Genomic DNA, 123,043 nt, shown 5'->3' with positions numbered 1-123,043 from the left:
AACCATGTGAGTGTGCATATCATGTTTTCCATAACATTGCTATAAGTGCAGCAATCATTCCCAAAAATGAACATCCAAGTCAAACCAAAAGCAATCCTAAAAATTATCAGCTTACAATGAGGTTTTTGACAAAATGCTTCAATCAAGTAAACATTAGCGATGTGTACAGGCTGCACCTGTTGCGGATGAGCAGTTTGAGCTATGGTCTCCTGGAAGCATACAAACATTTGCAGTTTGGTTGCTTTCTGCCAGCTTGGTGGCAGTATAGAGTTTTCAGTCAACTGAATCGGGTAAGCATCGCCAAAGTAATGCTCTTTTATATCATTTTGTTAAGCAAGCTCTCAAAAATTTCTTTTGCCGTTGTATATCGTTAATAGCAGCACACTCCAGCATGTTCCAAGAGTTGAGAAAATGTCGCGACACCCTTAAAGTGAAAAAAAAGTGTTTCATTGCATGTGCACAACTTAAGAACTCGAAACACATCACACCTGATCACAGACGCAGTCTCTTAATGCTGGCACATTGAACAGCGGTAACAAAATGTGAGCAACATGCTTCCAGCAGCGAGCATGTGGTGACCATGCGTGCACAGCGACCAGGCATCTCTGCTAACTTAGCTTCTTTGTTTCTACAGGTTGCCAAGTGCATGGCATTGATGGCGTGAATTGAAACAGTAAGTCCAATGCAAGTGGTTGCTTGTAAAGTCCTTATAAATGCTGTCTCAGTTAAGAAATGAGGGCAGCTTGCGCTAGTGTAAGACTAGACCAACAGCAGTGCTTGTGGCCAACCTAGCCTGTTAGCAAGGTCTTGTTTTAAAAAACATATATATTGATGTGGTCGTAATGACCAAGATCATAGTTACAATGACCCCAATTAGTTAGATTTTAATTAACAATAGCCTAATTAGTGCAATGAAATGTTATTAGTATAGCTTGGCTTAATTCGCTTGACAAAAAGCATGCAGGAGACTATAAGGGCTTGTGCACCTGTGACTGATATTGATACTTTCCTGTCAACTGCACAGGCAAAGCCACCAGGCATTTCTGCTCACTTTGGCGTCGTTTCCACAGTCTGCCAAGTGCATGGCGTTGATTATAGGGCCTCGCTGTACTCAGATTGGATGTGTGGCCGTGTCATGTGTTCACTTGCAATGCTCTTATGAATGCTGTCTCAGTCGAAAAATTTGGGCAGCTTGCTCTAGTTGCACGAGATAGAACAGTGGAGCTTGTGGTTGGCCTGAGTTGTTGGCAAAGTCATCATTCATCTTAAGAGGTCTTTATTAGAGTAGCTGTAATTGGTGAGACCATAATTATCATTGTGCTAATTAATGTCCTAATTAGCATAGTGGTAATGACATTAGCTTAATTAGCTTGACTAAGCATGAAGTTTGATGTAAGAACATGCAGAAGAGGACTAAGGGCTTGCACACCTACCACTGATGATACTTGCTTGTCTACTCCATGGCATAATGAAAAGCTTAGACAATTTTTCTACCATTTGTAAATTACTCTTTTACATTTCCAAACACTCCATGCTTGTTGCAAGAAGACTTTTGCATAAAAATTAAATACCGTTGGTGACGGCAGCTTGAAGTTCCTGCACCAAACGTCGTGAGGTCAACGATTTTGATGGCATGTATTTACTAAGCTCCTAATCAATAAAAATGAATTACGGTGATCTCTGAGCAGGCCATACTCTTACCGTATAATGCTTCATTAAATCTCGTTGAGCCAATGTCGTCAAAAGACAAAAGCGTTTGGACATCTATGACCATGCAAAAGGATATCAGCATGAAATTTTAAAATAGAATATTGGCCTTGACTTCTTCCTTTGCTAAACTTTTGACGGTAAAATTAACAACATTAGAGTTTTCATAGAGCACTGTCAATTTAAAGGGATTCGCTGTCTCTTAGGGGTCCATTTTATAGCTCTGTTGTGAAAGAAAAATACCAAAGACACAGTAGCTTATGGTGTTAACTTATACTGAACCTACTTCACGACAGTCATCTCTGCAAAAGATCAGCATTAGGCCTGACTAGCTAGTTTTGCTTGGGAGCCTGAAATCACTTGAAATAGGGAGGTGCAACACCACCCAGATTCTCACTAGCACAGGCTGTGCGTGTCCAAGATGCAGTTTGACCAGTTGACAAATAGTGCGCTCGAGGCAGGAGCAGCTTCCTACTATGTTACCAACCCCTGCACAGCAATGTCCTCCATGCTTCACCGCCATCTTCAAAAAAGGCTCAGCTAGCGTATTTGCTCGCACATTTTCACCTAACAATGCTGATAAACATCCATCTTCACAGTAACAACATGGTAAGCCAATTCAGTTTATACCACATGTTGACAAAGTGAAGGATCCGCAGAAAACAAAAACAAGATCATGCGATCAGCTGGGATTCATCTTCAGACCACTGCAGATGCGTCTCCAGTGTCCAGTAGAAGCCTCTGGCAGGCCGTACGTGGCAACAGCTTCTAGAGGTGGGTTTAAAGCAATGTTATATGAGCCTTGCAATAAGCAATGACAATGAAACCTTGACCTGGATGCTTGATTGCCAAAGGGGGTGTGGGTGTAAACAATAAATTTGCCCACAGTAGAAGATAATCCAAAGCACTGGTTTTTCGTTCATTCTATCGTCTTTCTTATCAGGGTCACAGTTCTCACGTGTCCTGTGCTAGCATGAAGGGTCTTGTTATGATGAGTGGTAGGTGAACGACTCCACAAAGAAGGAATCTACGATGCACGTGCAGTGGTCTCAAGTTATACCTAATTAAGCTACTACGCACTGGGTTGCCTTGCAGCGACCAGGCTGCCTTTTTCTGAATCTGGCAGAAATGTGATCCGGCCGAGAAGGCCTCTTCGAAAGCCCTGGATAAAGTTGGCAGCTGCTGCCTCCTGGTTGGGGCGCAGGCTCCATCCTGGAACGAGAAACGATTTGGCTCAAGTCCACTTATCCGCGCCTCGCAGAGCCGTCCATTGCCCCAGTGACGATTCCTGACCTGTTGTCACTTTCCGCATCAGGTCAATATCTCAATGTGACACAAAAATATGCTTTAGGTTGAAAACTAGGTAATTATTTCAAATAACCAGTGAAGTTTGTCCTCAGAAATATCGAAATTTTGTCACTAAAAGCACCAAGTAAGGTCACAATGGAGTACAATACTGTCATAATTATGTGGGAGTGGCCACTTGTTTGCAACTTCGTGATACGAGTTTCACTTGATATCATTCAAAGATATGGCATACAGGACAGAAAGAAACCTGTGGCAGCATTTGTCAACACCTTCTACTGCCTTAGTTAGAGGTGATGCATCACTACTGCCGTATTTTTCATGCGTTGGATAGCCACCACAAATATTCTCAACCATGTACTTTACTTCAAAACAGGGGAATTCGTTGAAAAGCAACACTGGAGAGTTGACAGAGACAAAAGAGGCACGGTTGCACTACTGTTCTGTTGTTAAATGCTAGATTAAACTTGCTCCATCATGAGATAATGCATTTACGTTTGAATAACATAAAAACGTACACACGTGTACATGCACATTCTTGTGCTAAAAAATGTGCCACATATGTTCAAACAATGCAATCCACCCCTGCACCTACGTGTCAAGTCTTTCACATTGCTCTAGAGTGCTCAGCAAGCGGAATATTTAAAAATACGGTGACTTCTCTATCCTGAGAGTCATATCTGCTAAAAGTCTTTTTGCGCAGTGAATATTTGTTGTGCATAATGACAAGTGACATGTTTGTCTCCACATACCTTCGTAGGTGCGCACTTTGTTTAATACACGCATGTTGATTGCAGTCTTGTACAGGACAAGTCGAATGTCATCACATGGCCCATCTAGCCCCAAGTAGTCAACGTAACTGCAACAGAGCGAAAATAGCCAGACAACATGACAGCACTACTTTCTTATCCTATACAGAGTGGCTACACAGGCGTACAATCATTATTCCCTTAATTAGAACAGATATGAGGCATTGTACTACCAACTCAGATATAACCATTTTTTAATATGATGACCTTTCATATCTTTTCCATTCGTCTTAAGTAATGGAGTAGAAGATGTCCAAAAAAAAAATTAACCAAGCCTCGACAACAATATTCACTAGCATGCATGAGGCGACGATTAACAAGAACAGCATTAGTCACATTTTCGTGCATCGAAGCAACTTCTTTTTAATTACCTTACCCCAAGATAGCAGGGACAAACTGTACATATCTAAGTATGTTACAGAAATCTGATAACCAAGCCGCCTAAGAATCCATCCTAAAGCTGTAAAGGTATTTAGCTTTCAATAAAGTCCTGTGGTCTTTATGCTTTTGCAGTTGACTACACGTTAGTGTTTTCTATTAAAAAATAGTCAAGTTGACACACTTTGCCCGGGTCGTAGACAAGTTTTAAAGAGGCGTTCGCAGCATTGCAAACTTTGCTAACTCCAATGCATTTTGGACCATGCTGAGATAATGCTGTTTTCAAGTAGTATTGACAGTCCTGAAAAAGCTCGGGTGGTTCATTTTGCCCAGACACTCATCAAAAAGTTCAAGCAATAAACAGTGAGCTAAAACAGAAACCAAAACAAGGAGCTGCTCCGTCATCCATGGTGGGCATTGAACGAGATCTGCTACACCCCGCCACAGCTGGCCAGAGTGTAAACAGCGACGAAAAGCAAGTTGGCGATGTCACCCGACGCGGAATCAAGCTATGCTAGCTCGTCTGAACTTACCAGTGACAAGTTCGACGATGATTGCAGCTACTATCTGAGCGCGAAAGCATCGCTTTTTGATTTCGACCCGCCGGCGCGTGAAGCATCTGACATGCCCCGAATTGCTGTCCTCCTTGCCCAATATTGTAAGAACCGATGTGAACGACAACTAACACGCTGTATGCAGCTGACAGAACTGAACCGTTCTCGCGTTGTCGTCACTTCGTAGAAGTAAGTGCGCTGCATCCGTCAGCTGGGAAAGCCAGGGTTTTTAAAAAAAAGTAGTTCCTTACATCACATACACAGGGTGGCCTGCATCTACAAATGCGATTACAGAATCAGCTACCTATTTAAAAAATTTTTTTCTCAAAAACTAAATGACTTACAGTTGTATAATTTGGCACATATCACCACGGTACCAATGAAAACATGTGTTAAAAGTTTTAGTGAAATCGGTGCATATCAAAAGAATGCCGGAGTTCCCCTTAAATTAGCCCTTAGATGTGAGAATTGTCAGAACAAGCCACGTGATTCAGCTAGTTCAACGCACAGACGAAGTATTGAAGGCACTTCGCTAATCAATCAAACCACTGTGCCCACCTGTAATTGTGCTGCTGGTTGAGCCAATAAAGCAGGTAGTCAGCCATTAGCACGTTTCCAACCAGGTGGTCCAGCATACAGCCTGCGTACGAACATGTTGAGGGTCATGCTTTACACGTGCCAAAAGTCGTCAGCTGCAATGTTCACATGCTCATTGACCCCATTTAAACCCTGCCACATTTCTCCCTAATCAAGCCAAAGGAGAAACACCCAAAGATATAGTCTGAAACAGCATCACAGCTCCTTGTAATGAAGGTTTATTTGATATAAACACATCTGTACTAATTTTGATGTGTTGCTATTGGCAAGAAACATTTATGTCTATATCAGGTGGCAACTATAGCCAAGGCAAAGAGGCCACAGAGCCTGAGCACAAGCAATAATATCAAGCTTGGCACTGGTGGCTATGATTCCTCAGCATTTGTCATCTTTACCACATACGTTGACACATTTTTACTACAGTTTGTTACAGCATCTGCATTTGTTACATCAACGTTCGTCTTTATTAGTTTTCCAGAAATGGACTGGCTATAGCAGAGAAAGGTTCGTATGAAGCTTTTTCTTTTTCTCAAATATTCGCGTTTGACCTGCTGTAGTAACTGGAGTGTTCTACTAATGACCGCAAGGTCATGTGTTCAGTTCCAGTCGTGACTGCCACATTGTGATTGGTGCAGAATGTGAAAACAATCACGTGCAGTGTCTTGGGTATACATTAAAGAATTCCAAGTGGAACACGTCTGTTTAATGTGGCTCATTTCTGTTTCAATTTTGTATAATGCATATCCTTCTGTAGTCACACATCAGCATGTAACCTGTCCAATAAAACAACGCTGATTGTCATTTTACATTGAACAGGGTGTACACAGAAGCATTTTGCCACACTGCTATGCACTCGCAGCGCACTCCCACTACACGAGAATAGTCAGTTGCTCGGACGACTGGTGTTTGGAATAACACATTTAATCATGCAACAAACATGCCTGGACTAGGCCACTTGAATCTCCACCACATCGAAAGCACAGAAACCAGTTGAAGCTTTCTTTGGACAAGCCAGTTGTGCAACAATGCTCGCTGTACTTTCCTCAGTGGACCTACCTTCCTCGAGGCATGATGTAGTGTTCTACACAAATCGGCACAACACCGCCCCGACAACATGTCCCTCTTCTCCCTACTTCTGCTTCAACCAATAAACAGCAGAACGCTGTCACTACTTCAGGTGCATACCACATTCACCACCCTCTGCAGTGGGCTATACTCGGGATACAACAGAAGAAAAAAAAAAGCAGTTTTTTGCTATCAAAGGACCTTCAAGCCAATGGCATCGCCGTGTCATCAAGAAATTGTGCCAAACCGCCTTCACGCCGCGCTCATGAAGTAATCGAAGAGCGTGTTTTTCTATGCTGATGGACCTCAACCAAATGGCCACCTCCGCTGTTCGTGACAATCCACCAGCACTTTCAGTGAGACCGCGCTCTCACAAGCTGACTTTAAACCATGAACTCTTTCGTGTGTTTTATACTAACAGGAAAATAAAAGAAATTGTACTAAAATTTTATCTCCGCTCAAAGTAAGGGCTTCTAGAGGAACTACTTTTTGGCGCAAAAGCACTCATAGAACTGAGGGGAACAGCACAAAAAACAGAACAGCAAAAGATTGAACACACGACACAAGCGCTGACTAAAAAACATTATCTATTTTTCCAGGAGGGCGAGTGAAGGCTCACTCACGCACATGTTTCCTTTTGTCTTGATATTCTTACGCTGAAGTGGCAACATGTGAAGCGTGGAAGAAGAGAACGAAGTGGTTTGTTTGGGAAGCAGCTCGGTGCGGCTAGCCTTCGCCATTCGCTCTTCAATAAATACGCCCCATCGTAACAGTTTTAGTGAGAGGTGCTGGGTACGATAACGGCACCCCCGACGAATGGCGACTTATCGACGGCTGAGGTGCAATACGCGGAGCTTTGCCGAAGCCGGCGACTTGCTGGTCTGCCACCTGCGATGGCGTCTCACGACAACAATGACAACGGGCCACCTGCTTCCCGCATTCCATGGCAGCCCTACATCCAGCCTCCATCCTTCGCTAGACAAGCTGCAGAAAATGTCGACTTGTGACTCAGCTCCTACCAACGGGCGAGTCAGTTTAATGGCTGGGATGCCACCGACCAGCTCAACAGTGTGGGACTCTTTCTCAAAGGAACCGCATCTGTATTGTCTGAAAACCACGAAGCCCGAGGACATGGCAGAAGTTCCTCGATGAAATCAAGTTGTGCTTTGGGGATCCGGCAGCGAAGAAGAAGCATGCCGAGCAAACTCATATGCAACAAGCACAAGTCTCCGGAAAAACCTGCACGACGTATATCGAGGAGGTCCTCAAGTTGTGCAAGGCACTGGACCCCTGGATGACAGAAGAGGACAAGGTTGGTCATCTTCTAAAAGGGATCGCGGAGGATGTTTACCAGTTCCTCACCGCAAAAGAAAGTTTGGAGCGTGTAAATGACATTATCAAGCACTGCCGTACGTTTGAAGCGCTGAAAGCGCGGCGAATTACACCAAAGTATGGCTACCTGCCTAACGTCACTGATGTTGCCAGTGTCAACGTGCATCCAACTCCATCAGATCTGGCGTTTATGATTCGCCAAGTAGTGCGCGAAAAGCTCGACCTACACGAGGGGGCTTCTCGGCAGGCACCTACTGTCCGAGAACCCTTTTCCCCCTGTGACTTAAGCGCTACGACTATCAACGCCGCCTCCCTTGATGCCTACAACTATACGCCTCGTCCTCGAGGGCCAAGCCAAACTATGCGTCCGTACTACCCATTGGATGACGAATACGTGCGCAGACCACCTACCGGTTATCAAGCATGGAACGGCCGGGCCGTTCATCCTTCTGCTGACCTCCCACAGCGCACCCCGCGAACGTCCCATAAGCTTTCACTGGCATCCGCGGTCACGTCGCCCGATTCTGCCCCCATCGCCGTCGCACGGCAGCACCGCCCTATAGGCGACCACGCGCTTTCTACGGGCGCAGCAATCAGCACGTTAACAAGACACTCTGGCCCTCAGACTCTGACAGCAGGCCAAACCATCGGGGGAATCATCGCAGTGACTCAACAGCGTCTGTGCGGAGCTTGGCGCCACCACGTTCACGCTACCGAAGATCCTCATCTCCTCGACGACATCCCACTTCACAGCCGCCGGGAAACTAGGCGGCGCGACCAATGGAGGTGAGGCTGCCAGTCATCTTCAGCTACACGCCGCTTCGCCTCCACCAGTGACTATGCGTCATAACAAGATTTGTGTTTTTGTGGACAATGTTACGACGACAGCTTTAGCGGACGCGGGAGCAAGTGTCTCTGTTATGAGCATGAATTTCAAAACCCAATTAGTTCATAAGGTGATGTTCAAGTGGGATAATACGAGCACATTTCGTGCTGTGAGTTGAGAATTACTACAAGCTCTTGGTGTGTGTACTGCGAACGTCTACATCTCTAATAACGTCTTTCAAGCCAAATTCAGAGTGCTCGCTAAATCAACGCATAATGTGATTCTGGGTCTAGATTTCCTGCAACTGTGCGGTGCCACTCTTGTTTGTGGTGCCGGCAAGCTTTTTTCTCTCCTTTTCTTGCCGACCAACCTGCTGTTTGTTCGCACACCCTCGCCGTCTGTGAAGATTCCATCGTACCACCCCGTTTGTTATCCAGCGTTCAGGTTACTGTCGCTAGTGCGGAAAATGATGCATTCGACCCTGTTGTTGAGCCGACGACATCAATCGTCGCAAAGAAGGGTATGCTCATGCCTTGCTGTATTGTCTCTGTGGCCTGTGGCACAAGTACATTGTGGGTGTCAAATTTGTCTAACCAGTCTGTTGTGCTTCCAAGTGGTATGCGACTTGCCTCATTTGAAGCGGATACAAGCCTTAATAATGTTATGAATAACTTGTTTAATGATCTATTTACAGCGCACAGAACTCGACGAGCAAGATGGCGCCAGTCCAGCCTCAAACCAAAACTCACTTCGTCCTTCTCTTTCATGCAGCCCTGTTTAGCGGCTGTTACGTACCATAACCCCCGGCGGTAGAAGCACCGTCCCGGTGCTTCTGCCGCCGATGATGTTGAAGATGTCGATGATGTTGAAATCTACGCAGATGATGTCGAAGGGGAGTAATAGGGCCTTAGCCGAGCCACGTGAACGGTGTCGCTCGGAGCTGACGATGACTTTGTTGGATCAGTTGGAACAATCTCGTACACTTGTGACGTCTGTCACTTGGCGAACGATACGGAATGGTCCAGTGTAGGGCGACAACAGTTCTTCAGACAGTCCCACACGCCGAGTAGGTGACCGGAAGAGCACGGGAGAACCAGGGGAAAAGTGCACGCATACCGCACCCTGTGTTTCCGTTTTTCCTGCGTTGGGCATGTCCTGAAGCCACGTTTCGAAAGCTCGCTCAGTAGAATTGTTGCCAAGGCACTGAGTAGTTCAGTCGGGTAGACAGACAGAAAATTTCGGTCACCCCTTACATACACGGTGTGAGCCATACACTCAAGAGGATTGTTGGCAAGCCAGGCGTGAAACTTGTTTGCTCGGCTCCTCGTAACCTCGGCCGCCTTCGCAAGAAAGTGAACGATGACAATCCCAAGGAGCATGCGTGCATCCAGAAACACAGGACGCAGTATGTTGAGTGTGTGAGCAACATAGTGTATGACATTCCGTTGTCCTGTGGTCTGTCCTATACTGGACACACTGGTGGCTGTTTGAAAGACCACCTGAGGGAGCACGCAAATAATCTCAGGACTTCAACAAGCAGCATTTCGGGAGCCAATTGCTCCTTGTGTGGCTGCGTCCCACTCTTTCGTGCACGCAAGATACTCTCAAGTTATCGTAACAAGACAGAGTGCGAAATCAACGAGGCTTTTCATATAGAGACAAAAGGGAACATGTGCGTCAGTGAGCCTTCACTCGCCCTTTTAGAAAAAGAGATAATGTTTTTGAGTCAGCACTTGTGTCGTCTGTTCAATCTTTCTCCGTCCCGTTTTTTGCGCTGTTCCACTCAGTATTATGTACCAACTGGCCCTTCAAGAAACCCTTCTGCACTCGTAGAAGTGTGGGTCCAAGCGCTTCTTGTAGGTGCAAAGCAGTCGGTCGCGACATCACGGTGACACGGCAACGCTTTCGGCTGAAGCAAGGTCTTTTCACGGTGAAAAGCCGCTTTTTTCTTTATTTTTATATTAGTACAGTGGCCACGGTGTTTGACTGCTCACCCAAAGGTCACAAGATCGAATCCCGGCCGCCATGGCCACATTTTGACATAAGCAAAGTGCTAGTATCTCGTGTGCTCATCTTTATGTGCTTGTTAAAGAGACCAGATGGCGGGCATTTGCAAAGCCCTGTACTATGGATTCCCTCATAATTAGATCCTGCTTGGGACATAAAGCCCTGCTATTATTAACAGGTGTTCACCCTTCCATCAACAATGCCAAGGCAGGCGAGTGTATTTCGATACATCATGTGTTCAAGTCGCTACTGTTCTTCCCCATAGAATGCTTCCTTATTAAGGAAATACCGACACAATATTATTGCTTAGTGAAATTTTGTTTAGTTAAATGAAGGGGAAGTACCTGAGAATCCTGAAAAGAAAGGAAAGGAAGTGCAACAATACTGCAATGTCCCTTTCCCACGTAATTCCAAGCATGGCTGTATGGATCGTATGCTCCGATTACACCAGGAGTTCCAGTGTTTCAATAGCAAAAGAAAAGCTTAGTTCGGAATTTCTATGCGAATGAAGGGAATATCTGAGGTTGAAACTTTCTCACAATGTATTTCATAACTGAACAGGTCTGGTGCCGTCACGATACTCTTGTAAACTGGATTATGTTTCGCAGCGACTAGATCATGCCAATTAGATAAAGGAAATAGGCTACCGGACTGATGCATTTAAAATGTCATTTCTTTCCAGGACAATAAGCCAGTGGAATAGGTAGTCTTCTGAAGTAGCAGAAATTACTTCACGTGAAGTATTTTTAAGTTCACTGCTGGGTATTCAGCATTGCACTCGCACGGTTGTGTGAGGACAAAACTTTAACCTGCTTTATGTCGTGTACATCCCATGTATCATTTCGTCAGTTGACAGTGATTTGCGTTTACTACAATGTTGATGTTGTTGGAATCCGCATTTCTCTATTGTAATATTGTATTCTCTCCCACCTCCATCTGTAATACCATTAGGTGCTGTGGGTACCAGTATGATAAATGAATAAATTATTTTTCAAATTATGATCTAACTAAAATCTCCGAAAAAAAGAAACCAATGATGGTATTCAAACACCTTGATACTTCACTAGATTATTTAGCATGTTCTCAAGCTTGGCAATATCTTTTTTAGGGTGTTGAAGCCCACGTCTTTGATTTCAATATGGTTGGAAGAAGAAAAAAAACATGCCGCTACGACTTATACGCAAGGTCCTGCCAAAAAGTTGTGGTGAAGGGTCATGTAGAAAAGGGTGCTCAAGTTCCATTAACGCAAAACCTGGGGAGTTGCAGATCATGCATAGTGTGCCGGTGTTTCGCACAGCAAAACCTTTACTCTCTACTGCTTCACTTGCCACCGGTTCACTAATGCACCATCAGTTTGTGAATACATTTCAAGAAGCGGTGTTTCAGATCGATAACTTTACTGTAGAGATCCACATTTGTGTCTCTGGTTTTAAATAAGAGACTTGAGCGCCTTGGTAAGTTTGGTCAGGAATTCCGACACCACTGCTAAGACAAACGTAATGTTTTAGGCAGTAACGACGAACCTTTAACTCGGGATATGCATAGGGCGAAACGGTGGCGAATAGTGGGACTTACCCCCCCCCCCCCCTTTTTTTTTGCGGTGCATACCTATTTATGATAGACTGTGATAACAACCTGACATGCCGACAAGCCAAGACTCTAAGGTGCTTTACCCCTAAATTAGCAGATGAAAAGGTGTTGTAGTTTACGAAGCACGTGTGCACAGTCCAAGAGGTGGCTTGTTTTGATGTTGCCCAACGAACGGTGTAACTCTTAAGGGACAAGTGAGCAGAGTGTATCAGAGAACAAACGAGTGTTAAGGACATCGTAGTCAAAATTAAGAAGAAATGGTCATGGGCAGGACACGTAGCGCGAAGGCAAGATAACCACTGGTAATTGAGTACCATAAACTAAATTCCAAGAGAAGGCAAGCATGTGAGGGGGCGACAGAAATTTTGGTGGGCAGATGAGATTAGGAAGTTTGTCGCTATAAAGTGGCAGCAGCAAGCACAGAACCGAGTTGACCGGTGGAAGATGGGAGAGGCATTTGTCCTGCAGTGAGCATATTCAGGCAGGTGATGATGATAACTGAACAGCTGCACCACTATCCCATCATCTATTTGCGACCCACAGCATCCCTTTTGCATTCGCCTAAGACGACTTGAAGGGGCTCGAAGACACAAAGAAGCTTTCTCTTCTCAGTTCATGTATTTGCTCTATTCCTCTCTCCTCTTAAGGTTTTCTGCATCTAACGTGTTTTTGCACGGCCTACAGGGTCAAAGGCATTGCAAGCTTTCTTCACATCGTCTAGTTTAGCACTGCCTTCATGATCGGCCCACTTTAGGCCAAGCGACGATTTCATGTGATGACATCACAAACTGGCTTGTAGCATAGCGCAGAAAAAAATTTAGAACCAAGACGACCACAGGCACTAACTTTCAACCTCGGCATTTCTCCTGTATTGCACTCAAACCTCGATATGTAACAAACCTAAATATAACGAATTATTGGTTATGACAAAGCAAGACATAATAAATTATTGGTTTTAACAAAGTAAATGAAGAATATCTGTCATAGATACAGTGCTACAAATATATGTTTATAACGAATTTTTGGACTTAACGAACTGTTTTTTGAGCAGGTGTGACTTCGTTATAATGAAGTCTGATTACATATCTCTTTCCTTATTTGTCCTCATTTGTCTTTACACTATGGTACAAGCCAATTCACGATCAACCAACAAACCCACATTGCATCCAGGCAGACAACAAAAATTTTGGCGACTTGTCACGGCACAATCAAGTCATGACGTGATGATGGTTTCTTGCTTCCCTTGTGTTGATGACGACGCCAAGGCACGCCAACACTGATGGCCAATTTTTGCGTTTCATGGGGCATGTAATGAACTTCGCTGCTGGCTTACCGCACAGTGCCAACTGCAGCGCCGTCTGTGGGTCGTTTGTGGCAGGACTCAAAATGCCAGGTGTGTCCAGCAGATACATCAGTGGGTCCTCGCTGATCTGCGGTGTATGGTCACTTTGCGTCACTCATACAGTCAGTTAACTGCCAGACAAAAAGCTACAGTACTGAAAACACAGAATGCTGCTACTACGTCACTTTAATGTAACTGCATGTAATGGGATCCCAGATATCTGCTTCTAATAAAACTCGGTAAGTCATAAAAAGCCATTCTGTTTCTTTTGGAAAAATAAATAAATAAATGGCGAGTAAGTTGACATTCAATGAACATAGGTAAGTTGGCTTGTGGTTACCTGAGAAAATACTAAAAGCATTGCTTAGTGCACGAGCATCAAGATAAAATCCCAATCTGTCAAGTGTACAGCCTTGTGAATTTCTTAGTGTCATGCCTTTACTCCTGAAACCCCATGCAGAAAATGGCAGAATTTGTGGTAGGGGGTCTACCGATGTATTGAAAGCTTTTTGTCAGTCTAGAACATGAGCAAAATACCCAGCTTAAAGGGGCCCTGCAGCACTTTTTGAGCATGGTCACAAAATGCTGCAGATTTGTAGTCCGGCCTACCGAGAACATGCGAGCCAAATATTATAGTGTAGCATGTGTCTTGGAATTGACAATAAATTCTCAAAGTCAACTAAAGTTTCTTTCGCTTCTTTTGACAAATGACGATACAAGTGCAAAAATCACTCGTTACAGCCATTGCATGAGCCATAGGCCAATTTGAGAATGGTGCACTCGGTCATTACCGTGGCCGCCACAGGAGTTCGTGAGTTGTTCATGCGTGTGCACTTGGTCGCACTGAAAATCCACATATTCAAAGAAAAGAAGTGCTCAAGTTCACGAGGCACGTGTGAGGTGTGTTCTTTTCCCGTGCCACATCTAGCGATCGCTGCCTGGGCCAAAAAGGTCCCTACCCATGCGAAGCCACCCTAAGGCCCGCGTCTTCTTATTAGAGAGAGAGAGAAAACTATTTAAAAAAATCAGACAATAACGTCAGGCATTAGCCATCGCCCCTGACCATCGGTTGGAATCCCTTGAGACATGGCAGCAGCAAGGGCTTGACTGATGATGTCTTGCTGGGCGTTGGGATCAGGGCTGCGGAGCAATAAAGTTGATTCCCCCTCCTCCCCACGCTATCCCTCCCTGCTTAGCTTCCAGCACTTTCATCCGGACGAGAGAATGCAATTGCAGCATGCGACAATTCTCTGTAACTCCGCTCTTATTGGACAGATTTTAAAGATGGTTGTGGTGGTGAATTCATGACGTCATCAGCTTCTTTAGTCAATCCCTTCCATGGCTACTTGGAAAAGTGTCGCTGGCGGTCCAGCCTTCTTCAGAGGACGTAAGTGAAATGGCACATCTCGTAGCAAAGAGCCGCCCAATGAGTTTAGGGGCCACAAAAGAAGGAAAAAAAAAAACAAAAAAAAAAATCACAGACGTTGAACTAGCGAAGGAATCGGCAGTGACTCTTTTTTGCTGGAATGTTAATCAGGCAGGAAAAAAATAAGAAGAAAAAAGTGGAGACGGAGTGTTTCCGGAAGCGGGCGGGTTGTGCGTGTATTGTCACAAGAGGTAGATAAATGGCCGACTGACGAAGCGACCAAAAAAAAAGGGGAAAAGTAAAGAAATTGCGCTTCTTCGCATCACGCACATGGTTTGAGGCCAAGTCCAGGAGGTTCAGTCACTTGTTGGTTGGCTCACAGCAACGAGCCGTACACACAAAAGAAGATACATACGATCGACCCGCTCCAGCCTATGGAAAACATTGGCCATGATAATACTCAAGTAAAAAGAAATAGAGAATCTTTAGAAATAAGCAAAAAAGATCATAAAAATGCATAAAAACAGAAAAATATATATATTTGCAATACCATGCGCCGGCTCACGCCTGTAGCATTGATTGCGTTTATTTTCAAGAGCTAGATTGATTGTCCTTTGTGTCCGAATTAGTGTATAGGGAATGAATTAAATAATTCACTTTATGTGTTTTACGAGAGGTTGCAGAGGCATGCAGCCACCAAGGACTCTGTTAAATCCATGGGTTAGTGATTTGAGTTTGTTTATGAAGTATGATATCCGCTGTTCGCGCTCCCTTGTGTTCTGAAAGCCGCATCATACTTTACGTGCCTTTGCGACCTCTCTTAAAAGATAAAGTGAATTATTTAATTTATTCTTTATACATACGTGAATTCGGAGCCACAGGATGATCAATCTAGAGCTTGAAAATAAACGCTATTGATGCTACGGCTATGAGTCGATTCTATGGTGCCAAGGATTCTCGAGACTGCCTTATGAAAAAAGGTGTAAATCGCGTACTTTTGCGGTTTGACACATAGTGCAGCAAGAATACGTTTTAGCAATCTTGTACTTGCATTTCGCCTTAATAGTTTTATTAGTAACAGTAGTAAAGCTGAACAGATGACTGAATATTGAAAGCTTTTCTTTTTTAGGACCCGCATCTTACCGTGACAAAAAACATTTCGATTCATAGGCTAATAAGTTCCACAGATGACCCTGAATTACATGCAATCGCATTACAAGCACGCAACGACACGATACGTAAAAATAGGCTCTTGGGTAGCCTGTGCCGCCAAACTAGCGACGGTGAAAGACGAAGCCTTCTGAGGCGTGTGTCGAGCGAGGGGACACGAGAGACACAAGGCTCAGGAAGGGGTGCGGGAGTACGAGAGCGAAACAGAGTACAATGTCTCAATGAGTTCCTGTCACCACTTGCTCGGGAAGCGCAGCGCGGGCACAATTTTTGACTCAGTGGTGGCACCTAGTGGCACACTTCCTCAACTGCCACAATGTTTGCAATCTCTAACCATGGGACTGAATTGCGCTTCCCTCCCTACAATGTGAATGTATGGGGCTAACTGTGTCCCCCTCCCTGTAATATCAATGTATGGGGCTGGCTTTGCATACCGCTCCCTATAATGTCAATGTATGAGAGTGAATTGTGCCTCCCTCCTCATAATGTCAATATATGGGGCTGACTGTGCCCCCCTTCCTATAATGTCAATGTATGGGACTGAATTGCGCTTCCCTTCCCATGATGTCAATGCATGGTGCTAACTTTGCGCCCCCCCCCCCCCCCTTCCCACCATGGAGCGCATACCTATGTACACCTATGCATGGACTGCGGTGGGAGGCCCTAACTTGTCCATGCGTGCGTGCACAATCGCATTGAAAAACCGCGTATGTTAGCGAAAAAAATGAGAAAAAAGTACTCAAGGTAACCAGGCACACATGAAATATTTTTTCCCCATGCCATCCCTCCCTGCTCAGCTTCCAGCACTTTTGTCGGGACAAGAGAAGAGAGGATGCAATTACAGCATGCAACAAACTTTTTTAACTCCATTTGTACTGGACAGATTATAAAAAATCTTTGCAGCGGTTAATTCGTGAGGCAATAAGCTCCTTCAGTGAATCCATTCCATGGCTACTTGAAAAAGTGTTGCCGGGCTCCTTTAACATCGACACATTCTTGAAAGTTCAGCACGCGATAACTTGTGTTCACGTGTGTTCAGAACATCCACTTTTGTCCTAGTGCATGAAGTTCTTATTTCATAGTATTGCAATATGCTCATTTACTTTGCAACTCTGCCCCGCCGCGATGATCTAGTGGCTAAGGTACTCTGCTACTGACCCGCAGGTCGCCGGATCGAATCACGGCTGCGGCGGCTGCATTTTCGATGGAGGCGAAAATGCCGAGGCCCGTGTGCTCAGATTTGGGTGCACGTTAAAGAACCCCAGGTGGTCGAAATTTCCGTAGCCCTCCACTACGGCGTCTCTCATAACGATATGATGGTTTTGGGACGTTAAACCCCACATATCAATCGAACACTTTGCAACTCAGTTTAGAAAAAAATCGTGCTCTCAAAGAGGCACATAAAATGTTTTATATTTCAATAACTACATGAAGTGCTAGAAAAATGATTGCATATTTGAAATAAGCATGCAAATATACATAAACTACTCAAGTTTTATAAAACATGATTAAATTTTTTTTTAATTATAAAGAGCAGTTTTTCTTCAACCATTCGAAGGCAACCACACTTCATTTGGGAACTTTTATCCTGTTTAATTCTCAGTTTGCACAAATAAAGTAAGTAGTAGTAGCTGAATAACCACAATTCCAGAGATGCCTGTTGCTACAACCCAATGATTTGCATGCAGCATCTCTATATAGCTCATTTACAATGAAGTTGAGATTACGCACCTTGATGCGTTCCAGGACACGCATGGTGACGCCTGCTGTAGCACCAACACGCGTGGCGGGGCCTGCGACAACATGTGTGACAGGTTATCGCTACTAATCTCACTGTTACTGCTGGCTTTGCAAATCACATTCAAGCCAATTCAAAGAGATACTCATTTTAAATGTTAAGCCTTGATATAAAAAATGTTTGAAATAAAGCGATTCTTGATTAAACGAATTACTTCACTTTTTTTTGTTAGTACGGCAAAGCTATAAGAGTACTTGACTATAGTTAATCCATATGGTTTGTGTTGCAACTAGAGCTCACAGTGGCATTTGAGGTTATATGCCAGTACTTCATTATTGCTCGTTAGCTCATTTCACTTATAAAATAATGCAATTCTTTCATCTTCATCTCCGACCTTTATTACTATCAATGTTATCGCTGTTCTGTGCAAAGGTGTAGCTGTTACCATGACAGGGCGACTATAGTCAATTTCTTTTTATTTCTGTTACAATACGTAACAAATAAAACACAATATACCAAAGCAACCACCCTGGAGAACTTCACAAGAGTTGACTGTTGGGCAAGTTGGTGCTTTGCAAATAGAAACCATCGTGAGGGCGCAACTAAACACAACACACAAGAAAAAACAGATGAGGGCAGGCGCAAACTACCAACTAGTTTGCACCTGTCCTCATCTGTTTCTTCCTGTGTGTTGTGCTTAGTTGCGCCCTCACGATATTTTCTACACACTGGAGAAGCTGCCGACGAACAAGGCTTGCCTGTCCTGCCCAGGTGCATCTTCCGGAGGGCATTGATGAGAGACGACTTGCCAACGTTTGGAATGCCAATCACCATGATGGTGTAGTCAAACGCCTGCAACGAGAATCACAGTGGGCCTGCGTTGGCTAGCAAAATATAAATGAATCCATAAGGCAGTGGAAGTCCATTTTGATGCAGCAGCGAACTACGGCAACTATTTTTAAACTTAGGACAGATTGAACAGGAAGAACATTGTCACACCAAATTGATGAACTGTTAATTATTAGTAAACATGAGCATAAGCATGAACCTTCTTAACGTATCTACAAAACACATTTTGTCTTTAATCAACTGCTACGTTGACTATATACTGCCCATTTTGGATTACACAATCTTAATCAAAACCAGCAGATAATGAAGCCAAGGATGGCATAGGAGAGATTCATTGCACTATATTTTTAAGTGTATTGCAGTAATTACGATATATATGTGAAGAAAGTCAAGGTGACCAAAAGGCTCCCGAAATTCCATTCCTTCATCCATTCTGTATTGAGAGATTGAGAAGATTGCAAGACGTTGCATCATGCTTGCAATCAAGTTCTGTGAGGAAACTTCATAATTATACAGTCAACATCTGCTAGTTCAAACTATAGAGATGCACACAGTTTTGTTTGAATTACTGTACACGGTAGTGTCACACAGTTACAAGTTGCTGTATGAACAGTTTCACAGGCTCAGTTGCATAAAACAGGTTTAGTATCCATACAGGCACATGAATGGATGTATTACACTAGCGCAGAGGCTCAACAGTATAAACATGGTTATAACAAACTGCTTATTATCACATATCAGTGCCTAACTAAATTGTTCTCAGAAGATGGAAGTACCAGCCATTCCTTCATGAAAAAACTAAGCATTCATAAAAGTAATCTTCGGTCAGATGGCACTACATACAGCACTCTTGCATTGGTATGGGCGAACTATGCTCATACGTCCGAGAGGTCAAGTGCAGTAGTACAGTATCAAAGGGAGCACATATTGCCAATAAAGCACAGCTACCAGGAACGCTTGTCTGACACGACTGATAGAAAGTGTCTCGTTTGATGCGTAAGGTCAATGTATGTGTGTGGTTTGTGAAGACACCTGAACTCTGCCATGTAGATGTTGACTGCAGTTGTTGAGCAATTTTCAAGAAGGCATTTTCTGGAAGAGTGGACTGTATATTCAGAGAGCAACTGAAGGTGCTCCATGAACTCTGGAAAGCTTGCAGTACTGCACGAGCCAGAAGAGATGACTTGACAAGAAAATTTTTGGTGAACTCGGAACTTCAGGTGCACCGACAATGCAGTGAAAATTTGAAGATGTGTTTTATTGACCTGTCACTTGAAATTGTACGTAACGTTTTACTAGTGGCAATTGAACTGCTTGTTGGTGGTCATTGACTATAAGTGACTCTCTGACCTGTAAAAATGTTTTGATAAAACTTACCTCACTGGTTTTTATGATAATGTGAAATAAACTATGATTTTCAAGTACATATCTCTTACGGTTAATAAAAGCTTCTAAATAGGGCACTACTGTATCTTGTTCGAACTAGAGATGTGCAAATTTAACAGTATGTACGCTTCTCAGTTTCTTCACAGCTTTCTTTTTGATCTCCTTTATGTCATAAATACACGGTTGATGCATTTAATGCAGGTTTACCATTACATTATGAGGAGGCTTTGTCTAACTGACAGCACCAGCGATGAAGCGCACACTTTCTTAAAATCTGAATGTCTAATCCCTATGTAACAAAATTTCCATTACCCCTGTTTCTTACAGCTTTATCGAGCCATGCTTGGCTGCACCTTATCGAGGCAGCTAGGTGAGCAACATGCAGACCCCTACAGTACTCACCTCGAACCGGTTGTAGCGCTCCGACTTGCGAATTAGGTCTGCAACCATGGGCACAATCTGCAAAGTATGTTTTCATATCCCTGACACACATGTGAACATTGAATCAATACAGATGCTGTCATGAATTATTTACACATGCATTGAGCTGAGAGGGAACAACATAGGACTAAGTAAAGAGTGTGTATATTAGTTGCCACCGCCCTTAATATACGTCGAATTGTCGTAATGCTGGCAGGCACACCTATATCAGAGCCAACATAAACTTTAGTAACCAGTTTAACAGCTCGATGATGATGATGATACGTGGAGTTTAACGTCCCAAAACCACCATATGATTATGAGAGATGCCGTAGTGGAGGGCTCCGAAAATTTTGAACACCTGGGGTTCTTTAACGTGCACCCAAATCTGAACACACGGGCCTACAACATTTCCGCCTCCATCAAAAATGCAGCCGCCGCAGCCGGGATTCGATCCCACGACTTGCGGGTCAGCAGCCGAGTACCTTAGACACTAGACCACCGCAGCGGGGCCAGATTAACAGCTCCAAGGCGCACTTATCTCGAGCACCTCCACGTAAGAGTTGTTCTGTCGTACTGTTTCATTTCGTGGGCATTGTATGTAGATTTAGCCTTCTTATGCAGGCGAGACATACGTCTGAGCAATCATTCAGAAATATCAATTCTCTGTGGCTACTGCACCCTACAGTTCCGAGCAAATTTACAATTTACGGAAAAGGCTAGACAAAGCTTTGTACTTGGCTCATTCCCACAACCTCCTGCATCGCTAGCCTGTCTTCGCTTCTCAGACACCCAACTCCCTGTCTATGGGTATGGTTCCATAAAATTGCCATATCTCTTATTTTTGTCGGGAATTGATAAATCAGTGAACTTGGTGCTTCAACATTTCTCACATTTATCGACTTTTGAGCTGTTGTTTCAAGAAAATGGCACATGCTGTGTAAAATTTATCAGCTGCACAATGCAATGCATGTACACAAGCGTTCAGGCACTTGGTTGCCCATTAAACGCAGAGATCCCAACCGGGATTCTACCCACAACCTTGAGTTTAAAGTGCTGACATGATTTCAGTTAGCTTGTTGTTCTAAATGAGAACACTGGTGTAAAGAGCACTGAAATGAGTATTGCAGTGCCTGGAAATGCATTCAATGTATTTGAAATATTGCTACCTTAAAAAAAAAAGGTTCGGTTTTAATATTGAGGGTGCCGTTTCACAGCAGACATGGTCAGACATCACTGGCTAGCAGCAGAAGCTTCATCATCTGCTATTTATTGCACACAAACAATGATGAGTGGCATTAAAACCACTGCTTGGGCGAGCTGGCTTATCCTTAAGACAGATTAACCAGCGCGAAAAGACGCAACACTTAAGAAAGTACGTACTACATACACACAGTGCTGGTGAGTGGGGTGTCGTCTAGCGATTTCAATTATCTATGCCTGCATGCAGGACGCAACCTTTGCAAAATCAGTAAACTGCGTTGTCTAGTTCATTGCAGTGGTGCTGGCATGCAGAAGCTATGCGACGAAACCTTTGAAATGAAAATGTCTCTTGCGGTGCCTCAAAATCGGGTCAGTACTGCTTTAACAATGCACTAAACCGTGGCCGCTCACCTACTATACAGCGGATGAAAAATAATTGTTAGTACTACAGACAATGCTTTCAGTCCTTTGCACTCAAAAATTAGAAATATGAGCTAGTATCTAGGTGAGTCTAAGTTGGAGCATTGCAGGGTTCAAAGACATTGCTCAGCATTGGTTGTGCAGATCCACCAACCTTATCAACGTTGCGGCTCGGCTCCGTACTGCGGATGTGGAGGACGTTTTGTGTGCCCTGGTCACGCAACTGCTGGGCAACAGTCGCCTTGAGGTTGGGGTCGGCGAGGTCGGCCTTGTTGAGAAGCAGCACGTGTGGTTTGATGGCCGCAAGCATGGACAGAAAGTGCGGATTTCGGCCGCTCAATGGAACCTGTCGCCATCGGCAACAGTTAAGAAAAAATTTCTGCTTCACCCACAACACATGCAACATAACGAGCAACATGTGTGGAATTATGTGCAGATTATGTACAAGATTATACCTGACGTAGTACGAGCAGGATTATTTGTAGACTATGCGAAATAAGACACATGTACGAGAACATGCACTTGTGCGTCATATTGTGCAAGGAATAACATGTGCAGGAATATGTGAGACATAATGCACGCAAAATTGTACGCAGTAAGTACTGCATTGTTCCGTGCAGTATAGAAGACGTATGAAATATTGAAAGTAGATGCATTTTCGGCAACAACCTAAAGGTTTACTTTAATTTTGTAATATTCAAAATAAGATCCAGGGCATGCATTGAAATGACTAAACTTTCACTACACTGCCATTTATTTTTTTATTAGTAAAATTTCAAAGTGATTACAAAAATTGGGGGACCCTATAAAGCTTTGTCGAAGTTGAATGCGATAGCGACATCCAATTCGCAATGTGCACTTCAAACAGTGCATGAAATCTTTCTGAATTTGCTATGCACCCACTACGTGGACTTAAGGGAATAGGTGCAGTAGCATGTGTACCGTATGTACTGGTGTACCGGCTTTCAACGACAGAGCCATTATGATAATCTAATATTCTGACTCCCGTTGGCAATGGGCGCTTGTAGCACTCATTATTACTGCAATATATCATGTTGCATTGTGAAACATGTATACAAGACACGTGCATTTGTGAAGCATGAAAGCTACTTTCACTGCATTTACAAGCAGAGAAAGTTCTTTTCACTCTTTTCATTGGCAGAGGCGTAACCGTGTGGTAGAACATTCGCTTGCCGCACAGACGACCCAAGTTCTATCCCCCAAGAGCCCTGCTTCGGTCCCCACTCTGCTCTAGGGTTTTTACATTATTTATTTATTTTATTTGCAAAATTCTCGGTTAGGCATAAGATGATTTTTCGCTCACAAGCAACGACGCCGACAAAAATATTTCTGCAAAACGAGCTCTTTAACGCTATCTTGTTAAAAACGATAAAAAATCCAAGGTTAGCTAGTAAATAACGAACCCTACCACCAATGTGATCTTTCCCTTAAAAAAATGCAAACCTTCAAACTTTCCGTGAGCGGCTGAAAAATGTTGCAGCAGTGTACTACAGAATGCACACATTGCCAAATCAAAGTATACTATATATGCCTCATTTGGGCAATATAGGTCCATGATTTCGTTTATCACTGCTAGAAGTCATGAAAGCTGGGTTCATTAAAAGCAGGACTTGTAACACTAATAATATATGAAGACCAAGCTTTGTAAAAACAACGGGCCGTAATATCTGAATGTGCGTCACATGTGAGTCCACTGTAACAGATGCGCACTGATAGTTTGTTGTACACAATGTGGCTAACCTCCAGCTCACGGCGACACTGAGCTAAATGTAGAATGGCAAACTCCCAAACACTCAGTAAGGAATAGACGGTGTTCCAGAAGGACCAAAAAGACCACAAAACCGATACGTCATCGGCTTATTGTTGACAGAACAAGATTAAAAAAATATATACAGAGCGTGCCCCTGGTCACTTCTTCTTCCTCGTCTCCGGGCTCCATCTTTGATCTGTTTTCTATATCTTCCCCCCGGCCAGATTCAACCAAAGCAACCTTCGAGCGAATACAACAGTTGAATCGGCCTCTTGACTAATTTGCCTTCAGGTGTACAAAGCAAGCATGTTCTCACTAGTCCATCCTTGCCTGAGCAAATCTTTTCGACCTTGCAGACTTTCCACTGTGTTCTTTTGCGCGCTTCTCCAAGCATAAGTGCATCTCCTTCTTGTACACTTGAGTGACCCTCTATTTTTCTGCTGGCACACTTAAGCTGCCTCAGGTACTCTTTTTTCCCTCTGGTCCACCATCTTATAATTGCCTGTTTTTTTTTGCACTCCAGTAATTCAACAAACTGTATTCTCCAGTCTGTTGTCTTCCTGCTTGTTCATTGCTAGCCTGCCACCTATAACGTCCACCGGTGTGATGGGTTGTGGCTCGTTAGGATCATCATACACATAAGTAAGAGGCCGGTTGTTAATTATTCCTTCTGCTTCAACAACCACAGTTCATAGTTCTTCATCCAAAGGTCGAGCACCTATAGTTTTTGCCATGGACGTCTTAAATATTCTGATCAGTCTTTCATAAAATCCTCCCCACCATGGAGCTAACTCTACAATAAACTACCATTTTATTTTCAGGTTACTGGTATACTGTTGCACCCTTTCACCTTCCATCTTTAATATCTTGTTCATCTTTTTCTCAGATTTCTTGAATGCTCTTGCGTTATCACTGTATATAGTTGTACACAATCCTCTTCTAGCCACGAATCTTCGAAATGCTTGTATAAACCCTTCTGATGACATCCTCTTGACCGCCTCCAGTTGTACGGCTCTTGTTACTGCACATGTAAATATCACAATGTAGAACTTCGTAATTTTGCCGTCTTTCTCCTCTCGAGAACTTAGCAGTCCAGCAAAGTCTATAACAACTGTGTCGAATGGCCTCGTCTGCGTTATCCTGTCAGCCAGTAGTGGAGAAATTTCTTGTGCCATTGATCTAGAATTAAACCTTCTACATGTGATGCATTTATTTATAACATATTTCACCATCTGTCGGCCACGCACAATCCAAAACCTCGTTCGTAGATGTGTCAATATTGTCGCAACGCCACCGTGCATTATCACTTGATGCGCGTTCAGAACTAGGAGTTCTGAAAAGTGACTCTCTCTTGGCAAAACAATAGGGTGCTTCTCGTCAAAGCTCAAATCACTCCACTGAAGCCTCCTTTTTACTCTTAGGACACCTTAATCGTCTTCAAAGATGTCCGTGCCGTACAGATTCATGTTGTCATACATTGCTGCGCAGTTGCAAACAGATCTTTCGTCTTGTTTGACTTTATTCAGCATAATACAATTTGAGAGTCAGTCCAGAATTTCACACTCCTTAGTTTCCTGATGAAATTCTCAGTTATATGACTGGCCAATCTGACTGATATTGTGGCAGCCAACAACTCTATTCTTGCTAGTGTAATCTTTTTGATTGGAGCGACTCTACCTCTTGCAAAGATTAAGTTGGTTTCATTGCTTCCATAGGAGTATTCTGTTACCAATGTATGTTGCTGCTCCTTACGCCATTGAACTTGCATCGGAAAACACGTGTAGAATTGATGCTTTCACTTCAGCTTGCCTGTTGTCACAGCATCTTTTAACGGTGAAGTCATCCAAGTGCTGAAGCTCCTCCGACCAGTCCTTCCAAGCTGATCGATGCTGGCTTAGTAATGGGTCATCCCATTTCAGTGTTTCCATCCAAATTTTTTGCGGAAATATTTTTGCTGTAAGTGAAAATGATGTCAAAAAACCTAGAGGGTCGTATAGCCTTGCCGTAGCTTGCAAAACCTGTCTTTTTGAGAGTTGTCTCATGTCCTTGTCATTTCGCCATGTAGTGTCGGGAAAGCTCAACACGTCGTCTACGAAATTCTATTTCAGTCCCAAAATCTTGATTTGTCCCTTTTTTCTTATCTCTCCATCCAGATCATCTCCTTCTTCATCAAATAGTTTTCTTAGTTCGGCATCATGGGAAGTCACTTTTCTTAAGTTCATTCCAACATTACGAAAAATGTCTCTTGCTTCTTTGTATATCTTTGTCGATGTCGAGTATTCATCAGCCCCTAGTAAGACGTCATCGACGTAGATTCTTTTCTGGAGCTGCGCCACAAACTGCAGGATATTTCTATTCGAATTTATCTAAATGTCAATGAACTGTGGCCGCTAGAAGAAAGCTACTTGGTGTAGTTCCGAAAGTAACCCTCGTCATCCTCCACGTTTTTATCTTCGGGCTTGGTATATCTTCGCTGGGTATTCTTTCCCACCACACAAATCGCAGTGCGTCTCGGTCATTTTCATGTATTTTGATCTGTAAAAATGCCTTTTCTACGTCAGATGACATGGCGATCTTGTGGTGTCGAAAGTTCATCAGCAAACTTGTGATGTCGGGGTTTAGGTTTGGCCCATTTTCCAAGTTGTCATTGAAGGATTCCCCTGGATTCTGGCTTGACGATGTGTCAAAGACGATCTGTATCTTTGTCGTTGTTTGGTCCTTCTTAATTACCACTTGATGCGGCACGTAGTATACAAATCTCTTCTGTATATTTGATCTGGCATCTTCTTCATCATTTTCTGCTATTTCTTGCTCGAAGTACTCTCGGATAGCTTTGTTGTAGGCTACGAAGTCATCTTTATCCTTGTGTAATTTTTTTGTCACCTGGACAAGCCTCTTCTCTGCAATGGTGTTGTTGTCGCCCAATGTTACGTTTTCCTTCTATGGTAGCCGCACTTGGTATCTTCCTGCTTTGAAATCCATTGTTTGTCGAACGTACTCTAGCACATGGTCATCTCTCATCTTTGTTGCTGGTTTCTCCTTGATTCACATGTTTTCCATGTCCCAGAATCGCTGCAGTTCGTCGACAGTCATGTCTGACTTGGCACTGACCTTGAGTACCATAACATTCGATGATTTCATTGGCACACAATGAAGTCCTACAGGACCTTGGATTGTCCATCCCAACATCGTTTCTATTGCCATTACTTTTGGATGAATTTCGCGAATGCGACCAGTGACTACGGTCCAGTAATAATCTTCTCCAATTAATATGAAATTTTCCACATTTTTTCTTCCTTTGTCCTTCTTCTCACTGTCATCAGCCAAACAAATTCCCATCGATCTTGCTCTTTCGTGTATTGTCAATGGTGGGGATGGTAGCACGTCACAGGATATAACTTCTATCTCAAGCGCCTGAATCGTGACTGGCTCTGATGAGGGGTCCTTCCTCACGCTGACCTCGACGACTTTCATGTCTAGTTCCATCTCTCCTCCTCCAAATGATCCTACGATAATCCTTTTGGATCTTTTTACCTTGCACACGAGTTTTCTTGACAGTTTTTTGAGGATTAATGTCCTCTGGCTCCCATTGTCCAGCAGAATTTGTGCGTAGCACCCGCTATCTTCTCCCTCCGTCCACGGAAAGGCTGTCTGCAGCAGTATGCACTTGTGTTCACCAGACTGCTGTGCGTGCATATTGCAGGACTTGCTGGTGTCTAACCGGTCAGGTTGCATGCCTATATGTACTTGCTCAACATCATCACCGCTTTGCTGCTGTGCTGACTTTCCTGCAGGCGTATGCGGTCGACACATGGATGCCGCATGCCTTCCCTTGCATGTTTTGCAGCGTACGTTAGCGCGACATATCTTCGCCATGTGGTGAGGTCTGGTGCATCTGAAGCACCTTCGCTCCCGTTGCAAGGCTTCTTTCTTCTGTTACATAGTAATGCTTCTTTTGCAATCTTTCATGTAATGTCCAGTCATATCACAGGAGATGCATTTTTTCATCAAGGTGCTTTGAGGCATAGATGTTCTAGTCCGCCTCGTACTGCGTGGTGACTGGGTCACGTCGCATTTTTCCTCTCGAGTTTCTTGTCTGCTGCGTATTTATAGCTTTCAAAACTGCATAATTTCTTTCAAACTGCTCGTGCTGTCTCTTAACGCTGAGTCCGGTTCCGTAGTTACTGGTCTATTGTCGCTTTTTCATATCTCCTGCATATTCATCTCAGTCCTCATATCCACCGGTAGCGCAGATTTTATAACAAGCGCTATCACTGTGGCGTAACTATCCATTTCCACTCCTAACGACTGCAATGCTCGTGTGTTCACTTGCAACGTTTGGAAGAGTTTCTTCAACCCATCTACATCTTTAGGACTCTTCACTGCTTCCACGTTTACTAGCTCTTTTATGTAGATCTCTCTTAATTATCTTGTCGTCCAAAGGTTTCTTTCAAAAAATTGATCGCATGCTCGTAATTCTGATCAGAAAACTGCAAACCTTCTATAAGAGACGCAGCCTCCCCGCTCAGAGACGCCAGAAGGTAATTAAATTTTTTATTCTTCAGCATGTTCAATCTGTTATGCACTGATGTCTCGAACTGATGCCAAAACCTTGGTCATGCTGTTTTTTCCCATCAAACTTGATCATCTCAAGACGTGGCAACTTACCAGCTCTTGCGTCTCCGAGATTTGGTTAGTACCTTACACTGAGCTCGTCTGTTCTCTGACTAATCACGTAGTCAGTTGCATCGCTTGTTCTAATACGCGCAATTGCTCCTCTATTTTTGTCGTTGCGGCGACAATTTTTATTTCATACTGCAAAACTCTTTCAAATTCTGCCACCGTGTCTTCTTCTTCGATGAGTGGTTCAATCTGTTCGTTAACTTGTCTTAGCGTCTGTGACACGCTCTTCATCTGGTTTAGTAGCGTCATAAGCTGCGTTCGATTGGCATTTTCTTCTATATTCTTATCGATTTCGCTCATAAGCATTGTCACATTTGCTTGAAGTGTCTTCTGCTTCTTCTATAGGACCTCTTTATTCGTGCTTAAAACATGTTGAAAGAGCTCTTGCCTGTGTCTGTGCGTCGCCAACAGTCATCGGTCGTGGTCCTTCCCTCGACGGTTCGTCCTTGAGCCAGACACCACTGTTTCGTTCTTCAACCCGTTGTTGCGAATGGGGTTGAAGTCTTAGCGTTTGTTTTCAGATATCCTGTTCACAGCCCCATGTTTCAGAAGGACCAGAGAGACCGCAGAATCGATAAGTCTTCGGTTTATTGGTGACAGAACGAGATTAAAAAAGTATATATACAGAGCGTGCCCCTGGTCATTTCTTCCTCCTCCTCTCCGAGCTCCATCTCCAATCTGTTTTCTACAGACGGTGTTAACCATTAAGAAACTACCTCGTGGGTTCTAGGTCAAAGTCCTCAACGCAAATGTCCCGTATGGTAAAGCAAGGTCCCAGTCAGAGTGGCCCAAAGAAACAATATTCCGCTGGGGTGGAAGGACACCAGCAGAATATTGCCCAGCCAATACTATTTGGTAAAGTAACTAAGAGCTGATCTTTTTTTGTCTATTGGTCATCAGAACCTGCAGCAGACACCCAAAGTCCTGTCAATTTCAAGCTTTTAAAAGGATACTCGGGCATCGTGAAGTTCCAGGACACAATCCACTGACTTGAGCTTGCGCTGCATGTCCTTCATGCCTGCACAAATTGAAGGCATTGGTCTAGATGGTAAGCATATGTATTCAAGTATGAATTAATTATAAATGAAGTTTGCAAGATAAGGCGGTCTTTCTTGCGCGTGCGTTCTAGGCAGATGTAGCAAGGGATATGTAAAATGCATTCTGGAGTAAGGGCTCATTCCGAGAAACAGCTACCAGGTTTCATCAAAGCTTTCAATGCCTGCACCATAAACGAAGTCATGTCAAATGTTAACTGAAACTGTCTCCAGAAAGATATGATGCCAAAAGAAAGCGAACTCTTTTTTTTTTTTCATGAACGAGGCAGCTTAAATTTATGCCGTGAATCACCCTTAGCTTAACCTGTGAACTTCTTGCACACCAAACTTCAAAAAAAGAAAAAACATTCCAGAACGATTGATCTTAGGCTGTGTGCGATGTGTTTTGAAATAGGTCTCATCGGAGTTTAGCACAACATCGCTGGTTCTGCGCTCCTTCTTCATGTAGTAAGCGCACCTCGTGACTGCGCTTTTTTAGCATTGCCAAGTGAGGCCATGTTCTTTCCCTATGGTTCCGAAACTTTGATATCACAGCGCGCGAATTGCGGTTTCCTCGGTCCCCACGGACGGACGAACGTTCCGGTATGCGGAACATACACGCACCTGTATACATGTGCGTAGGAAACCATTTCGCTATGTTCTTTGGCGCTACGTCGAAAGCCTTGCGGAAAGCGGTCGTCGCAGCTTGAAAGGACGAGCTGCTCATCTTTCATCAACTAAAGCAGCATGAAGCCATGTGCGTACGGATACAGTGGCTGTAGTACGGACTACTATTATGGATGCAGATGGCCAAGAACCAAGCTTTCAATGGCTCTGAACTGACTCTTTTCAACAACAAAACTGATGATGATAGGTAACTACCGACGCGTCATCTTGCGTGTTGTTAGGGTGGCCTAGTGTTGTTCTGCGCAGTGCAAGTTATTCTATGGCGCAATAAAATCTTTGTAAGAAGCGACATACAATCGTTGTAAGAACAGCATAACTTGATTTTCGCGTTTCGAACCTGCTAGGTTGATCGTCGCTCGAAGATCGGACGTGCCCGTATGTGGGCACCTATGCAAGCGTTGCGCCGGACAGCCTCTCACCGAAGTTGTATGCATGCCGCGATCTGCGGGTTAGCAACGCGAGTGTCTGGTGAAAGAGTTGGTTAGAACGTCGAGAAGGCGTAGTTCGGCGACGGAAAGATGCCGGTCTGCGAAGCGTGGAACTGCGATAACAACAGCGACGACTGTCCCCCCAGCACAACTTTCCACAAGTAAGGACATCCGTGCGCGCCACGCCGTCCAAAGCGGAAGTCAAGTTTTCCGCAGTCATGACCTGCCGAAGAGCAGCGCGCATTTCGAAGTTTTCGCTTTGCTGCAACGCTTTAGGAACGCCATCGTTATGTGCTTTACTTTTAGATAGCCGGTGGAGACACATTTTGGAACGACCTGGTTTATCTGTCGATAGAACAAAAAGGCCGTGAGATCCGCAATCAACCGCGTCGCACTGTCGGCTGGTTATGGCACCAGTCGGTGGCCAGTTGCGTTGAAATCGGATCCCACTTAATTCCAGTTGCAGCCAGCTGGCTTCCCAGTTACTAATTCTCACCTGGTCGCGCGGCGGCCGCATTCCAACGGAGGTGAAAGTTTGGATGCCCGTGCACTTGCGATGTCGGTGCCCGTTAGAGGAACCCCAGGTGGTAAAAATTTTCAAAACCCTCCGCAACGGCGTCCCTTATTAATCATATTGAGCTTTGAGAGCGAGAATCCTCAAAAAATATTATTCCTTCAGTCGGCTGTGTAATCTATTTTCTTATTATGGATTCAAAGGAACACCAGCTGAGTGACATTGATCAGAGCATACGTTTGTGTTGTCGCAGACTCTGTCGTGCCTGGCTTCTCGCACACGGTGTGTTGTTTAAGCTGACAAACATGCAACATAAGTTCGACCTACAAAACCAGCTGTCAGTGGTGAATAATTTCTAGATCCTTCACCGTCGTTTCCGGTCTTTGCTAGAGGTGGCCAAGTGACTTCCCTTTTGTTGATGTTCATAATTTTTTCTTTCAGTGCATTTCTTGCTCCTAGAGCATTTCTAGAACTTCTGTCAAGAATATCAATGTCTTGTTTTATTTGTTTGCTTCCAAGTTACTGGGCATGAGGAAGCTTATATTCAATAACTGATGCAGAGCCGCGCATCCTGTTGTGAACTCAGGCAGCCATCAGGTGTAGTGGTCTGGCTTCTTTTGAAATCAAGACGTCAATTTCACTGCCAATTACAGCAAAGTTGACCGACTGCTGTAAAAGGTTATGCCATCGTGCGTGCAGGTTTCCACTGGACTCTCCGCTGCTCTTGAAGGCGTGGGTGTACAATGTGAACCTGCCGGAACCTTGGGAACCGACGGCAGACTCGGCGCTTTGCTCGGACCACTTCTTGGAGCATTGCTTTGTGCGCACGGGCAACACTGTCAGTCTGCGACCTGATGCCTTGCCAACTATCTTCGCCTACCCGGACGACAGGCAGAAGGTAGTGGCATACGCACACCGGCCTTCAAATTTGCTTCACTGCAATTCCAAAATCTTTGTAAGGATATTGGAATCACAATGTAATTTTGTCATTTTTACACAGGCGTTCCCATAAATTTATCTTTCTATTCAAATTCTATAATGTCATTCGCTGGTTTCCTAAGAGATTTCTTGTTGAGGCATTACTTGAGGGGTTGTGTGTATGGTGGCTAACATGATATTGTTACGTGAAGGAGACTGACTCAGAGGGGTAGTCACCGATGTATTTACAGACGGTTAGGCGAGCAGCGCCAGCCACACAGATTAGCTCGTGCCACTCTATCTGCTTCGTCTTCTTCAGCTCCATGCACTGGCACGTAGCATGACCCCCGGCGGCGGAGGCACCGTCCCGGTGCTTTAAAGGTCGTTATCTGACGCATTATTGTAGGGCTTGATCCGCGAGACGTGTACGATATCACTGGGCCGCATAGTAGATGATGATGGGCAGATGGGGCTGATCTCGTAGGTGACAGGTGTTACTTGACGCAATATACGATAGGGTCCCGTGTAATGAGACAGAAGTTTTTCAGATAGGCCCAGCCGACGATGAGGGGACCAGAGTAAAACGAGGGTACCGGGAGCGAAATGTACGTCTCTATGTTCCGCATCGTACCGACGGCATTGGTTGGTTTGCGACGCCATCAGCCGAGCGCGAGCGAGCTGACGGGCATGATCGGCTCGCGCAATCGCGTCGCGGGCATACTCGCTGGTGGACGAGGTGTGAGCTGAGATGACTGTGTCCAGTGGTAAAGTCGGCTCTCTTCCGTACAATAAGTAGAACGGCGAAAAGCCCGCTGTGTCGTGACGGGATGAATTATACGCGAAAGTTGCGTAGGGTAAGGCAAGGTCCCAGTCTCGGTGGTCGGGCGACACGTACATAGCGAGCATATTTGTTAAAGTGCGGTTAAATCGTTCCGTAAGGCCGTTTGTTTGAGGGTGGTAAGCGGTTGTCAGTGTGTGTTGCGTCGAACAAGAACGCAGAATGTCGGCGATGACTTGGGATAAAAATGTACGGCCACGGTCTGTGAGAAGCTGTCTCGGCGCACCGTGAATCAATATAACGTCCCGTAACAAGAAGTCAGCGACGTCGGTTGCACAGCTGGTCGGTAGAGCTCGCGTAATAGCGTAGCGTGTAGCGTAGTCTGTGATAACGGCTATCCATTTGTTTCCCAATGTTGATGTGGGAAAAGGACCAAGCAGGTCTAACCCAACACGGTAAAATGGTTCCGCGGGTATGTCAATTGGTTGAAGATGGCCAGCGGGTAGCAGCGATGGTGTCTTACGACGTTGGCATAGGTCACATGTCCTTTAAAGGGACTCTGCAACACTTTTTGCAACACTATTAGAGGGACTCTGCAACACTTTTTGAGTATGTTCAGAAAAACGTGCCGATCGGTAGTCAAGGTTCTCAAGAGCACGTGTGCCAAACATTGTAGCGTGGCTTGGAATTTACAGTGAATTCTAACAGTTAGCTAAAAGTTGCTCCCTCTTCCTACTAATGATGTCATATACCCTAATTCCTGCATCATACACCCACGTCCATGGCGGTTGACTGATTTGAGCACTACGACCCACTTCTCGTCAAGCTTGTGTTAACGAGAAGTGGGTTTATAATAGCCTGTTTTCTCAAGAAATAAACAGTTGTAAGTGAGCGCCCGTGCTATGTTTTTTTCCTCTGCGTGGTTGTGAATTCAGTGCGAAGTTGATTAATTAATCCATTGTTAGCTACATATACTTCAGGCATGTACAATATGTATATACATGCGTCAGACTCCAATGTGCGCCAAATATAAAAAAAGGCTTTGCTCTTTTTTTCATTCATTTAACTTGTGTTACGCCAACGTATGTAGCAAGATGATCTCTCAAGCACTTTCTTTGGTCTGCTGCATTTATTAAAGTTTAGAGTTGCAAATAACTCAAATTATATCGCTATTTCTTGGCATAGCTGATAAAATGGAACGATTTGTGGACTGCTACGACGTTTGGAGAAGCTGACATGCCCTTTGTGCCGTGCATTCCAGGACGTTGTGGAGATGGTGTTGATGGACAGTTCAGGCGAACTAGCCAAGCCCCGCGAAAGCAGCGAATTTCTGGATCACTGCTATGGCACCCCCCTGTCCACCGTACCGAAGACCACGGAGGCCACCACACCGCGTAGAGTGCGCCTTCCCGAGGAAGGAGATACGCTTCGCAAGAAGCTCAAGCTGGCCAGGCAACGAGTACGCCGGCTGGAGGAGCGCGTGTCCATGCTCAACGACATGGTCTACTCCCTGCTCAACCAGACCATCATGGAGATGTAGGCTGCACGGGTAAGCGAGCATCTGCGGAGATGTTCTCGGTGTGTCTATCTAAAAAACAATGACCCTTACTCTGCAGCATGCCATGTTGGACAACTCTACACTACGCCATTCATCTGGCGGCTTGATAACGGCAACCTACTTGTACGCATGATACATCGCAGGTGGTACGCAGGTCCCGGAGAAGCTTGAGCGTGTTCTCTACTACGCAATGCTACTGCAGTGCATTTAAATTTTGAAACTGCCATTGAGATGCGCACAAAGAAGTGGGCTCTCTCTCTACCCACTCACGGTGCAACAGACATTTAAATGGCTCAAATCGAAGCGTTTTCGTTATATTGTGTTCGTTTGCTTAAATATGCATGTCTATTTCGACAAAGCCCATTCGGTAACCCGAGAAAACGGCAAGCTGTGACGTCATTGCGCTCTTTAAGAAGTTGACAGACTGAATCCACCCACACTCCCAGCGCAAGAACAAAGTGACGAAATGTGCAGTAAAGCTGTATTGACACGACGGGTAAAATTGCATCGTGTACCTGCGGATTGTGTACCATGCCGCCATAAGTCGGCCATTTCCACACCCTCGCTTCGGTCTGCGCTAGGCAATTCCTGAAATGACGGTGGAACAAATCACAGTTGGGCTTGCCAGGGAGATATGCCGAAATCTTCGCTTGCAGCGTGGATTCTTCCCTGTCGTGTGATTGCAGGCTACAGAGGGACCGGAATCGCGTCGCATGCCATGTGACTGATTCATCCGCGACCACGTTCATCCTGTGAATACAGCTGAATAGAACATGCTGACAAACTTCGTCCTTGCATAGGAGCATGTCTGAGATGTTTGAGGATGATGCAAGATAGCATACCGACCTTCACAATTGTGTTAGACAGGTGGCTGCACTAAGCCTAATTCAAAAGCTAACATGATCACTGAATCGGAGTTCAGATATGGCCTCCGATATTCATGCAGTCAAAAGCAGATCTTGGATCAGAGGCTGCACCCATTTTGTAAAAGTGCATTTGGATCCCTTTCATTTGTGTCAATAGCTGTAAAAGCTTGGTATTGTCACGCGGAAGAACTGGAAACAGGGGGCACACTGCTCACCGAGCTCAAGCCAATCAGCAGTGCCCAAAATGAACGGCCCATCGAATGGACACATTTCGAATAGCTCCCCTGGTTTTCATGTGTACAAGGTTCGATTCTGTCGAAATGCAGAGCATTTCTCACCTAAGTGACCACAGATTTTGTCTGATCTGTTTGCGTATTACAGTGGTGATAATTCACTGCCTTAACGTTAGCCCTTGGGGTGAGATGTCGTAACGACGAAGTAGCACACACAGGTGATGCCATATGTGTTCAAGCATATGAACCTCAACACAGAAAAGGCAGACGACATCAAGAGAAGCGGTGGAAAACAAGAACAGACGCTGCACAAACTTGTATAACAGAAAAGCTGTAGAAACATCTGTAGCTCCCAAACTGTTTATATTTGGCGTCTTTGTAGATGTGCCAGCTGACGACTGTTCTCTTGCGTGATCAAACTTGGTTCCGTGAGCAATCAGAATGCACGCAGCCAGATCCTTCTTCAAGTTTAGCGCACTGAAAGTCCCCATACAGCCACTTAATGTGGTTCACATGCCACATCATGTACTGGCACTCTTTGGCCATCGGTGGCCCTTGCTCGATAAAGCACCATTGTAATGAAAAATATTCTTTATCGGTGCCAAGGTTCGTCAACGCTTGTTTTGCGTGTCGTGCAAGGAGAAATGGACTTTGAGATGACGTGGTAACAACACACATAACGTTTATGACAGAACACGGAAACTAAACATAGAAAACAAGGGACATAGAATGCAACAGAGAGAACTAATCTTGATTAAAAATGACCAATTAGAGTTCGAAAAAGAGCGTTCGAAAACCTGAGGGTCAGGTCGGCGGTACGACAGACGCCGATGAGGTGCAGGGCAGGAGGCGGTAGAAAAGCGCTATGGAATGCGCTCACTTGCCAATGTGCGACGCTCTGGTGACGCCGGCGCTTGATGGCATGGGTGTGACTACGAAGCAGTCAACCCGCATCGGAGACGCGATACTCCATGCGGGGAATGGCCAGCCCGTCCAGCGAAGAGCGTGCGCCAAGACGCTCGGCGCAACTGTGACCATTAGCTAGGCCACGTTCATCGCTGTGCCGAACGGCTGACCGTGGAGATGCCTCGCCGAGATCCACGATGTCCTCGGCAAGGAAAAGAACAGCAAACCAGGCCGCGCCCCGAGATTCAGTACTCGTGCCGGCAACGCCACCCCAGCTGGTAGTTGGACGGCAGTAGCGTGGAGCCGCGTTCCCCGGCCGGAACCTGGATCGCCTGCGTCCGACGCTTCGGCCCGCTGTCTTCCGTCTGCTGCTGCTTCGGCTCGTCCCCAGCCACAAAGCTTACCACCACGTAATGGTCACTCGTGGCCCAATCGTGGCACGCCACCTCTATGGGCCACCACAGGTCATCAGCTGATTGGCTGACCTCACGCTCACAGTTGGCTCGAAATTTCACGCGCCTTGCCCCCCACTTCCGTCGTTGTCATCGTTTTCTTCACTCATCACAACCATATAGCATCGTCAGATCCAACTACCCTTATTGAATAAATGGGGAACTTGGTATTCGAACAAGGAAATCAGTACTGCATTTTGGATATGCCCAAAAGATGACAAGCTGCATCTGCCTATTGAGGGTCAGTGAGCAGCAAATGTAATGACGCACAAAAGGCTTTGCAGGCATGAGCATTTCCTTTTTTTTTTTTTTTTAAGTGGAGTGGGATATATGTACGATCTAAGGCAACAGCGTATTACTTGCATTTGTGACGAAAGCATGATACGTTCTAGCATATCGAAAGTGCAAATGATATTTAATGCGGCACAATTGTAGGTTCATAAGGAAAGCAGCTGCATCGGCAAACAGTAAAATGGCTATCAAGTTTCATGAGTGCCTTTAGTAGTTGTGCAATACAATGTTAAAAAATATGAGTATTGAATAATTTAGTTTCTTTCATTGTGAGGTCATGTTGTCAATCGCTCTGAATTCAGTCTAAACTCGTTTGCACCAACTACCTACCATAATATATCTAGTGGCTACAAATAGTGCTAGACTGTTAAACTGGAGGTCACAAGATTGAATCCCGCCCACGACACCCTCATTTTCGATGGAGGCGAGATAGCTTTAGGCCCATGTACAGTAGACTCTTATTAAACAGAACCTGAAGGGACAGTAAAATATTTACAGAGAGATGACCAGGGGTGCAGAATGCATGAATGAAACCAATCATGTTAGATACAGCAGTTTCATTTAGCAGATTTCCATTTACTGAGGGTCAACTGTATTTAGATTCAGGTGCACATTAAATAACCCCAGTTATTTGAAATCTCTAAAGCCCTCCACTACGGCGTCTCTCGTAATCACATTGTGGTTACTTTTCCAGAGCATTGCATTTGTGACTGAAACATTATACTTTGTAGCATGTGGAAAGTTAAAAATACTGGGCAGCTTTAGAATAGAGTACGCAATGCTTTGCAATAACGTTTGTGCATGCATTATATGCTATTCGGTTATGTAGGCTTGTGTGTTCAGATTTGGGTGCACGTTAAGGAACCCCATGTGGTCGAAATTTCCAGAGCCTTCCACTACGGCGTCACTCATAATCAAATGGTCGTTATGGGATGTTAAACACCATAAATCAATCAATCAATCATGCTATCCGCTTGGTTACCCATGTTAAGTGACAGAAATAGTGTATCACACCCAAGGAATGCTTCCTCTGAGGACCATATTCTGAAAGTGCCTATTACGTATTGAGACGTTCTCGTAGTTTCATACGGAAAGCAGCTGTATTGGAAAACACAGCAAAGTGTCTTGTACAAGTACATTACATGTGAACTTAAGCAGGATTTCCTGCCGAGATTGAAATTATTGATGAAAAGACGTTTTTTTTTTTTTTTACATAACAAAAGAAATACAAAAACGTGTTCTTTTTATTGCGTGCCCTTCCAGAAATTGGGGTTCTGCTCGAGTCTGCGCCGGAAGTTGCTGTACCACTGCTCCAGCGCCCGCATGGGAAAGAAGCTCTCGCCCGGATGCGTGGGCACCGCAACGGACCCACCGTACGAGGCCAGGTGGTTGAATAGGCTCTCCGCCATCTTGGTGCAGAATTCGGTGTGCGAGTCGACGGCCGTCGCATCCGCCGGAGAGGATGCCTGGAACTGGATCTGGGCCAACGGCTCGACCGAGATACCCAGCTGGGCCACACTGCTGAAACCGTGCGCCGAGAACGCGTGCATCTCCGAACATTCTGCACAACGACATGCATTGTTCAACTCGGTGCTCGCTCGACAACATGCGCAACAAGCAGGAAGGGATGTGCCTCACTGTGACCCTTCCCGCTCCCCCCCCGTCTTTGCAAACATTTAAATTTCGTTAGCTTGCACACATCTTCTGGATGCGAATTGTGCTGATGGTCTTTCGACATTGTGACGAGTCCTCCATTGCTGCATGTGCTATAACTGCTGTGGGGTTACAGTGCCACTCGCAGAACGCCGACTGTCTTGGTTTGGTGTCGAGTGTTTCACCATTACACCAGAAACTTTGTATGTTCTGAATGTGTAGACACAGCAGACACAGATTATGCTTCTGCACACATGCTACGGAGGGTGCTATTAAATATACAGTAAAGCTACTTCTGAAAGACTTTGTTGTTGTGGTGTTGTGCATTCAGCAATAGCAAATCTTTCAGTGCATTACAGTCCATTATTTGCATCTCTTCTGGCACAGTGCTTACTAAATGACCAATACAATTGGACGATAGCAATCGACGTTGATAGCTTGTACGACAAGTAATCTAGACATCGTCGTTTTAAGAACGACATTCCAGACGCAAACCAGTGCGGTATGTGTGCCTATCCAGTGTTTTAATAAAAGTAAGTGGGTGGTTAATGATAAACTGTCTTAGGTGCATATTGCAAATACTGTGGTGCCATCTAATAGTCTCGTGTGGCAACTGCTTTATTTTGTCACCCTTTTGCCATCCTCTCCGCATTTTCTTTCATCCTTTTCTGTGTTTGTTCTCTTGGTTATAATGGAAAAGGCATGCCGACACACTAAGTGCATTTAAAATCTGCACCCTAATAAACTCCCAGTTGAGCAAAAAAAAGTGCTGCGACAGTGCACGTGAAGCAAAGGGAGTCACCTTTTCTGTGCTTGGAGATACGGAATATGGCGCTCGGCTTTGCGTTGGAGATGAATCCGAGAAGCTGCCAGTTTCCCACAGCGTCCGGGCTGGGGTAGCAGAAGTATACTGTCGAAAGAGGGAACAGCCAAGCGGGCATTCTTATGCAAAATGTGGAGACAACAGAGACTACACTACATACGCAGCAACAGAATAATTTGGAGCCTGTTGGTTGGAATTCACATTTCAACAGCACAAAAGACGAGGCAAAGAGCAGACACAGTCACAGAATGAGCCACTGAATGTGAAGTGTGCTGTGTGTAGTATTTGCAAATGTGGTAGCTGTATTTACTTACCAGCACCAGCCGGGTCTGTTCTTCGTTTTCTTTATCCGATAGATGTACACATTGTACAAGGGAGCAGTTATTCATTTACTACAAATCACAAGGCTTCCAAAGAAGCACAGAGGAAAGGAGGTGCAGAATTCGTGGATTGAAACAGGACAGTTTAGGGCTAAGTAAGGCACTTTCATTTCCAGCATCCTCAGTTCGGGTTATGTAGGTGTAATTTTCACTAATGCGTACATCAGAGCCAACATTATTTTTACAGACCAGATTCATCGCGACAAGATGTGGTTATCGAGCAATTGCACGCGGCAGTCATACTAAAAAAAAAAACGATGTGTTTGAATCTGTGAGTATTAAACATCATCATCAGCAGCCTGACTACGTCCACTGCAAAACAAAGGCCCCTCCCATATTCCGCCAGTCAACTCGGTCCTGTGCTTGCTGCTATCACTTTATATCCGCAAACTTCCTAATCTCATCTGCCAACCGAACTTTCTGTGCCCCCATCACCTGCTTGTCTTCTCTTGGAATCAAATCTGTGATCCTTAAAGGGGCCCTACAACACTTTTTGAGCATAGTCAGAAAGCGCTGCCGATCGATAGTAGAAGCTCCCGACAGCATGCGAGCCTAATATAATAGCGCACCACACAACTTGGAATTCAGAATAAATTATTAGTCAGCTAAATATTGCTTTCTCTTCTCTCAACAAATCATGGAATAAGCCCAAACATCACTCGTAGTAAGACCATCTATCAGCCATTGGCTGATTTGAACATGGCGCGCTCTGTCGTTACAGAGATTGCCGCAGGAGGCCGCAACTTGTCCACGTGTGCACGCACGATCACACTGAAAAAGCCGCCCATTCGAAGAAAAAAAGAGAAAAAGTGCTAAAGGTCACGAAGCTTGCGTGATGTTTTTCTTTGCGTATACCATCCCTCCCTGCTTAGCTTCCAGCGCTTTCGTCGGGACAAGCGAAGAGAGAGTGCAATCGCAGCATGCGACGAATCTTTGTAACTCCACTCGCACTGGACGGATTCTTAAATTTCTTGCATTGTTTAATTCATGAGGCAATAAGCTCTTTCAGAGAGTTCATTCCATGGTTTCTTGAAAAAGTGTTTCAGGGCCCCTTTAATGACCAGCGGTTATCTTGCCTTCGCGCTATGTGCCCTGCCCATGACCATTTCTTCTTGATTTCGACTATGATGTCTTCAACAACCATTTGCTCGCTTATACACTCTGCTCTCTTCTTTTCCCTTAGGGTTACAACTATCATTTTCCTTTCCATCGCTTGCTGCGTGGTCCTAAACTTAAGTTGAACACTTTTTGTAATCCTCCAGGTTTCTGCTCCATAGGTGAGTTCCGACAAGATGCAGCTGTTATATACCTTTTTCTTGAGAGATAGTGGCGATTTACCATTAATGATTTTAGAATGCTTGATAAATCTGCTCCACTCCATTCTTATTCTTCAATCAAGTTACTTCGATTTCGTGGTTTGCTCTGCAGTTACTACCTGTCCTGAGTAGACGTAATCTTTAACGACTTCAAGTGCTACCTGTATTGAAGCGCCATTTTCTTCAGAGGTTGTTGGTACTTTTGCTTCCGGCAGATTAATTTTAAGACCTACCTTTCTTCTCTCATTCTCTAATTCAGTAATCATTAATCGCGATTCGGCCTGAGTTGCTCAGCAATGTAAGGTCATCGGCGAAGTGCAGGTTATTAAGGTACTCTCCATTAACTCTTATGCCTCACTGTTTCCATTCTAGGCCTCCAAACACCTGCTGTAAGCACGCAGTAAATGGCATTGGAGAGATCGTATCCCCTTGTCTTACACTCTTCTTTATTGGTATTCTATCGTTTTCTTTAGGGAGCACTATAGTGGTGATTGATCTGGCATAGATTTCTTCCAGGATGTTTATATATGCTTCATCGACGCCCCGATTTCGCAGTGTCCGCATGACTGCTGATATCTCTACTGAATCAAATGCCTTCTCACAATTTATGAAGGCTTTGTATAGTGGTTAGGCGTATTCTGAGCATTTTTCTATAACCTGATATATAGTATGAACGTGGTCAATTGTTGAGTAGGCTGTAAGCAATCCTGCTTGGTCCTTTGGTTGATTTAATTCTAATCTTGCCTTAATTTTGTTAACAATTACCTTTGTAAACAGCTTGTATACTATGGAGAGCAAGCTGATCGACCTGCAATTCTTCAAGTCCTTGTGGATTAAGATGATGTTAGCAATCTTGTAAACAAGGTGTGAATGGTTTTTCTAACACAATCTGTCCTCCACCTATCCACAGATCTGATGTTACCTCATCCTCACCAGCAGCTTTGCCTCTGTGCATGCCCTCCAAAGCTTTCCTGACTACTTCTGTCATTACTGGTGGGATGTCATATGGGGCACTGCTAGTTTTTACATTGTAGTCGTGGCTGTCCCGGCTACTTTACAGATCTCTGTGAAACTCGTCCGCTACTTCATCCTATTTATATTGGTGGTTACTTTGCCTTCCTAATTTCTTAATGCATACATTTGGTTTTTGCCTATCCCAAGTTTTGTCTTCGTCGTTTTGACTCTTCTTTCTATTCTTTAGAGCATGTTCAATTTTCCCATCATCCTGAGGTGCTGCCTAGCTCACGTAACATATCGATTCACATCTCCTGCATCATATATACAGAACTGCGCGAGCCTGTCGTGACGTGAGCGCATCTACGAAGAGTGTGGCGTTGTTGTGGCACATCATTAAGTGCGCCGCTGGGGGGGACGGAGCAGACCGAGAAAAACGAGCGCGCTTTGGCTGGCTCTGGCAGCCCGCGGGTAGCCAGAAGTGGAAAATGGAAGAGCCCCATTGCATACGTTAACCAAAACGGCTGACCGTAACGGTGACGCTCACTTGACAACTACGCCCACGCGTCATCTCTCGTCGCGCTCTAGATTTTTTTTCTTTTTTTAATCATTTCTTCTTCCCGCATACCTGAGCCACCGAAGCCGTCGGGAAAGGGTTGGGTGCCGGTGAGGAAGACCACTATGTGGTTGATACTGTCCGGATCGGGTATGTTGATGAGGAACTTGGTCTGGTCGACGGTCTGAAAGTCCGTCTGCACCTGCATAGGAAACGACCGTTAGCGCACAAGGTCTCGAGAAGCCTCGGCTCGCCTACCAGGCGTCCCGTTACGATGGCCCCGAATATGCTCATGTTGCTGCCGAGACAGCGCACCGTGCAAGCAGTCGCAGATGAGCCGCAACAAAACGGGAGCGTGCGTGCTTCTGAAACCACGCTTCGCCCATAAACACCGGTTTACGTGCGGCGCTGATGATGATGATGAGGGGGTCAGCTACCTCTTACAGCAAAAAAAAAAAGCTACAACTACAATCCGTAAGTTGTAAGCACGTTTGGTTAAATCAAGCACTAGGTAATCGATTGCTGATTTTCACGTTTAAAAGAGCGCAAAACGGCCCACTCGCATCACATGCACGATACCAGCGGGGTTTCTGGTTTTGTGCGTGTATGTCATACATCATCATCATCAACTTTCAATCAGCTGTTTCTTGTTTCGTGTTTGGGAATGGAAAGGCGCCGACCGTTCGAAGAAGCGCAGTGGATCATGCAGTGGATGCCCGTTTATCGATGAAACGCTGCTGCCATGTTGCGGGTGGAAGCGAAAGGTAAAGCAGAGATCCGTATTACGTGTTAAAACGTGGCTATCGTGCGGCATCGTTAATTGCGCAGACCCGATATCACAACAACGTTAGTCAACGTTGTGTGGTCTTGGTGATGTCCGCCGATTAAAAGGCTATGAAAGCCGAAACAACGCGGAATAGCTCTCAATAAAGCGTACGGGAAGAAGATAGAAACGGGATAACGAAATACGAGGCCAGACATAAATTTATGTTTTCAAGATAATCGACAGTGGACTCATTTCAATCTAATCATACGGATCGTAGTGCTAACCGTATTACCTTGCAGCAATTTTCCATCGCCCGTAACCATTTGTAGTTTGTGCCTGCAGAAATCGCCACAGAGAGAGGCCTGGATAATAGCGGTGACCTTCGTCCTATCTATATCCAGGTTGCATGTCAAGGACGAGCAGCAGTGCCATGAAAGGCCGCCGAAGTTACAAACGTTTCCCGTGTTGATTTAAAGGGTGTATTCGTTAATATTCGCAAGATTGAAACCAAGCCCTCAGTGTGAAGAACGGCGCGCTAACAATAAGATATGGTGTTGTCCGATGGTTTTGACCGAGCAGTATGTGTTTTCGTTCATCTGGATTGTGCATGTCGAGAGAAGTCCTTATTTTAGACTTGAATTAAAACAAGGTGATGTACTACACATTACCGTGCGTTGCATTTGAAATTAGTTCGAATTACCGTAAACCATCCGCAAATTACTTGAGTGGACATGTACACCATACACACACTTCTGACGAGCACCTCTCTATCATCAGTTTCTGCATGGCATTTTGTCAGCGAAACCTGCATGCATGCTATCATCGGGGTGCAGCAAACTCATGCCCAAAGTTTACAAGTACAGCAAGTCAAGTTTTTATGAAACGGTGTACATTTATACTTATGAAGACTCGTACACATTACCCATGTCTCACTCAGTCTATCAGTCCGTAATGTGAATTTAGATGAAGTATAGTTTCCTAATGCAAAACCATTACCTTTTATCGGAAATCTGAGGCAGAGAAAGCAGCTCACAAATTAGGTATTATGTCATATTTGAGATAGTGAGCGGGGTTGTTTGAAAATGGAATGACCAGAAACCATACATATATAAGTGGTCAATTAGATAGCTTCCAACAACACGAACCCCAAAAACGCGAGCGGCGGAGTCATCAGTTGCAACGAGGCAGTTTTTCGGCCAGTGCAAAAGATCCCCGTTGTTGCGCCACTGCCACCGCTCTTTACCAATGAGAAATGAAAAGGTGAGCGAAATATGCAGAGGTTACCCAGAGTTTACGTCCAATTTACTACCCTTACTTGAGAAGGGGAAACTGTACACAAGAAGGAGAAGAACATGCAAGACACGAGGATTTGAAAAAGTCAATACGACACGATCCTTGCACGTCTTTGGAGAACACCATCCTCAAGCTGAGCAACATTACGTCGGATCACCAAACTCAGCTACAAGCCTTGTTCTTGCCTTTACGCAGTGTAATAATTGCTTAGATGTCCCCATAGTTTAGATTTCAACATGTCTGCATTCCTTTAAGATGATTCATGTCACTGTGGCCTTTAACTCGATTACCACTCACTTTACAATGGGTGCAAATGTACCCAGTATAGAACAGAAAATTGGCACGCATCTTTACCAAGTGCGGTGTTTTGTTGTTTTTGTTAAACTTTTTTTTAAATTTTTTATTCAATGTAACAATCATGTTTAATCCATCTTAGCCATAAGCATTAGTGACGTGTTCTTTTTTTTTTTCTTGAGCTATCGCTCAGGCCGACCTCTCTGCCTTTCTGTAAATAAACTTACCTCCTTCTTCTTCTTCCTTTTTTTTCTTGTGCATGCACAAATATGTTCATTGTAGTGCAGAGTTCGCTTTTGTTGTGTCAGTTGTAGGTTAGTTTTTGTGTTGTTATGTGTGCATAGCGAAGTTGCCTCATGTGTTTCACCTTATAGCTTTAATGCAAAGTGACTCGTTTTGGTGTTGAACCTTCATAAAGATCATTGGTGTTTTTATATCTGAAAGAAATCATAATATCATTTGCATCTATAGAGAACCGTGCATCACATGTTGAAAAACATTTGTTATCCTGTGCAGTAAGTTTGTTGGGGAGGTGATTATCGCAACTTTGTGGTTAAGGCGGTTCCAGTCTTTTGCTACTCTAGAAAACAAAGGAGAAACTGTGTTAGTACGGGTACACAGGCAGAAAACTTGCTGTGCAAGACCTGTGTGGTGTGACACGCAAAATGCCACGATAATGTAGCAAGAGCGATTGAGAGGTGAGCTTAATAGCTTGCGAAATAACGAGATGGTTGCAGTAAGAGGAAAAGACTAAAGATAATACACTTGACTTTGAGGAAAAATCACTAATGTCATATGAGTGTGGAAAAAAACATGGGCAGCTGGCACTAGTGATACAAAGCTGGACCAACAGCAGAGCCCGTGGCTGACACATATTATGAATGTCTTCATAGCATGGTCTTATATAGCACGGCCCTAATTAACTAGAAGAATGCTAATGAGAGTTGTATTTATGACAATTCATAATGTATTTATTATAATGTACTTAATTTAGATGGTATCAATTAGCAAGGTCATAATTAGCAAATTAGTCTCTCTTCTTTCCTTCCATGTGCCTGTTCTGTGCATATTTTTTTTTTTCAGAATGCCCAGGCATTGAAGAAATGCCTACATTGCACATTCATTGGGTCGATCTCAGTTGTTGTGCTAACCACAGGCCTTATTTTCTGCCAAATTACTAGGTAATACAGAAAAGCATTCTGAAACTATTGACATTTCTCATAAGTACACCGCCAAGGACAAACTGTACTTATAGCCAGTCCTAAGATGACGAAGAGAGTGTGCACCCTGCCGATTTGTTGCATTGCACATGCAAGGTGCACCTTACTTTTCTGGTCAAGCAACATGACAAAACGAAAGCTTAAGCAACTCTGATCTTAATATGTGTGCACATTGCAGTGGAAAATGCGTTCACTGATGTCTGACCTGCTGATTTCAAGAAGGCATCCTCTTGTCAGCTCTACAAATTTTTTTCCTGTTCTATCGTAGCAGATGGGGCGTCAGCAGCCTCGGCAGCTTCTGCGACGAGCGGGGTGTGCGGGCGCATGACGTCCGAATGTGGTGTGTTGGGTGTGTACCTGTCGTCCTGGGATCACGTGATGGGGCCACAGCTGGTGTTCCGGTGGCGCATGCAGTGCCCCGGTGCAGTCACCAGTGCTGGCACCCCCGAGTGTTCGGCCGACTGCGGCCCGCACTTCCTCAAGTGCCACCAGTTTCTGGAAAATCCTGAAGGCTTTCTCGCTCGAGGAGAGGCACCGCAGCAGGTCTGAATGTGTAGCCCTTTATCAGAGCAGTGATGTGTTGGCAACACTTTATTAACCGAAGACGGGGACAAGCTTGAAATTATAAGCAAACAATCATGCCCCCTAACTTCCTTCTCAATACTCTCTTCCCATTTTTGAACAAATATCCGCTCCACGATTTGTTCATTGAGGTGGTATGGTGGTTACAGTGCTCGACTTCTGACCCAAAGGATGGTAGTTCAGTTCCTGCCATGGCGGTTTTCTTTCGATGGAGGCAAACGCTGTAGGTCCGTGTAGTACTGTGTAGTGTCAGTACACATTAAAGAACACCAGATGATCAAAATATCCAGAGCCCTCCGGATTTTTCAGAGGCATGCCTGATAATCATAATACTTTTGGGACATGAAACCTCAACAGTTGTTAATTAATACTACACCATTCCCCCACATTCCCTCCACAACTACAAACAACTCTCCTTTCTCCAATTATGAACACTCTCATCCCCCCCATCTCTTTCGGTGCCATCTGTGGGGGTGGCATGAGGGGTGGCCAGTTAGACGCCAAACTAAATGATTGAAAGAGCTACTAATTAACTTCTTTTCATGATCAAAGTGTTGTAGTATGTATGGTTCACTTTAGCGAAATTCATTCCAGCAGTGCAGAACATAAAGCAGCCTGTAATTACCTCCCCCCTCCCCCTTGGGTTTGATGCCTCTGTAATTGACGCTTCTGCGTGCAGGCATCACGGCGTGATGAGGAGTACGACGTACACGCGGCCAGTGTACTGCAGCTGTTGCACGGAGGTCTGGAACGACGAGGTACGCGGTCGTGCCTGCTGCTGCTTCCGGACAAGCGGGCCGCCCTTCATGCGGTCACCTTTGACCTCTCGGCCGGGGCACCCGTGTGCCTGGCCGCACTGTTCCCAATGAAGGCACTGGCCGACCTCTGGCTGCTGCTGCCCCTCACTGACCTGACCCTGGCACGAGTAGCGCTGGTCTGCCAAACGCCTGGGGTATGTAGCATCCAGTAAACTAAATGGAGTGGGTAATAGACTTGTGGTTTGTTTGGTACGCCTGATATTTGGAAGGTGTGCTCTTGCTGCACACGTGGCAAGCATAAATAAAAGGCTGTCACATAATGACTGTTTCATATAAAAGCTTAAGAAACATCTCTCACTACTGTGGTTAAAAGGATAAGTATTCAACATGTAATTCAACTAAACCACTGGTGTCGTTTTCTGGTTTTACAAACTATGCAATTTCTACAATTGGTGCCTACGGCGTTCTGCTATGCTTTGTGACTGAAACTTAGAATGTCACATACTGGAAGTGAAATGGTGCACATGTAATACACAGTTTGAAATTACATCACCCATGCCGGCAAGTAACAGTTGTGTAAGATGAAGTGTAGCAGCTATTCTCTAGAAAGTGGTACTAGACTTTTTAGAAATTCATTGCGGGACGCAAGACGTGAGACTGGCTAGTTGCCCATCAAGTATGAAAAGAAGCAAGGTGGTTGCATACAAACTTGCGAAAATGAATGGCCATGCACACATCTTACAAGAGGGTTGCTAAAAGTTTTATGAAGCAGGCGTTGCATCGGTGTGAAAATGACCAACTTTGGGCTGTTTGGAAGGTTCGGGTAGATGGATGAATACCAAGGGTGTCCTTTTTCTAACACAACTGTGACCTGCACTGCACCAAGCTCTAGATTGTATTATTATTATTATTATTATTATTATTATTATTATTATTATTATTATTATTATTATTATTATTATTATTATTATTATTATTATTATTGTTGTTGTTGTTGTTGTTGTTGTTGTTGTTGTTGTTGTTGTTGTTGTTGTTGTTGTTGTTGTTGTTGTTGTTGTTGTTGTTGTTGTTGTTGTTGTTGTTATTATTATTATTATTATTATTATTATTATTATTATTATTATTATTATTATTATTATTATTATTACATATTGGCCAATGTGGTCTAGCTGAATTGAGGTTTCTTTTCTAAAAAAAAAACATTTGCAGCTCGTTTTGCACTTATTACAAATTTACCTTAGTTTTCCCATTATTTCTTGCTTTTTGCTTATTTTTTCACCACCTTCGGTCATCTTTTAGTCATTTCTTTCACCGACCTTTTTTACCTTTCCGAATTTGTCCCCTCAAAGCCCAAGCGGTCACGTAGGCTAGTACCCCCACATATATTGAAGTGGATACCTCCACATTCAATCGGAACATGCTCCATCATTTTCTCACCTTCCTCCGCGCACGTGCATTTTTCTTTGCTTTCTTTACAACTATGCTTTCTAAGGCAATCCAAGCTTGCTTCAAACAGCAAGGCACTTTCCCTTGAATTATCATAAAATTCATTCTTGCTTATTTCATCCGTATCCTTTCGGTTGTTAATCAGAGCTGGTTTTCTTTCCATCACTGCCATATAATGAATCTTCCCCGCTTCTCTGAATTTTCTTCGCTTCGTGCTATTTGTTGCCATGTAATTTACACTGCCACCCGTATATTTACCAATGGGCCTGCTAGTTCTTTTTCTCAACTGTTGGCCGATGCTATTGCCATACAAGTACTGCAACGCCTTCTCCTCCCATGTGCTTTCTTGGGTGTTCCGTTGTCTCTCTTTAAAAATATTGACACAAGGTGACTTCAAATTACGCACGCTAGCAAATACTTGTGCCTTTTAGATGATTTGCGACGCACGAGCCTGTGAAACCCAGCTGCGCGCGAACCGTGTTGGGGAAAAAGACGAACGTAGAAGAAGAGGCAGAAGGGAATCCTCGAGACAATCTAGCTGTGCTATTATTCTCGGGCACAAGTTCGCCCAGCGTACGTTAGCGTATTAAAATAGTTTATTGAAGAGTGCGTTACAAATCTGGTGGAAGTGCTGGGTGTGATGCCAAGCCCCTCTCGAGTGACGGAGCACAGTCCAGAACCACAGCGATTTCGACCCAACGAGCTGACGCCTGTTCATCAGCGCTGCAGTCGACGCCTACGTGGTGAGGGTCCTGAATTTTCACCTTTATCGACTTCGCTTGGAACATCAACGGCTGTGAACGGGTACGCAACTGACATGACAGCTCAGGTCACTCCAGCCAACATTGTAGTAAACCAGCCAATGCTACCAAAGCCTTTCCACGGCGAAAGCTACGAGGACGCAGAGGACTGGCTTGAGCACTTTGAACGCGTCGCAAAGGCTAACGGATATGGGGAAGAGCGCAAACTTGGAAGTGTTTACTTCGCACTGGAAGATAGCGCACGAACGTGGTATGAAAACCACGAAGCCACCTTCCGGTCATGGAATGATTTTCGACGGGAGCTGCTCGCTGCTTTCCCGAACACAGACTGCAAAGAGAGAGCTGAAGCTGCGCTCCAGACAAGAAATCAGCGCAATAACGAAACTGTCGCCATGTATGTGGAAGACATGTCTCGCTTATTCCACCGAGCGGATTCAAATATGAGCGAAGACAGGAAGCTGCGCCATCTGATGCAAGGCGTGAAGCAAGAACTCTTTGCCGGACTAATTCGAAGCCCGCCGCGCACCGTCGCCGAGTTTCGTTCCGAGGCTACTACAATGGAAAGGACGCTACAACAGCGAGCAAGGTTATACAACCGGGATGCGATCGTCACTTCCTTGGACATGTTGCCACCAACCTTCGGTAACGGCATGGAAGCACTACGCGAGCTGGTGCGGTCTGTTGTGCGAGAAGAGCTGCAGAGGCAGCGTCTTGACCAGAACACTCCAATGCTTTCGTCTCTGGCCGATGTGATCCGTGAGGAGGTCAGGCAGGTGGTACGCGAACCTTCGAGCAACGCACAGCCAGGGCTGCCACTACAACAGAACACGAGAATGACGTATGCTGATATGCTACTATGAGGACATCCAGGACGTGCGGACGTCGCGGCGGCTACACCTATGCAGTACCCGATGCCGCCGAGCACCCTGCAGCCAACGCCAGAGAGGAGACTAAGGAAGAGCGATGTCTGGCGCACCCCCGACAGGATACCGCTGTGTTACCACTGTGGGGAGCCTGGTCATCTCTACCGAACGTGCCACTACCGCCAGGCAGGACTATGTGGTTTTCCTGTTAATGCACCTCGACCACGAAATGGTGAACGTCCCTTCGAAATTGAAGAATACCTGTCAGGTCGTCAAACCTCAAGTGGCTTCCAACGACACCGACCTCGGGCAACGACAACAGGGAGGTATAGATCGCCTAGCCCCCGACCTTCAGCAAGCTCCCCAAGGTCTCGTTCCCCAAGCCCACGGCGGGAAAACTAGAGTCAGCGACCTGTGGAGGCAAGGCCGCTGTCGACGCTAATGCAGAAAAACCTCCAGTGCTGACTATCAACGACGACCGATTCAGAAACCGGTGCTTTGATAGTGACGTTACTTCCGATTTACGTGTGTTCGTTGACGGCTATGAAGTCATCGGACTGGTAGATACCGGCGCAGATTATTCAGTGATGAGTAGCGGACTTTCTAAAATACTAAAGAAAGGGCTGACTCCTTGGAAGGGACCACAAGTTCGCACAGCAGGAGGGCACCTCATCGACCCTACTGGAATATGCACAGCAAGAATCGGAATACGGGGTTTTACGTACGTCGCCAGTTTTATTGTGCTGCCGGAATGCTCAAGAGACTTGATTATCGGCATGGATTTCTTACGAGCTAATGGCGCTGTAATTAACTTGCGAGAATCTTCCGTCTCATTCTCGACTAGGCACGCGATTGCTACCTTTGAAACGGAAGAAAACGTATATGACCTTTGTATTGCAGATGATGGCGTCATGGTGCCGCCAAGATCGAGCATATCTGTCGCAGTAAACAACAAAGCATTCAGTGAATTCGAAGGATTTGCTGACAACAACACTGCCTTACTACTCCAAAAAGGGATCTGCATGGCACGAGGCCTTATTAAGTTACGTGACGGATGTGCAAACGTTCTACTCACAAACTTTGGAAATGAGGTGCAGCATGTTGCAAAAGGAACCGTCATCGCCAGTCTGAATGATTTCGTCCAGGTTACGGAGCTGCGAACTTTTGAAACCAATGATTCTGATTTCGAAAACGTGGAGTATGTCCTTGCAGCCATCGACATCGAGCCAGGCCTACTACCGAGCGAAAAAGAGCAAATAGAGGGTCTTTTAAGGGAATTCGCCGAATGTTTCTCGTTGTCATCTAAGGTTCGACGCACTCTTGTCGCCAAACATCGCATCATTGTCGACGAGTCAGTGAGGCCAATACACCAGCATCCCTACCGAGTGTCACCAAGAGAAAGAGAAGCTATTGGTAATCAGGTTAAACAAATGCTCAAAGACGATGTAGTCCAGCCTTCATCAAGTCCATGGGCGTCACCTGTTGTTTTTGTGAAGAAAAAAGACCAAACCCTATGTTTCTGTGTTGATTACCGGAAGCTGAATGCCGTCACCAAACGGGATGTTTATCCTCTGCCAAGAATTGATGACACTCTGGATAGGCTGCGAAATGCCAGGTATTTTTCCTCATTGGATCTTAAAAGTGGGTATTGGCAGATAGAAGTTGACGAAAGAGATCGCGAAAAGACAGCGTTTGTGACACCTGACGGTTTATACGAGTTCAAGGTACTCCCTTTTGGCCTTTGTTCAGCACCCGCCACATTCCAACGGATGATGGACTCAGTGCTCTGTGGTCTTAAATGGCAGTCATGTCTGGTTTATCTCGACGATGTTGTAGTTTTCTCTGCTACCTTTGAGCAACATTTGGAAAGGCTCCGGGCCGTGCTCACTGCGATCAAATCAGCGGACTTGACGATAAAACCGCAGAAATGTCATTTCGGCTTCCGTGAGCTCCTTTTTCTCGGCCATGTCATCAGTGCAGAAGGCGTCCGCCCAGACCCTGCAAAAACTGAGGCCGTAGCAAGATTTCCGAAGCCAACAGGCAAAAAGGCTGTTAGGCGATTTTTAGGTCTCTGCGCCTATTATCGACGGTTCGTTAAAAATTTTTCACGAATTGCTGAACCACTGACACGGCTGACAAAAGAGGAAATGCCTTTCGTATGGCTTGCCGAACAAGAGGATGCCTTCAATGAACTACGAAAGTGCCTTCAAAGCCATCCTGTTCTGGCGCATTTTGACGAGGAAGCGGAAACCGATATTCACACAGATGCAAGCAATTTAGGTCTTGGGGCCGTGCTCATCCAATGGCAAAACGGACAAGAACGAGTCATTGCGTATGCCAGTCGCACTCTTTCGAAAGCTGAGGTGAACTACTCAGCGACCGAGAAAGAATGCCTTGCCGTGGTATGGGCTATCAGCAAGTTTCGACCATATTTATATGGTAGGCCTTTTCGGGCTATAAGCGACCATCATTCGCTATGCTGGCTGGCTAATCTCAAGGACCCATGTGGACGGCTTGCACGATGGAGCTTGCGATTACAGGAGTATGATATCACGCTTGTGTACAAGTCAGGTCGCAAGCACAGTGATGCGGACTGCTTGTCACGTGCTCCGATTCAACCTGCTGCTTCTGCTTCCACCGAGGATGGTGAAGATTTTATTTTCTTGGGAGCTGTGACACCATCAGACATGGCACTTCAGCAGCGATCTGACCCTGAGATACTCCTCTTGATCAAGTACCTACAAGGACAGTCTGTCGATGTTCCACGACCTTTTGTCCGCGGCTTGTCAGCGTTTGTCCTACGAAACAACATCCTGTATAAAAGGAACTTTGACAACAATACAGCGACATTCCTGCTTGTCGTCCCTTCACCTCTGCGACCAGAGATTTTGGAGGCTTGCCACGACGATCCATCAGCTGGACACTTAGGAGTAAGCAGAACGTTAGCACGCATCCGCACTAAATACTACTGGCCGAAGTTGCTTAGCTCTGTACGACACTATGTCAGAACCTGCCGGGACTGCCAAAGACGTAAGACGCCACCGCTAAAACCAGCAGGTCTCCTTCAACCGATAGAACCACCAGAAGCCCCATTCACACAAGTGGGAATGGACTTACTGGGCCCATTTCCTACGTCGTCATCGGGAAAACGGTGGATAATAGTTGCCACCGACTATTTAACCAGATATGCCGAGACAGCTACTCTTGTTAAAGGATCAGCCGTTGAAGTAGCCGAATTCTTCGTCTCCAACATAGTACTGCGGCACGGAGCTCCAAAAGCGTTGATCACGGACCGAGGGACTGCATTTACGGCCGACCTGATGAAATGTATCATGAAATTGACGCACACCAGTCATAGAAAAACGACGGCATATCATCCTCAAGCAAATGGTCTTACGGAACGGCTGAACAGAACGCTGGCTGATATGTTGTCAATGTACGTTGATATAGAACACCGTACTTGGGATAAAATATTACCCTATGCAACATTCGCCTATAACACTGCGATGCAAGAGACAACACGGATGACGCCATTCCAACTTGTTTTTGGCCGGACGGTAACGACACCTTTAGATGCAATGTTACCTATTGACGAGACGCCCGAGAATTACTATGACGTTCACGACTACATACTAAGAGCAGAAGAAGCCAGACAGCTGGCACGATACCGCATTCTCCAACAACAGAAAACCGACACGCATCGATACAATCTGCGAAGAAGAGACGTCCAGTACGCACCAGGAGACAGAGTATGGGTGTGGATTCCTGTACGAGTACGTGGCCTGTCAGAAAAACTGCTTCGCCGCTATTTCGGTCCGTACAGAGGGCTCCGTCGCGTCGGCTCGCTCAACTACGAAGTTATGCCAGAGGGACAGGATATTCAATCCCGACGGCGGCATCGCACGGAAACTGTGCATGTCGTCAGGATGAAACCATATCACGACAGGCAATGAAACGCTGAAGATACAACGTTCTTTGACGTTAACGACATCCCCAACGAGGGTTTGTGAATGACTGCCATGCGACCAGTTTGACACAAGCATCGGGACGATGCACTCTGGAAAGGGGGGCAATGACACAAGGTGACTTCAAATTACGCACGCTAGCAAATACTTGTGCCTTTTAGATGATTTGCGACGCACGAGCCTGTGAAACCCAGCTGCGCGCGAACCGTGTTGGGGAAAAAGACGAACGTAGAAGAAGAGGCAGAAGGGAATCCTCGAGACAATCTAGCTGTGCTATTATTCTCGGGCACAAGTTCGCCCAGCGTACGTTAGCGTATTAAAATAGTTTATTGAAGAGTGCGTTACAATATCTTCAAACAACTGAAGTCACTACCAACTTCAGCGCCACCAGACATTTGCATGACTTACAGTGACGGGTAGTCCGTACCTTATTATTGCACTGCACTATTTTTCGGCTAAAGGTATTGTGTAGGGTAAAGTGGGGTAATTTTGACCATGACTTGAGGTATTTTCTAAAAGTTTGTTGGCAACACTGAGCAGTGAAAAAGCCTACTCACATAAAGTTGTCTATGAATACACTAGAGGGAACACTAGATTATTGCAGGCTGCAACGCACAGCTCTTCAGCCGGCACTAATCCTTGTACTTTCGGCTACATTTGACTTCACGTGGCTTGGCGCTTCTTTGTCATGAAATGACAATCGGCAAATGTTCAGCAGTTGCTTTTAGGCTCACCAATTCAAATTGAGTCGCAATGGTTCATTATTTTATTTGAAGCGAAATCGAAACACAACAATAAACAAAGCCACAAGTGTGTTTGAAGCCCTCAAGCATGAATACTAGGCAGATTCGTGTGCTACTCATTATTCCTGTGGTCGCTGAAAGATCACAATGCCAGAGTCTCCTCTAGTTAATTTTAGGAAATTCTATGTCCTGCAGTACGCTTTTCAGAAGTAAAGGCACCACCATGCTGGTTTTGGAATGACACCTGAGCTTGCTGTGCTTTCGGGTCAGTCTCTTGACTGCCCTCGATAAGCAGGAGTGCATCACATGGTCTCACGAGGTTATGTAATTGCGCATTAAACGTATTCGGTGAACTGCAGCATGCTTAGGTCTCATTCTCTTGCAAAAAAAAAACAAAAAAAAACACCAGTGATCTCTTTTTTTCAAACTTAAACAAAATTGCTTCCTTGTTCTTCAAAGCTTTGAATGTTCTTGCATTCCATACATACTATTACCTTCATGACATTGTTCTTTTGTACCGTTGAGAAACTTGTGCTTCATGTGTTTAATGTAGAATTTCAATAAAACTGTGACTTATGCAAGCTGGTAATGATTCTAAATCAACTAATACAGCAGTCCAAAAGCAAATAGAAAAAACTAGGACTGAAAAAAAAAAAAGGCGACAAAAGGAACAAGTGCTCATGTGTTCGTTACCGTTTCTTCAGTCATAGCTGTATTTTCTTGTGCTGTGTAAGTTTCAAGTGGAACATTTAACGAACTCATAGTTGCTTGTACATAGCCACTCTTGTTCTGCAGGTCTGCGGCGCTTGCACTCTAAGTTTGTCGTTGTTGAATAACCTGCTGGCTTTCCTTTCAGCGGGAGTTGATGAAAAGCCTGAGCAGTGCAACCTCATTGTTGCACCGTTACTTCCAGTTAGCCTCATCCCTGCTGAGCACCAGGACGCTCGATCGAAGGGTGAGGCACATCTCTTATCAGACGCTGTCGATGTATCTTGCCAGTACAGTTTCTTACAGTTGGTGTCTGTATGTGAGACGATTTGGCTGAAGTATTGTTGTATGTACAGCTGTAATGAAAAGAGATTAGTACTAGTGACTGATTTCCTGTGCAGCATATGATGCATCTACATCAAGCATGGGAAATGCTGGATTCAGGGCAGGATACTTTCTGTCGACTACCCTTGCTTTGAAGAGATCCTAAACAGCCCTTTGTGCTTGGTAAAAAAATTTATACTTTGGAAAGCATACACTTGCCACGAACAGCTTATCTAAGCCTTGCTGTCATATGCGACAAGGAGTGTTCACAAGCGAAGTTTAAAGTTACTGCTCCTGTTCACGTACAGGCTTTTTGAAGGACAGTCGTACACCATATCTTTTATCATGCAACAGATTGCTGCTAATGGTCAAATGCTCGTATATACCAAGAGTGGAGTTCGTATCAAATGCACATCTTGCAAAGAGGTGCTGCCACATGCCGTGCTCTATGGTGCACTAATTTTACATAGTAGCAACACTCGCATGCGCCGTAATCACCCGAAGAAAGCAGTAATGTTTCCTGAAGCACGCTCAACAGCAAGATGTAAGTACTAAGTAACTTCTTTTGCCCTTTTGTTCCCTACCCGTGTAGCTTTCAGCATGCTCATCGGGACGAGAGAGAAGAGAAAGCGCTTAAAGCCTGCAACAAACCCCTGTAACTTCGTGAGTTCTTGAAGGATTCGGGAAAATTTTCTGGAGATCAATTTGTGATCTGGAAATAAACTCTGATATTGGGGTCAATTGATAGTTAGTTATAAATGTGGTTTTTGGCCTCTTCTAAAGTAAGACTAACATGTGCTTTTCATTCTGTAAATGCTCAGCAATGACATACCATGTGTCATGATTTAGCTGTTCACATCAGCGGGCGCAATTTTTTAGACTGTTTTTTAAGTTTTTCACTACAGCTGAACAGGAATTCAGCATAGTGGTGGTTCGCGACATGCTCCTTTCTTGGAGATTCATAAAGTGCCTGCCATTGTTGGTTTAGATTTCTGTATTACCACATCTAATGGGGCTCTGCAACACTTTCTGAGAATTGTCAGAAAACGCTGCCGATCGACAGTCGAGGCTCTCGAAAACATGTGCGCCAAATATTATAGCTCAGCACGTAACCTGGAATTTACGACAAATTCTTTAATTTAGCTAAAAATTGCTTTATTTTCTCTCAACAAATGACGCTACATGCCCAATGTCACTACTTCCCAGGCCAAGTGTCAGCCATTGGCTGATTTGAGCATGACGCGCTCGGTCATTACTGGGGCCGCAGCGGGAGGCCACGACTTGTCTGTGTGCGTGCGTGCAATTGCACTGAAAAGCCGCGCATTTGAAAAAAAAAAGTGGGAAAAGTGCTGAAGGTAACGACGTATTTTCTTTCTCTATGCCGTTTTCCTCGCTTAGCTTCCAGCGCTTTCGTCGGGACGAAAGGAGAGAGACTGCAGTTGCAGCGTGTGGCAAATTTTTGTAACCTCGCTTGTACTGGACGGATTCTGAAAATTTTTGCGGCAATAAGTTCGTGACGCAATAAGCTTTTTTAGTCAATCCATTTCATGGCTACTTGGAAAAGCGTTGCAGGGCCCCGATAAGAGTTGTGTTCCTCCAAATTTGCATTTGGTGACGTTAGCTAAGAGATTGTTAAGAACACCTGAAGGATTTTATGCGTAGCAATTGATCCCACAGCGTGTGTCATTGCTAGCCGTATATGCTGACAAAACCTGAGGAAAAACTTGTGAAAGCACGAAGACTCTTTGAGAGACTCTTCTTATGATATGGTAGCTTTACTTCTTCCTTATAGTTTTTTCGCACTCTCAGACTGCCACATTTTGTGACATCCTAGCCATATGCAGCTTTGTTGAAAAAAAAAATTTTGAATGTAAAGAACAAACCACTTAGTACAACTAGATACACCACAGTCTCCTGTGAAAAAATGCACTATGCTTTTGCAGGCATCAGTGAATGCACTGAGCCGGGCTGATCGCCTACCAGAGGAGCTAATTCGACGAGCACTCCAGTCACACTTGCAGACGCGCCGCTGCTCCATTGTCATCGGTGACAGCGCTTCTCAGGTGTGTCCTTACCTGCCGCCTGCCATCTTCCAATCTTTGTTCAACTATGTCTGATGTTCGATGAACACTCAAGAAAGAAAGGAACTCTTTTGCAGAACACCAGGTTGCCTTGTGTTAGCCTGTCACTGCACTGAATGTGAGCTTGCAGAATGTACATACAGAGGTCACATTTCTAATCTAATCAGTTCAAAAATGCATATACTGCTTTTAGTAGCGCCTTGGGTTTTTTTTTTCTTTCAGCTTTTGCAGTACTGGAGCCCCCTTTATTCTTCTCTGGAACATTCAGCCATCAAGCACTTTTATTTGTGCAATATTTTTTGAAAAACAAAAAAAAAGAAAAAAGAAGACGCCACTGCATGTGCGTCTTGTCACACCAGCAGTGTCGGATTATCACTTTTTTGTGGACGGCATCGCTTTCACAAGATATTGCGCCTCTTGGTACCAGATGTATGATGAACCACCTCATATTTGGTGCCAGGTCGTGTGAGATCCACTGAAAGTGTTTGCGTCTTTTGCTCTGGTAGCATGAGAACATCACCTCCTGTGCATACCTCAAAATTCTGGCTCCGCAAAACTTTCATGCCAAGTGACAATGAGCTATTTAAAGTCTGCTCAAAATGCTGATGACCACTATTTCGAAATACCGAGCAAGTGACCACTTCTCCTTTTCAAGAGATTTGAAATACTATGTGCCAATGACCGAGCAAGCCCCCCACCCCTGTGCACTCTTCTCACCATTTCTTTTCAGGCTGTTCTCCATTATAGACTGCCACAGCAGTGGTTTCTAGGGACCAATGTTCTGAGAGTGTTTAGATGTGAGCACGATTTCTCGATACATTTACAGTGTGGCTCCTCGGGGTTGCATTCCGAGTTGGCACAAATTGTTGGAACATTTGAGCAACACATAAAATTTTAGACAGGGACTTTTTCTGGTTCAGTGAAAGCTGTAAATGCATGCATATTGTTTAATTTTTCATTAGAAGCACAGGTGTGCATTCTTCTGACGAGCTCTTCTGCTGCTGTATTTTTAATTTTGGTTCATGCCCTCCACAAGTTGTTCAATCATATTTCACTATGAGGTGGGGAGGAGTGTTTGCTCAGGATTTTACACTAGAAAGAAGATGCAATGTTGATGCCGCCAAATAACAGCATTCTGGATAAGGCCAAAGTTTGCATTAAGGTCCTACACTTATGAACTGCTTAGACATTTCCCAATTGAGACTTTGCATCCGCCAACTGCACTGGTTGCTCACGTTCCCTGAGTGCAATGGCCTCGTGTTTTGACTGGATGATGAGGACCAGGCAACACATGCAGTCGCACCGCGATATTTGAATAACACAATTCGCGCCAGTTGGTTGTTCACACCGAGGCGAAAACAGCGCATATATTGACGAGAATGGACAGACACAAAAAAAATATACATGCCTGCACCTGTATCCTTCCTTGTGTCTGTTCGTTCTCGTCAATTCATGCTGTTTTTTCCAAGGTGCGATGTTCGAGCAGAAATAATTTCAAATGAAGTGTCGATAAATGCAAGTTTTTCGTCAATGCAGGTAGAGCCTGCGCTGAACGCCCTGCGAGGCCTGCTCGATCACGAGGAGCTGTTCTGTTCCCTGTGGGGCGACACCCTCGAGCCCTGCTACCTGCCAGGTCTTCAACTACAGGTGCACTTCTCATTAATGCACGCCTTCGATATTTCTGGTCTAGAGCAAGAATGTCAAAGCACGCAGCTAGCAGCTACAGCTTGGTACAGACCTGACAGTCAGAATTTTTTGACCATAGCAGTTCCAACCTATCTCAAAAATCTGATAAATTCGGCCTTCTTTTTTTTCTCTCAGACTGTGTGTCCAGTAATAGGTACAGACACCTACATACAATGCATGCATTGTACTTACTAAATGTGTCAGCTTTTCTGTGCCAACACAATGAGTATTCTGTCTATTCCGTCACATAATGCAAATGGGCGTGAAGAAATGAATGTATCAAGCAAAATTAAATTTTTTTATGGTGCTCAATTTTGAACGCAAGAGCCCTGCACCCTGAAGGCAGGCAGCTGCCTAACCACTGGGCTACACACTGATGCTTGCAGAATGCAAATATGCCTGAACCATATAAATGCATTGTACATATGCACTGGCTGCTTAAAAAATGTAAAGTGAGGACAATTTCCACGAAAGCTCAGGTAAAATATTTCGCGTTGGTGGCATAAGAGTCCTCTCTAGGAACTTGTGCTAAACCAACGCAGAGCGCTGTGCACATGGTGACAAATGAGGCTTTTGAAACTTGAAGGCCAAACGTATGCTTCGGAGGTCACAGCATGGGCTTTTTTTCAGGCTGCTCCAGACACTGATGAATGCTGGAAATAAGACAAACATATGCCATGCCGATATCGCCCATAAACCCCATTCTAGGAAGGGCTGCAAACATAAAAGCTTTCCAAAATAACGCTCTATGCTTACGCATCACTTGGACAACTTTCGAAGGAGATCCTGAAGTGTGTTTTTTTTCCACTTCTTTTATTGTATATTGTCACGTCGCTCCAGGGGGTGTCGACAAGGTTTATTGACGTCTGAGCAACAGGGCTCTAACTAAGTACATCGGTTGGACTTGTTTTCCAGAGCAGGGGCCCACGCGCACTTCTTTCTTCTCTGTGGTGTGAGCCTTCACCTTGGCATACGACCCACTACTAGAAGTAGGTGGCAATATTCCTTCTCAACAAAAAAAAAGAAAGAGCATCGTCCCGATGCTGTAAAGTTATTGAAAAAAAAAACAATGTAGCTTAAACAATGAAAACGGGCACCAATAATCAAATATTAGACGCGATAAGTTCACCAATGATGAGGCAATTTTTGGAGCACAAATAAAAAAAACACAGGAAAAGTGGTCTTTTAGGAACGCGCAAAATAAGGCTTCATGCGCACCACGTGAACTATGTCGGAGGTTGGTTGTTTTCGTTGTACCCATTGTGACGACGTAGCATCCGGAACTACTTCGTAGTTTACGTCGCTCACGCGGCGTAATACTTTATACGGACCGAAGTATCTGCTGAGCAACTTTTCGGAGAGGCCACGGCGTCGAACAGGGGTCCAAACCCAAACTTGGTCTCCTGGACTATAATATACATCATTGTGACGCATATTGTAACGTCGTGCATCGACCTGTTGCTGCTGACCAATGTGTAGCCGGGCGAGCTGGCAAATTTCCTCGGCACGCTCTGCAAATTCTTCTGCGTCAGTTGTTAATTGATCGGCGCCTTCACAAGGAAGCATCGCATCCAGAATCGTCTGAACTTCGCGGCCGTAGAGAAGGCGAAACGGTGTAAATCGGGTTGTTTCTTGAACGGCGGTGTTATAAGCGAACGTCACATAAGGCAAAATGCGATCCCATGTTTTGTGTTGGACGTCGATGTACATGTAGATCATGTTTGTGACTGTCTTATTTAGTCGCTCGGTTAAGCCGTTGCTTTGCGGATGGTAAGCAGTCGTCGTTCGATGCCTAGTGTTACTTAACCGAAAAACTTCATCCATAAGCTGTGCAGTGAACGCTGTTCCTCTGTCAGTTATCACTGTAGATGCAGGGTAGCCCCTCACGGATGTTTCAGACCCTTCCTGGAAGCGGCACCACAAGCCCAGTGCGAGTCAACACTCCCGTTCATCGGACAAGCCGCAGGATCAGAGGATTGCCACCCGAAGCTGACCCTACAGTTCACACCAGTATGATGAGCACGTCCGCTCAAACCACTTTAAAAGGTACGGAAAACCCCCCGGTGACTTGGTACACCCTCGAAAGTCCACAGGTTCCGACACCGTTTCATGGCACCGAGCTCGAAGACGTCGAGGACTGGTTGGTCGACTTCGAACGCGTGGCTGCGTTGAACGACTGGAACGACGCGGCCAAACTACGGCGTGTGTACTTCTATTTGCAGGATGGAGCACGTACCTGGTACATAAATCACGAGGAACAGATGACATCATGGCCCGAATTCTGCCACCGGCTGTTGGATACTTACAGAAGTGCTGATCACCACGAACAAGCCGAGCGAGCGATCCAGGCCTACATCCAGATGCCCAATGAAACTGTCATGACCTATGTGGAAGATATGACGCGCCTGTTCCGACGGGCTGATCCGAGTATGACAGAAGAAAAGAAGTTGCGTCACCTGATGCGGGGAGTTAAGGAGCAGCTTTTCGCTGGCCTTGTACGGAGCCCTCCGAACACGGTCGCTGAGTTTTTGTCCGAAGCCGTCACGATGGAAAAGATGCTTCAGCATCGATCCACCCTGTATGAGGGGCAAGTGAACACGTCCACTGCTCAAGTTCTCACGACTTTTGGGAGCAACACCGAGTATCTGCGTGACCTTATCCGCTCTATAGTACGCGAGGAGCTGCAAAAGGCTGCCACACCACCACTACCTACGGTGAGTTCCATTGCAAGCATCGTCAAGGACGAGCTGCATCATGCCCTTCGTGACCCTGTGAGCCTGGATAACGCCACACCCGCCCCGGCTGACTACCACCGTGCGACCTATGCGGAAGCCTTGAAGCGCCCAGCATCCTCTTCCCCAATGTTTGTTCAGGCACCTCCTACGGTTTCACCTCAGTCGGCGCAGCCTCTACGGTACTACAAGAACACACGCACGCCCCCACCCCTCGTTTACGCCAGCCCTGTGCATCTTGTGGAACAACCAGCACACTGCCTTTACGACAGACGTGCTTTGCCTCGGAAATCTGATGTTTGGTGCACTTCTGATCGCCAACCTTTGTGCTTCCACTGTAGTGAAACGGACCATTTGTACCGCCAGTGTCCATACCGGCGCCTCGGGCTGCGCGGATTTTCAGTATACCCAGCACCTCCACCAATTGTCACGTCGCTCCAGGGGGTGTCGACAAGGTTTATTGACGTCTGAGCAACAGGGCTCTAACCAAGCGTGCGTCGGTTGGGCTTGTTTTCCAGAGCGGGGGCCCACGCGCACTTCTTTCTTCTCTGTGGTGTGAGCCTTCACCTTGGCATACGACCCACTACTAGAAGTAGGTGGCAATATTGTTATATAGTTATGAGATCACAAGGGCCATTTTTGGTGCTGCGGTTGTTCGCCACCACAGCCAATGTCTGTAACCGCTATGGCGCAAAAGTAAAAAAAAAGCTTAATAAAAACTTAATCAACCTGGAACGGGGTTCCAACCTGGGCCTTCACCGTGGCATCCCAGTATTCTACCGCAGAGACATATCATTGCTTGGAAATTCTTCGCAAAAAGACCATATACAGGCATTATGTCTTGGAGGAACCACATTAACATATGTAATACTATAATGAAACAGAAGAATGAAGTAACAACCAGGCGTTGCACAATGTGAATCTTGTAACCAGGATCCCCCGGTACTAATTGCATAACTAGTGGGTCGTTAAGTGTTTCCAACTTATTACAAAAGGTTCTGCCAAAATTCTTCATCGCCCTCAGCCACTGCATCAACAAAGTGTACGTAATGCCTTGCAAGTGCATAGCGGGTACCTCGCTTCTCCTCACAATCCTGAATAATGGCGTAGTGAGTGCTTCCAAACCTGACATAGATTATGATTTATGGCGTAGTGGTTACCTTGCTAGCGTACTTGTATTATTAGCTCCAAGAGAGTTTACAGTGGGTTCCAAAAACGCTGCTCTTCCAGCTTTCGCTGTGACTGAACTAGTCCCTCCGTGCAGGCCTAGCATTTTTTTTTTTACTTCCTGGCCCAGTCTGTGTGTCACAGTGTGATGAAATGGTAAGCCTACACTAGGTACCCCCTTTTCAAGCTCCGTATTTTGTATTTCACAAATATCGAGTAAGATCAAGTCATCTGCAGATTCATTTCAACTTAACAGCGTCTGTACCAATAACTTTCTAGACCAAAAACAGCACACGTCTGTGCTATTTCCCTTGTGGCTCTAAGTTATGCCTTCCGCCCACAGGGCTTGGTTCGGGGTTCAGCGGGGAGCCCCCTCTCGGCCCGCGAGCTCATTTGGTCTCTGCACCCATCCACGGTGGTCGACATGGCACAGGGGCGCGTCTGGCAGTGCCCGCTACACGTCGGGTACCAGGGTCCCCTGACGCGCAAGTGCGTGCACCCTGCCTGTACAAGGCTATAAGTATTGCATCACTGTGAAGGAGTCGGGAATGACATTGGTTGTCTGGGGTTCCCAACTTTCTCTTGTACACGAATGCTTTTGTATCCTGCCTCACTCCAAGTGTGACCACCACAACAATTTATTGAATGCCCCTAGAACTATCAGAAGTAGAACGTTACAGCCATAATTCTATTCTGAGAGACTGCATCACATGTCTTCACTGTTATAGTTGTTGGGCAGAGCCCACCACAGCAACACCTGCTCAGCCTTGTGTAAGACCGCTGCACCTTAGCAGTTATAAACTTTCTTAATTATAGTCCTTTGTTATTGTACAATATCAGCATGACACAGCTTTCTTGATAGGACATGAGCAAGTATATTGTCTTATGTCATGCTTATAGTGCACATTAACGAAAGACTGGGAACTTTTTCAAGGGGCTCATTTCTCTGTTTGACACAACTGAACAGCTTTAACAGACAATTAAACGGGAGAAAACATATGGGCTACTAATTGATGCCTTTTAACTGTAGTCTTATAATTCCAACGTAAATGGAAATGAATCAATGTGGACGAAAAATCATCTTATCGTTTAGTGGGATCCAACAACACAACCTTCAAATTGTGCTTCGGATGCTCTGTCTATCCAGCTACAACAAAAGGCACTGTCCGTCCACTTCGTTGGGTGTTTTCTGTAAGTGCAATCCCTGGGATTGTCAGCAGACTTGCCATTCATGGCCTGGGCTAGAACCTTGCGCCCTTTATTAGAACAACTGAACATTATTGCCACGTGTGATTGGTAGAGGTTTGCGATTAGTGACAATGAGCATAAGCATCAACCAATCGCATGTGGCGGTTCACTCTAAAAATAGCTACAAAATCATTAAGGCGAGGAAAGGCAAGCGAGGAAGATGATTGCTGTGTGACAGAAACATCCCCAAATGGGCGGAACTGTTTTTTTAGAGTGTAAATTTTTTGTCGCTCTCTCTCTGGTGGCCACACCCAGGCTGAAGGCCGCACGCACTCCGTCGGCAGAGTCGCACGTGTCGCAGTTTGTGCAGCAGCTGGGACGAGCCCCCAACACTGCCGCGGCTGAGCAGCTGCTGCAGGCCTTCCAGAGGCATCTGCGCGTCAAGGCAGCAGCTCTCATCCAGTGCGCCTCCCGCTCCAGGTGATACGCTAGCCATTGTTTTCAAGGCAAAAGCCTCATCACATACAAAAAGTGACGATCTGTGTGAACATGAGTGATATGAAAGGAAGGGTTAATTTATATGAGTGGTAAAACTGCCCACAGGCTCCATGTATCAAAGTCCGAACATGTCATTGACTGTAACTGAGGAGGCCTGCTTATTTTGGCATCATCTGTAGGTACGAAAACAAGCTAATAAGTGGAATTTCTGTCCATTTGGACGTCCAGGCCAGCAATAGATGCTGCATTGATGAAGCAGGCAGTGATTTTATGCTTGCAGCACACATTTTGCAGGGATACTGCATCTGCAGAACTCGACAAAGTTCTTTGAAGGCGCTTCTCGTGATTCTTCAAGTGGCCAATTGCGATAAAACATTGAAAGCTGCAGCAACCATAGCTAGTAGTCACGAAATCAGAAAACTAGCCATAATGTAGCCAACTTGAGTCAATGGCAATTAGAGTAGCCAAAAGTGACCATGTGCCTGTGAGAGCAACTGTGGCATTTTTATTTAAACGACCAAATTAAGTAGGCTATTCGTGGAAACATTAGTAAATGCGGAAACAACCCTTCAAAATCACGGTTACTAATATAAAAAGCATAAATTCCTGACTTTAGGAATCATTTTGTCAAGGATAACGAAGACTCTTGCGCTGGTGCCGAAAGTAGACTGTTTTCATGTTTTTTGCGTGACTTTTCTTGAGAGGACTAAAAACTACCATCCGTGGTATGATAACAAAAAGAGAGTGCTGCCTGAGTGTGCACAAAATCTGAATTTATGGGATAGAATGGTATATGTCACAAAGCTTCTCATGCGATTAAGAAAACCGAGCAGTTAGACCCGTCAAACTTATGTTCACAAGGGCTGGCCTGGCGATATTGCCTCTATGTCAATTCTGCGCAAATATAGAATCTTGATGCCAACATTTGCTTTTCAGAAAAACTCTTTTTCACTAAATATGAGATATCGTACTCAGTTTTGCTGCTTTTATTGTGGGGTGTGTTTTGCTGCCTTTGATGGAGCGTGTGTGTATTCTTGCTCAAACTACTAAACGTATACCATTTTAAGAGGGGCACATGTCATTTTATTAAAAAAAAGGTTCTTATTTTGCGATTGATTTTGGTGAAACTTAGCGAGCTTATCTATATTTGAGTGCTGATTTATTATATGTGATATTTTTTCAGATAAAGTGTGTAGTTCTTAAAATACAATAGTACGCTGTTTCATGAGCCTTTTGGGGAGCAAGTTTTTTTTTTTATAAACTGAGCGAGTTGCAGGGCAAACCAGCATGTCACAATAATCTGGAATCAGAACTGTTTGCAGTGTGACAAAAATGGATTATCTAAGCTCATTTGTAGAAAATTTATGCTTTGTTAAACATTTTGCGATTGAATTGAAATTGACCTACTCGCAAAAGTTCCCCGAACTCCCCTTTAGTTGTGGTCCTAGGTATTGGGCTTATGAGCTAGAAGTCTTGCATTCAAGTTGTTCTGAAAACCGCATATTTTGTTTTTCCTGTTTTTCTCTCATCTTTCTTCTAGCTTGTTTTACATCTTGTGGTGGAGTTTCAATGCATGAGCCAGTTAAGAATCGCACTACGTTAAACCCTTGCCCTCTACACGTTTACTTTACATGTTATGATTGTATATCATCTTATTAATTCACTCGATAAATCATATTACTAATCATGACCACACTCAAACCTCATTATAACAAAGTTGCATATTACACAAAAACAAATTTTAAAAATAAATTACGTTAAACCCCACATATCAATCACAAAAATAAATTCATTATATCTAAAAATTTGTTGTAAAGGTTTATTCTTAAGGATTTATATATTGAAAGGCTACTTTTCACTTACTTCGTAATAACCGATATTTCATTATATCCAGTTTCATTATATTGTGCTTTGAGTGTATAGCTACTATTACTGTTGTTGTCATCTCTTGTATATTTTTCAATCGACACTTTTTATAGGTAAGGGTCAATTATTTTGTAATATAAATTAGTGACCCTCAATCACTCACCATAACCTCAACATCACTAATTCTTGATATGCTGCCATTGTCATGTAAGTATATACATTTAAATAGTACCTGTATTTACTGTACATCACACTCTGCAATCACTACCAGCTAGTGATGTTGAACAATGCCTTTCAATAACAATGAGGCTTCTAGTGGTTTGCCCTAAACACTACAAGAACAGAGCAAATGATCTGCCCCTGTCACCAGCAGCTCCTCTCCTTTTTGCTCTCATGGCAGCAGCAGCTAAAATGAATGCGCATCCAAGAACAATCTTCAAGCGGTCAGCAGGCTATTTACATCAAGCTGTATGTGAGGCCATAAAGGGAGATTCCAAATTATTTTGACCAGCTGAGTTTTTTTTTAAAGTTTACCTAAACGTACACGGGTGATTTTCGCAATTCGCACCCATAATCGAAATTATGTACCGAAGGTACAATAGCCGTGAACCTGTGCACAAAAAGGTGAAGTCTGTGGGCGTGCTAACAACCTATGTAAAGTTATTTCCACCGCGTGACGCATGTGTCTCGCACAGAAGCCGCATTTCTAGTTCACAAATACTGAGCGGTAGGTGGCGTTGTGCTAGCGAGTGTTTATCACCATCATCATCATGATCATGGTTAGAACGGTGGCGCCCACAGTGACGCCTGGCAGCAAGCCTTGGTGGTGGCAAGGGAGAGATGAGCGGGTCTCTTTGGCGGGTGGTGTTTGACGCAAATGGTTGTCTGTAGAGGTGGGTCCCCAGTACACAGCACCGCGGGTTGCGCGCCAGGGGCCCTCTTGGTAAGTCAAGCGTTGGCAAAGCCGCCTTGACTGTGTTATTGTTTATGTTGTTGAGTGTTATGTAATTTTGTGTAAGGCTGTTTGGCGTGTTGATCACAATCAATGTTATAATAATTCGGTGGACGATATCATCGTTTCTAAGAGTAGCTAAATAAATGTGTGTTGTTTGGTTCCTTCTGACCGCGTCTACTGTGTCCGTTCACTCCAAGAAGCCCACAAGTTTTGCCTGCGGTCGGAAACGGCATTGGGGAAAGCCCCAATGACTGGCTGCATTTCTAAACATGTATAGCCCTGGAACGTACATTCCATGAGAAAGCATCCGAATTCGGGTCATGATAGGGATGGACAGGTATAGTCGCTGCTCTAACACGCAGCAACTACCTCTCCATCTTTTGCTGCCTTCAGTTTTCCGGATATAGACCAACAGACCGACCACGCATTATGCCAGCTAAATGCGGCAGTGAGAGATAGCAGCCTCGGGGAGTCGAGCTGGACGTTTGTTGCCACTGCAGTGGGGCAAGGTAGTCAGTGCTGTCCAGAGTTTATTCGTCTTGCTGTGAACACAGCATGTTGGCAGGGGACCCATATAGACCCACTTCGCAGTGCGGATATTTGAAAAATGAGGTCCACTTCAGCACAGAAATAGAAGAACGGGCACTGGTCGTGGTCTGATGGCAAGCAAGCCAATGATGGTCAACAGCGGACTTGCAGCATAACTACGAACTGACGCAGGCACAGCGTGGTGTGGTTCTGAGGCTGCCAGTGATCCTTGAACATCACTGCAGGCGACACCAGCCGCTTGTGACTGCAACTAGCGCTAAAGCTTTCCCATAGCAATCCTTGTTGCCTTTGGCTATTCTTTTATGTGCAAAATTTTCACTAAAGATAAAGTCCAGCAATTTCGCATTAACCCAATTTATCCATTCTCAAATTTGTTTGTATACAAATATTTTTCATGTTCATAAGAGCACTGCATTGTCTCCGTTTTCAGTGCTAATGCACAATATATTTCTGTCATAAAAGCACAGGTAGCATGATGAGATAACAAACTTGAATTGAGTAGTTGTAATTCTGCAGCGTCTGTCGACCAATTCCCTGTACTGAACAGGAGGGCTTTGCAGGTGAAGCTCTATAGGTTGCGTAAGCTGATTTGCGACAGCGACTGAAAAGTCTTCCGGCCAGCGGAAACGGCTGGCCTTGTCATTACAACTCGCTGGCTATCTCTGCTGTCATTCATGCGTGACGTTTATTAGCAAAGAGCTCCACCATCATTTTCTTTTGCCTATTTGCTTGACCGCAACCTTTATTTAGCTGTCTAAAAAAATTCACACAGGAATGCATGACATTACGTACAAATCTGTCTCGTCACATTGCTGGTTCTGCAGCTGTGAAAGAGAGTGAAATGTCATGACCTAATCTGCAACCGTACCCGTTCAGTCCTGCTCTGTACCTGCACAGTTAAGGGATCAGCGACTCGACTGAACAAATAAGATTTAAAAATGTTTCAACAAGAGAGATTGTTGCATATATCTAAGCCCAGTGTTTGCAGCTTTTATCAGCCTTTTGAAGCAAAGGTGAATGTTTCAGGCTTTGCTTTTTTGATTTACCAAAGACTTGTTTAATCTTTGTTGACTCTCTAAATGAATATTTTTTTTTTTTGGTTTTCAATATTATGTGGCCTTGCATACAAAAAGCTTGGGTGCCTTTCAGGTTTTGATGGGTTCGCATCGATGGTATGTTTAACACATTGGGGTTTTTTAGTTGCTTTGCTCATGAACTTGTGCTAAAATACTAAACTCGAATAATGCTGTATGGTCGATGTGAAATCGCCTTGCGATCTGTGCTGCGGACACGGAATGTCGTTCCCTTGTCGTGCTGTTCGGTACATACGTGCCTCGCTAATATGCTGCAAGAGACGCAGTAAACAGACATATCTATGAGTGCCACATGATCTGCCCGCTACATGTGTTTGCTGCCAACAATTCTTAAGATGTTCTAAAACATCACGTGCGGCAAAACGACGCACTTTCCGTTTCGCGACCGTGCGTCAGTGGAAAGATGAGAGAGAAAGTGAAGAAAAAAAACTTTTCTCATTAGCTATAGCTGGAAACTTTTTTCCGCGTTACTCCGAATAAGTTGGCAGCCGAATGGAGCAGGAAAGAAAAGGGCGCGCTTTCCTTACGTCAGCCGAGCCTTTGCGCGCCCGCGCTTTTCACTTTCCTCCGAACGATAATGCCGACGGAAAGGAATTCCTTATGGTCTTGGTGATGCCGATGGCCCGAGGGAGGCTGCCAGCGGTTGCTTGGTTTGCGTCGTCGGAAAAGTCATTGACGCGCGACTTGCGACTGCTGGAAGTAGCGTAGTGCGAGCAGTGCAAGCGCACTGTTTTGTTTCCGGACGCTTCATGCCTGTCGCCGTGCCTCGAAGGCCGATCGAGCAGACCGCCGGTAGCGCAAGGACCGGCTGGTTTGGCCTTGAGGGTGCTGCTTTGAAAGACTTTGCATAGCGACCTTGCACTCACATTTTCCTGCTCATTAAACACCCCGTTTTCTTCTTTCTTTTGGTGCGGTCCGCGCAGGCGAGCCCTGTCAACGAAGTACCTGCAGTCGGTGCTGGCCGTGCCGTACCTGTCCGACTTCTTGGTCATTCTCGCAGAGGCCGAAAAGCTGAGACCGGGGCTGTCACGCTACGTCCTGCCGCCGACCTGACGACCGCCCCCGACGATCTAGCTCTTCACAATCGTAGCTCGTTGAATAAAAGAATCCTTTCTCGATCGAGCCTTTCCTCCGCCTATTGCGTTCCTTTCCTCGTCACGTGTGAAAGAAGGAAGCCGTCTGACTGGTGTGTGTGTGTGCGTGAGTGAGTGCGCACAGGTGTGCGCGTTGTGTTGTCGGGTTGCTGCCGTCGCAGCAACGTCCGTAGTCGTAGCCTTCGTAGCGCGCTAGGGTTTCGGCGAGCGGGCACGACGGGCAAATCAGCTGACGGCCCGCAGTCGAGAACATGGCGGTCGCCTGGAGTAAGCTGCTCGAGCAACGACGGCCCGCCGTGGTTGCCGGCACGGTAGCCCTCATCTACGCCTGGTCCTACTTCAGGTTTCTTAGGAAACAGAAGAGGTGAGTCTCCCCAGCACGCGAACTGCCGGGTAGCGCCGTGCACTTATCACGGTTTGCCGAGCTATTCCAGTATCGAGGCGAGCGCTAAGCACGGGCCGGGAAGCACCCGTAACTTTTCCTAGTTCCTCCGGCGAATCTTTTACCATCGGCGCGTGTCGACCGTGAGATGACGGCCCTCGCGGATTATTGAAAACAAAACGACTCGCCTTTTTCTGAGAGGAAGTAATGAACGTGTCGTCGTGGTCGTGACATTCATTTACCGAGGCCGGTCCGACATCGCGAAACCAAGTGCCTTATCTCGATAACGTGCGCACGGCGACGCCGATTACGGATGTTTATGCCGTACTTGACGTTACCGTCTCTTTCTCCGTTCCTGTAGGAGTCGGGAACTTGCAGCGGCGGCGCTTGTTTTCGACAAGGTGAGTTTGTTGCTCCTCCGGCAAAGGCGCGAGCAGCCTGGGGTCAACGCTGACAGCTGTCGATCTCTGCTTTTAATCGTCCGTTGTTTTTGGCCGCATCGCAGAAAGATGCCAAAAAGGAGAAGGCGCACGTGGACCGCGAGTTCTTCAGGTGAGATGCCGACCGATTCCTATCAATTATCAGCAAGTTCATATGTTGACGTTGTTGCATTTCTTTCGCGCTGTAGGCAGCTGGGAAGCCTACTCAAAGTTGTCATTCCCGGCGTCTTCACACCAGAGGTAAAGTCACTACTTTTATATTTCATTTTCTTTCTTTTTTTACGAAATAGTCCGGACCTGTACACCACTCACCAAGCTTCGATCACAATCGAGTGCTGCCGGGATCAAGCTCCTCGATCGTGATTGGCTCATTTGCGTATGGTGCGCTGAAAGGAGCTAATCGCGTTCGAGGCACTTGATCATGATCGAGAGTTGCTCGAAGCCGCACGCGTCAGACCGAAGAACGTAACTGCCGTTGACAGCTGGTCAAATTATGCCAATACAGATCGAACTGCGCAGCACAAGCGATGTTAAAGGGCAGATTTGAGTGGCGAGGCATTGGAAAGGAAAGATCACTTTAGAGCTAAATTTTAATGCATCATTTGCTCTCTATCCTCGTGCGTCGGGAAGTTTGGCAAATGAATCTGACCTTGGTAGGATCTGCGATTGCCAACGGTTGCCAGTTTTCCTTAAAGAGGTGGTCTATTTAAATTCGTTGCTAGAACATAGCCTCATGTGGCCCTTGCGTGTTAACTCTGTGGCCAATGCTCGGCAGCCTTGTTGCATTATATGCTTAGCGGTTCCCCATTTGTGATTTGTAATTAATCTGTCATTATTGCATGGAATTATTACATCATTCTGTTTGAACTCCTGGGCAGTGCTAAGCAGTACCGATATCAAAATATGCACCTAATTATCTTCATTAGCAAGATTGATTTTGATCAAGTGCAATCAAAACTATACCCATATCTGTTTGCGCACAGTATTGGAATATTGCCAATAGCAAGAGAGGTAGCCAGCGTTTCTGCTTTCCTGTGCCGCAGTAGCTTGCATTGTTTCCAACAAAACGGTTGTGAAACAAAATATTCTTGAAAGCTGTTCACTTTTGATTCGAAACCCATTATGATCACATTTATTTTATGAGTTCAGTCATTGTCCATGTTTTTCTTTTCCAAGTTTCAATGAGTTTAACATTAAAGTTCGCCAAGTTTAATTTGTTTCTTAGCATAAGCAGGACCGCAGATTGTTTTCTAATGGACCCTCTTTGTCACATGTGACACAGAACTTATACCAATTGCCGACTAAGTGGATTATTAACTCTCCGTCCCAGTTTCGAAGAAACGGGCACACTAGCATTCTTTCTACCACAGTTCCCAAGGGCAACATGGGTTCATCCACGTAGACATAAGCATATTACGAGAAGTGGCCTGGGATTGCCCCATCATGTCTAGACCAGGAATGCCCACGTTAGACCAGACGGCCGTGGGTACAAAGATGTGGCAAAGTGCCAAATGAAATTCTGATCCTTTCCGTCGTGGTCAGAAGGAAATGCTGCGCAAAAGTGTGTGCTAGCATTTACTTACCCTGGTCATTGGTCTCCCTTGCTTGTGAAATTGTAATAAAGTGATGTGATACAGTAGACTCTCAATAAATGGAAATTTCTTAAATTGAACAACTGCCTCTGATAGGATTGGTTTCATACCTTAATTGTACACATTTGTCTGGCTCTTGATAAATAATACCCCTGTGTCTATAATAATTATATAATGTGTCTATAATAATTTTCTCAAATGTCTCTCTCTATTATATTTTTACTAATTTCTGCATTGGTTTCTTAATTTTGTACAGCCCACAATCAGATTGATGTGTGCAAACAAATAAATAGATTTTCGCATTGATTTGTCTGCTTCCAGTTTGGCTACATGCTGTTGGTGGCCAGCTCGCTCATTGGCCGGACGCTGTGCGACATCTGGCTCATCCGCAATGGCACCATCATCGAGCGGGCCATCATCTCGCGCAACGTGTCACTCTTCAAAGAGACCCTGCAGGCGTTCATCTTTACCATGCCTATGGTGGGTGTAATGTTCCCGTTGCACACATTTTCAGAAGGGGAAAAAAAAGCACAGTAAAGCTTTGATAAACAAAGTCCTCAAGAGAGGTTCAGTCAATTAACAAGACTTCTAGTTGGGAATGGGGGGCATAGGGGCAGGGCTTTCCATTGTTCAACATCTAGGCATTGTTGAATATTATGCAGAAAGAAACGAATGTGTCACCTGGTTTGTCTCGTTGCATGGTGTTCAGTTAATGAGTTTGGCGAGTTTCACTTCTCAGGAGACACTAGTGATGTAATGAAAAGAGTTTTTAAAAACGTACCCCTTGTTGATTCAGTTCGTGGCTGAATAACATATAGCTGTGCGCTGTAGATGTTCATCACTGTTAATAAAAGATTGCAGTCTAGATAGACGACAGGCATCTCAATAATACTTTCCAGATTGTTCTTTCTTTGAGAAAAATCTGTTAAAAAGTTTTTTTTGGATCTGTTTAGAGAAGGTTGCCGAAACATCTGTTTGGATTAACTAGTAATTTCTGCATTATTTAATTGTAAATGAACCAATTACAATGCTGTTCATCTGCATGAGCAATTTCCGTGTCTTGAGACGCGGCTGTGGTGTCTGTTTCTGTTGACATTCTATCTCTATTAAAAAGTCTTCATGAAGTAATCTGCCAAGGGGACATTCTCTTCAGCCTAAGGAGGTTTTTAGATATGCATGCTAGAGTGATGTCATTGATGGTAAATAGCAGCAATCAGTCGTTATTGATTTTACTGTGGGCCAGTGAAAAATCATGATGTCTGTCACTGCTTTACTAGACTCTGGCCAGTGTAGAGGTTGTGCTGTGGTGTTCATTGCTGAATTTTTCAGTGTTTGGAAATGGTTGTTTACTGAGTATTGTGTGCACATATAAGAATTACTGGTAGAGTAACATGTCATTAAGCTTCAATTATGTAATTTTAATGCATCATTGGCCTGTCGATTGTGCCGTTGCTCGTACAGTACAGAGCCTGATGAAAAGTGCTACATTTTTCTTCTTGTTTTATATTTGTTTTATTCCGACATTTGCTTTAAGCTTGGGCCCTGTTGAGTCAATTACCCATCAAGGCTTACTTTTGCGAATGTTCATAAATATATATGTGAAGCCACTGCCTTTTCAGTTTTTGCAAAAGATTGAGAAACAACTCTTACAAATCATTATCGGAATCGCGGCCTTGACTTGGGTTGTTGTACACGTGCTTAAGTATACACTTGGGTGACTGCTTTCTTTCTTTTTCTTTTTTACAGCTTTCCATGGTCAACAACCTCCTTAAGGTAAGCCGCCTTGGGGGTTATTTTCTTGCTACTTGAAAACAAAACGAAAAGGAAGAGGATTCATTAGACCTGTGCTGTTTAGCTTATTGCCTTTGACACGCGTGTAAGCTTGCACATGCCCTGCCCAAATGACTGAAGTACAACAGCCAGTTTTCCTCCACGACTGAAAAAATATCCCCATTCTACGGCAGTGTTGCCAACTTTGCAGACTCATTGGCGCAGGCTCGTATGCATCCGTAATTTAAAAAGAAACACCATTGAATGCTTAAGTTGTATCTCTTCATAGACAGTGCAAGAGTGCTTTTACCAATAGCTGTGCTTAAAGTGAGCTTGAGACATTTCTCATTTGACCATTGTTGAAAACTCAAACAATATGTGCAAAATAATTTAGCGAAAAAAATTGGAAGGTGCTAAATACGTTTTTGTTTACACTCAAGTGTAGTGTTTCGTCATTCAGTGGGCTATTTTTTTCATTTTTTTGTAACAGTCTTGCATCACAAACTGCTGGGGGGTGCCTTCCAAGTCCGCTGTAAAATGCGTTATCCCATTATCTCACACCTGTCGTTCCTGTCAGAGTTGGTCCATACCACGATGTCAGATTAGTGGCCACGGCGTTCCATTGCCAAGCTTGAGGGTGCGGGTTCGAGTCCCGGTCACAGTGGCAACATGCCAAATTGGACAAAATGGGAAAACACAGGTGTACACAGATTATGGTGTGCATTAAAAATGCCAGGCAGCTGAAATTGATCCAGAGTTCACTACTATATGTTCCCTCTTCATTAGGTTTTTGCAAATATGCGAAAGAATAGTACAGTGTTCGAATTCGCTTTGATTTGAATTTATGTTATTGAAAATTTTGAAGTATTCGAAATAAACAAATAAATGTATACTAATCCACGTGTCATTCTTGTAAAGGTTGTTTCACTGCAATAAAGGGGTTCTAAGCCAAGAAAGCACATATTCAAGTGTATATTAGCTTGCATGTACTTTCTGTAAGAATAGTTTCACTGCGATAGGAGTGATAAGCAGAAAAAACGCCTATCCAGGGGAAGTCCGCACTGCCGCGAAGCTTCACTTCAAAGTTAAATGAACATATTACCCTCACATCAATTCACCATGCCCATTTCATCAATTTAAAAGCTTGTTATGCTGGTTTAAATGCTCCAAGTATCTTATAATCTAATCTAATCTTATAACGTAACATATTTACAGGTTATCACTTACATTTCACCGAAAGTCAAATCATGCTGCTATTCTGAGTTGTTTCCACTTTCTTTGAACCAAAAAGATTGGCAAAATATATTTTATAAATTAAAAAACGGCACAGGCCATTTTTTCAATTTATACAATATATCTTGTAGGTAAGTTGGGGAAAGAGAAATAGGCCCAGTTTTCTTTATCATATGTGATATACACAATTCAAATTTGATTCGAAATTATTCGTACCAAATCACTATTTGCTTTGAACCTAGAATTCACTATTTGCACAACCCTACTTTTCATCACTGTGGACTCAGTGCCTCAAGCTCTATCATTTAACAAAAATTTTTTTACTTCGTTATGCTGTCCCCTGCCCCAGTGGGTGGCTTTGACATAAATGTTTGGCTAGGTGCGCAACCCCAATGGCAAAACAGGGCCATTGACCTCCGATTGCTCTCGCAGTACGGGCTGAGCGAGCTGCGGCTTCGCTTCCGGTCTCGACTGCACCATGCCCTGTACAAGGAGTACCTGAGTGGCATCACCTACTACCGGATGAGCAACCTCGACAACCGCATTGCCAACCCGGACCAGCTGCTCACACAGGTAAGCTGGCAGTGTTCTTTATTGTCACTTGTCTCTCATTATGTTTCTGCTGCTTCTTTTTGCAAAGGCCTTTATTTTTAATTAATAGATGTGTGTGAATGTTCAAAATTTTGAATATAAAAACGAGAATGTTTTCCTTTTTTAAAGCACATTTCAATTCGAGAAATGCATATTCGATATTTCCCAAATACTTAGCCACAGTCAAGTATGTGGTCAAATTGGTGAATATTCAGAAAGAGTCATCATCATCATCATCAGCCTGACTACGTCCACTACAGGACAAAGGCCTCTCCCATGTTCCGCCAGTTAACTCGGTCCTGTGCTTGCTGCTGCCAATTTATACCCGCAAACTTCTTAATCTCATCTGCCCACCTAACCTTCTGTCTCCCCCTAACCCGCTTCCCTTCTCTGGGAATTTAGTTAGTTAGCCTTAATGACCAGCGGTTATCCTGTCTACGCGCTACATGCCCGGCCCATGTCCATTTCCTCTTCTTTATTTCAACTATGATATCCTTAACCCCCGTTTGTCCCCTAATCCACTCTGCTCTCTTCTTGTCTCTTAAGGTTACACCTACCATTTTTCTTTCCATTGCTCGCTGCGTCGTCCTCAATTTAAGCTGAACCCTCTTTGTAAGTCTCCAGGTTTCTGCTCCGTAGCTAAGTACCGGCAAGATACAGCTGTTATATACCTTCCTCTTGAGGGATAGTGGCAATCTACCTGTCATAATTTGAGAGTGCTTGCCGAATGTACTCTACCCCATTCTTATTCTTCTAGTTACTTCAATCTCGTGGTTAGGCTCTGCGGTTATTACCTGCCCTAAGTAGACATAGTCTTTTACAACTTCAAGTGCACTATTACCCCTCTCGAAGCGCTGCTCCTTTCCGAGGTTGTTGTACATTACTTTCGTTTTCTGCAGATTAATTTTAAGACCCACCTTTCTGCTCACCTTGTCTAACTCCGTAATCATGAGTTACACTTCGTCCCCTGAGTTACTGCAATGCAATGTCATCGGCGAAGCGCAGGTTACAAAGGTATTCTCCATTAACTCTTATCCCTAACTGTTCCCATTCTAGGCTTCTGAAAACCTCCTGTAAGCACGCGGTAAATAGCATTGGGAAGATTGTGTCCCCCAGCCTTACACCCTTCTTGATTGGTATTCTGTTGCTTTCTTTATGAAGCACTATGGTAGCAGTTGATCCCCTGTAGATTTCTTCCAGAATGTTTATATATACTTCATCTACGCTCTGATTCCGCAGTGTGTGCATGACGGCTGATATTTCTACTGAATCAAATGCCTTCTCGTAATCTATGAAGGCTATGTATAGTGGTTGGTTATACTCTGAGCATTTCTCTATTACCTTATTGATAGTATGAATGTGGTCAATTGTTGAGTAGCCTGTTCGAAATCCTGCTTGTTCCTTTGGTTGATTGAATTCTAATGTTTTTTTTACTCTGTTAGCAATTACCTTTGTAAATAGCTTGTATACTACAGAGAGCAAGCTGATCGGCCTGTAATTCTTCAAGTCCTTGTCATCTCCTTTCTTATGTATTAAGGTAATGTTAGCCTTCTTCCAAGACTCTGGTACTCTTCCCGTCAGGAGACACCTCGTAAACAGGGTGGCTAGTTTTTCTAAACCGTGTGGCGATGGCGTAGTGGTTAGAGCATCCGCCTCGCATGCAAGAGGTCCGTGGTTCAAATCCTGGTGCCGCGCAGTTCCCAAACGAATAAAAAAAAATATCCGTGTGGTGATGGAACTGCATTAAGAGGCCTGGGGTGCGGCCTTACCGGTAACCACCGCCGGGAACGCACTCCCTCACCAGAGAAGGATTGGCCACCCTGGTGCAGTATCTGGCCACTACCTCCCACATGCATAAGTCAAATAACTCACGGCCTTCAGTTCTCAGCAGCTGCGAAGCAACTGACCATGGCGGCGGTCAGATCTGCAACGCAGCAGAGGGTGCTAAGAATCTCTGGACTACAGGCCGTCTTTGGAACCTGAACTTGGCAACGTTTAACGTGAGAACCTTATCTAGTGAGGGAAGTCTAGCTGTACTATTCGAGGAGCTAGAGGGTGTTAAATGGGATATAATAGGGCTCAGTGAGGTTAGGAGGACAGATGAGGCCTATACTGTGCTACAGAATGGGCACGTCCTTTGCTATCGGGGCTTGGCAGACAGAAGAGAACTGGGAGTGGGGTTCCTAATTCACAGAAACATAGCTGGCAACATAGAGGAATACTATAGCATTTATGAAAGGGTGGTAGGTATTGTAATTAAACTGAATAAAAGATACAAGATGAAGGTAGTACAGGTTTACGTGCCTACATCCAGCCATGATGACGCTTCAGTTGAAAGCTTCTATGAAGACGTGGAATCGGCAATGAGTAAGGTAAAAACACAGTATACAATACTGATGGGAGACTTTAATGCAAAGGTAGGGAAGAAGCAGGCTGGAGACCAGGCAGTAGATTATGGCATCGGTACTAGAAACGCCAGAGGAGAGCTACTGGTAGAATTCGCAGAACGCAATAATTTACGGATTTTGAATACCTTCTACCGAAAATGAGAAAACCGCAAGTGGACATGGAGGAGCCCTAATGGCGAAAATAAGAACGAAATAGACTTTATAATGAGTGCACACCCAGGAATCGTGCAGGATGTGGAAGTGGTTGGCAAGGTACGATGCAGTGACCATAGAATGGTACGGTCTCGAATTCGCCTAGACTTGAAGAAGGAACGACAGAAACTGATACGCAAGAAGCCAATCAATGAGCTAGCACTGAGAGGGAAAGTACAGGAATTCAAAGTGTCGCTGCAGAACAGGTTCTCGGCTCTTAGTGAGGAAACCAACCTTAGCGTAGATACAATGAATGATAATCTGACGAGTATTATTACGGAGTGTGCAGTGGAAGTTGGAGGCAGGGTAGTTAGACAGGACACTGGCAAGCTTTCCCAGGAAACAAAGAACCTAATTAAGAAGCGTCAAATCATGAAAGTGTCAAGTACAACAGACAAAATAGAACTGGCAGAGCTTTCGAAGTTGATTAATAGACGTAAGGTATGCGATGTAAGAAAGTATAACATGGAGAGAATTGAACACGCTCTGAAAAACGGAGGAAGCGTCAAAGCAGTGAAGAGGAAACTTGGGATAGGCAAAAGTCGGATGTATGCACTAAGGGACAAAGAAGGCGAAATAACTACCAATATGGATAGGATAGTTAAAATAGCGGAAGAGTTTTACAGAGATCTGTACAGTAGACGAGACAACCAAGACCTTAATACTATAAGAACTAGCAGTAACCCAGATGACACCCCACCAGTAATGATAGAAGAAGTCAGAAAAGCTTTGGAGAACATGCAAAAAGGCAAAGCTGCTGGTGAGGATGAGATCTGCTGAAAGATGGGGGACAGATTGTGTCAGAAAGAGTAATGACATGAAAATGCTATGCCTTGTTATCTTTAGAGCAAAATATTGCTACAGCTTAACCCATTTGTAAGAGGCATGCTCCAGGCAGCAATTCTAGTCTTTTAAATGAGGCCTCTCTTATATGCAGGGTACAACGTATGCATTTTCTTATATATCCATATTTTACTGTAGGCACACTGGTGCCTCTTATACCCATTTGTCTCTTACATCAGTGTCTCTTATAGCTGAGTTTGACTCTAATACCTAACTGCTGCGTTTCGTTGTACAAGTTATTATGCTGCATACTCGGTGATAAGCATTGTTTTCCCATATTTGGTAAGAAATACCTTGATGCCCCATTGCATAAAGCCTTATGTCCCACACACCAAGGTAACAGGAGAGTGGGGCATATATTTGCTAAGCTTTATTCTGCAGCTCTCTCGTAACAGCGTATTACGTGTTCTTCAAACCAAAAAATGTTTAGATGCCTGGAAAAAGAAAAGCCAATGTGCGGGCGACATGTTGGTTTATAGCATGTGAACAGTGCTCACCTTGTGAACATGTCAAGGAGTTCGTTTTTCTGGGCGAACATTTGTAATTATAGCATTATCGAAGGTATCTTTAATGTGCTGCAGCATGGTGACACGCACTTTTATTATTTACACTGAAAGATTCTGTTACTTCTCATCTTACAACCTTTTGATTCTGCAAAAAACAGTGAGGAGTTGCCATAGAGGGCAAGGGTTGGGCGGAGCGATGAAGCGAAGAAATTTTGTGGCATAAAATGGTATTAGCTTGTGCAGGATACGGTGGACTGTAAATCATCGGGAGAGGCCTTCATGGTGGCATGCTTAATTTTATTACCAAGCAGTGCACTGCGTGGGAAGTAAAAAGGTACAGTGAAGTTGATGCGGGCATCGTTACAAGCTAGCCAGCTTTGGTAGAGCCAGTAATCACACTTTATGCACCACGGGACATTAGTGCAAGCAAACTCTCACTCGCCCTCGCTCAGTGTGTTTCTCTACCGTATTCGCACTCGTTTCTGTTCAAACTCTGAATCACTCCCTTCATCACCCGCTCACACACTTATTCATTCTTATGCTATGTGCACGTTAGGGAACCCCAGGTGGTTCAAATTTGTGGGACCCTCCACTGGGGTGTGTCTCACAATCATGTCATGGTTTTGGGGGTGTTAAACTCCAACAATAATTGTTACTACACTCAAATGTTATAATAACATACATCTTGAACGAAAATAAGTTTGTTATATCCAAAAATTTGTTATAAAGGTATATTTTAACACTACTACGTGCAAACCTCGATATAACGAAATACTGGCTATAATGAAGTGAATGAAGAATTTTTCTTTAATAGATATAGTGTTACGAATAAACAATTATAACGAATTTTTGGGTATAACAGTTATTTTTGGGTAAGATGCAACTTCGTTATAATGAGGTATATATCCACTGCAAGACTATTCTTCGTTTATTTCCTTGTGACCATATTTCTTCATATATATTGGTTTGTAATACGCAGGTTTGTGTGGAATATATTATCATGCATTCCTGTGAAATAAATGTGAGGGATAACGCCAACAACTGTTACACTCGCGCAGGACGTGGAGAAGTTCTGCGGCTGCCTGACCGACCTCTACTCCAACCTTAGCAAGCCTCTGCTGGACATTGTGCTGTACGTGCGGTGGTTGTCGGTGGCCATTGGCCAGGAGGCGCCCGGAGCCATGCTGCTCTACCTGCTGTTTGCAGGGGTCATCCTGACGCGCATGCGCCGCCCCGTCGGCCGCATGACTATCGAGGAGCAGAAGCTCGAGGGCGAGCTGCGATACGTCAACTCGCGCCTCATCACCAACAGGTGGGCAGAGAGATTCTTGGAAAAGCTTTGTCATTTTTACTTATTGGAAGAAAGAAATGAATTCCTCGCATACCTCACGTACCTAACACAACCTCGCGTACCTCGCACAACTTGAGTAAGTTTTAACATTCTCTCGGAAACCGTAGACTTTGGAAACCGCATAACGACGACAGAGACACTTGACGAGGAGCACTGTGCCCCTCTTGCCTTGGGTATCCATCGTGCTTGCTCTGGTTTCCCAAGTGTGCATTGTTTCGAACTTCCCCGCCTTAGTGCACGTTGTATGCGAGCAGTGCTGCTGTGCAATAGCTAACATTGTATACTCAGGTTCAATCTAGATTACTGACTCGGGTTTTTTTTCCCCTCTCAGCTTTTTTTTGTGTGTGCGTTTACCACTCCTCCTCTGTAATGCCTCTGGCCCTAGTGGGTATAAGAAATGAAATGAAATTCTATACAAGCTAGCGAATTGTATCAAATTTCATTTTAGAGTTATGCCTGATTGATTGACAGCTGTGGAATAACGGTTGTCACATTACATACAGAAGAAACACCGAAACAATATTGCCTCTGCAATACTTGGTTTCAGGCTTGTATTCTCCACCCATGTTCACCTCTCAGTAAACCAAACTCCTGTTAAATGGAACATATTTTCCCGGTACCCTCAGGTTTCGTTTACTGAGAGTCTACTGCATATTACACTGCTATTGAACACCACCTAAACAGATATTGCTATCATATGGTGGTTATCGCATACGATGTCCCGGCACGGGGTCGCCTCTGGTTTCCAAGCACACCTACTGTGCCATCTGTGACACACTGCTTAGGAGCCATATGTGCTAATTAATGGTGGCCTGTTTTCTCTTTTCTTTTTTTTTTTTCTAGTTTTAGAGTTGAACAGGTTTGTTTTTGTATTTGTGTTAGGCTTTTATAATGCAGTTAACTTGTATGTTTAACGTCGTACGTCGTATATTGCAGTGAATTTGCGCTGCATGAGTACACTTAACCCTGTGGTGTACACGTATCCCGAAGGAGTACGGCCACCAGCGTGGGTCCGGTCTTAGCGAGCCGCACGGCACGCGTTAACCGTCGCCGTGGCGGGAAACACGATACTGCTCAACGTCGCAACACTTTATTGTGGCAACACCAAACGCAGTACAGCCCGTTGCAAAAAAGGCGCGGCGGGAAAGCAAGTAGGCTTATCCACGCCACGGGCACAAAGTACTACACAGGGTGCCACGAGCACGTCTCCGCGGTAAAGGTGATCCACGGAGACACCGGGACAAAGGGGCCCGGTTGCTCGAGCGAGGGCAAAGGCGCTCGCGTTGGCTTCGAAGGGAGACGGGTCGGCGTAGCTAGGCCACGCACTAGGGCACCGTACTGCCCTTCGGCCGTGAGTACGCAGCGGGGCAACAAAAGGTGAGCGTTCGCATCGGGCGCGAGGCGCCGTCAGCGAAGTCCGACGAGCCCCGAGACTCGACGGACGGAAAAGAATGCGTGGCTCACCGTTTGAAGTCCCGGACTGTACTCCCCGCTCCCGACGCAGCGCGCGAAAACCTCTCGGGGTCCCCGCGCGCGGCGCCACAGTCAACATCCGCTACCGGGTGAGGGAGTTAAACGTCACTCCGCCCTTCCCAGCGCGGCTGACGGCAAAGGAGGGCAGACATGTCGGGACATGAGAATGGCAGAAAGGCGGGAAAACCCGCGCAAAGGCAGCGGGCCAGCCTCAATTCCCACATCCCCCTCTCCTAAACTTGTCCTTTACCGGTCTGCAAAAGGCAGCCGGACGTCACCCATGCAGTTAAAATGACACTGCTATGAGCGGTAGCTAACCTCAGTCCAGCCCTGCTACTGCTGCTGAAAAGAAATATGATTACAAAGGAGAAACAAAAACATAAATAACAAAATAAACACACGACACTATACAAATACTGCAGAAGGGAGCACAGAAACGTGGCACTAGTGTTCGTGGTGCTGAAGGGGGATAGCGTCCACTGCGCGGAGGGGCGGAAAGGCGTGACAGTGTCCGCTGGGTGCGATGCCCGAGTGCGAGGTCACAGGTACCGGAAGGGGGCTCACTGATGGCTTGTTGCTGCTCTTGATAAGCCGCGAGTCCGACGAAAGCCGCTTCGGTTGTTCGAAGGCCCCGCATTTCCGGCTCGATGACGAAGCTGGACGTTGCGGGAAGCCGGGCCTCTCCGGTGGTCAGGGAGGCCGAACCAAAATTGGCTGCGAGGCGCCCTGGCGTTGGCCGGCAGCATATAGCTGCTTTCAGCTGGCCTCGCGCAGGAGCCATGGTGGAAAAGGCAGCACGGCTTCTTCGGCGACGGCCAAGAGCAGAGCACAGCCAGATGGTCTGACGTCAGTGGGTCAATGACCCCCCAGTACCTTTAGCGTCCGCATCGATGGGGGGGAAGCCATGGCGCACTCTTCGCGGGCTCGCATCGAAGCGTCACGCACCCACACACGCACAGAAGCACGCACACACACCGCCGACAGCTGCGCGAGCGTAGGCGCAAAGCGTCCTTCGTCTCTCTCTCCCCCGGCAAGCACCGACACACAAGGTCACACACAGCTCCCTTCGCGATAGACGAAACGAACACGGAAAAAAAAAGTAAAAACAGAGCAAAACGACACTCAACATCTGGCGAAAAACATAAAACACAAATAACACCTAATATTAGACAAAAATAAACATAAAATACACATGAACACTTCAAAAAAAAAAAAAGAAACACTGGAAGCAGACAGAGCGGGGTCAACTTCTTTACGAGAAAAGGCCGTAAAGAAGCTAACGTATACTGAGGCTAGACAGTAAACTGAGGGCCTTCGGTTGCGGAGAAGTCCGCCGTCCGGCGCGAAATCACAAAGGTGACCGCTTCCTCAGATTATACCGGTGCGGGGTCCGAATGCGGTCCGCCGCTCCGGGTGTGCCCGTTGCTTGCGCGAAGTGCCGCAGGGCACTGGCGCAAGCTCGTCAGACCATGACAAAGGGCTTCAGGTCTGCGATGTGGGCACGGCTGAGTTTTCCCAAAGGGGATCTTTCAGCTAGTACGCGCCACGGACGCTCACTGACAATCGGTTCATAAGACCGGGCGGCTTTCCAACCCTTGGCTCAACCGTTTGTCAGACGTGGCAGGCACGGAATAGCGATAAAAGCCACGCTTCGTGCCGGGCCAGGTCACAACATTGCTCAGTTTGCAAAAACTTTCGAGCCACTCAGGTGACCGGCCATGGGTTCGTCGTGAGAGGATCGCAACAGTGCGGCTCTCAGACTTTTGGGCATAACCACCTTAAACGGGTCTATGGACTCGTCGTCAGTGGCTATATATTTCAGCAGGAGCCCGTCATGGTCCAGCAAAATGAATCCGCCGGGGACTCAGCGACACACGCTGTTTCAGCCCCCTAATCGCGCCCGCCGCAGAACAAGCAGCGTAACGGCGCTCCGCGCCTCGTCAAGACGGTTTAACGGCGCCCGCCGCAAAGCAAGCAGCGTATACGGCGCTCCGTCCCTCCGAGACTCGAAACGGATCACTCTGCTGAGCCTTCAGTAGCTCTTCGCTGCCGAAAGCAATTCCCATTCTCCCAAATGGGGGAGTCTGGTATCGCGCCCACTCAGGACCGCAGCAACCGCCGCGTGAGTCGGCGTTACGGGTTCGCTCTCGGCCTCGTGGTCTTCGGAAAGCTCCCCCGCTCGGCCGCTTCGCGGTGCGCCGCTTACCTGGTTAGCAGCCAAGGTTTGTCCGCATGGGGACTCACCTTCTCGCCGAATGGCGGCGAAGCTGCTGTTTCGCCCCCGACGCTTGCATGTGCTAAGGCACCGCGAGCGGCCGTCGCACCGAAATCCAGGTTCTCGGCAGACAACAAGGGGCACGAGATAGCGCGTCAGCTACCACGTAGGAGTGTATTCACCACAAAAAGGGGTGACGACACAGGCGATAGAGGCGGTGGCCTCTTGGTGCAACGCGGCATGCCACGAAGCAGACATAACGTTCGGGTAGGGCAAGAGGCCCATTCCGAAGCGACGCGCCATCTCCAAAGGGAGCGGCTAGGCGCCTCGTGTCGTCACCGCAATAGGGGGTGCCGACACGGACGGGTGCAGAAGGGTTCCCGTCCATAGAGGCAATGGCCTCCGTGTGCAACGCGGCATCCGCTAAAAGGGACAGCGGACAAAACTCCCGCGAAGCAGCCATGTTGCGACGAGCCCGAATCGCGCAGGCGAACTGACTCGCTAAGAGCAATCAAAAGCTAGAGCTTTTGATACCGCGTTGGGCGCCAGTGTGGTGTACACGTATCCCGAAGGAGTACGGCCACCAGCGTGGGTCCGGTCTTAGCGAGCCGCACGGCACGCGTTAACCGTCGCCGTGGCGGGAAACACGATACTGCTCAACGTCGCAACACTTTATTGTGGCAACACCAAACGCAGTACAGCCCGTTGCAAAAAAGGCGCGGCGGGAAAGCAAGTAGGCTTATCCACGCCACGGGCACAAAGTACTACACAGGGTGCCACGAGCACGTCTCCGCGGTAAAGGTGATCCACGGAGACACCGGGACAAAGGGGCCCGGTTGCTCGAGCGAGGGCAAAGGCGCTCGCGTTGGCTTCGAAGGGAGACGGGTCGGCGTAGCTAGGCCACGCACTAGGGCACCGTACTGCCCTTCGGCCGTGAGTACGCAGCGGGGCAACAAAAGGTGAGCGTTCGCATCGGGCGCGAGGCGCCGTCAGCGAAGTCCGACGAGCCCCGAGACTCGACGGACGGAAAAGAATGCGTGGCTCACCGTTTGAAGTCCCGGACTGTACTCCCCGCTCCCGACGCAGCGCGCGAAAACCTCTCGGGGTCCCCGCGCGCGGCGCCACAGTCAACATCCGCTACCGGGTGAGGGAGTTAAACGTCACTCCGCCCTTCCCAGCGCGGCTGACGGCAAAGGAGGGCAGACATGTCGGGACATGAGAATGGCAGAAAGGCGGGAAAACCCGCGCAAAGGCAGCGGGCCAGCCTCAATTCCCACAACCCCATTATAACAAAGCTGCATTTTACGCAAAAGTAAGTTCGTTATATCTGAAAGTTCTTTATAAAGGCTTATTCATAACACTATATCTATTGCAAGAGTATTTTTTATTGACTTCATTATAAATCATATTTCGATATATAGAGGTTTGAGTGTATTTGGGCTTTCTGAAACTATACTTTCTACATAGTCTGCAGTTTCATTAAAAAGAGAACTTATTTTTGTTAGTGTTATTTCCTCCCCCTTTACATCAATTTGTTTTTGTTTCATTTTTTTAATTTTCATAGTTTAGTGTTTATGCTGCTGAGCAACGGCCTGTCTCGTTGCAGTGAGGAGATTGCCTTCTACCAAGGCAACGACCGTGAGCGGATAACGCTGGACAACTCGTTCCGGCGGCTTGTACAGCACCTGCGCGACTTCCTGGAGTACCGCTTCACCCTCGGCATTGTGGATGACATCGTTGCAAAGTGTGAGTGCCTCGGTCCTCTCTCATCCAATATTGGAACATGCTCTGGCAACAATGTGTCACCCTACACACTGTCGAACTTTGATGTAACCGAGTCATACTTGGCATTTGCTGTGTGAAAGACTTTGTTACATAACAAAGTTCAATGCAGCAAGGTTCTTGCCTTTAAGTGGCGCTAGTGATGTTAGACGTACCTGAAACCTTTGTGTTGAGTTACATTTAGTGTTTGTGTACGTAAATTTTAAAATATTTACTAGTTATTGTAGAAACAACTCTAAATAAAAAAAACGGCTACCATGCTTTCATGGCAGGGTGAAAAATGTCAGCAGTATTCAGCACTTTTGTTAATGTAGGCAGTAGTGTAACGAGAGGTTATTTTAGGGGAGGGGTGTAGGAGGGGGGTCCGACCATACTTTATGTGTGTTCATGTGTTGTGTACGCATAGGAAACTGAAAACTTCGGTGAGTGGTAGGAGGTGAACGTTCCCCACCCTCTCTCCTCTGGCAACTCCGCTGATTGTTGGTGCATTCGTTAATTTCTCAGGGTCTATGTAAATTACACACCACTCGTTCTCAGACCGGCACCGTCTCATTTGTGAGGAAAACAAAATTGCCTTGCATAACGATGAAAAAAATGGTTGTTTGAAATGTTGGAACATTATTGTGAAGGTTTAAATAATGTGACATTTTTTAATCTCTGTACATGCAGCGTCTTGAAGAACAAAAATATTTTTTACTTGAATGCTTCCTTGCGTCTGTGACTCCCTTCGTGTTCCAAATTGGTAGAATTTGACCAAATTTGCTTTCTTGCTTCTAAAAAGTTTGTTGCATTGCGGTCACATAGCGAGACCACTTCGGTAAATTGGGAAAATGAGAACATGCACTTAAAAGCAAGATAGGCAAGAAAAATTATGTTTGTTAAGTACTAAACTTCACTATGCAGTGAAGTTTGTTTTACTTTTCAAAAGTTAATTAGAGCGCGAAAACTTGACACAATCACTCACACACGCACACACCCATGCATCAAACACACAGCGCTCACTTCCAACTGATTTATTCATGGCTCGAAGGCTTGAATATATACAGGACACGTTGTGCGCACACACACCAAAAAAGGCCAACAGCAACATTATCAAAACGTACAGTTAATCAATGTCATCGCCTAAGATCGATAAACTGAAGTTCGCTCGGTAACAACGAAATTGAAGGGGCGCTTACACAGTTATCTTTATTTTTGTCAATGAAAAAGGCTTCTAACACTTCACGTGCAGTTTTACTTGCGCTTCTGCCCAGAATCTTTGTTTCAGAAAATCGTGCGTCACATCCACACGAGATGACATGCGCAACCAGGTGCGCATACTTGTCATCTCTTTTCGTTAATTTTTGGGCGTGTTCCCTTAAATCGGTCATTAATACACCGTTCGGTTTGGCCAATATTCACTTTTCCGCAGGATAAGGGTATGGAGTACACAACCCCCATGGAACACTTAACAAAGGCCCTCTCATGCTTCTTCTGACAGCCGCGCTTCTTTCTATCGCACACACTTTGGCACAGTCTTCCAAGTTTTTCTGGTGCGGAAAACACCATCGGTATGCCGTGCCTGGCCGCGACTTTCTTAAGGTTGTGCGAGACCTTATGGATATATGGCACAACTTGTGGCCTAATCCTTGAGGGCTGGGTAGCAGTCATCGCTTCCCGTGTTCCACGTTTAAACTTCTGCAGAAGTGATTCAGCAACGGCCGTAATGACCGATCGAGGGAACCCAGCTGCCTCTAGTCGGCTCACCTGATTAAGGAAACTACGTTTCATGCTGTGTGGGCACGATCTTTTTAGCGCCGATTCTAAGCAAAGAGACGCAACGCCTCTCTTCACAATCTTTGAGTGGGCAGAATCGTACGGCAACAGCTGCTTCTCAACACGAGGATGATAAGACCAACACATATGCTCATCGTTCCACGTGAGGCTCAAGTCTAAAAACTGCAGACAAGCTTCTTCAGGCAATTCAACAGTAAAGGAAAGCCCTCGTCCTAGTCTTAAAAAAACGTTTAAAATAAAATCAGGGGATGTAAGGTCACCCTGTTTATCTAAAAGAATTAAAAAATCGTCAACGTACCTAAAAACCTTTAAAACCTTCCCCCCTTTAAAAGCATTGTCCAAATCCCTATCTACATCCGCTAAAAAAATATCGCAAAGGACCAGGGCGACACAGGAACCAATGCAGATTCCTTGCCGCTGAAGAAAGGGTTTTTCGTCAAACATAATAAAAGTTGCATTCAGATAAAATTCTAAAAGCGATAAAAAATTGTCTACATTAACGCCCGCGTCATTGATAAAATCGACGTCACGATAAAATCGTCGATAAAATCGACGTATTTCTGCCCATGAACTTGTCGGACTAAACAGGGACTTGTCTGTGAAGGCCAACCAAGACTGGGACAGATGCCTACAGGATGGTATGAACTGTTTATCGAAATGTGCACCGCATAATCAAGATAGACTTAAAGTTACAGGCTTGAATAACATCGTGTCGTTCTTTAAAAAGCACAAATTAACATTAATGCTGGCCGACAAAGAAGGTTGCTTTGTTGTCATGCCTGAGGGAGCTTACAAAGAAAAGGCTTTAGCGGCTATCGAGAAGAACTTCCGCCCAGTTAAGTTGGGAGCGACTCGCGTTAAGTCTAAGTTCGCTGATTTTTGCAAGAATGTTGGGCTTACAATGTTAGCTAAGAGCATACAGAACTGCAAAGGGAGCAACCTGAACGTTTTTTTCTCGGCCAAGACACACAAACCGGATGTACCTTTTCGCACTATTGTTAGTGAAGGAGGGTCTTGGCAGATTAACGTTAGCAGGTTTCTTCAGAGTAAGCTAAAGAATCTCGTGGTGAATGACCCTTTTCGTACGAAGGGCTCATGTGATGTGTGCGACTTTTTGCGATCTCGCGTTACCACAGGCAACGCCTTTTCAGTGGATGTTGTAGATTTGTATTATTCCGTGCCGCATGACAAGCTTCTAGCCTCCGTAAAATCCTGCATAGAAGAGAATCGTGACGTCAATTTTATCAATGACGCGGGCGTTAATGTAGACAATTTTTTATCGCTTTTAGAATTTTATCTGAATGCAACTTTTATTATGTTTGACGAAAAACCCTTTCTTCAGCGGCAAGGAATCTGCATTGGTTCCTGTGTCGCCCTGGTCCTTTGCGATATTTTTTTAGCGGATGTAGATAGGGATTTGGACAATGCTTTTAAAGGGGGGAAGGTTTTAAAGGTTTTTAGGTACGTTGACGATTTTTTAATTCTTTTAGATAAACAGGGTGACCTTATATCCCCTGATTTTATTTTAAACGTTTTTTTAAGACTAGGACGAGGGCTTTCCTTTACTGTTGAATTGCCTGAAGAAGCTTGTCTGCAGTTTTTAGACTTGAGCTTCACGTGGAACGATGAGCATATGTGTTGGTCTTATCATCCTCGTGTTGAGAAGCAGCTGTTGCCGTACGATTCTGCCCACTCAAAGATTGTGAAGAGAGGCGTTGCGTCTCTTTGCTTAGAATCGGCGCTAAAAATATCGTGCCCACACAGCATGAAACTTAGTTTCCTTAATCAGGTGAGCCGACTAGAGGCAGCTGGGTTCCCTCAATCGGTCATTACGGCCATTGCTGAATCACTTCTGCAGAAGTTTAAACGTGGAACACGGGAAGCGATGACTGCTACCCAGCCCTCAAGGATTAGGCCACAAGTTGTGCCATATATCCATAAGGTCTCGCACAACCTTAAGAAAGTCGCGGCCAGGCACGGCATACCGATGGTGTTTTCCGCACCAGAAAAACTTGGAAGACTGTGCCAAAGTGTGTGCGATAGAAAGAAGCGCGGCTGTCAGAAGAAGCATGAGAGGGCCTTTGTTAAGTGTTCCATGGGGGTTGTGTACTCCATACCCTTATCCTGCGGAAAAGTGAATATTGGCCAAACCGAACGGTGTATTAATGACCGATTAAGGGAACACGCCCAAAAATTAACGAAAAGAGATGACAAGTATGCGCACCTGGTTGCGCATGTCATCTCGTGTGGATGTGACGCACGATTTTCTGAAACAAAGATTCTGGGCAGAAGCGCAAGTAAAACTGCACGTGAAGTGTTAGAAGCCTTTTTCATTGACAAAAATAAAGATAACTGTGTAAGCGCCCCTTCAATTTCGTTGTTACCAAGCGAACTTCAGTTTATCGATCTTAGGCGATGACATTGATTAACTATACATTTTGATAATGTTGCTGTTGGCCTTTTTTGGTGTGTGTGCGCACAACGTGTCCTGTATATATTCAAGCCTTCGAGCCATGAATAAATCAGTTGGAAGTGAGCGCTGTGTGTTTGATGCATGGATGTGTGCGTGTGTGAGTGATTGTGTCAAGTTTTCGCGCTCTAATTAACTTTTGAAATGATCTACCAACTAGCCCAACAACAAGTTCTCTTGAAGTTTGTTTTAGAACTTTAGGTATCGCTGCATTCACATAAGAGTTCATCTTGGCAGGATGTACAGCCCTTGCTTTGTAGCTGCTTGTAATGGGAAAGTGTTAGCAAAAAAAGTAAAAAACAAGACTGATGATGTGTTGCATAAAAATGACTCATTGCAGTGTTTGAAACGTTGGCCAAATAGCGTGCAGTTATGGAGGGAGGGCCCAAGTTTTTATATGGTGTGCTCTAGAACACACAAAATGTCGGTTTATATTCTGATTTTCTTAATTGCCCAAGTTTGTACATGCTTAGCATTTAAAAAAGTAAATCAAATTATTCTGTGGTGCAGCATTTGTTGCTGATAGCTTTCTGTATAGAGGACAAGTGTTCCGAGATTGTCCTGTGTGGTAAATCACACCTGAGCAGCCTTTTACATTTTCGTTTCTTCGCGACAGATCTGGCAACAGTGGTGGGCTACCTGCTCATCAGCCGGCCGTTCATGGCCGGCCACCGCATGCAACTGGACCACAACCAGCGGCTCGAGGAGTACTACAAGAGTGGCCGCATGCTTGTCAAGCTCGCTGAGTCCGTGGGCCGGGTCGTGCTTGCCGGACGGGAGATGACCCGACTGGCCGGCTTCACAGCCCGCGTCTCTCAACTGCGCCACGTGCTGCACGACCTTGCCAGGGGTCACTACGTGCGCTCCATGCTCGCCGTAGAACCTGTCGCCGCGGAGGTGAGCGAAGGGTGTCTCCTGCGATGAGTGCACATTCTTATCAGAAAGTTCCGAGATTGGTGTCATGTTCTGGAAGGTAATACCGGTGTTGTGTGGGCACAAATGATCTGGTTCGGGTGCTGTGAAACCATCACTTTTAATCGCAACATAGTGCCTGATCAGAATCACGCCGATTGCAATGTGCAGATCACTGCCAGATTGTGGTTTGACTGACACCTGCGCCAAACTCGATCTTTGTTGGGTTGTACTTTGTAGCAACTGTCATTGTTGATAGTGATCAAGACATTATTTGGATTGGCCCTTATCGCAACCACGAGCGCTTATGTAGAACTGGTGCAAAACAGTGCACACAGCTTCGGACTGGCGAGGCATGATAGTGTGTGACAAAACACCTGATGAGGCAGTTTCTGGAACTATGTACAAAACATTGAGAGGTGTCTAGGCTGGCTGCTTGGCAGTGTAGTTTTAAATTCAGTGCCTGAATGTGTCGCTTCCGCTGGTGCTTGCAGGAAGCTGGCGACACGTCAAAGCCTCGCCGCCGCATGGAGCTGGTCCCAGGGGCCGGCCGCATCATCACACGCGACAACATCATCCGGTGAGGGAAACTTGCGGCTTTTCTCTCATTTCCCTGCCTTTCTGATACCTTGTGGTTCAGTATATATGTAAGCACATGCAATAAAAGTTTCACCTCTCGCCATTCTTTCTTGCCATTCGCAGTTTCCAAAACGTGCCGCTGGTTACGCCCAACGGAGACGTACTGGTTGACGACCTCTCTATCGAAGTCAGGTCCGGGGTCAATGTGCTCGTCTGCGGTCCAAACGGCTGCGGAAAGAGCTCACTTTTCCGCATCCTTGGAGAGGTGATTGTTTCTTTTTGTGTGCGTGTGTGAAAATTGTTTTCAGTGATAACTTATCTGTGCTACCTGTTTGCACTGCTCACTATTTGCACTTATTATGTGGAATTCTGTAAGAACACTATTGCATAATTATGCTCTTGTATGAGATGTAAAACCGATGAAGCCATTTCCGTGTTGGACATCAAGCCATTGCAACGAAGCTTATTTGTATTTGCAATATAGTACTGCCTGACATGTGCACATCTGCGTCTTGCTGTTTCGTAGCAGACAATGCAGTGCAAGTGCGTCTTTCATGACACTGATGTGATGTAATTGCTGTGCAGTTGTGGCCCCTGTTTGGAGGCACCCTCGTGAAGCCAGCCAAGGAGAAGCTCTTCTACATTCCACAGCGGCCGTACATGACCCTCGGCACCCTCAGGGACCAGGTGGGCGCACTGCTATCATCCCCGGGCCGTTGTGGTTTTAAAGGGGCTCTGACATTATTATTCTAATAATCTCTGATTAACTTGGTAACTAAGAGTAGGAAGGGCCAGAGTGGTATGGCAGACAAGAACTAGTCTCTACCGTGACTCAGAATTTCGATTTTGAGTTGCTGCTTGCAAGCTCCTCCCACTGACGGCGATCGCCATATAGGCACACACTGTGTGATGTCGGAAACTGAAGAGGCAATAGTACTGTGTTGCCTGCTTTTCATGCAGTGTAGCTACACATTTAGTGTATCGCTTCGCAAGCTACTATGTGCTGAGCACATAGTAGTAAAAGCAGTAAAAGCTACCCGTTTTAGTTGCGATCACATTCCTTTGCTCACACTATAAATGACAGCAGCAGTGATGCATGTGGAAAACAAAGTCACAGGTGGTGGCCGTGATGTACTTTTAGCTCTTGCAACCACTTCTTTGACTTAAAAGCAAAGCTGATCTTGCTCAGTGTCGTGGGTCATGACCCAAAAACTATCACCATTAACGGGTATGTGTCACAGGAATAGGGCAACAGGTTGGTGCCACATATCAACGGGATGAGAGGAGAGAAAGAAAAGGACGGAACAAAAGAAAAAGAGAGAAAATCTTGGTGAAAAAAGCTCCTCGCAAAGCAGCGGGATTTGAAGCAGCGTACCCATGATCCGAAGACAACAGTATTTAAGGGACACATTGCTCTTAAAATGTTTTTAAAATTCTTGATAAAGTTTGATAAAACTTCCTAAGTCTATGTATATTTGCATTCCAGTTTTGAATATGCAATTTTCTCTTTATTACAATAATAGCTTTTAAATTATCACATATTTTAAATGCTTTTAGGGGAGCAAGATTTTTCCTGAATTAAGAGGATTGCTAAGTTAATGCAGTAGAACAAAGTGGATATTCTAATAACATTGAACAGAAGTTATAGTATGTTGAAATACTCGCAACTGATTCAATTTCAAGCTGGAATTACTGTCACACATGTTCTGCATGTCATAACCTTTGTTCAAAGGGGTTTAGAGCGTCCATTCTGGTTCTACTACCCAAAGTTCTAACTCCAGGTTAACTACATAATATACTGAAAAATTAATTGCATATTTGAAATCAGCCCGAAATCAGAAAGTATACATAGACTCTACAAGATTCATCAAAATTGAGTAATAAATAACAGGTTTTCATGTGTCACGTTCCCTCTTTACACAAATTTAGACACGGAACCTCGTCTAAATGAGCTGTGCACACAGTTGAGCGCATTCACTAACAGACACAAGTACCAGCAGGGCTTTCAAACGACCTTGAACAAAGGAAAAGTATGTATATTTCTCCTGAACTATCGAAAAAATCACTGTGCTATGAAAGTCGGTCAAGGTAGAGAAAGGCTCAGAAACCTGGCCATTCCAACTTAATTATGAAATACCAGTACCATTAACCCAGCCAGACAAGCAATTCATTGTAAACGCTCATCTTCCACTGGCACCAGCGTTTAGCCTGGAATGTATGCGATTGAACACATGTACGATTAACCAACAGAACTTAGCCAAGGAATTCATGTTCTACAACTGGCACCTCTTTCCACCATCATCATGACACAAGGTTGCCCAACAAAAAGTGAAAGGTTCTCTTAGGATCACAGTTATGTCACTTGTTTGGCATTTGTTCGATAGCTAAAGTTCTGCCAAGGCTGCAAAGGACGGCATTAACGAAAGGCTCCATGTTATTGCCAAACACACTGGGTCAGCACAAATATCAGCAAAGGGGCAACTTTGCAGCACAGTCTGTCCACCATGGCCAACAGAGAAGCCTGATACACAGCTTTCCTGCTAAGTTTCCTTAAAGTCCACTGAAAGTCCACTGTATTTTCCGTCTCTCTGTTTCGTTTTCTTTCTGTCGCTTTTTGCACCTGTTTTTATTTCTGTCTTTCTCATTCTTTACACGCTATGCCTTACTCTCTCCTCTCTTCTCGCTCTCACATCCTTTTCCTACCCTTGTGCTATATGATACGATACAAGACTATGCTATGTTCTGTCAGCGTGCCTGGATAGCCAAGTGGTTAAGTGGATTTCAGACAAAAAGATGATTATCTTGATATCACTGACAATCACTTGTGAAACAAAGACATGAAAAGTGTAAGTCACTTTATTTGGTGACACTATTTGCCAATCAATGTGCCTTTGACAACGTTGTGTGCAGGTGATCTACCCAGACAGCCATCTGGACATGCTTCGACGTGGGGTGACAGACGAGCAGCTGGCACGGTTCCTACACTTAGTCCAGCTGGACTACGTGCTGGAGCGAGAGCGGGGCTGGGACACCATCCAGGACTGGATGGACATCCTCAGTGGTGGCGAGAAGCAGCGTATCGCGGTTAGTACCTAAGGTCCAACTAACCTCGAGAACTTGCAGGCATGCTGGCCCAGTTGCGGTCCAGCATGCCTGCAACTGCCAGCTAATTCCCCACCGACTTTGTGTGATGTCGATTTCCTAGGTGTACAAGACCTGCCGGAATGTTGTTTTTCACTTTGGACAGCGGTGGCTTTAACTTAGCTCGGAGCTCTTGCGTATGCTTTGCAGATGGCTCGGCTTTTCTACCGGCAGCCCCAATTTGCCATCCTGGATGAATGTACAAGCGCGGTGAGCGTCGACGTTGAGGGCTCCATGTACCAGTACTGTCGACAGGCCGGCATCACCCTCTTCACGGTGTCACACCGCAAGTCTTTGTGGAAGTACCACGAGGTAGGTCACTGGGAACTAGACTTTTCGCTGTGGTCATAATCCCATATGTTGAGCTCCCTAGGAGCAGCCAATTATTCTGAAAAAATGGTTGTTCGGAAAAACACAAATGCGTTCCTTTTACAACGCTCAAGGTCTCAATTTACTGCGGACACGTCTAGCGTAGCTCTGAAGGTCGGCCAGCACATTTGTTGAGCGGCTCAGTGGGCATCTTCAATTATGCTGCCCTGGCAATCCCAGACTGCCCAAGGTGTCTGCGTTAGGACGAAGCTGACTCTTGGGAACCACTGTGCCTGCGAGTTGATTGAGGCACGAGACAATCTAAGTTGTGTGATAGTCAGCACGGCAATGATAGTGCCACCTAATGCCGTTTCAAACTTGATTACGGCAGAATGTCTGAAAAATCAGATTGTCATACCTGCCAAGTCTCCCGGATTTTCCGGGAGACTTGGCAGGAACTCTACTGTGTGCTTTCTTTTTCTTATGATTTATGTGACAGATGACACTGATCGTCTCCTCACAGCTTTCTTGCTTGCCCTGCTCATGTAATCACGGCATTTATTCATTATCCCTATCTGTATTTCGACTGCATGCCATATTTTGTGCGACTGTCTAGCTCACCTGCATCGCCCGGGTCACACATGTGATACTCTATGTTCGGTAAACCTGAACAGGACTTCTCACACAAGCATGCATGGGTTAATGGCAAATGCAATGCGGTGGTAGATTCTGGGTGTCTCTATATTAGTTTTTTATGTGAAAGGACTGAAAGGCCTCTTTCTCGGTTTTGCAAATTTCTCGATTTTACAAAGTAATCTGAGCATGGAGATGATATGGTTAAATTGTGTTTTAATTGTATATGTAAAAGTGCAATAAAATAACTGTAGTTATCGTATAAAACATTGTTGTAGTTAAAAAAAATTTCATTTGAATGCCAGTTTTTTTTAATCCTTGAAAAATGTACCACAAGTGCATGAAATTTCTTGAATTTTTTTTACTTTGAAACATGGACAAACCCTGCTGATCTGTTTTTGCATAAATAGAATAAATTCTTGGGGTAAAAAAATTTCATTTACAATTATATTCATTTCAATCAAACGAAACTTGCACTTTTGAAATGGATCATGGAAAGCAGCGCGATGAACAACTTGTCAAACATGGTACTCTCAAACCTCATTGTAGCAAAGTTGCATCTTACATGCAAATAAGTTTGTTATATGCAAAAATTTATTATAATGGTTTATTCCTAACACTATATCTATTGCGAGACAATATTGTATTTAGTACTTCGTTATAACCAATATTTTGTTATAACTGCATTTATTATATCGTGGTTTGAGTGTAGTGCCTTTAGCAGAGCGACCACATGCAATGATAAACAGAAAAATTAAAAATAAGTTTTATTCGTTTATTGTCCAAAATGTTAAATTCATAGAAAGCTCTATCTTGCTCTCTTATTTGGCAATATTCAACACAACTAGCAAGAACAAATGGTTGACACAATTGTGCTAAAGTGTTGTCAGGTAGTTTCCATGCCCAAGGTGGATAACAAATGGCCTGTTAGAGCTACATAGTAGGTGCCAGAGTAAGGAAAGCTCATTTGCTAAAGTAGAGCACTATTATCAGATAAAAAAAGACGAGACAGGTGGTACTAACACTGTACTCTTCTAATGGCCAATTCCACGGAGAGAATGCTGCACTAGGGGTGCTGTGCTGTGAGGAGCGGGGACAGAATTAAGGGCAGGGACCCTGGATCTGCCCCTGTAATGCAGCGTGCCTCCAAAGAGCTGGTGAGAGGGCGACGAGTGGGAGGAAACATACCATGTGATCAAAACAATTGACATTCCGGCATTCTCGGTTGGGCAACAGCAAATTACACGTGAAATCTGTCAGTTGCGTATTTGCCATTATCCTAATCTGCGATGACACGGTACGTTTGTCCACTAATGCATCCAGCTAACACTAGCTGAGTACACTTGCTAACTGTCATTGTCGTAACCCATACAGATGGTGCCAGTATGGCCAGCATCGGTTGTGTCAAGCTACACGTGGTTGTTACTATTGCCGCACCACTCGCTGGCTGAAGCAAAGTTCAAAGACATGCCGAGGGTGCGAGGTTTAAGTGTCGCGCAATTCCCGTCGTACTGCGGCTACTCTACTTTTTAGGCAAAAGCACACCGAATGGTTCCTGGCTGTTCTCGGCGCAGCAGAAGCGCTCTCACTCACAGCGATCCTACTCCTGTTCGACCACTAGAACTTGCTAACCCTGAACAGAGCACTCTCAGCGTGCTTTTGAGGGCCCTTGTTCTCCCAATAGACTTTACCATGAGTGAAGCTTCTCAGTCAGAGCAGTCTAATGCAATGATGGTGTTTTAGTGTATAAAATGGAATTGGTAAGCACAATGCGAAATCAATGCTGCACAGCCTGTCGCAATCGAGCCTAATCAGGATCGCATTTCTTGGCAACAATTCGTTTATTTGGACCAGATGCACAGGGGAAACAAATCATAATAAAAAAAAAATTGATGCCGGTTAAGATCACATATGCCCTTGTGACTCGTATTATTAGACCAGTACCACACTCTTAAGTTCGCTGGGAGGGGCTTTCATGCTGATTGAAACATGTCCTGATAACAGCTTCGTTATATATGAGCAAGCTCATTTACTCACTTCAAAGGTGTCTTTCATTTCGAAATTTTTCTCAAATTTACACATTTAATACAATATGTTTTCGGCACTGTTAACCAATCTAGCATTTCTGTCTTTGAAGGTTCAGACATTTTTACAATGAAACCCTATCTCAGCAGGGATATCTTGCATGTTTTTCAAACACAAACTTATTTTGGGAGCCTGCATACCATACCCAAGGATTGATATGCAAGCTACCTTTCTCTCTCTCTCTCTCTCTCTCTCTCTCTCTCTCTCTCTCTCTCTCTCTCTCTCTCTCTCTCTCTCTTTTTTGTACAATGACTGCTATGAGCAAACGACTACTGTAATCAAATGCTCCTGACAGCCGTGTCATTTCACTGCAAATCTGACTGCTGAAAACTCCAATGTTGGCTCTGATCTTAGTGCTTAACTCAATGTTACTCTGCTATGACACAAACTCTAGATGACAGAAAAAAAAAAGAACTATGGGCGCCACTAAGTTCTACATTTTTGCGTTTCAGTCCTCAAGTATTGTACATGACATGCCCACTTGCTTATAATCAATTTATAAGCGTGCAATATAGTGTTTTCTCATTATTTGACTCATTTCACTGACGAGGCATTAACGTGAAACGCAGACAGGTGTGTCAGTGGGGTGCTCAGAGTTTACACCATCCTGGCACTAAATTTTTTGTTAAATATTTTGTATTTTTTTTGTCCTGCAGTCTAAATCGGGAGTTGAATTTAGCTTACATGTAGTGCACCCACTCAATGGTGGCCCGCAGTACACTGTAGCTGAACATCACTGTAGGAGCTAATTGCATTGACATGCAACCGTGAACTCTCTGGAGTGAGATGGTTGACTGCTGGCACTATTTATTTATTTATTGCATATACCTTGAGAGCCCAAGGGCATTATAGAAAGGTGTGGTCAACATATATGTACAATGTACTTTAGCACATTGTCTAAGAATACAAGTTACCAAAAGACCGTGTCTTGAATGGCACTTTTGAAGCTTGCATCATTAATTGTGATGGAGGCGGAAAGGTGGTTCCGTTCTCTGTTGGTTTAGGCAATATAAATTTGGCATAGTGGAATACTAACCTTAAAGCTATAGTCCATGCATGATGAATATACTCAGGTTGAGCAAAAAGATCGTTTTTTAAATCTTTGTCTTGAAGATCAATTTTGTGAAATGGACATGGACAAAGACATTGACGACGTAAAGACAGATCAGGCAGTTGTAGTGTATTCTTCATTGTAGATAGAGAAGCGTAATTGGACAAGATAAACCAGGCGCTTTTCCGAACAAATTCACGTGTGTTGATTAGTGTGGTTTGATTGGGGTCCCAGATGCTACGTGTGTATTTTAGTTTCGGACATACTAAAGCTTTATACAAAATTAAGCTTAAGGAATAGGGTGCTTTAGAAAAGTTACGGCGCAAGTAGCCAAGAGTTCGGCTAGCATTGCAGGTTACGTAATCAACGTGCATTTTCCTGGATGGGTCGTTAGTTATTTAATTCCAAGGTATTCGTAGGAGTTAACAAAATTCAAAATTTTTTTGAGGTCGCAACTGTAGTGTGCGCTGCATAGGCGTCGGGTTATTCTCATGACCTTACATTTATTAATATTCAATTGCATTAGTGATTTGTCACACCATAGGGTAATTGGTTAAGGTCGTTTTGGATAGTTATAGAATTAGTTATTTGTGATAAGCAACACAGTCATCTGCAAAAAGTTTAATTGGTGAAAAAACAATAGTGTCAGAGAGGTCACTGATGTGGATAAGAAACAAGAATGGGCCCAGCACAGACCTCTGTGGTACACCGGACGTAACGGAGGAAAGTGTGAAGGAGTGATCGTTAGCAGCGGCATATTGCGTATGGTTTCAGAGGAAATCTTTAACCCATACTTTAATTGAACTGCTATGGCCACAGGGATGCACAGGGCTCTCCATTTAGGAGAACCAAGCTTCACTGGAGGCCCCCTCCCCCTATTGGATGACACCTAAGGAAACAAGCTCCTCATTGGACAGAAATGGCGTTGGCGTGCTGCTCACAACAGCTTGCTTTGAAGGCTGCATCAAAGCTCCTCATCCACAATTTCCGTTCAAAAAGTGCATGCCCAAAACCATTGGCATAAATCATGGGGGGAGGGGTTGTCTGGACACCTCCCCTTGTGTTCAAGCTGGGGGGGGGGGGGGGGGACAACCCTTGCAAGTGACAGTTAAGTATTGCACACTCAATTTTTATTTAAAGGCCGATGATTTATTAGTGTGTACGTCAGCTGTGAGAGACTACGGAAATAGCAAAAACCACTTGGCAGCTTTTAAAGATATCTCTGAACAGAACAATGCACTTACACATGCTCAGGCACCACGCATATTTCAAAAATTTTATCTCGATGCACGATTTCTTATGTGAATAAAAATACAACCCATATTTAATAAATCAACTAACCACCATGATCCAATTTGAGTCCTACCTTGTGATTTTTCTGGATTCATGCCACTGCCTGTAACCCTGCACTTTCAACAATGATAAGGCAGGTAAAATAGTGAGAGGCAAACCTGGTGCCCTCCTTGGAGGATTGAGGGAGTTTGGTGACCCGCCTCCTGCCCCCCCCCCCCCCCTAGTGCACGAGCCTATGAGTATGATGCCGCACTCTTAGGCACAATGGCAAGAGTGGCCACATTTAGGCAGGTTCAAAATGGGAAAAAAGAAGAGAGAGAGAGACCTGCATTTATCGGTACATGCTAAGTCAAGGGGATCAGAATTCATCTCTTTGCCTCATGATCAAATTGTAACTTAGGCTCATGCCTACATCGGAGTAAATAAATATAAAATACTGCAGAAAGGGGAGATGGAAGCTTACTATGAAAAAGAATGTGTAAATTGCTCTCGTAGACATTTCTACTAGTGGACTTGTCTTCTTCGATGGCGTAACTGATTTTTCTTAGCGCTAGCCTGTAGACGCTTTGTGCCCTTTTTTTCCAATCTGAACAAAGGAGGGAAAAACAACTGTGGATATAGGGGACGGGGGGTGGGGGCAGAAGAAAAGGAGAAGCCACCATGACAAATTATGTGAGTAAACGGAGAGAGAGGAGGCGGTACAAAGCCCATATGTGCTAGCGCTAAGGAAATCGGTTTCAGCCTTGAAAAAGACAAGTCCTGCTTTTCGAAACGTCGGCTCGAGCACACAACACCCATTTATGGATACTTTCAATTGCGATTTCATTTAAGTGAAACGGCATGAGCCAGAAGTTGCATCACAGTGTGACAATCTTTGCTAAGCCAATTGACCTTTTCAATCTACCAAGCACGGCTGGCCAGGTAGGATTTAGTAAGCGATAGAAACCATGGGCACAAAGTCCCGTTCCGATGTATCACCATCAGCCTGACCACCCACTGCAGGACAAAGGCCTCTCCCATATTCCGCCAGTCAACTTGGTCCTGTGCTTGCTGCTGCCACTTTGTACTCGTAAACTTCCTAATCTCATCTGCCCACCTAACTTTCTCTCTCCCCCTCACCCACTTGGAATCCAGTCTGTGATCCTTAATGACCAGTGGCTATCTTTTCTTCGCGCTACTTGTCCTGCCCATGACCATTTCTTCTTCGTGATTTCGACTATGATGTCTTTTGACACCATTTTGTTCCCTGATCCACTTCGCTCTCATTTTGTCCCTAAGGGCGAGGTTTCAGAAACCTCACACTGGTTTCTGATGTTCGAGGGTGATGGAGGGCCTGAACACCTCTTCAGCTACACCAGCAGTGAAGAGAGCATTAAATTTTTAAGTGTGACCCATTGCCGGCGAACTTGCATTTCCAGTTTGCTTCACTGAGGGCAAGACTGGAGGCATTATCTGACTTGGGAGCAAGTTCATTAAAACTATCTGAAGCCACAGTGGTGAAGTCACTTGAAAAGTCATTGTAACCTACAGAAAATTGTCACTTGTGTGAATGTGATGTGTTTCAAAATGAATTTTTAATGAGGTACTTGTACAAGGTATCTTTTTTTCCTTGAAGTCCAACTGTTTAAACTCAGTGGCACTGCAGATGTTTAAATGGGGACTTTTTTGTTCATTGAAGCTGAAGAATAAGTAACTGGAGCACACACACGTTTTGTCAAAAAAAAAAAAAAAAACACTGGTGGCATTGTCCTCTGAATCCATTGCAAGGTTTACACAATCGTGGAACAATACTATATTTGCTACCCTCAATATAAAGCAGTCTTGCAATGACGCCTTTATTGTTGAAGGGGCTCATTCAAAGTTAAAACATTCAAAGTGTGGGACTAAGCATTACAATGCACAACACTATCCTTAAGACATTGAATTTGGCTTGTCAAATTGACTCGGTTAAACATGCTTACTCGCTATGTGCTCTAGCTCTAAATGTGGGGCTAGCTGGTTTTGCATAATTGGCTGTTCAAGGAAGCAGTGCTATAATTTCAAGTGCACTGGGAACCTTATAACTGCACGACATGAAATGCAAGTATCTACTGACATCACATGTGAGACTGCACAGAAGTGTTGCACTTTGCTGCATCAAACTGTTCAAATGAAACCAATTCGGGAACTCCATTATTCCAAATCTGAACAGTAAATTTTAAAACCACTCTATTCTTGGCCAATCCCCCACAGTGTGTATGCGCCACTAACAATAGGAGAACAACAACTAATATGTTGCTTACCTTTTATCCCGTGCAGTACTGCCTGTACATGGATGGCCGAGGAAGCTACGAGTTCAAGCCTATCACGCCAGACACCAAGGAGTTTGGATCCTAGCGAAGATGATTTGCTACCTTGCACAACTTCGGAGTGCCTTGTTCACAAAGCCTGTACAGCGTGTTTGTGTTGTATAGTAAATAAAGAGAGAGATGTTCAACCAGGAAAGAGCCTGTGTTTTATTATTAAATCAACTGTTTCTCTCGCGCCACAAATGAGGGGAACAGGACAGGAACAAAAAAAAAGTGAGTGAAACGGGCGAGGGGTGAGAGGGGTAACAGAAATAATGAGAGATGCCTGTACAAAAGATGTTTTTTAGAGTCCGCAGCCGCGTTAGCTCACAACTCTTCGTGCTTGTGGTCTTCGTCGTCTTCGGGCGCGGGTGTGGTCTCCTCCTCATCTTTCTTGTCTTCATCCTTGTCCTCGTCGTCTTCGAACTCGTCCTCGTCCTTAGCGTCATCCTCCTTCTTGCTCTTGGCCTCTTCCTCTTCTTCCTGCTTGTCCTTCATCTTTTTCTCCTCGTCCTTGAGCGCGGCCCAGGTCTCCTCGCCGTGCACCCGGGCGTACTCTTCGTCGTCCGTGATGAGGATGTTGTCGAAGATGGTGCCAGACTTGACTTGCCACAGGTCGAAGCCGATCTTGCAGATCTCCTTGTAGCGGTACAGCTTGGGGTCCGGCGTGTACTCGGGGTTGTCGATCTCCGGGTGTACCCAGGCACCCTTGTAGGCCGGGTTGTCGATCTGCTTGGGTTTCCATTCGCCCTTGTACTCGGGGTTGTTGATCTGCGGGGGTTCCCACTCGCCGTCCATGTCGTCGTCCCAGTCCTCGGGCTTGGTGGCGTCCGGATCGGGAATGTACTCGGGCTTGTCCCAGTCCTCGGGCTTCTTGTCGTCGGGGTCGTCGATCTTGGCCCGGTCGTCCCAGTCCTCGGGCTTCTTGGCTTCGGGGTCCTTGATCTTCTTGGGAGGCAGGAAGGACCAGTCCTTCTCGAGTTCGCCCTTCTCGACCACTTCGTTGTCGATCTTGATCTGGTACGTGTTGTCGGGCTTAACGATCAGGGTGTACAGGTGGCTGAAGACGTCGTCTTTGCAGCGCACCTCCTTGTTGATAAGGTGGTTCTTGCCCTTGTAGTTGAAGATGGCGTGCACTTTCTTGGTGCCGGGACCGCAGATGTCAGGGCCGAACATGATCAGGTAGGGAGATTCACCGTGCATCTGAGTCTGGTCTAGGCTGCAGTCGAACAGCTTGACGTAGCCACCGCCGCAGTCGATGTTCTGCTCGTGCTTCACCGTGAATTGGATGACCAAGGTCTTGTCTTCGTTGGAGAAGGGTTCGAACTTGGCGGAGATGCCGTAGAAGCGGGCGTCTTCAGAGGTCTGCAGTCCTTTGCTCTTCTCCGCGTCACCGTAGAACTTGCCAGCGCTTAGAACGAACTTTCCGAGGTTGTCGCCTTTCGTAGACTCCACCCACCGGTCCTTCCACGCGTCTGCACCAAAACAAACACGCGAAATCAGTCAAAGGTAGTTACACATCATCAAACGCCACGACGCCGATGACCGCTGCAACCACTACCACCTACGCAGGCTACAAACCGGTTAAACTATGCAGAAAACTGGCTAGCTAATTGTACTCACCCGCATCTGCAGTAATAGACAAACGAAATCGAGAAAACTTAAGATTACACATCAGCAAACGCGGTTGACGCGGATGGCGGCTTCACCCTTCCCCACCACCTCCATCCACATCGACAGTCAAAAAAGCGAGGCGAGAAAGCCGGGAAAAAAATGGGCTAAAATCATACTAACCTCCATCGTTGAACTCCTCTTTGAAGTATACGGTCGGGTCGGCCGATATTAACCCGACCAGGGGAAGCAAAATGCAGAGAAGCCGCATTTTGTGCGGGGGAACTGCTAGCGAGCCTGCGAGGACCACGTTCAAAGAGCCGGCTGAAGCACTGAACAGCACAAGTAAATCAAAGCCGGTTGGGCACGTGACGCTCCAGATGTATGCTCCTCATTGGTCCTCGGCACCTCAGCCAATCACGCCTCACCACGCTTTGAGGAACGCTTTAAGGTTGATTGCGCGCGGGTAGCGCAGCTCACTTAGACCACCACCAACAATATAAAACAAAATAAATAATTCAACGTAAATTTCTCATTTCCCTTTAAATACTTTAAATTTAGTTTATTAAAACTTTACGTGTTTTTAAAAATAATATATGTTTGTATTTTCTTCATTTAATATTATTAAAAACAGTTTAACAATACCTTTGCCTCTCCACCACTAGGGCACAACTACCCCATTGAGAGCTTGCGTTACCCTTCGACAAGCACTGTCTCTCGTTACGTCGCTCGCTGACGTCATCTTCCGGCATGCGTGTGCGCTCCGGTTTGGGCCCGGGCGCGTGCGGTGCTGGATTCCTCTGGCGTTGACACGTGTAGTGACTCTCTCAACAGTGATCCGTGTTTCCGAATGTCACCGTAATCACCTCGTTTCCTTCACTTTAGCGCGCGCGTAAATGATGCTGCAGTAATCCGTGGGCACGGGTTTGTTGCTGTTTGCCATATGACGGTTCGGGCAGCTTTTTTTTTTTTTTTTTTGTATTCGGCGTTCAATTCTTGTAAGTTGCCGACAGCCGTGTCTCTGTGAAACTTGTGTCACCTGTGTCCCGTTCATCTTGAAAAGCCGGCTTTCGTGTTCGCTTTCAGTCATTGACAATCTTGACAGGAAGTGCTCGTTTTTTACTCGGCTCGAAAAGCGATTGTTCCGATTTGCGCTAAAATCTCGTTGACTTACTTTCGTTAGTCCGATTATAAATCGGCAATTTACTGGAGCCGCAGAGTCGGGGAAAGCGGTAACGTGGTAAAATCGATCGGCATTTCACTCGCGAACGTCAGTTCCGATGGCGTACGAGGCTGTGCTAATTAAGCGAACACATCGCTGCAGTTGTGCATAGTATCATTAGTGAACGTGCACATGCGTTTTTGCATCCCTGCATGCGGTTTATAGCGCATGGTTTATCAGAGCGCTACATTTAGGTGAGTTTGATAGCTCAACGAAATATTCGTTAGGCTGAGCGAAAAACAAAACAAGAAGACGTGACATGCTATCTGCATCTTTTATACTAAAAAGAATGTATAGGAATGTTAAGTATCTCGCAACTAGAAAGCGTTGGTGCTTAGCTTACCTTAAAAAAATTGCTAATCTAGCCTCTTTTGTTACTGATCAAGAGTCCGACACGTCCGTGTGTAAATTGAATCATTGAAGACGTGGCAGCTATTGAAGCAGTGGTGCGAGCACAAGAATGGTGAGAACATGCTTTGGTCGACTTGACGCTTCTGATTGTCATCAAAACGCCTGCTTGATGCTGTACATGACTTTTTTGTAAGAACACAGCCAAAGTTTACGCAAACACCGGAAGGTCGTAATTAAGCCCTCGATAAATGTCGTGCTTTATATGTTTAAGGATTGAGGGGTCGCCGATTAAATCCACGTTGAAAAAGGCAATGAGTACTGTCTTAATTTATTACTATGAACCACCGTTCAACGAATTTCAGGCAATCTGAATTCCGTAGCCTGAAAAAAAGTAGAATTAATTCTGCATTTTAGAAGATAACCTTCATTTTTTGCAAGTTAGAGGTGCTTTCAATTGATCCGTCGATTTACGTTTCACGAATGGAAGAAAATAGAATAGTTAGTTATGTACATGTGTATGCTAATTGGCGCAGCACAGGCAGCGCATGATGTTAGGAAAAACAGATTTTCTAGCAAAGGCAAAATGAAAGCCATACAAAATTTTAAAACACCATGTCATGTGATCTATGTTGTCCCCATATATACGCAATTACAGTGCACGCGCTTATCAGGAGTACTTCGACATTACTGATCACGTTCACTACGCTGGAGCTGCTTCGCTTCATTAATAAGGACTAAAGTAATTGTACATCGCTGAATTGTGCTTTCGGTAATCGAAAAGGCGACGTGAGGCTTCGCGCAAACGCTTGCAAGTTATGATGTTTGGCTCTTTTAACCTAAGTTCTTCCCAATGATACAGTTTTTAACTAGCTGCCTGAACGTAAAATAATTTCCTTCTGTTCTTTCAAGTAGAGTGTCTTATTAAAATGTGAATCCGCACCAAGTACCACTTCATAATAACTTCATTGATACACGTCAGAGAAACTCCGCCGCTTTGCTTTTCCTTTATATTTTATCTTTCCTTATCTGTGACGACGTCCCCACAGCAGAAACGAATGACTTTTTTTTTTTTTTTTAGACAACGAAAGCAGAGCTTTGTCTACGTAGAAGACACGTAAAAATTGATTATGTACTTGTTGCCACTAAATATGTACTAAGTTAAGTGATTTTTTATATATATTTCAAGTCACTATGGATCCATGTTTGTCACAGCTTATCGTATGTGATCGCTTAGTTCCTTAGATTCCACTTTTCCCACTATCTGTATGTAGCTCAGAGCCTGAAACTAGTGCGTTCAGTGCAGTTATATCAAACGCAGCTCTCCAAGCGCGGCTTATTACGCGTCATAAGAAGGATCTAAAGTTATTCTTTTAGAAGCTGTAATATAACTATATTGGATCCCATCGACTTGCTGCGTGACATTCCGAAGCGGAGTATATGGCCTATACACGAAGTAAACTATCGCTGTCAAGGCAACTGGCATGTTTGCCAAACTATTATATCCGCTAGGTCTCTCGCTGATTTGATCAGCGCAGGATTAATATACGTTCGTAGCATACTATAGGCGCTTCCTTGTCATTGCTTAGATGCAGACGGTATATCCTTTGGACGGAACAGGCCTGCGATTGTCCGATGAGCTCTCTGACGGCGCCACGTATATCTCGCAGCAGTTATTTGTTCTTCGAAAGATCGCTGGCGAATTGTGATATGCGCGCGTGTCAACAGCCACCGGCCGAACTAAGTATGCCTCTTATGAATTGACGCTATTTCCGGTGAATCACGGCAGTTATATCCGATCCGTTCACAAGGAAGAAGTGGTTTAAGCTGTTACATCCTGTTAGAGTCGGTTATCTTTTTACTATAAGTTCTCGAGTAGTTTCGCACGACAGCGCCACACAGCAGATGTTGGCAGATATTGGTTTTGTTCTTGCGAGGCTTGAAATTTTCATGAAATACTTTGCCCACGGCTGTATATGTTTTTTTTTTTTTTTGTAATCTCGGCTTGTCTTTGACTTTTTACATTATGACATTTCCTTGTATGACACCTGCCTATAATCATGGCACATTAGCTATCTGTAAAACGATGAGGCGCATAGGAAACGACGGGTCAATGACATATCACAGTCACTCACCTGCCATGCAGGATCACCTATATATTATTGAGTTGTGAATGATGGGCGTGCAGCGGATTCACGAGCAAACGAGTGAATATAATTTATGCAGAAGACATTTCTCTCCGCTTATCACTGCCGCCGACAAGAGTGCGACAGTTGTCCTGTGCAGCGCAATGCAGTCAGCGATTTAAAAGAAAAAATTGAAAACTCAGTAATAGAGTCGATAAGAACCTGGGATAAAGCCAGACCTCAAACAATATTCGTGCATCTGCCGCACAAGTGGTGATTTCGTTCCAGCAGTCTAACGTAAACTTGAACCAGCGGTGAGATATGTCCAGTGCGCAGTCAAAAACAAATATATTAGTTTAGTCTGCGCTGTGTGAAAACATTGTACCGTTGATTTCGCGTACTGGTCGGTAATTATCGATAGGAAAGGGAGTTAAAAAAGAACCCAGCATTATGTTTGCATTGTTCGAATTTCGCGTCAAGGCCTTAGCAAGCTTTTACAACGAACTGACGTCAGGCACTTATTACTTTGTTCGTATTGAGGGAATTTGTGGATCACGAAAAAGTTGTGGGAGCTTGCCGAGTTCAGCATTCCTGTTTTTAGCAGCGCCATAATGATATTTGCCGCTAAAATTTCAAGGCTCAGGCCAACGTTTTTAAAACGTTGGCTCCAATCCAGCACAGCATATGACTTCAAGGAAAGGCGGTCCGCGCGAATTTCAAGGTATCGTCAACATGCTTTGTTACGCTTAGGCCAGTGGGCCCATAGGCAGGATATCGTCTCGGTAGATGTGACCCCCCCTCCCCCTAGCGCGTATTGATAAGAAGGGGAGGGGCAAGGGCTTTTTTTTTGGTACCCCAGACTCCCATGAAAAGATCCAACCACTGTTATTCTCTATGTCTCTTTCTTTTTACTTTATTCGTGAAGTCTTTTCTTCAGTGTGAGACAGACTGTTCGGGTGTTGGAAGTGTGGAATGTATATCTCGCCGTGTTGACAACTCTTAAGGCCTCGCCACATCTACCCGTTGCAGCGCGTCAACGCGTCGTCTTTTTGCTGCGGCGCCGCACCCACTCCCATGTGGAGAGAGAAGTCGCGCAGCTTGGCGTAGTCACGAGCATTCTCTCTCCCCAAATGAGAGAGGGTGTGACATCGCGTCAAAAAGCCGCATGCTGCAAAGGGTACGTGTAGTTAGGCCTTCAAGGCATGGACTCCGAGATGGCGGGCGCGCACGCCCGTCATCTCGTAGGCCATGATCGAGGCATAGGCCTGCGCGCCGGGGGAGGGAGTGGAGGGGCAAGTGAGCTCTATCCAGGGAAAATTCTTGCTCCGTGGCTCTATCTATACCTATACTAGTCCTGTACTGTTTATGCCCAGACAACGCTCCGACAACCTGAGGTTGTCCTGAGGATGACCTACACCGTACGAAAGTATGACCTGAGGAAGCCCTCAAATGAACCTCAAGTGGTCCTAAACCAGTCCGTTTGTCCGGCCTCAGATCGTCCTCAGGGCATCCAGAAAAGAGCACATTATGATGAGTCTAGTACTTTTTGAGGACGAAGCATACAAGACCTAGGCACTCATCAGACCTTACGAAAAGTTGCTCTAATTCTTCTTTTGGAGCGCTGAAATGACAACTGATCAATCAAAAGTGCCTGAACATGCACACTCTTTAAAGCACTGCCTGTGAGGTTTCAGTAACAATTTCTTCAAGTATAGCAATAAAAACAGCAATGCACAGAAAACATGTTTATTTTCAGGAATGAAACTTGGCAGTTTTCACTAGATGAGACTTCTTGCCCTGTGCCTTCAGAGGTCTTCATCCGATGGGCTTGACAACGCGACACTTTGAAGACATTCTGTAGTAATAGAAAGCAGCATATCTTGAAGCACAAGTGAATTTAGAGTATCAATAAGAATATTAAGACAATAACAGCATGCCAGATTTGAAAGCATAAAATGAAAATTATATTACCATAATGTGCAGGTACGAACTAGCCATTATATAATGGTGAAAATGATTTATATAGTTCATGCTTGCATACACATCAAAATTCGAGTAAGGCAAGAAAATTATTTAAACTATAACAGCAAAAGTATCATATGTTATGATAGCTTCAACAGCACAGATAATAAAACTCACCCTCATGGTGAGTGCGAGAAGTTCTTAAGCGCTGCTTCTGGAGCTTTTCCCCAGCATGCCGAAGCCACACTTTAATCACACACTCGATGTCATTTTTTTTTGTTTCCGGAAAATTTCGCCTCACGGCCTCTGAAAAAGTACAAAGTTCATAAAACAGGAATTACACAAACATAATACATTAATATAATGCTACATAGGTTGTTTGAAGAAGTACCTCTAGTCAGCATGATCGACATTTTGATAGGTGGGCACATCATCATTAAAGGTCCTTGCCATCCTTCCCCATGTTAATTTCAAGAGTACTGACATTGACACTATGTGTTGCATTACAAGAAGAACACCACGAAGAAGACATCATTGTAACTTTTTTGAAACCTAGCATGCAAAGAATGATGAGGCGCCTTTGACGAAAATACGTCCATGTATGAAAATGTTGACCAGCTTGTCTTAGGTACTTATTCCTGTTTAGAGATCCTCAGTGATCACTATGAGCTTCCATCTGTTAGTTTTCATCTGTACATAAGATTTCCACTACAGTTAAGAATGCCTAGTAGTGCTACCTGATAATAACTTCTGCAAGTAGTGAATGCTTGCGTATGTGTGCCATGCAAGTATACTAGTGTGCTTGAAGAAGCTGCAGGGTTTCTTACTGACAACAGATATTTCATGCTAAAAATTTTCCACGTTTAAGCACATAATTTTAATTAGCAAGCATCCTAAAAAATTTAATGCTTTCATGAAAAGATTGTTCTTTTGCTATTGACTTCAAATGAAAGATAATGTGGATAACAGACTTAGAAATGTCTGTACTCAAACACGGCTCTTGCAGCACATGGTGTTGTGAAACAAATTACTCACTGCAAATGACATCTGTGACACCTAGATCCACAAACTTCCTTTTGCCTTTTTGGCCTGCCCAGCTGAACTGCACAGCAACCTCAAGGCTTAGCAGAAGCTCCAGCATCCTCCTGGCTGCTGCCCCAAAAGTTGAGCCACCAAGGCCAGCAAGCTGCTGTATCTGTACAGTTTTGAGGTCATTATTTTTTTTAGAAGAGTAGCTTAATGCAGTGACTAGAAAAAAAAATTATAGAAAAATATAATGAATGACGTACAAGCTTTAGCTTAATGTTGCCATCAGCAGCAAGTCTCCCCTCAAGACTTAGAAATTGGTCAATATCCTTGACCGGTGTCAAAACCACATCATCATTTGTCTCATCTTGAAGCCTCACTGTTGTGTTGAAAAGGTGCTGCTGCATGGCATCAACCTGTCGTCCCAGCTGCTCTAGCCTCATCAGGATAGTTTGCGAAATTCGCATGAGTTGACGCACGTATTCTGTAAAGACGTGTTCATGAAGTAATAGCGCTGAATTGCAACATATAAAATGGCAAAAGCTGAGATAACATTGAAAATGAGAAGTGCTACTAAACACAGCAAAACAAGCACACAGTTGTTTATGGCTTCTCTGCACATTATTGTCGGTTTTAGAAATTTGTGCCTACATGGCTTCAGTTATTTTGTTAGCATGCTCAGTGATGCCTTTTTAGGACCTGAATACGCATGCAGAGTTTAGGACCTGAATACGCATGCAGAATACGCATGCAGAGTTTAGGACCTGAATACGCATGCCAGGCAATGTTACTTTTTTAAACTCGGGGCCTCGGCATGGAGCAACAAGTGGCCCGTCAGCATGCTCTGCAGCAAATACGACATGGCTTTCAGTTTTCTTATGCCTCAGAGGACGGTGTGCCTGCTCAGCAAGCCTGTTGCAAAGTTGCTCCAAGGGAAGGTCTGGCTTTCTCAGCATTCTCTTTAACGAGGACATATGGTTTTCAAATGGGAAGGCACTCCATGAGTCCAAGGGGCCAAGGTGTGTAACATCATCTGCCAAATGACACAGGCCATGCACATTGTGTGAAACATGCTCTTTGCCATAAATGCTTATGAATGTCCGGATAAAAAACTTGAGCATGTTTCCGGCATACTCTATCTCACTTGCAGGTGCAGCTGGTGTGGAAAGAACAGAGATCCCCACATGTAAAGCTAAGAAGTTCTTGTACATGTGTGCAGGAATCAGTGATGACAAAACAACGGGTCCTCCATATAAAAGAAAAAAGCGAAACTCAGTCGCTTTCCACCGATCAAGTTCAGCAATGCTCCTCGGCTTTCGGCTAAAATCACATGGAACACACCGTGCAATTTGAGAATTTTTTTCCGACATCTCAAGACGCACTTTGCTTCCAAGTCTGGTCACTTTTGGGCCACGTACCCACAGTGTCAAGAGCTTGTTCATGACACCCAAGCACACAAGGTGCATGTAATCTAATGGTATATCTTTCACTAGGTCAAAAGGAAGTTCCTCAAGAATACTTTCGCCTGTGTGATGCTCCTCCTGGACTTTTAAGCGAAAGCTGTCATCTGTTCGCTTGCGAGCATTGACGTTTGGGAAGCACACCCTGCCCTCACAGTAGACACCTTTTACGTCACATTTGGTGCAGCTGTAATAGCCTGTGTGGCTTCTGACATATAATACAAATGCCTTTGCTGGTGCATCACATATGAGGGCATACAAGCTAACAGGAATTGCAGTTTCTCCAATGGTAATCCCTGTTGTGATAGCAGCATTTATGTCACAAACAAATGGTCGCAAAAAATCATTCGCGTTGTTGGGCTTGCTGCTTCCGAAAAAAACACCCACTATAAATGGTGCTTTGTCCTCCAAATTACTTATGCGTCCCAGTATGCACCAAAATTGGCCCCGTGAACTTTTTGAAACCGGCAGACCGTCAATGTTGAAGCTAAGCTTCAAAATTCTTGGTAGTTCTGCACAATCTTGCAGCACTCGCTGTAGGCCTGCACTGAGGCCGAAATGATGGTATTTCCCGCCGGCCAGCTGCAACACTTCCAGGCACTTCTTGGGCGTCTGTAACAATGCCCTTGCAGTTGAAGGGAGCGCGCTGAAGCATTCGTGGGACTGTAGTACTCTCAAGAGCGATGTAACTGAAGTGTGCGATGCGCGAGATTGTAAGGCCCACGCTTGCAGTCTCTCACGAAAGGCCAGCAAGCTGTCCACACTGCCGCGTTCACAAACTTGCTCTTCGTTACTCCCAGTCGGTGCCAATTCGAAAGAATCCCTCTGCCTCACCTGCGAGGTCGCCGAAGTCGAAGCCGCAGCGCTGCTGTCATGGAAGGCACGCCGTTCGAAGTCTGTGTGATCGTGAGGCACAGAAACACTGCAGCCGCTGGGGTAGCACGCGTCGCCAGAAATCAAAACGTGTCCTTGGGGCACATCCGTTTCTGGAACGATCGAGGAGTGTGCCGAAGGCCGTTCTCTGTCATGAACACAAAGGCGACGATGGCCGTCTTCGAGGTCGACCGCACAAGCCTCGGAGGGCAAGTCGCTCTCTCTTTCGGCGTTGCGGGAATCTCGGTCAACGTACCGCGTGTCATTTATGACATCGGCCTCACTGTCAATAAGCTGAAAACTAGCATTGACGCGCCGATTAATTTCACGCCGAAATTTGCGATCCGCGCTCTCAGCCATCTTGAACAGCACAGAGCACAGTAGAATGGTGGCTAGACCAAAGAACACCCACCACCAGAACACGTTGTTAGGCTAGTCAGTTGGTTTGTACATACATACATGAATAAGCAGTAAAGATATACAGCGCGAGGCTGAAAATCAACTGTCCTCTCTTTTTTTATTTATTTACCTTTGCGGCTTACAACTTCAATATGAAAATTTAACAGAAGACACTCACCTGGCATGCTTACGATTCTTTGAGGGCTTCTGCGAGAAGCTTCCTCTATGGCGAGAAGTGTTGTATTGGAATGTTGACTCGACCAATGACTCGACTTGACTTACTGCAGGCCCATAATGATGATGATGATAGTTGCGTCACTTTAAAATGGGTAAACAGTGTCGTAGACATCCAGATTTAAAAGCACCTTGACTGCGCATGGTGACCGCATTAAGGTACTGCTTTTTTTTTGTTAGCACCACCACAACTTCAGTCGCCCATTCGTTTTCCCACAGCGTTCTAGTTCCAATGCTGCTCTATTCACGATAACCTAGGCCAGCCCAGTCGTCAGCATGGTCAGTTGTCGTCTGCTCGATGGGACCGTGCGGCATTGCAACACTGGACACTCGAGAATAACGTGCTCGCTATTCACAGTTTTCACGCCTGCATTCATTTTGGAGCCGACACCGTTTATACTCGCACCAAACTTGGTCTGCCGCACGTGCGTTCATTGGGGAAACGGGTCAGACCACAGTCAGTGCGATATAATTCCGTATGCACGTCGGCGGTAGATCACGACCAACGAAAACGTGCAGGCAGAAAGTTTGGCCTACGATCACTTACAAAGTAAATAAATAAATAATAAATAAAAGAACACGTCTTTCTCGTGTTGGCTTGAAGTGCTTCCTCGTGTAACTATCTCATTTTAATGATCGAGAAGTACTTTACTATTATGACTCGAAAGTAGGCATACGAAATCCCGTGGACTTATTCGTTAACAGCCAGAAAATTAACCAAACACGAATTGCGAAAGCTGCATGCACCTACGAAACATGCATATCCTCAAAACGTCCTCGAGCAGACGATATCAGGACAATTCTTCGTCCTTAAAAAGGTCTCAAAGGGGCATTTTGGGGATAATCCTGCAAGTGTCGACTAGAGGACCAAATGAGGACGTCCTGAAACTGCCGAGGACGTTTGTACCATATGAGGACGACCTCAGGTCGTCGAGTGTTGTCTGGGTGGCTATGAAGTCCTTCAACGATATTGGTGGTGGCCGATAGAAAGAGAGAGAAAAAATTGGATCGTATAACCAAAGCATGTGGGACAGATGATATCGGCGACCACCCTGACCCTTTGAACCAAGGCCTGAAGAACCTCGGGAGGCCCGTCGCAGAGAGCATCGTCCCACAGCTATTTGGTGCGGAAGGGGCGCAGTATGTCCGGAAGGGGAGGAAATAATTTTGCGGCACACTCCACCGTGACATGGAATAACGTTGGGGAGCTGCCACAGCCCGGGCATGAGTGTGTAGTGGTCAGGGTCGAATTTATAAGTGGAGAAGGTAAATTTATGAATGGGGAAGGTAGGACGCGTAATATATCTTGCGTTCCAAGAACTGTTTAATCCCCCTTCTATTTAGCCCCCGGAGACCCATCACGAAAGGCAGGCCTTCATCAGAAGGCTTTCATTGGTTCATTGTCATTTTTGCAGCTGCGTTGACTCGATCATCTAAGAGAAAAGGGGAAGAGAGAAAGTGTGGGAGAGACTGGTATGTAGTCGAAACTGTCGCACACATCCGTGTTTGCGACTGTAACGCTCAATCGCTGGCGGAACGGGCTAATCGATGTATCCATCGATCACGCGGCGTCGTTAAAAACTTATTTCGCCACGTTTTACTGGCGTCGAAAAATGTTTATAATGGTTCTTTCTTCTTTGTCTTTTTTAATCGCTCTCCGTGAAGCCTTTGATGCGACAAAAGAAATCGTCAAGTTGTTCGTTCGCCTGGGGATCAGTCATTTCGGGGTCACGACCTCTGGACATTCATGAAGCCCAATGACCTATAGATATAAATTGCTATATATTAAACAGAAGGAAAGAAAATGTGGCCAGATACGCAAGCATTCGCCCACTTAGACAAAAGAGAAAAAGTTGTGCAACGCTGTGTCACAGTATAGCTAGTGGGCACCTATTTGGTCCTGGATTAATTGTCTAAGCCTTTACTCTCTTACCTGCGCCTCTTTCACACCTATTGATATACTGCGCTATATACGCATTCTTTCTTTTTTCTTTCTTTGCCTGTCTGTCTCTTCCTATCTCTTTACCTGTCTTTCTGCCTTTCCTTCCCACTTATTACAGCGAAAGCTGTTATGAGATCACAACTCGGGTCAAGCGCAGTTGTCCGGCGCCGCCGGTGTTCTGGACCACATCGCGTGAAACAAGGAAGAAAAAAAAACCTAGCACTAAAGACACAGTGGGGCTCGAGCCCGGGTCCGATAGGCGCCAGTCCAGTATTCTATCACTGAGCCACGCCGGTGCTTGGCACTTGATGGCAAACTTGCCTCAGGCAGGCTTGATGTCGCGAAAGCAATCGCGTTAATACGACTTATAAAGCGTTTTGAAACAGCGAAAGAACAAGCAGTCGTCGCACAATGCGAATAGCGTAACGAGTGGGTCGTACAATGCTCCAAGCCATTACAAAAGCTTGTTTTTGTTCGGCTATTAACTGTGGCGCATACCTACTTCAGACATATAATTCCTCATCATCATGAGCCACTGCATGAACAATTCGCACAGAATTCTTTGCGAGTGTTTAGCAGATATACCACGCTTCTCAGAAGAATGACGAAAAAAAGCATAGCGAATGCCGGCCTACTGCCCAAAAAGTTTTATTTATAATGCCGTAGTGGGTATCAAGCAAGTATGCTTGCAGTATATAGTTACCCAATGAGTGTTTAGAAAATACTCTGAAATGCCGCTCTGCTAGCTTTCGCTGTCACTGCTGCGCCTCCCACGCAGGCCTGGCGTTTCTCTCTCTCTCTCTATCTCTGTAGTCGCTCTCCCCTTCTATCCTTTTCTTTCTTCCCTTTATCCGTTCCCGTTTTCCTTTCCTCCACTTTCTCATGTCGGCTTCTTGCTACATGGTCCGATGTGGTTGGGACGCTCACCTTCGAATCGTGGACACGTGGGTTTGAATCCCTCCTAGTGTGTGTGTGTGTGTGTGTGTGTGTGTGTGTGTGTGTGTGTGTGTGTGTGTGTGTGTGTGTGTGTGTGTGTGTGTGTGTGTGTGTGTGTGTGTGTGTGTTTAGATGCGAAGCAGCTCTTTGACTAGCCTGTGTAACGCTGTCCGCCCGTGTCTCCGTGCCAACGCGCCGCGTTTCCCCCGTCGCAGTGGTTTGAACGATGCCAAGTAGGCCAAGTCGCAGCTGTGCATTGACTTCACTCTCTCCCTCACACGCAGCAGCTGCCGACAGATGCTCCTCCATTCGCTCGCAACTAAAGCCCTAGAACTTTCTTTAATCGCAACGCACTTCTCTCCCACTTCACCCTCTCCGCCACCCGCAACGTTCGACCGCACGTCGAGTGGAAACACTCTTTCGGTTCGTTTATCTGCGATGAAACTCACACGAAACCCAACCCGCCTCCCGTGTCTTTGCGTTTTGAAGAAAGGTTCACTCGAGTAAAGGCTACATCGAGTTTCGCTTAGAACCGCTCTTCCAGCACCCGCGTCGACTCCCGTTTCAGCCGAGTCAATGGCGCGCACACCGCTGCTGCTTCGCATCCCACCATGGTTTGCTTTGGAAAGAGGTTCCATAATTTTTTCCTCCACTTAATCTATCTTTATAATTTTCTCGGTTCTCATTCTCTCGCCCACCAGAATTATTGCATTCCACGCCGGACAAATCGGCGCGCGCTTTCTGGAGGCGAAGGAGAAGAGGAATAACAGCAAGAAGAGAGCGCGGGCCGTTTCATTATCGTGATCATTTTTTAATCACGACGCAGAGGAAACCTCTATAGTAACAACCTTCCTGTGAAAGAAAAAAAACGTGTCGCGGCCGATAAATCCAAGAAAAATCCGCGCCGAAGCTACTTAATTAGCTTTCATTGAATTAAGTCTGAATTAGCTCCTTTTGGGCGCCGAGACGTGAGTTCTCTGGTTTTGTGTTCTTTTTTTTGATTGGCAATTGTTCGATTTACTCAACCTTAATTGGCTCTTGCACGGCGTCGCTCCAAACTTGCTTCTTCTTTTGCTTTTACCTCCCACCTGTGGCACGTGACTTCCAGGTCCATACCTAATTAACTGTCGGTAACATTTTCCGTTTAAGTTCACTGAATGAGGTATCCCTGAATGGGTTCACTAAATGGGTTTTCACTGAATGAGGTATCCTCGAAAGGCGATATCACTCTTGCTAGAGGAAACGCCCATTCATGCAATGGCAGCCGTGCGTATTTTTATCCCCAAAAAAATGCGTAGCGATTTCCTTCTACCATTTCCTCCAGTGGTTTCGCTCTGTCATCTACCACACCTCTGACAATCCGGGAGTGATAACTTGCTCCCAACAATCGAGACAGTGCCATATATCAGCTTCAGCTTAATTCTGTTGTTTCTAAAAGTACAGAAAGCTGCTTGAAAGAGTAGGTATCTTTTTTTTTTCTGCTGCGTGTTGTAAATATCTCTTCCGTTGAAAAAAAAAAATGTGGTGTATGTGAATTTTCGTATTATCTCGCACATGCGCTCTTCAGCTGGTCGCGGTATGTACGTGGGCGCTTCCTTTTTACCAATAAAGTGAGTTGTAAGTTAGGGCATCTTTGTCGTTATTGTTCAAGTCCCTGTCTGTTGTGTGCATGCTGGAAATTTTCTCAAAATGTGTTCGATTGTTCCACTTAACTCGTTATCAAAATTGGCACTTCAAAAGCCTTCAACACTCCCTACCCCCTCAAAAGAGAGAGAGAGAGAGAGAGAGAAAGTCTAACTACGGGCCCGCCATGGTGGCATACGTTGCATTGAATCTTGTAGCCCCCTCATTTGATATTCTAGTACATACACGTTCCGAATCCGTAAACCCACGCTATTTGGACACACTGCCACCTTTAGACTGAAGGGGTCCGAGGAAAATATGCCATCAAAACACGGCCACTGTGGCGTGAGAGGAGGCTCACCACTAGCTCCCAGCCACAGGCTGGGGCACTTTTGAGCTAGAGTACCCACTTCTAAGCTAGGGTACCCCCTGATTTTCTTTCAAGCGATAAAGTTGTTCTCATGTTCTTCCCGCTCTTCAAATCGGCACGTAGACTCGATCACTGCGAAGCAACAATGCATATCGCTCGCGTCGGCAGAAAGGTTGGAATGTTTGTCAGGCTTAAAAAGGTGTTAGCATCAGTAAAATAAAATAAATAAATAAATGTCTCGCCGTAACGGCGAAGCAATGCATGCGATAACATATTTTAATGTTATTAGCAGAGATAGACGGTCGGGTCTGTACAATTAGTTCTCAATTGTGTCTAACAAAGAAAACGATCCCTTAAATGTACACTTTCCTTTGTGGTATATGAAGCAAGGCTATAGGCGCTTCCTTGGACAAGATCGTAACTAAAACGCCGTTGCAGGGCAATAAGCCCGCTACAGGGAGATAATCGGCTTTCACTCAGTCGACATAGGTCTCGACACGAAGCGGTGACAGCACAGAACGTTACGAGTCGTTCGCTGATGTCTGCCGACCGCGCCCTTACGATCAAAGTTCGCACCGCACACAAAGCAACACGCGGCATCCACCCCCCATTCCTCAGGATGCCTTCATGTTGCTTCATCCAGCGAAAGACGGGCGGGACGTTTGCTCTATGCGTGAGGAAAGCAGTTGACGGCAGGACTCGCACGCAGGTTGATGTAAATGGATCGCGCCCTCCGCGCGACGGAGCTAAAGCCAGCTCGTTTCACTTGAGCTGCATTCGTCGCCAGTACCTAAGCGTTTTTCCTCGCGGGTAGACATACACTGCGAAGGGCGACTTTAATATCAATTTTATCTTTATACGGAATATTACGGCGAAGGCAAAAACCCATAGATATTATCAATAAGTAAAAATAAATGAATAAATCAATAAAAAGACGATATAGGCACGTGTACTAGCGATCCTTGCAAGCACACAATCACTGCGGATTAGGTTGCGGCCTTTCTCCAATGCACAAAATAATCGCCGATTGAAGATGGTCTGTGATATATCACAATTGATCTCGGGTATATATTTTAATTCGCTTTAACTTTTACAAATTTTTCTCCGTGGTAATTACAACCGGCAGAGCCCAACTTCTCACTGTAGTTGATACGGCTGCCTGATACGAACTTCAAGGATTAACTGTAGCCCATTCGTTGCAGTCCCTGGGTAAAAATGCGCATGTTTTCAGCATCCAGAAAGAAGCAATTGTGAAATCCGTCATTGTTGTGCTGGAAATTTGGAAGTGTACGGACATATCTGGAACAAAATCAAGCTTGTAGAGGCTGCTAAGGTATGCATGAGGTGATAAAGCCCCCCCCCCCTCCCCCCCTGTAGACAAATATAGGAGCATGGGTGTGCGCAAGGGAGGAGGGAGGGGCTTCTTGGTCACCTAAGAAACGGCTGGGGAGCGAAGTCTGCCCAATATACTGACGTAATACGGAGGCGGGGAAGAGGGTAAGGGCGCCAAGCTAGACCCATACATAGACATAACAGGTAGAGAGAACGCTGCGACGCACCTACGCCCCCAACCCCCCTGCCCTGCTCCCCTCTTGAAGGGGGACCCTGTGCATGCATAAAGGAGGAAGAGGGGTGGGGTGATCGTTACCATCGCAATTTGCATAGGTATATATGCGGTGTTCGAAGAATAAACTTTTGTTGTAAATCAGCGCTCTTCATGCACCCTTCTTTGTCTGGTTTCTCGTTTTGCTTCCATTATGTCGTACCAACATGCCCAGGAAACCACTTCAGCTTCTTTTAAAGCTGACTTCTGACAAACTTCAAATTTGCAGAAAAGCCTGCTTCGGTAAAGAAAAAGGCAGACAAAAAAAAAAAAAAAACCGTTGGCAAGCCATCAGGCAGACGTCATCGTGTTTGCAGGAGTGCGAATTTACATTGCTGTGCTGCAATATGCTTTAGTTCTTGGTATGAGCAGCTTTGCTACGTGCGTAGCCGCGTCTGTGATGTACAGTCTGCATTTGTTTCCCACCGTTCCTTCATAACTAAATCAGTTGGTAGT

At 45.1% G+C, this 123,043-nt stretch overlaps 8 protein-coding genes across 10 annotated transcripts; 3 read left to right on the top strand and 5 right to left on the bottom strand.

Moving 5' to 3' along the window:
• Positions 1-2,314: 2,314 nt before the first annotated feature.
• Positions 2,315-30,339, bottom strand: LOC142786453 (mitochondrial ribosome-associated GTPase 1-like). The gene is made up of 10 exons (XM_075884151.1): positions 30,177-30,339; positions 29,472-29,536; positions 22,219-22,410; positions 20,424-20,480; positions 18,545-18,638; positions 17,780-17,841; positions 13,504-13,600; positions 5,312-5,393; positions 3,765-3,871; positions 2,315-2,919 (listed from the first exon to the last, which is right to left on the bottom strand). The coding sequence occupies exons 1-10, from the start codon at positions 30,277-30,279 to the stop codon at positions 2,780-2,782; spliced, it is 999 nt and encodes a 332-aa protein (XP_075740266.1). The 5' UTR covers positions 30,280-30,339; the 3' UTR covers positions 2,315-2,779.
• Positions 30,340-30,430: 91 nt separating this feature from the next.
• LOC142786454 (THAP domain-containing protein 1-like) lies at positions 30,431-39,392 on the top strand. 2 transcript variants are annotated; one of them, XM_075884152.1, is made up of 4 exons: positions 30,431-30,828; positions 31,881-32,136; positions 34,139-34,426; positions 38,447-39,392. In XM_075884152.1, the coding sequence occupies exons 1-3, from the start codon at positions 30,758-30,760 to the stop codon at positions 34,415-34,417; spliced, it is 606 nt and encodes a 201-aa protein (XP_075740267.1). In that variant the 5' UTR covers positions 30,431-30,757; the 3' UTR covers positions 34,418-34,426; positions 38,447-39,392. The 2 variants fall into 2 exon arrangements, with proteins under 2 accessions (XP_075740267.1, XP_075740268.1); XM_075884153.1 differs by having other exon boundaries at positions 30,434-30,828; positions 31,881-32,079.
• On the bottom strand, positions 38,410-43,279 carry LOC142786455 (protein OPI10 homolog). The gene is made up of 4 exons (XM_075884154.1): positions 43,124-43,279; positions 42,938-43,067; positions 39,639-39,746; positions 38,410-38,744 (listed from the first exon to the last, which is right to left on the bottom strand). Exons 1-4 carry the CDS (start codon positions 43,157-43,159, stop codon positions 38,428-38,430), a joined length of 591 nt encoding a protein of 196 aa, XP_075740269.1. The 5' UTR covers positions 43,160-43,279; the 3' UTR covers positions 38,410-38,427.
• A 228-nt stretch (positions 43,280-43,507) lies between these two features.
• LOC119181590 (uncharacterized) lies at positions 43,508-71,526 on the top strand. 2 transcript variants are annotated; one of them, XM_075884148.1, is made up of 9 exons: positions 43,508-43,629; positions 46,710-46,981; positions 47,700-47,972; positions 56,413-56,511; positions 58,532-58,651; positions 60,206-60,316; positions 64,598-64,743; positions 65,758-65,922; positions 71,328-71,526. In XM_075884148.1, the coding sequence occupies exons 1-9, from the start codon at positions 43,608-43,610 to the stop codon at positions 71,455-71,457; spliced, it is 1,338 nt and encodes a 445-aa protein (XP_075740263.1). In that variant the 5' UTR covers positions 43,508-43,607; the 3' UTR covers positions 71,458-71,526. The 2 variants fall into 2 exon arrangements, with proteins under 2 accessions (XP_075740263.1, XP_075740262.1); XM_075884147.1 differs by having other exon boundaries at positions 43,512-43,629; positions 46,707-46,981.
• A 98-nt stretch (positions 71,527-71,624) lies between these two features.
• Positions 71,625-105,009, top strand: LOC142786451 (ATP-binding cassette sub-family D member 3-like). Its single transcript, XM_075884146.1, has 16 exons — positions 71,625-71,862; positions 72,242-72,281; positions 72,386-72,432; positions 72,509-72,560; positions 74,234-74,392; positions 75,659-75,685; positions 77,348-77,488; positions 82,514-82,767; positions 88,101-88,240; positions 93,139-93,419; positions 93,929-94,014; positions 94,137-94,278; positions 94,599-94,700; positions 96,924-97,097; positions 97,305-97,466; positions 104,824-105,009. The coding sequence occupies exons 1-16, from the start codon at positions 71,750-71,752 to the stop codon at positions 104,899-104,901; spliced, it is 1,998 nt and encodes a 665-aa protein (XP_075740261.1). The 5' UTR covers positions 71,625-71,749; the 3' UTR covers positions 104,902-105,009.
• On the bottom strand, positions 104,997-106,805 carry LOC142786452 (calreticulin-like). Its single transcript, XM_075884149.1, has 2 exons — positions 106,647-106,805; positions 104,997-106,327 (listed from the first exon to the last, which is right to left on the bottom strand). Exons 1-2 carry the CDS (start codon positions 106,732-106,734, stop codon positions 105,180-105,182), a joined length of 1,236 nt encoding a protein of 411 aa, XP_075740264.1. The 5' UTR covers positions 106,735-106,805; the 3' UTR covers positions 104,997-105,179.
• A 5,084-nt stretch (positions 106,806-111,889) lies between these two features.
• On the bottom strand, positions 111,890-113,831 carry LOC119163863 (uncharacterized). Its single transcript, XM_037415938.2, has 4 exons — positions 113,411-113,831; positions 113,157-113,316; positions 112,299-112,427; positions 111,890-112,014 (listed from the first exon to the last, which is right to left on the bottom strand). Exons 1-4 carry the CDS (start codon positions 113,612-113,614, stop codon positions 111,965-111,967), a joined length of 543 nt encoding a protein of 180 aa, XP_037271835.2. The 5' UTR covers positions 113,615-113,831; the 3' UTR covers positions 111,890-111,964.
• Positions 113,538-115,855, bottom strand: LOC142786503 (uncharacterized). Its single transcript, XM_075884233.1, has one exon. It carries the CDS (start codon positions 115,838-115,840, stop codon positions 113,840-113,842), a length of 2,001 nt encoding a protein of 666 aa, XP_075740348.1. The 5' UTR covers positions 115,841-115,855; the 3' UTR covers positions 113,538-113,839.
• Between the last annotated feature and the right edge of the window lie 7,188 nt (positions 115,856-123,043).

Source organism: Rhipicephalus microplus, unplaced genomic scaffold, assembly GCF_043290135.1.
Source record: "Rhipicephalus microplus isolate Deutch F79 unplaced genomic scaffold, USDA_Rmic scaffold_24, whole genome shotgun sequence".
NCBI classification, from domain to species: Eukaryota; Metazoa; Arthropoda; class Arachnida; order Ixodida; family Ixodidae; genus Rhipicephalus; species Rhipicephalus microplus.
The sequence above is the reverse complement of the archived record's forward strand: the minus strand, read 5'-3'. Positions and strand labels throughout refer to the sequence as shown.

Bases quoted from the DNA above. Each gene is read 5' to 3' on its own strand.
- LOC142786455 (XM_075884154.1), bottom strand. From the start codon at position 43,159: ATGAGCATATTCGGGGCCATCGTAACGGGACGCCTG. The intron at 39,747-42,937 runs GTATGCGGGAAG...CTCTTTCGACAG, and splicing joins CGACGGCTTCGGTGGCTCAG to TATACTTCTGCTACCCCAGC. The intron at 38,745-39,638 runs GTGACTCCCTTT...GTCGTTGTGCAG, and splicing joins TATCTCCAAGCACAGAAAAG to AATGTTCGGAGATGCACGCG.
- LOC119181590 (XM_075884147.1), top strand. From the start codon at position 43,608: ATGTTGCGGGTGGAAGCGAAAG. The intron at 56,512-58,531 runs GTGAGGCACATC...ATGCTTTTGCAG, and splicing joins CCAGGACGCTCGATCGAAGG to GCATCAGTGAATGCACTGAG. The intron at 58,652-60,205 runs GTGTGTCCTTAC...TCGTCAATGCAG, and splicing joins TCGGTGACAGCGCTTCTCAG to GTAGAGCCTGCGCTGAACGC.
- LOC142786452 (XM_075884149.1), bottom strand. From the start codon at position 106,734: ATGCGGCTTCTCTGCATTTTGCTTCCCCTGGTCGGGTTAATATCGGCC. The intron at 106,328-106,646 runs GTTAGTATGATT...GTTTTGGTGCAG, and splicing joins AGAGGAGTTCAACGATGGAG to ACGCGTGGAAGGACCGGTGG.
- LOC142786453 (XM_075884151.1), bottom strand. From the start codon at position 30,279: ATGAGCAGCTCGTCCTTTCAAGCTGCGACGACCGCTTTCCGCAAGGCT. The intron at 13,601-17,779 runs GTGCGTAATCTC...CATACACCGCAG, and splicing joins GTGTCCTGGAACGCATCAAG to ATCAGCGAGGACCCACTGAT. The intron at 3,872-5,311 runs GTGGGCACAGTG...GCTCTGTTGCAG, and splicing joins AACCAGCAGCACAATTACAG to TTACGTTGACTACTTGGGGC.
- LOC142786454 (XM_075884152.1), top strand. From the start codon at position 30,758: ATGCCGGTCTGCGAAGCGTGGAACTGCGATAACAACAGCGACGACTGT. The intron at 30,829-31,880 runs GTAAGGACATCC...TCGTGCGTGCAG, and splicing joins CCCAGCACAACTTTCCACAA to GTTTCCACTGGACTCTCCGC. The intron at 32,137-34,138 runs GTAAGGATATTG...CGTGCATTCCAG, and splicing joins ACTGCAATTCCAAAATCTTT to GACGTTGTGGAGATGGTGTT.
- LOC119163863 (XM_037415938.2), bottom strand. From the start codon at position 113,614: ATGCGAATTTCGCAAACTATCCTGATGAGGCTAGAGCAGCTGGGACGA. The intron at 113,317-113,410 runs GTACGTCATTCA...AAAACTGTACAG, and splicing joins GCAACATTAAGCTAAAGCTT to ATACAGCAGCTTGCTGGCCT. The intron at 112,015-112,298 runs GTGAGTTTTATT...CTATTACTACAG, and splicing joins TTCTCGCACTCACCATGAGG to AATGTCTTCAAAGTGTCGCG.
- LOC142786451 (XM_075884146.1), top strand. From the start codon at position 71,750: ATGGCGGTCGCCTGGAGTAAGCTGCTCGAGCAACGACGGCCCGCCGTG. The intron at 94,701-96,923 runs GTGGGCGCACTG...CGTTGTGTGCAG, and splicing joins TCGGCACCCTCAGGGACCAG to GTGATCTACCCAGACAGCCA. The intron at 97,098-97,304 runs GTTAGTACCTAA...TATGCTTTGCAG, and splicing joins GCGAGAAGCAGCGTATCGCG to ATGGCTCGGCTTTTCTACCG.
- LOC142786503 (XM_075884233.1), bottom strand. From the start codon at position 115,840: ATGGCTGAGAGCGCGGATCGCAAATTTCGGCGTGAAATTAATCGGCGC.